The 121,896-nt window shown below is 37.6% G+C and overlaps 2 protein-coding genes across 11 annotated transcripts; one reads left to right on the top strand and one right to left on the bottom strand.

Annotated features, from left to right (window-relative positions):
• Positions 1-6,825: 6,825 nt before the first annotated feature.
• LMBR1 (limb development membrane protein 1) lies at positions 6,826-75,677 on the top strand. Of its 10 annotated transcripts, none has more exons than XM_086741852.1 (17): positions 6,826-7,093; positions 21,735-21,807; positions 24,364-24,403; positions 27,214-27,353; positions 33,735-33,838; positions 54,402-54,528; positions 54,961-55,029; positions 57,210-57,274; positions 58,431-58,503; positions 63,766-63,846; positions 64,890-64,966; positions 65,208-65,285; positions 66,197-66,270; positions 66,506-66,596; positions 68,105-68,171; positions 72,074-72,235; positions 74,700-75,677. In XM_086741852.1, the coding sequence occupies exons 1-17, from the start codon at positions 7,031-7,033 to the stop codon at positions 74,780-74,782; spliced, it is 1,467 nt and encodes a 488-aa protein (XP_086597978.1). In that variant the 5' UTR covers positions 6,826-7,030; the 3' UTR covers positions 74,783-75,677. The 10 variants fall into 10 exon arrangements, with proteins under 10 accessions (XP_086597978.1, XP_086597984.1, XP_086597979.1 ...); XM_086741858.1 differs by lacking the exon at positions 27,214-27,353 and adding an exon at positions 7,831-7,965; XM_086741853.1 differs by lacking the exon at positions 24,364-24,403.
• A 14,470-nt stretch (positions 75,678-90,147) lies between these two features.
• RNF32 (ring finger protein 32) lies at positions 90,148-101,475 on the bottom strand. Its single transcript, XM_010130036.2, is given in 10 exon segments — positions 90,148-90,307; positions 90,989-91,096; positions 91,310-91,422; positions 91,424-91,435; positions 91,885-91,917; positions 93,623-93,765; positions 98,406-98,471; positions 98,474-98,598; positions 98,600-98,667; positions 101,191-101,475. Coding segments are annotated over 10 exon segments (1,113 nt in total).
• Positions 101,476-121,896: the final 20,421 nt, after the last annotated feature.

Here is a 121,896-nt window from a genome sequence, read left to right as displayed (position 1 = left end):
TGCAACAGCCATATCCATGTGGAACATGTGGAAAACAGGGGGAATTGGCTAGAGGTAATAAAGCTGAAGGACACATATAGCAAGGCCAAAGGTAAGATTATCTCCTTGTGCAGGGAGAAGATGCACTCCTGTGTTAGGTAGTAGTTATTACAGGTTGAGCCATGCGTCACCACATCTTTGATAAGAAATTGGGTCAGTGACCATTATCATACACTGATGGAGATGAAAGTGTCAATATTGGCGCTTTCAACTTTATGTGGATAAGGCTGGGAGTTGTCCCACTCCTCTCATATCAGCCATTAGCAGCATATAGGAGAGCAGGGCGCACCTGGTCAGGCAAAGGAGACATCTTATGCAGTTCAACAAGTTCAAGATGCAACTTGAAAGCCAGTAATGTAGACAGACCTTACCCTCTGCTGCTCTATGGAAAGACCAGGAGACACATGCCTTTTCTATGTAGGATTCAGCTGAGAGTGAGAGGGCTTGGGGTGACTTCATCCAGGCCATGGATGAGATTTACTGAAGGAATGGCAAACAGACAGGCCAGGGTGTAGTGGCATTGTTATGAAGAACATTTGATGTTGTCTGCACGCATAGGAAAACCTGAGACAGAGTAAGATGGTGGCATTGCATATCCATGGTGCTGTATGCTAAACCCGCATCACTGCAAGGACTTGACAGGGTCTCCTTCTGTAGTTGACCTATCCTGGATTCAGGTGCCTCCATGAATCCTCCAGTCTAGGAAGCAGCCTCAGGCTGTTAAGAGGCTTTCAAGTATCAGTGCTATTTGACTAGACAATCCAGGGAGAAGATGGGACAGCCAGCATCTGCAACATTTCTAATGGTGGCATCCTCAGCGTTATGAGATCAGGGGAAGGGGATATGCCAGGACATCGTAGCAGCTGAGTGATGCCCATACCCCACCACTCTTAAATTGTGATATTGGACTTTTTAAAAAACAAGAATGTAGACTGGCATGTCCCCCATTTAGAATTACAGTACTATAGAGATGTGCGCACAGTAACTTTCCCACAGGGTTGCCCACAGCTCCAGGTTAACTTTAGAATCCTGGTGGATCCTAAGCCCAGCCACAAAGGCAGATCACAGCCCTGAAGGCTTCTGCAACACCCCCATACCCAGAGTAATTCCTGTTCCCCAGCACCTTCAGCGGGGACCAGGCAGTGTGAGGCGTTTTTTTAGTTGAATGTGGCTAATCTCTGCACCTACCCCGAGGTCAGTGGGTAGATGTGGCACAGGTGGAGGTTCCCAGGGCAGCTGGTCAGGAGCCTGATGGGACATTTAGGCTAAGTATGGTCTCTGCTTGTACTTAGTCTGAGTGTACTTTGAGAGATTTCAGGTGTTCCAGGGAACACAGAAGATAAAACTGTGTCTTGGTGTCTGCTAAGTGTCTGCCTAGGTTGAGCTGGCTTCAGGAAGAAGGGCTAACCTTTATGAGATATTTTATCTTGTGGTTTTTTTTAGTCTACTTTTTAAGTGTGGCTTGGGATTCAGGGCATAGTCCTTGGCAACAACCTCTCTATGCAAGTCAGGTGGAAGTGAAGAAAGCAGATGACAGATGAGAAGTGTGTGGACAGAAGTCTCTACACAAACCTTGGATTTAGAGGCTTTGTAGGACAGCTGCATGCTTTACTGTATGTTATGTAGACTGACCTTTCCTCTTGCCGAGGCCGAAGGGCTGTGGCTCACTACAAAACTGAAGAAAACCTAAGCAGGTGCAGTGTGATAATGACTTTCAAAGGGATGCCTTATGGAATGTAATGAAGCTGTGTCAGGGGAAGTTCAGATTAGACATTAGGAAAAGGTTCTTCACTGAGAGGGTGGTCAATCACTGGAACAGGCTCCCCAGGGAAGCGGTCACGGCACCAAGCCTGTCAGAGTGCAAGGAGCATCTAGACAACGCTCTTAGTCATAAGGTTTAGTTTTAGGTAGTCCTGCGAGAAGCAGGGAGCTGGACTCGATCCTTATGGGTCCCTTCCAACTCAAGATATTTTATGATTCTGAGTGACACACCACATGTAAAATGTGGTCAAATATCATACATGTGCCTTGTACCGTGGATGTATATGGGACATTCAGCATGGAGTATCTCTGCAGTTGCAGTCACTGGCAGGGTGGGTATAACTTGAATCTAATGTGTGGCTTAAAGGACCTAAAATTAGGAAGGTGAAAATATTTTAAAGAGTTGGATGAATCACAGCCTATTCCTTGTTCTATCTTCCTCCCTTTGAGACAGTATTAAGTCTCTGGAGTCCTCCATTCAAATACTTAGATATATTCAAATGTTTAAAGTCACTAGAGATGGCTTTTGCTTTTATATGGGGGCCAGAGGTCTATATATCACCCCAGGGGTTGAGGATGCTGTGGTATTTTTGTTACTTGGAGGCATAATTACTGTAATGTAACATCTACTTGAGACAGGAAGTTGAACTCTCAAGAACAAATTAGCTGATTTCACATTACTGGCATGATTTTACTTAAACAGCCTGCTAGTTCTGAGTCCAGTTTCTGAAAATAAGTATTGTTTTATGTTATAAAATAATCTGTTCTCATTATGTCAGCATTTTCTGATAGACCACTGGTGCGATGGATGAGTGCTATATGTTCTGTGCATCAAATACTGATCATCGGAGCTCTACTCAAGAGTGTAGTCTTTAGTGGGATAACGGTATAAAATTCTCCTGGTCAGGAGATCTGACTTGGCAGTGGCAGTGGCCCTTTTGGCCTTCCAGCCTTTGATGCTAGCGATGAGCTTATACAGCAAAGAGAAAGCTTAGCATGCCAATCTGCAGATATTATAAAAGAGCATTTTAGATATGACTGTTGCATGAAGAAATAGCTGCTGAAATTTATTTGCAATGTCCTTGAACAACATTGAATTCTCCCGGTTAGGTGGTGCCTGTGGAGCAAACCTATTCATTTTGCTAATGAGACAGAGGAGGAAGATAAAGATTTAAAAAATGCCTGGCATCGTATTTTATTAGTCACCCAATATAATTATTGACAGGGATCGAGGATGTTAAGTTCCAGAAAAGGACTACTTATTATCTTAGCACTTCTGAGATGCATTAAACACATTTGAATTTAATTAGAAAGGAGTATCCATGATTTAAGAATAAATCTTGCCCCTATTAATTTTAGAAATTAAGATGATTTATTTCCTTTAAAATTTCTAGCATTTTGGATAAAAGTCCTTCATAAAAGGTGCACGGCTTAGTTTCAAAGACTAAATTTATACAATGTGATTTTGTCAACCAGACTGAAAAATGGTTGTAGTTTAATACTGGATAGATTTTTGAAATGTCTTCTTTATGGTATTTAACAGGACAGTCATCATAGTCATGATGAGTCAGATACTGAATTTAAGAAAGAAAAAGAAAATTATTTAACTTATACTAAAGATGGGTTTTTTTTTTTATTGTTTAAGGATTTAGCAGTGCAGCCCATCTTCTCCAAAAATTGTAAAATTTCATTTCTCAAAAATATGTCACTAACAAAAAATAATGTGAGGATAGTTTAGAATGAACACAGATGGTCCAGCAGACTATTTTTTTTTTAAAGGACAATGAGTACAGCCCTGTTAAGTAGTCAGGAACGGATCATATGGGTGGATATTTGCATTTTCATCATTTATAATACAGCTAATGCATAGTCACACGTTTTAGAATCAATAGTAAATTGGCAGACTAAGATGTCTAATGAAAGATGTGGAATGGCCCACAAATCAAAGGAGATTATTCAAAAAGGGCAAAGAAACAATGAAAGGTAAACAATCAGCAAAACTCGCAGGGAAAGCACAGACACAGTGATGGGTGAGATTCTATAGCCTGTGCAGCAGGTTGAGTAGATGTAATGCTTCCGTGCTATGTATGTAACAAACCAAAGTGGAGCAGGGGCTGGAGTCATTTTAAATGGTACCGTGTGAGCACTTCAAGAGTGGGAACTAAACAGATTGAAGAGAAAGCACAGGAGCGTGGAAAGCATCTGTTCTGTAAGAACAGAAAAAATATTTGTAACACTTTGGTTTCAGAGACATATTGGTGCTATTATTCAGCCAGTGATAAAACAACATTAGAGCTTCTAATGGTTATTTGCTAACACAAAAAATACTGGCTTTGGTCTCAAACAACTCTTTTGGATCCTGTTATGATGTTGCCATGGAACCAACCCATGATATTGGCAAGCACATATTCCATATGGGCAAACATAACACTCACAACCAGTAAAATAAGTATTATATGTACTTAGTAAGTTGGGAAGTTCCCAAAGATGAGAAAAACTATAAGAAAAATTGATTTGGATAAAAAAAAAACAGGGATGGAAATTATTGTTTTTTTTTTTTAAAAGGATGTATTTATTCTGGTTGACAAATCACTGCTAATACTATGGGCAGATGACACAAAAAAGTTGGCAAATACTGGAAATAACAGAGTAGTAAATTACAAAGATGAGCTAATCATACTGAGCAATCTGAAATGTTTGGGAAGCAGAAAACAAGAAGAGGCTTGAATTCAGTCAAATGTCCATCATGGATGCACCAGGAACAAGGAATCGAGGTCCTATCTACAGAACCAGGGCTGTATCTGGAGAACAATGATTCAGAATAGAAATTATGGACAGCTGCTGGTTGATATGAGCGAAGTTCAGAGGTAGCCACTGTTTTCTACCTCAAGGAAACAATTGCTATAGCATTTGGATTAAAACATCCCTAAAGCTGGCTTTACTATATATAAGCAAATAAGTGGATAAGGCAACGCAAACCAAAGATAAAGAGCCATTAATCTTACTTCAGGTCTGCCACAAGGAAGCCTTTTACCTACAGCCAGACTTGTGACAGCAGGAAGACAGGAGCAGACACAAGTTTCTTCAATAGCACATCCCATTTGCTTCTGGGAAATAATAATGTTTTCGCCTCTGAAGCTGTATCCTGTTTTCCTCTGTAATGACTAAAATGGGGTCTGTAATAGCATAAACTAAGGAGGTGATTTAACATCTGCTCATAGAATTGCTGAAATCGAGCCTAGAATACTGCTTTCTGTTCTTTTGCCTGTGTTTTAATAAGTATGTTAGAAGTTTGGAGTGAATTCAGGGAAGAAAGAAAAAAAAAAACCTGAGTTCATGGTTGAGAAAAATCTTTAAAGAGTAAATTTACTTAGAGTAAATCTTTTTAACTGACTGAAAAGGAGATTTTGAGGTGAATTGTTATTAGCAGGAAATAACGAGTATTAAAGTTCTTGGCTGTAGCTGGGAAAGACAGAACAAGAACCACAGTTAGAAGCTGAAGGCATTAAAATTCTAATCAGAAGGAAGGCATGATTTTTAATAGAGATGGTAATTAAATATTGTATACACCATAAAGAGAAGTAGTGAGCTTTCACTCTTTTGATCCATCTGCTCTAGCTGAACACCTCTCAGAGACTGAATGAAACACTAACTTCTGGGCTCAAAACAGACATAGAGTGGTGAAAGTGAGGGGCTCTTTTGTTGTGGTTTTTGTTGTTTGGTTTATTTTTGATTCTTCAACTCTGTAACAATATTGACCCTGGCAGGGGAAGAATCAGACAAATCAGCCATGGATAGACAGCATGGAGCAGACATCCCAGGGCTTGCTCATATCGGTGTACCAGGTGAACTCTTAAGTTTTATATGCAGCCACATATCCTTGAATATTTCCTTTTACCTCATTCCTAACAAAGTTTAAGCTGCGATGTGCTGGGTTTTTTATTGTTGTTTTGTTGTTTGTTTTGTTTTGTGGAGTTTTTAAAATCCACGCAGTGGGGCATGAAAGACACAGTAAAGGTGAACGGAAGCAAAATGAGCTTTCGTTCACTTCGTGCTGCCTAGATATGGAACTGAAAATGTTCTAGCTTTGTGACATGACTTATGCTTCCTTTGCCTAACAACACTGAACTCCTGCAGAGTTTATGCCTCTGACTATAAACTCTGCAGAGGTCTTCTGACTCTAGGTTCCTGTCAGTGAAGCAAACCTATGGACTGGAAGGGGTTTTATTCATCACTTAATCTAGTTCCTTGGTTATCGAAAGCAATCTCACTAAACTTTTTATAAATGGACCAAGCTCTAAGTTAAAAGTAACGGAGATATTTTACTCAGATATTCTTTTCAAAAGCTTGTTCAAAACTGTATGACTTTGATGATGCATTTTTTCCTTCTATTTTTAGAGGTATAGATTTATCAATATATTGATGACTATATATATAAAATCCAGCATGGACCTATGAGTCTATACTGAACTAGTTTATATTAAATTTTTGTGCCAACATTCCTCTGGGGACTCCTCTCAGGGGGAGGGGGTTCCCCGCCAGACCCTGCAGCTCACCCACTTCCTGGCCCCACTGTGGCCTCAGAGCAGCGCGGGTGCCTCCTCATCCATCCATCCATCCATCCTTCCCTGCCCCAGAACACCCTCGGGCTCTGCCCGTCCCAAACATACACAGAGCCCCCACTTTCGGGTAAAAAAACCCTCCCCTAACCTCATGCCCCGCACCTTTATCACCCTAGCGCACCCCTCTGGCCCCGCCCACACTGACCACGCCCATTTCCAGCCAAACTCCCACGCCTTTTAGCCACGCCCTGCACATCGGCTCGCCCTCCCGTCGCTTACAGGTAAACTCCGCCCCTTGCCGCTCCCCCGCCCGGGGGCGCTTTGGCCACGCCTCCTACCCGTTAGCCCCGCCTCTCCCCGGCGGGTGGGGGTGGGGCCGTGGTGTGCGCGGCGGCGCTGCGTGGTGACGCAGCAGGAGGGGTCTAGGCGGTGCTGCCGGCTCTTCCTCCTCCTCCTCCTCCTCCTCCTCCTCCGCGCCCGGCCCGAGGGTGACAGAGCGGCGGAGCCAGCCGCGAGCGCCGCCGCCGGGGCCCCTCAGCTGCCGCCGGGGCCCGGGGGAGCAGCCGGCGCTGCCGCTGGCCATGGTGGCCCGCCTGCCGCCGAGGGGGCAGGAGCAGGCGCGGCGGCGGCGGCCGCCATTGCGCGCGGGGGCCGCGGGACTATGAAGGATGGACGCGGACGAGGTGACGATCCGCGAGCAGAACTTCCACAGCCAAGTGCGGGAGTACACGGTAGGCGACACCGCCCTCCCGCCACTGAGCCCTCCCCGGCTGCGCGGTGCCCCCTCCCGCCTTCCCCCCTGACCTGTCATTGCGGTGCCCGGAGGCCGCGCTGCCGCGGGACCCCCCCGCTCCCCCCCCGCCTCAGCCCCCCTTGTCGGGCAGCCGTGGGGGTCTCCCGCTCTTTTCCGTTGCCCGCCCTTCGCTGCTTTGCCCTTTGCCCCTCGCCTGTCCCGTGTGGGCATGGCGGGGCGGCCGTCTCCCCTTCGGGGCCCGTGTGAGGGCCGGCGGGTGGGGATCCCAACTCCTGCCCCGTTGTGGGCCTTCCTCTCCCCGTGCCTTCAGCGAAAGGGGGAAATGCCGTGTGTGGGTGCAGGACACAGGTGTGCTTCTGAGGGTACTCCTGTGCGCTGTGCTGTGCGTTCAACACCCCGGGCTTCGAGTGCAGCTGTGTTGCTGCGAGGTATCCTTGGGATTCCATGTTATCTCTTGCGATACCAAGACCCTCCTGTCTTTTACTGCACAGTTTACAACGGATATGTGTAATCCTCATATTTTCCTGAACCTCTCATGTAATTCTCAGTGCTGCTGCATGCCCCGTGCTCTCTGAGCAGAGCAATACAGTGGCGTGCCTGCACCGTCCCATCTTCCTCAACCTTCTATAGTCAAGCGCAATGCTACATCTTCCGTGCAGATGGAGAGAGAGCTGTTGCAGTTTCCTCTCTGACTCTCTCTTAATTGTTTTTCAGGGCTATTAAAAGCCAAGAGAGGTGTTTTGATGGAGCTTGTCTCTCTTCTGCTTCAGTTCAAGGAAGGAAGCGTGTGCTGCACGTAGGAGACGTGCAGTGTTGTCTTCTGTGCACATGCTGTCCTAACTCAGCTGGGTAACTGCATTCTCTTTGCAGTTACTGCTGTCTTGATTTCTTGAATAAAAAATGATTTCATAATTTAGCTTTAAATATTTTTCAGCTGTATTGGGAGACAAATATCACTGTTAGCTGGTTTATGTAGGCCTATGGCTAAATTACTTGATAAAAGAGACTGCCTGGATCCCAAGTGTGTTTCTTTCCTATATTTTAAGAATCTTAAAGACCTTCTTTGTTTTGTTGGAGGGTTATATTTCTGGGGTATTTTTTTTTCTGAAGAGCACACAGCAAGTCTGTATGAAGAGAACTGTTACTTAAGGAGATTTCCCAGACCATTGCTTTTCTGTGAGGGGATGTAGCCTATGTCATCAGAGCCATGACCAGTAGAGGGATGTGAAAAGGAAAAGACTTTTTTGTAAAGAAGTCTTTAAGCATTGTCTTAATCTCCTTTGTGCTACAAAAACACAGGTGTATGCTCCAAGCATGCATCTCTTCCACATTCTAGCATCTGTTTTTCTCCTAGTGTCCATTTTCCCATTTGTATTTCTTCATGTGCTAATTATCTCCTGCTTATATCCACGAGAGTCTTATTCTGATACATTATATGCTACGTATTGTGCTTTTGTATCTAGCGGGATGCAGAAGTTTTGTGTGCAGCCTTTCCAGCTACTGTTACAAATAGAGAAAGTCTATTAAATTCTTAAAGAACCAGGTAATCTATACTACCACTACTTCTCTAAAGCTTTTTTGGTCCCTCTAGAGCAATTCCTGTTGGAGTAGTCATGTAAGAAATCATATAAGACATCAAGAACTGGTATTTTAGAGGTGCAGTGTTGCTTTCTTTGGACACTGCAGGCATAATATTCAGTGAGTGACTTCTTGCTCTTGAAACTGTGCTTTGATCTTTAATACTGATGACAAGCCATCTATGTTATCGTTTAATCAGTGGGGATAATAATAACAATTTTACCTTTTAAATAGTGTATTTGTACAGTTGTGATCTTGTCTTTAGTTTATGTTGGAAGACGACAGGGTTTTATGAGTGCATAAACTGCTGCCATCCACAGCTGAGAACACAGCCTTCTCGTGGCTCTCACATGGGTGCAGAAGCATACTGCAAGTGTGATTACACTTGTGGTTAGTTTAAGCATAATGAAGTACACAGAGTTTGTTGTTTACATGTACCATTATGTTAACATCCCTTCCTAATCATATATCATCCCAGCCCTTGCTGGTCTTGAAGTTACATGGAGAATATAATTTCTTAACATATGCAAATAGACAGTTGTTGTGTGGGTAGTGGGTATAATCATCAGCCCCTTAGCTGGAGGAGGGAGCATATTCCACTTTTTGACACATGCACAAGACTTTTATTCCAGCTGCAGGTGGGCTGTGGCCTGTGGAGCAGTTAACAGCAGGATTTGATGTTTTTTGTGTAGTATTACAGTGGAGGAAACCTCTATGTCCATGTTCATAGAAATAAGTCAAATTTATGGGATCTAGTAGTATCTTACTGTCTTTGGAGACCTAGTTGTGCAGCACAATTTTACTGGTAGCTAAAATGATCTGCTAATGAGAGAAGAGAAATCCAAGTAAGTTGACGTGGTTGAAAAGAAAACCCTTTTCATTTTTCTTTTATGAATTTCCTTCATTCTCTTTGAATACATAGAGAATTTCTAGATTGTGCTTCCTGATGGAGTCCTAAGGGCACGCTAAGCTTAACTTCAGTGTAATGCTTCATTTCTGTTTCATCTATTCTTGGAACTGGCAAGCTAAAAACTTTTCCATAAAGTTGTGTTATGTAACAAAAATCAAAAGCTTGTTTTCCTTCTGCTGATGGTTCCTGTCTCTTTCTGTAGGTGCCAACTTAGGCTAATTCCACCTTTAAAAGAAAAATGTTTCTGACACATGTTTATAGAATGAGCAAGGGTGGTAAAAGTTTACTTCTTTAAAACAAATCCTTCATCTACTTTTGAGGTGACCGTCTCTGGGATTTAATGCTTAATTTAACTCAGGCCTAGTCCCTCTTGACCTCATTTGGAGTGTCTATATGGTATCTGATTTTTTTTCAAGAGAATGGCTGTTTGCAAGAAAATAATCTGCCTTCTTTTTACTTTGTGAGAATAATCTTTTATTAACAGGAGGTTAACTCCCAGTCCAGTTTCGTCATGACTCTTCAAATGTGAATCTGCTATGCCGAGGATCTGTTGTTTGGAATAGTTATTGAAAACACCCAGACTCTTTCAGACTTGTACTAACTTTAAAATTCACATTCAGGAAAGTAAATGTGGAGATTGAGAGCTGACCCAGTGAAAAAGAAATGGCACAGCTGTGAGTTTGCTCTAAGTCAAGGAGAGCCTTGACTTTGGTAAAGCTGGAGTCATATTCAGTTCTACCTAAAAGGGACATCTTTCTGAAAAGCAACTTTAGTTGGTTACAAAATAAAGTAACCAACTGTGTTCTTTACTTGATTAGCATTCATGTGAAAGAGTTGTAAAGGTCAGACAATGTTCTGGTCTGATACTATCTGTTATTTTTGTACACTTAATTAGTTTGCCTTTCTTGGTCTTTTAGATTCACTTATAATTTGCTGAGGTCTTACACATCCGTGGAAGATATTTAAGCTTTTAGGGAACTGCTTTTCCCTTGTGTCCTGTTACTGTATCTGTTTATACAATGTAATTATGAAGTGTTCAGTTTCCTGCTGGTATTGTTGTGAACTGTTTATTTCCAGAACAAATAAAATAAGTGCAATGGCTCAGTCTTTTTGTGTTGCTCTGCATTTACTTTTTAGAATATTCTTAGACTACATTTTTCCAGTTTGTGTCTTCTGTTCTGCAATATTAGTTTGTATTTTTAACATCAAAAAGTAGATCTAATTTTTTTTCCCATTTACAAAATGTAGGATTTTGCGTTTGTAAAAATATACACAAACACTTGGTTATGAAGTTTCCTTGGCTAAATAAATACACTGTGCTTGTGTTTGTAGTGTGGGGAAAATTGCGGAAGAAAACAATTTGGTGCCCATAGAATTATTAGTTAGAAAACTTAAGAACAAACATAATATAATTAAGTCATTTCCAAATCTACTATGTATGTCATGAAAAAAGTCAGTCCTAGTAGAATAAGTTAAAATACAAAAGTGCTGTTATTGCTGTAATTGCTTCATGCAGGTCCAGGCAGATGTTGAAGCTGGTATAATATGTAGTTTCATGATTAATGTCAGATGCTTCAATTTCAAAGACTAAATGTTTTCAGGGGTGTAGGCTTCAGATGCCAGATATTCAGAGCAACTCAGTTTCTGTATTTCTTAATGCAATTCCTTCAACAAGAAGGCTTTTTTTAAAAAAAAAAAATCCCACTTTTAAATTTATTTTAACTTCAGCTATATTAAAGTTTTTTGTTGGGATTTTGTGTGGGTGTTTTTTTTTTTATGTTACAGGTGATTCGATTGTTATTTAGTGTGTGTGTGTATATGGCGGGGGGAAAAATCTCAATCTAAAAATAATTTCCAGCAGTTTAGAAAGGCCCTTTTAGGTATTTGCAGCTGTGTCATGTTTTTGATTTTTATTTTTTTTTTTTTTTTTTGTTTGTAACTTCACACTAATACCACTGGCTTTGTTTTCTTCTCTGGTTTCTTTGTGTACTGTTTGTCCTCTCGTACTATTTTGGGATAGAGAGGTGTTCAGGATTCTTCTGTATGGACCACTGCCGTGTAGTTACTGCTGGCATTTGACCTCTGTAGGGCTGTAAAATGGGAAAGCTCATTTGAGCACTGTATTCCTGTTGGTAGTGTGTTCTTGTTCCTGACCAGTTCTGTTTCCTCAAATTTATGCCCCAGACAAAAATTGTGGTCTTCACTGACCCTTTTTTTTATGCCAGAAGTGATGGTATTCTGATAGTGGGCCGGGAAGAAAATGCTGACTAGAAGCATGGGTGATTGTTCTTAAGAACAAACTGATTACAAATGCATAAACGTTCAAGCAAAAACATTTCAGTAAGTTTATTTTTTATTCAATTAAAATGATGCTTTTCAATTTTTTCTATCCATGCTCTGAAAATTTGGGGAGTGATTCATACAGTAAGTCATTTAAGATATCTCAAAAATAACTTTGCCTGGATTTCTTAGTATTGCTGCTTTAAAAAAAATGTTGTGGAAAAGAATTGTAACTGAATAAAGGAGTATTTGTGGTAGTTCCATGAGATGTAAGGCTGAAAGATTGGTGCACACTTAGCATAATTACATATATAAAATGTTGGCATCATTCTGTCATGTTAAAATATACCTTTACTTATAAACATGGGTGCTGTACTGAACTTTAAGAAGTGATGATTCATCTTCTGGCTGCTGGTCCTGAGGATCAGCACTGGTGGATCCATCTGGAATCAATAGGCATCTTCAGATACTTGGTGTAGACAAGTGGGTAGAGAGATGCTTATTCCCTTTTGGAGAGCTCCACTTTTTCGGTTTACGTAAAATAAGCATGAAAGGTTGAAGTGTAAGAAGTTGCTGTTAGTTACAGTTCAGAATAATTCCTTTCGAATACTGGTGTGTATCCTTGTGGTAGCAGTTGAACAGAAGTGCAACACATTTCATGGAAAGTACAGACTTCTGTTTAAGAAAATTTAGATTAGAGTGTAAAATAGATTTGAGAAAAATCTAATGAAAAGTTAAAGGACTGACAACAAACACACAATTACTGATTACAAGACCGCAGACAAGAATATCCATTTTGGATTTTGCTTTAATAGCTGGTCATGTAGCAGAGGGACTGGATAAGATGGCAGGAAGTAACTGGGAGATCGTAGGGTTGTAATGAATGTCTCAATCTTTGCTGTGTTGTGAGGATGCTGAGTGTGATTGAACTTATAAGCCCAAGACCCTTTGTAATGAAGTGTTTTCAGAGATGTTGAGGGGTGGGTGACGAGGAGAGCAGAGCAGCAGAGAGATGGTGGTAATATCAGAGTGTAGAGAGTCTGAAGCATGTGGCCAATGAAGTTATGATAAGAAAGTGAGAGTTAATTCTAGTGACATAGATGGGAGTTTGGGCTAGGGAAAACTATGTAAAGAAAACATTTCGTTCAGTATATGTGTACTGCTTTTATTCGAAGGTTATATAAGTTTGTTGTTTTTTTTCTCTTAAAAACCTACAATGTTTTCTCCTTTCCTGTTTTTCACCTTTCGTTCACCTATTTCGTTTGGGATTTATCCTCGTTTAGGAGGGCAGTGATAATTCTTGTTAAGAAAGTCTGAACTTCGGCAGTACTCTCTACTCTCTCCATGCCCTGCCTCTTACCTCGAAAACCACTGAAGCTTTCCTGTAAACACGTACTGTCAAATGACTGGGGACACTGACTTAATGCTAACATTCATGTGCAAGGATTTGCATAACTTAAAACACAGGAACAGGAGAAACTTTCAAAGTAATGATTGTAGTTTGTTTTTATGCATATAATAATTAAAAGCCTTGGTTGTTGCATCACTCTAAAAGGTAAGCATACAGCTAGGCAGAGGTGACCTGGAATAAATGACTGATGAAATCTCCTTATTAGTCATTCACGTGACAAGTGAAATTGCTTGATGCTTTCAGCAGCTTGGATCTGTTGATCTTTGGGGCCCAATTTGCTCTCAAGAAGATGGTGACAAAAGTCACATTAATGTTTCATCAGCTTAGTGTTGAATATGTATTGTAGTGTTGCTGAGCTGCTTCCCACACAGAGGTTTCTAGTTTCTTGATTACCTGAATGTATTAAATGTATTAATGTTTCTAACTACCGTCAACGTGGTTCCAAGAAAGACCCCAGTGCTTTGTACTGTTTTGATATATGAGCACTTTGATAATAATTTGGCTTTGAAAATCTTGATTAACTGGAAAATGTTATTCTAGAGAACTTTGTTTCAGTTCCTCTATTTCCATATCATTCGTGTTCTCCACAGCAAATAGTCTGTGTGTAGATGACATGTGAGTCTGTGTATGGCCAAGTTTAATATACAGAGGATAGAAGCAGTGTATGTGTGATATCCTCCTCCCTTTGCCTTCTTGGCTTTATAGTGGTGTGGTTATCCGTGTTAGGCTCCATGATTGTCATCGAAATGTGGAGCTTCACAGTTTGACTTTTGATTGTAAGTGCCTGTTTATGCCTTGAGTATCCCGTTTTTCATTACCTAGTTGTACTTTCAATTTTTAACTTACTTAGCTGATGGGAAGAATTGGTGCTGATGAATTGTATTGAATTTGATGGTAGCAACATGTCTAAAATATTTCTTGAGTTTGAGTGTGATAACTTACGTCTAGTAGAGAGTCTGCATTGTTGGTGAGAGTGATAAAAACATATAAGTATTGCAATTTAAATGTTTTTGTTTTGGGAGCGGAGGTGAAAAAAAGATGTGCTACTTAAAAATTCTACAGTATGTATGTGTGAGAAGGCAAGGAAGAGGATTTCTATGAATTGGGAGGAGAAAATTAATTAGCTCTGTCTTCTAAGATGCATCTTGCCCTGGAAATTAATATCAGCCAAAGAAAGTGTCTTAGCACAAATGAATTGCTTACCAAGTTTGTATTAATGAGACTTTAAAGTTTATTTTTTTTCAGAAAGAATTTTTTGATGGAATGATTATGAAGTCATGACGGTCGTCATAGCCTGGTTATAGAATGTTGAATAATACCTTCATTCAGTGTTGGAATGTTAGCGTGATCTAGCTTGGTGCTGTTGTTGTTAATTCTAGAGAGTATTTTTAAATTTTGCCCTAATGCTGAAAAATATTATTGAATCCGATTTTAATGGCATTGCTGTAGCCCATACAGGTCAAATAAAAATGACTTGCAGTCCCTTTTGAAGGGTTTGGAGCGTATTACTGGGTACAGAATACAGTACCCTGGAAAAGATATCTTGGACTTATTATTGAGGGTTGTAGAGGTGCCATAATTTTTTTTTTTCCTCCTTTACTGAGCAACATAAATACATTGCCATTAAGTATATAAAACGGAATGTAAAAGCTAACAAATTCATATATTGATTTGACTTCCTTCATTAGTTTGAGGTGGGGCTCTGCTGCTGGTGAAGCTAATGTGAAGGTAGTTTTAAGTGAATGACTTCTGAAAACTACCTTCTGAAGGGTTGTAGAGGCTGGGTTTTTTGTCTTCAGCTGGGCGGTATTTCTAGCACGTGGAATGTGGTTTTGGATTTTTTTCTACTTTCTGTTAAATCCTGGAATTTTTTTCCTAGATGAGCCAGTCTAGGCACTCAGCATCTGAAACACCTAGGATTTCTTCATGACTTAGGAACCAACGAAAAAGAGTGAGTCAAGCTCTTGCACGTGTCTGAAGCCAGGGAGGAGTCCTGAGAGGAGACCATATATGGGGTGAAAATCATAGGTGTGGAGGGTTGTGTTAATGAGTAAAACTAACCTGTAGTCATAAGGCATATTTGACATTTTCTCATAAGCTTGAACTTAGTGTGTCGTGCTAAGTCTATAAGGCTGGCTGGGTTCGAGTTAACTTAATCTGATTACAGAGTGCAGAGCTTTTAAGAATAAATAGTTAGTACCTCATTTTGAGAAAAATAAGATGTCCAAAGCAACTGATACTATGAATGCCAAGGTCAAACTTGGAGCAGAGCTAAAAATTTTAGTTTTCTTCAGTGTACGTGGTTTGTTATAGGTAACTTACTGTTGACACATCGAAAACAGGTGGAACACCTTGCTTGCTTTTTAGCTGTCAATGGGATAATGGAGTTACTGGAAATAGACCGAGGAGAACTGTTTGTCTCCACCTGTATTTTCTTGCTGTTTATTTCTACATCCTTTCCACGAGTCAACAAAAAGTAGTTGCCAAGTGGGACAGTAGGAGGAAGCTTTTTAGTTGATATGTGGTATTTTGATACACATTGAAATACTTTAGCAGCATGAGAGCAGTAAGAGGTAGGTGTATAATGCTATGTTTAGTTGTTTTCTATTATAGAAATTAAAACCCAGAAGTACATTACTACTTTTCTGTAGGTAAGAATCACAGTCAAGCAAAACACTGACAGTTCCATTTTCAACTCTTAAACATGTTCTTAGACTTCTACAGGATCATGTTACTCAGGGACACCATGGGTCCTTCTCTTTTCTCTGTGCTGTTTTTTCTGTTTAGGGAACAAACTTTATATAAAGCAACAGCAAGAAGTGTAGATATTCTTCGTTCTGTCTGTAGCTTTTTTTTTTTTTTTGCATATCCTTTGCGTAGAAATGCTGGTGGGTATAAGAGCAGTGACTTTTTTTCTTTTAATACTGATACAGCCACTACTTTATTTTAAAGTTATTTCCTTCCTTCCCTTATTCCTTTTTTGGAGCTTCTTTATCTTTAATTTCATACATAGCATAGTACAATGCTGTTCACTTCTAGTCCACTTTGCTCCTCCAGATTTACTCTCCTTATTCTAAACGCTAGTATGCAGTCCAGTGGGAGGAAATGATCACTTGTCCACTTTGATGCTTCTCAACTGGAAATCTTGAGCCTGTGTTTCATGCCTGGAAATGTGTAATATCAAAGGACATTTCTTTCTGCAGTTCTGTGATGTTTTCCTACTGCTAAAAGATGTCATTCTGTAAGTGTTCAGCTTTTTCATAGTAGGAGAATATCCCTGACACAGTCCTACAGGGGCTTGTGCTTACACTAGTACTTTTAAACACATTAATAAATGATCTGGAGAAGGGTATGAGTTATGAGGTGACAGAGTTTCTAATGGTGCTAATGTATTTAGGGTAGTAGAAAAGAAGGCTGACTGGACTTCAGCCTCCTGCTCAGAGCAGGGTCAGCTGTATGATAGGACTAGGTTACTTAGGGCTTGAAAACCCTTAAAGATCATCTACACAGACAAATTAATGTCAGCTGATCTTTAGTAACTGCCAGTGGGATAAATACAATGGAATTTGATTTAGTTCAGACCTTAATTGCCTGTGTTTAATGCTAGACTCTTCAGTGCCAGCCCCTTAGATGCACATAGTTGTGAACTGAAAGGCATGCAGTTTATGTCCAGCTCCGTTCTCAGAGGAGCTGAGAGCTGTCTGATGCAGAGCCAAAAGTATGACTTGGATCATACTTGCGTGACAAATCCAAAAGCATGATGTTATGGAAGAGTTGGATACAAGATACCTAAGAATGTAGTGCAGTGCGTCTCCAGAAGTAGCTTCTCTTGGTGTGTCTAGCGTGTGATCTAAGCAAGAGCATAAAGCACTTCCTTTCTCAAATGAAGATGAACCACTCCAGGGTAAGACGGGTTTATTTTCCTTGTCTTGCCAGAGGCTGTATTCAGTCCACGCTGAGAGATGTGAGTTGTATCCTTGAGGTTTGAATACTTCTTAATGTGCCACCTGTTAAAATGGAGCCCCTAGATGTATAGCGTAGAATTCACGCATTTTATTGTCTCTTTCTGAGTGGTATGGAGGAGGGAACACAAAAAAAAGACGGTAAAAATCATTAAGAATTACTTTGCTTGACTGTTTGACTATAACCATATAAAATTCTCAGACTCCTCTTACTTTCCTTTGTATTTGGTGCAGCTGATCAAACACGGACTGAATGTATTTCCCCTACAATGTGAGAACCATAGCTGGGTTTGAAGTAGCTTCCTAGGAGCATTCTAACTATGGCAACAGATCCAGGACTACTTTGCCCCTCCATAAAGTTGGAATGACTGTAAGAAAATAAAATTAAAAATTGAAAGCTGTTATTTATTGTTAGTTTTGGGTTTTGTTTTTTTTTTTTTTTGGTATGTTCACATGATCCAGGAATGCTGGAAATCCTTATTCATCACTGCTGGGTACATTCTCTGCGCAGTGTCTTCACGGTTTCCTCAGGTCAGATCTGGAAGAGCTTAATGTGAGCTCCAGTGAAAAATTCTTTGCAGAGACTTTGGAGTTATGTGGAATACAACTTGTCCCAGATATGCTGCATTTGCAGCGTCCTTAACTTTTGTCAGCTTTTACAGGACAGTAGAGAGGAATGATAGCATAAAACACTGCTTTTTGGCTGAACATATAGCTTGAAGTATGATTTGGATTTAACATTGTATTCCAATGTTGGCTTGTATATATTCTTGTCATGCGTAATAGTTTTCTGAAAAAAAGATAGGTTTTAAAGAATGTAGATTCTTCCTTCTCTGGACATATAAATGTAACTTTCTGTATGGTGTACTTTTTTTTTTTTTTAAATAGTGGCCTGTTTCAGTATGACGTGACTACAGTATGATGCTGTAGTGTACGTGACAATAGGTGTTGTGTTTGACGGGGAAAAAAATGTTACTATTCAGTTTCCTCAGGTATGAGTATTAAGAGCAGTCTTGCTCATGTTAGATAAAAATGAAGTAAAATATTCTGTTTAGCACACAGCTGTTCTTCAGGAGGTATGGTCAATACAAAGGAGAGTTAGAATGTGATGCAGAAAGGACTTGATTACCACAAAATAATAGATGTAGTATGAAATTAGGGTGTGGTTTTTAAAAGGGAGAAAAAAAAAAGACATGGTGATGAACCCTAAAATCAAGTTTCTACTGTACGTTGAGAGCTGCTCTGCTGGAAACAACTGGGGAGGACAGTGTGGCTGGATTCGGTGGTTGGAGGATAATGCTAAGTTACTAGCGTGATTCTCAGGTGAATGTGTTGGGAGTATTTTCAGTACAGAAAGAAAGGCTTAGTGCTGTTATATATAGCCCCTAAGACCTCACCTGGAGTGCTGCAGACAAGCCCAGTCACTTATAATTAAGAAGCATGAACAGAAGCTAGAACAAGTACAATTTGCATACACAAATACCCTGAAACAAAGAACAGTATGAGGACTAAGAACCCAGGATTGCAGCGTGACAGGACAGTGGAGTCTATTCTTTGGCTATCATGGGCAACACATTCCTTTTCCCCAACTTAACTGAGTTCTAATCTAAAAATAGTTAAGATGCTGGCTTTTGCTGCTCCATTTAGAAACCCGTTCACAGTGCTTGGTTAGAAACACTTCACGATCATAGGTTTCTGTAAGTATAAATTGAGACTGAAGAAAGATTTCTCAGTTTGCTTATTGACTTGTTTCAGTCAGTATGAAGGACTCTTAATTTATGAATTGTCTTTTGTTAAGATACTAAAGCTCTAATTAATTAAATTTACTTTTTTTTTTCTTGCAGATAATTTAAAAATTATGTAAATTTTCAGTAATAAACAACTATCAAATATTTACAAAACTGTTCTCAATTCTGACAGAAGTAGAGGGATAATAACACAAAGATATATAGTTGCACCTAGTTGCTGAGTTGCAAAGTAGCTGTCATCTAAAACTAGGAGTACAACATTTGACAGTTCATGTTACTGGACAGCTTTCATCTGCTGTGCTCTCTAAATACCTCAGTTATCTCAGTGGTACCTTGTAAGTACAGACCCCACATTTTCATTGTAGCCTTACTATCACAGATAGAATGAAGGTCATCTATTTTATTTCAAGATATAAACAAGATTGCAGTAATTTTTATTCTTGTCTTAAATAAAATTAAGCCAAAAATGAACTTAACTATATCTTTGAGTTTCTTTTACATAGGAGCAATGTTATTTGGGTCTGACAGATTTTTAAAGACTTTTACTGACCCTGTATATGTGATCCTAATTTTCAAAAGTGGATGCCTAAAATTAGATGTCTCTATCTGTAGCCTTGGTCTAGTTTTCAGAGGAACTGGAAACCTAGAGAAGAACTTTCTTTCAGCACTGGCATTATGTTTTCCAGTACTGACAGGACAAACTGAGTCAGAGTAGTCTGAAAACCCAAGGCTGTTCTCAGTTTATTTTGTTCTTCCTGATTGAAAAATATACCAGCATATTTTTTTAATTAAATCTTAATAAAATTCTTTATTAATAGAAGTCTTTATTTAAATAATCAAGTACTTTATCAAAACCCTTTCCTCTTTGAAGCCTCTTCTGGAAAGTTTGAGTAGTGAACTCTATTCAGATTAAATATTTGAATTCAGAGATTTACTTATGAAATGTGATTTTTAGCGTCTGTGTTTCAGGTATCACTGTGTGTGCTGCCTGTGCAGAGAATGAGCTCAGTTGCCACTTCCAGACCTATGGCACCGTAATACTTCTGGGGGACATCTGTAGGGCAATTGCTGGCACCCACATGTCATGCTCAGACACCTAACTATGCTTTGGGCTTTTTTTTTTTTGTCTAAAATGTCTGACTATATGAAAGAAATAATTCTCCCGGTTTGTATTTGTTAGTATTTCTTAAAAAGTCTGTTTCCTGATGAAGTGATAGATTCTTTCCCCCTCCGATTCTGCTGATTTGGATGTAATGAGTTTATGTACCTCTAAATTTTTAAGGGATATCATCACTAGCTTTGCTTTCACTTTTTTTCTTTTGCTTAGGGTAGCTTTTCTGCTCCTGATTTTTTTTTTTTTTGAGACAGTAAATTTTTAAAGGCAACAAATCTTTAAGTGGCTAATTAAAGAAGTAGTTCAGCTGTTGCCTAGTGAAGTAATTTTGCAATTTCAGATCACAGAGGAGATTAAAGCTCAGACTGAAGTAGAACACATTTAGGGTTCTACTAATATTATGAATTGCAGATCCAGTCAGGGCCAGTTAAACAAAACACCTTGTACTGGTAATAAGGAAAACTCAATTAATAGTAAAAACTGCTAAAACAGTTTTCCCTGATCCAGTGAGTTGGCTGCTGGTGTTGTGCACAAGCAAAAGAAGGTAGGTTCTCAGGCTGTGGTGGTCATCTGTTACCTGCAAGCTAATAAAAAGCAAAATACAGTGTTGGTGTACAGCACTGTTTGCTATTACTGCTCAGGCACTAGTGAAGGCTAAGGGCCACAGCATCACAGAATGGCATGCTTCATTCTTGTTTCATTTCTGAGTGACTCGTGTTTTTGATAGGTATCAACAAACAAGGTTGAGGAGGCAGTGTTGAGCCACTGGTGCCTCGTTCAAGAGCAAATAATATATATATATATATATTTGAATTTTAATTTCTCACGAAGGCTTGCAGGGTTAAAACTGTCTTGCTGTTTAATTCCTTTCCTTCCAAGATCTCCAACGTATTTGTAGATGTTTTGGTCTTATTGTATTGAAATTCTGGTGCCAAATCTTAGTAACAACTTGATGCAAGTCACGCTGCACTCAAGCTCTCTACCTTATGAGAAGGGGAATTGTGCCCTTGGGTTGTGACTGTAAAGGAAATGTTGTGTTTGACTACCTCATGCTTGAATGTTCACTGTAGGCAGATGAGTCTCTCTTGTGTGTTTTCATCTAGAATTTGTTTGGTTCCAGACATGATGGAAATAGTAAATATAACTGCTTTTTTCTTTCCACATACGCTGCTAGCTTACTCCAAAATAGATCTTTGAGAGCCTATCGTATAAAATACAGTTACCCTTAAGTTACATGTTAAGGGGATACAAAGCACGGTAACTTTTACAACTCAAGAGGATTCAAACTTTAAAAACCAACCCACCCCACCTGTCCCTCCAAACAAACAAACAAACAAAAAATCACACGTAAAGAAGGCTTTTTTCTTAATTTTAGAGTAAAACTTGCTGGCTGTGTAATTGATCCAATACCTGTTACTCTAATTAAACTGTTTGTTTTGGTTTACCTTTCTATTAATAAGATATAAAACATAAAACCACTATTGACATTTAGATAGGATATGCTTTTGTTGATCTAAATTCAATTTTAAATAGTTGATACTATATTTTTTATTTATTCTTATTATAACGCTGGCATTCCTTCACAACCTAATAAATGCAATTTTTTTTTTTTCAGATCTGTTTTCTCCTATTTGCTGTACTCTATATAGTTTCCTACTTCATAATCACAAGATACAAAAGGAAAGCGGGTAAGTGTAGACTTTTGAATATATTAAAAAATAATTTTGTTTTTCAAGTGAGTAGGTGATTCTTCTTCTGTTTGCCTGCACAAGGAATGCAGAACTGTATCTCTGATCAAAAGTGTTTCTCTGGCTGCAGGTCTATGGCAGCCTGGGCTGATCTGATTGTATATGCTGCTGTCTTGCCCTCTATCTGCTCCCCTTGTCCCTGAGCCTTGAGTTTTTCACCCCCTCCCTTGTGCCATCTCTGGCATTTCTCAGACCATTTGACGTGCCTTCTAATATCACTGACCGAGGGAGGGAGTGCACTGGTACGCCTCAGAAGAGGATCAGTGAGTGCTGTAGCTGACGCTCTGCAATTGAATGAGAATGGGTGACTGTTATGGAGGGTGTGTGGATGGCCACAAGCACTTTTTCTGTTGTGGCTCTGTGGCAGACTAAATTTTAATAGTTTTGAGGGGAGAAAGGGGAGAATTTCAAGCAGATACTTCAGCCTCCCTTGCCTTTAGATCCTGTTGCTCTCCTTTCATGTCAGCTTTTCCAGAGTAAGCATCTTCAGGCTGTGATCTAGCATGAGAATAGAGTTCAAAGCTTTAGCTGGTAAAGTGAAAAGGTTGCCAGTAATACAGAAGGGAAGTAGTAGATTTCTTCTAAAAATTCTGTGTTGCTCAGGTACAGTTATTTTAGTGTTCTTAATGTGTTCCTTATGACCTCATCACTGAAGTCTTAATCCTTGAGATAATCCTGTTTGGTTTTGGTTGTTTGTTTAGAAACATTGAAACTGTCTGAAGCTAGTCTGTAGGGACTCCTGTCATTTTCTTCTATATTTCTTCTGAAGTCAAATAGCATAAAAATCTGTATAAAGTGGCAGAATCTCTGACTCCTGACAGCCTATATGGGGCCTTTGTGCTCGGTGATACTCACTCAGTCATGCTGCAGAAGCATTCTTACGCATGATGATCTCGGCACTTTCAACTTTAATGGAAACTGTGTCTTGAGCTATAGTGACCTGTGTTTTGATAGAACTGATGTCATAAATGATTCATGTTTTGAAACATACACTTTTTTTTTGAAAAAAAAAAAAGGTATTTAATTTCTTCAAGAGTTTATCTCTTTAAACATAGAGAATAGAATAGTTGAACAAATGAGTAAGGTGGATACTGTCTTCTGATTCCGATGTGTATTTTGGATAGTACAAAGCTGCTACTATTTGGATATAGGGAAGAACAGGGAGAGGGGACTGATTTGGCAATTACTACTGGGTGTAAAGACACTCTTATTACTCTTTTGGCAGTTGATCTCATCAGCTAGTTAGAGGAGCTGCTCTGCAGCTGTCTTGACTTTGTGAAATCTTTGTGAGCATTTATTTAGGCAAACTTTGTAGCCTGCTGGATCGTTCTGATGCTAACTCTTCAGATGTGTCTCACTTCTGGAATTCTTTCAGGACAAATTATTTGTGTCTACAACAACTTCTTTAGCCAAAATGATTCATAAGAGACCTTGACTTAGTCTCTCAAAACACCATGAGATTCCCATCAAAAAACCAGAAACAATAACCCAATGTACTTTCACAGAAGAATTTCAAAAATAGCATGATGTTAGTGGCTACATGTTTATTTCAAGTGCTTGCAGGACTATTAAGAACTTGAAACACCTGGGTTTATTTATTCTTAGATTTTAAAATAAATTTGAGTTACCTCTAATGGAAAACCTGTGAGACTTAAAAGAAGAAAGCTGATTCTAAAATTATTTCAAATACAGAAATGCATACATTTGTGCACAGATGTGTCTAGAGAAGGATATGAAGAATAAATGAAGGTTAAATTAGTGAAGGTTAAATTAGTAAAGGTTATATTAGTGGTTGACCTCTTAGATAAAGGTTTATAATATTTCAAAAAGTTGGCATATTAATTGAGAAATAAGTGAACAAAAATGCTCTAAAATGTGAAATACCAGAAGGGAAGCCGTGGGATCTTAAATCCAAAACAAACAACAAGGACAACAACAACAACTCTTCTTCCCATCTCCCCCAAATCGCCAGGAGTGGGGAGCAAGGATGAGTAAGGGGAAGCAACTGAGAGGTCATCGCTACTGTTCTGTGTATGCTTTCTTCTGTTAAAAATATGTTAATACTGAAAATAAAACCTCTGTTTAGGGATTTGTAGTAGTAGTTAGTATGGATCCTAAGACTTTCCTGTAGCTTGCCTGCTCTTCATAGTTTGAGATGCCTGCAGGGACAGTTCCTAGCAGCAGCTGTGGTAGAAGTAGCTTGTTTGCTGTAGAGCCCTCTGGAAGATGTTTCCGAGAAGTTTTGATTTGCATATGTAAATGAAGTGAAATAACTTCATAGTTGCATTGATTGAAAAGAGTTTGACTAGCAAAAAAAAAAAGAAAAGAAAAAGAGGATATTAATTTTTTTGCTAGCATCAAAATATTGATGCTAATAAATTGTTTTAGTAATTTTAAATTTTAATTGTAAATTAAAATTATTCCTGTGTATATACATTTTAGCCTGAGGAAAGATGACTAAGTACTGAATATAACCTGCTATAATTTAATTTTCAGATGAGCAAGAGGATGAAGATGCCATCGTTAACAGAATATCGTATGTATAATTCGTTCTTGTGAAAGTTTTTTTCCTGAATATATTGTTAGGATAGGAGTCTTCTATGCTTCCAAATAAATAACAGTTGATTTTAAATGTGACAGCAAATGAATTGTTAGAGGGCAGACGAAAAAGATTTGGTCAAGTGGCACCTTGTATTATGAAAGGCATGATAAGAGGCAAGGCAATTCAGTCTAGGGCTTTTTTCTCCTGTGGTTTTCCTGGTAGGCATGAGGTTGGCCAGAGTATTACAAGAGGACCTGTTGCAAGAGGTGGAATTCAGTGCAAGACCTGCATATAAGTTTAGGTCTCTAACATCTCCCCAGAAGGCTCTGGGGAGACCTTACAGTGGTCTTCCAGTACCTGAAGGGGGCCTACAGGAAAGATGGAGAGAAACTCTTCAGCAGGGCCTGTTGTGATAGGATGAGGGGTAATGGTTTTAAAATAGAGGGAGGTAGATTTAGATTAGGTATGTGGAAAAAATTTTTTACAGTGAGAGTGGTGGAACACTGGCACAGGTTGCCCAGAGAGGTGGTGGATGCCCCATCCCTGGAAGCGTTCAAGGCCAGGCTGGACAGGGCTCTGAGCAACCTAATCTGGTTGGAGATGTCCCTGCTCCTTGCAGGGGGGTTGATCTAGATGGCCTTTAAAGGTCCCTTCCAACCCAAACCATTCTATGATTCTAAAACGTGTGTTTAAAATTCCCACTGCAATTGGAAGTCCTGTCAAGGGAGGAAATGGATCCTGGAAAGAAAGTTAGCTACCCTGAAGAAGACATCTGTATTTGATCATCTTAAATAAGCTTAAAAAAGAATAACAAATGGAAGACAAACACTTGCCAGACCTGCTGGTCTGCCAGCAACTGTCTTCTCTTCCTGTTCCTTTATAAAGCTAGATATTAATCTCTCCTATTTAAATATGTCTGAAGACTTACAGAACATCTATGAGCTGTTGCTGCCCTCTCAGTTACACGATTTGCTGAACTCTGTGGAGTTGCTACTTGCTTATTACAGTGTTCTTAGCTCTTCCATATTGCTACTGTCATCCTCTTGGAAGGAGAGCTCATCGAGTATTTTACTCATTTGTTTTGTACCCTGGGAAAGTGCCAAGTACATTGCAAGCTATCCACTTCTAGTTGTGCATTTGTGGCAAGCTTGAAAGATGTACAAAGACGATGTACATCTTAGGTGTGCTTCTCCCAGTAGTGTCTGATAATATTATTTATGAATTTGTAATCCTTATTTGCCACAAGGTCTACTTCAGATCTAGAGGGAGAAAAATACGTGCTTGTAAATGCTGTGAAGCTCTTAGCTCTGGAATAGAGGAGCATTTCTCCTCTGCTTTTAAGACTACAGCAAAGGCTCTCCTAACAGTGAAGGCTCTTCTAGCTTGAATGATTTTCATAACAGCTGTGGTCTTAGCCTGATTCTGAAGTTTTCAGCATTCAAAGAGTAAAATTTGTCTTGTTAACTGTTATCCCCACCCCCGCATCTATTTTCTAGTTTAGCTCTAAAATACAGCAAATATCAATTGTAAATACTGTGTTCTTCATGTGAAAACAATGTGAGACAAAATTAGCCCTTCCATCAGAGTAATAGCCTTTCATTAACAGTGTAGTTGTAAATATAAAATGCTTCTTGTTCTTTCAGCCTAAGATTTCTTGTTCCTTAAGTATGCATGTTGTTTTCCAAAAAGCAATAACTGTCAAACGTATGCAGATTGATATTTCTGTGCATAGTATGATGGTCAGGACTTAAAAGGTGGGTGGGGGGAGAAAACAAAGCCAAACTGCTGTAGCACCTTGATAGGCTGTGGTGTGTTAGGTTTCACAATTCTGGCTTAGGATACTTAAACATCCTTAAATAAAAGAAGAAAATACCTCAGAAACTAACAAAAACATAAAGAATATATATTTTAGATAACTTACAGAAGAAAGTCTGGATGAATACTTTTAAGTATTGTGTGAATGAAGAATAGATTTGTAGACTTTTAGGGAAATGTAAGATCTCTCTAAGCAACTTACTGACATTCTTGTAGGAGTGATCTGGTTATCTTTTTTGTCATGCAATTTTGAGAATTATTTCTAATTTTATTCTAGCAGGATTAGTTTTGTAAGGATGTTTTCGTTGGTCTTATTTTTTTGAAGAACACAATTCTTTTTAATGCCACAAGGTGGCATTTGATGTAAGTTGTATTTGGGATCTGAAAAGAATAAGCTTAAACGTTTTAAATAATTCTGACAATTTCTCTATATTGACTTTACAGCTGTCAGAAAACCCCAGGCTATGAGATGGTACTCAAATAACTACTTTGTTAATGAAAAGCAATATTTTTTTTTCATTTTGGTGTTAAAATATTTGTTTATGTATAACTATACTCACTTTTTAGACATTAAAAAGCTGCTCTGCTTTAAAAAAGTATAGTGAGAATATAGAAATTGAGACTTTTTTCATTGTGTATGTGGCAAGTGAAAACTAAAATAGGAGACTTATGAAAAGATATTCCACGAACTCCAATAATTTATCCTGTGTGTGACATTAGAATTGAATACATGGAAGTCACAAAAGAATAATTGTAGCAGTTGGTAAAAACTGATTGCTTTTACCGAATTCTGTAGACTGCTTGATATTTGAATTTTGATTTTGAAAGTGAAATACTGTGGAAAGCACAGTTTCTCCTGCCCCTTTACAATGTAAGAATGTGTTGCCTTTAGACACTTATTAACAGGTAGGCTAACTACTTTTTTTTTATCCCTGTTCAGAGCATTTTGGTACATGGTGGTAACAGTGGTACATTTCTTTAAATTACAGGCTGTTCTTGAGCACCTTCACTCTAGCAGTTTCAGCTGGTGCAGTCCTGCTTCTACCTTTCTCAATAATCAGCAATGAGATCCTGCTTTCTTTTCCACAAAACTACTATATTCAGTGGTTAAATGGCTCACTAATTCATGGTTAGTACTCGGCATAATGTAATTAAAATGGATGTCTTCATTATATGTGCACAGATATGTTCTTGTTTGCAAACTAGTAACTCTATTTTAATTTAAGACATTAATTGAATTCTTTGTGTTATTGGCTCATTGATTTTACTGCTGTGTGATAGATCACAAAAGTCTATTGTAACTATTCTGTTGTTTTTTTTAAAAAAGAATTATGCAGACTAGATGGAATTAAACCAAATTAGTTATTTTGGATATTAATATGGAATAAAAGCTACTAGAAACTAACTTGAAAACACAGTGTTCAAACATCTTCCTCATGTGTTAATGCAAGATTCATAAGCCTATCTGTTCATGGTGATACATATCAATTCTGAAAATACAGTTTGTTTTGAAGAAACTGGCTAGCTATGAGCAGTTGGGATTAGATAGTTAAATTAATCTAGTGGTGATTTATTTGTTAACAAGGAAAATTATAGAATGTAGTTGTACTGAGCGTGGTAAAGAGGCACAAGAAAAATGAACTATTCCAAGGAAAATAAGATGCAGGAAAATAATATTACTTACACTTTAAGTGACAATGCCTTAATATCTAGCAGAGTGAGTTTTGTGTGCTTTTCAGTATTGTTTAACATGCTTATGACTATGACGTGTGTAATGGATACTAATTTTGAAATAATTTGGACACTTTTATGTGTCTAAGGGAAATAACTGGTGGAAACGCGATGTTCTTTAGTAGATTTTACTGGAGAAAGAAGATAATACCTTTGCTATGTGAAACAGTTTATTTAACTTGTAAATTATTTGTTCCAAAATGAACTGTGCTGTCCTTTTTCTGTTCTTGTGAAGAGATAGTAATTGAGCTTTGGAGGATTTTTCTCTGAAAAATGTACTCTTTTTGCTAAATGCCTAATAATACTCACCGATAACAAATTTATGAATTCCAGATCCATTTTTAAAAAAAAATTAAGTGTGGATAGGTGAAGACGGGAAATAATGCATATTGTCTGTCATCTTTCTGAAACTAGATGAGTATTTTTTTTGTGTTATCTGGACAGTAAAAGATTCTTATTATTATTATTTTTTTAAGCCCCTGAATAAAGAGGCACTAACTGTAAGTGTGGTGGTCGATGATGATCTTGAATGTAGTGACAGAGTAGTTTAAGACATGAGAGAAGTGAGGAAGGAAAACAACAGAATGAAGACATTAGATATTAAGAGAGTAGACTTTATCCTCTTCAGGAATTGTGTAGGTGAGATCGTACTGTAGAGTGCCCTGAAGGCAAAGGAGCCAGGAGAGATGCTTTACTTTCAAGAAAAACCGTCAAGCACCATAATGCACACCTCAATGTGCAAGAAAATGAGCAGGTAAAATAGGAGGTTGACTTGGCTTAATGGAGAACTCCTGAGCTCAAAACCCGAAAGGAAGTGTACAGAAGGTAGGAATGAACTTCCCAAGAAAGATGTAGAAATATCACCTGAGTTAATATCCTGGTGTGAAATTAGGAAAGACTGGGCACAGCTGGATTTGCAACTGATGAGGGGTTTGTATAGAGCCAACTTCTTCTCTGAGGCATTCAGCAAGAGGCAGTGTTTGCAGGACATAAAGCAACGATTCTTCACAGTGGTAATGGCTGGATGCTGGAAAAGGTTGTCCAGAGAGACTGGGAGATCTGAATCCCTGGAAACTTTCCAAAACTCAACTGGCTAACGCCCTGAGCAACCCGATGGCACCTGCAACCTGGCTGTTTAAAGCAGCAGATCGGACTACATGACTTTAGAGATTCTTTCTAGTTGAGTTATTCTGTGATCTGTTCAGTCACACATCATGAGGGATTGCTAATTTAGTATGTCTCTTACTTGGAGAAAAACAAACAAACAAACAACTAATTCTAATTTTTCACATGGATTTAGCTGCTCAGACAGATTTATATTCTTTACTCCTGAACATGGGCGGGGGGGGGGGGAATTTTCCGTATTTCCATATTTATTGGAAAATAGTCCATCCTTCTGTGTCTGAATTGACTTTGGAAAAATGACACTATAATATTTGAGAGTGTGAAAATTACATAATAACAAACTCAGAAGTTTCCAGTTTGTTGGAGTTGTTAAAATACTTGAGAAAACTTGGGTTAACTGGGAATCTACTGGAAAAAGTAGCTGTCACTTAGGAACGCCTTTGAATTTTCCAGTGACCATCTTCTTTTGATTTTAATGTCAATCTTTTTAAAGTATCACTTTATGCATGCACAGTATCATTTCATAAGTTTAATAGTAATGGCTAGCAGGGAAGTAAATTCAGCATCTTGGTGTTTCCAAGTTTGACTTCGTATTGCAAAACTTATGCTAGGGATAAACATGACTGAACTAAACCGAAATTTACCGCAGTTGATGTGAAGACTTCAGAAGCATCAGCAGCTTTTGGATCTGACTGCGCACTTCAGTTAACTGCAACTTAACAAAAATCAGTGCTTTATTTAAAAGCTTGTCTTGGGGAGGGGCTCCCTCTTGTGGTGTTCACTGGGTTTGCACAGTGCGTTGCACTGCTTTGTAAAAACCTATTCCAGGTAATGCCATACATTTTGAAGTTAATTATGAAATACCTGTGGGAGTTTTGAGAGCTGATAGTGCTATCACAAGCACTTAAGTCCAGAAAAATGTTCTTATGTCCATAACACTCTGTCTAGCATGGCCTTCATGTCTGGTTTGCTTGCAGATTTGCACAGGGAAAGTTTTTATTGCTTTAAAACACTGGTTTTGCTAGATTTATCAATTACAGGTGTAGTCTGAGGGACTTGAACATAACATTAAGGATTTTTATGTTGTAGACTGTTACATTAGTTGTGGCATATAGAAAATAAAAAATAAATGCCTCTTAACTTTTGAAACTGGGCAGAAAGCCCAACCTGGATCCAGTATAAACACTCTTACCTCATGGATTAAATACTTCTGGGTGTTCACTTGTGCTGTTGTTGGATGCCACCACCAGATGGAGGTAAAACGTAATGAAACTGCCATGAATTGGAAATCAGAAAAGTGCTGAGGGTCGAATCTGTTTGCCAAAGACTGAGAGATTTTTAATTTTTATGTTTTATTAACTCATTTTATGGGGGATATTGTTAGGTCACCTACAAATGCAAAAAAATTTAAAATTCCAATAGACTGCTTAAGCTTTTATGTATGTTGATATCTGAAAGTCCCTCTCATGCAATTTTATGATGCAGTCATTGTAGTAGGATGTAATTATTTTCCTGAGTCTATTTTAATTTGATTTCTGAACTATCAAATTAGGATAAGAAATGTGATAGGGGAAGAAGAGGGCCAGTATGTTCCTCATTTTCAGGAAAGTGTATATGTATATGAGCAGTAGTACAGTGCTGTTCTTACCTCTTATAACTTTACACGTGTATTGTAGCTCTGTAGTTTTATATTCTGTAAATGTGGTTCCTATCAGCTGCTAATGTGTAAATTTTTGTATTGAAACTTAAAAATCACCCCAGATGTGCACCACTCTTCCCTCCCTTAAAATGCTCTGTGCATACTATGCATCTCCTAAGCACTGCTTAACATTGTGGATGTACATGTAATAGAGCTGCCAGAGTTAGGACAACCAGGTCTTCAGCTTTACATCAGGTAACTGAATGCACTATCTGTCTTCTGTTAGAGAAAACCACTGAAATAAAACCCCCACCCCAATATAGTAGTATTTCTACTCTAACACTGGTGTTTTCATTTTCTGGGGAAAAAAAAAACAAAACAAAACAACAAACCAAAAACCAAGAAAAAAAGGTACACAGGCTGCTTGAGTTACCTCTAGTAAGGGCTGTTAATGACATTCTTGCTGATGTTGCTATGTGTGACTGTTCCTTGAATGGTAACAAGAGCTTCCTGGCTAAGCCAATTCAAAAGGAAAAATCCCCCTCTTTGTTAACTGGAGTTTAGCCACCTTTAGGCAGTCTGTTTTCTTTAGCAATTGAGTATTATATTTCACACATCTTTCGGAATTTTCTTGGTTTGTTTTGTGTAGCTTATTTGGCAAAGTTTGGTTCTTGGTGTCCTGGTGCTATCAATTGCTGAAGACCTAGATTTATTGTCCCCCTGCCTCCCTCTTCCCACCCTGCTTTTATTTCTCTCTGAAATTTAATTTCATCTAAAGAAAAAGGAAGTATATATGGTGAATGCCTATTTTTAAGGGGGTGCAGTTGAATATAACTGGTAACTGTTTTACGTTTGGAACTAAGTACAGGAATTTTTCTCAATAATGAATTCCCCAGACATGCAGTAAATGTCTCTCTGCTTCCGTACTTTTTCTGAAATTGCAGTTTCAAAGATGAAAGCAAACAAGCCTGTATGTGAGAAGAAAGAAGTAAACAAAGCTGTTAGTTCAAATTTTCTTATCATGGGGGACTTGTAAATTTTTTTATTTTTTTTGGATTTCAGGTGATATAATATAGTCCTGCAGAATTGTGGAAATGTGTATGTTTTGGGGAAGGTGGGGGAGTAAGCCTGTTTTTTCTCAACTACAAAGTAAAAGCTGTGTTTTTAGGCTGCAGAACATGTGACACTAGTTAAACCTGTTAGCTACACTGGCACTAAATTGCAGGTAAGCTTCTGCTTTTATAAAGAAGAAACATTGCATCCTGCGCAAGTTTTGATAGGATGATGATGGGTTCATGTTTGTGCACCAGGAACTGGCTGTTCAGAAAGTATTCAGCTTAGAAAGTCTTAGTAGTGCAGATACCCTTAATGGAGATCAGTTATTGCTTCAGGTTGTTTTCCAAACCTTTTCCCTTCCTGCAGATGTCACATGTGTCTTACAGATGTCCTGATTTTAGTCAGTTGTTGATTTTTCACCTAGATGACAGAATGGTTGAAGTTGGAAGGGGACTCTGGAAATCGTCCAGTCTGACCCTCCTGCTCAAAGCAGGGTCACTTAGAGAAGGCTGCTCAAGGCAGTGCCCAGTCAGGTTTTGAATGTGTTGAAGGATGGAGATTACAAAACCTGTCTGGACAGCCTGTTGCAACGTTTGACTACGTTCAGTAGTAAAATTTTTTTTTTGTGTGTGTGGTGTTTTTTTGTTGTTGTTGTTTGTTTGGGTTTTTTTTTTTCTTCCTTAAATGTAAGTTGGTTTTTTATGTTTTCAATTTGTGCTCATTGCCTCTTCATTCACTGGATACCACTGTGAAAAGTCTGACTCTTGTTTTCCTTCCCCCTTCCCTCATCAGATATATATGTACATTGGTAAAGTAATCTCTTAAGGCCAAACGATTCCAGCTTTCATAGCCTCTGCTTGTGTGACAGATGCTCCAGTCCATTAATTATCATGGTGGTCCTTTGCTGGTCTTGCTCCAGTATGGCCATGTCTGTCTTGTATGGATGCAGTGCTCTGGATCTGTGCAGAGTGCAGAGCAAAGAGGAAGGATCACCTCCCTTGACCTGCTGGCAGCACTTCTCCAAATGCAGCCTAGGATGCTTCTGACCTCCTCTGTTGCAAGGGCGCATTGCTGGCTTGTGTTCAGCTTGGTCTTTAACAGAACATCTAAGGCCTTTTCTATAAAACCACTTTTGGGATGCTTAGTCTCCAGTGTGCTCTCTGCCCATTTTTCCAGCCTGTTGAGGTTCATCTGAGTGGCAGGCCACTGCTCCTCCCTGTTTTGTTCCATGGGCAGACTTGCTGAGGATGCACTCTCGCCCATCATCCAGATCATTCATGAAAATGTAAAACCCAATGTCAAACCCCTGGGGTGCACTACTGGTGACTGGCTTCCAGTCTGACTTTGGTTGCAACCCTTTGAGCCGAGAAGCTCAGCCGATTTTCAGTCTACCTCTGAGTCCACGTACCTAGCCCATACTTTGTTAATTAGACTGAGGAGGTTATGGGAGATAATGATGAAAGCCTTGCTGAAGTTGAGATAAACAACATCCGCTGCTCTCTTCTTGCCTGCTGATCCTGTCATCTCGTTGGGAAGGCTGCTGTTACCATAGTATCCCCATTTGATTGGGAGGTGATGATGGCGTTTCTGTACTGCTGGTGTTGCTATCCAAGTACACAGAACTGAATTTTGTGAGATTCATTGATGGTAGTAAAATACTCCTGTCCTGAAAAATTTTAAAACAATTATCTAAAGAGCCTTGAGTGGGATATTGTGGAAGTAGTCCACTTGAATTTGCAGTCTGTTGCTGTTGTTGGTATCCAATTTTTGTTTGAAGGTTGTTATGCAGAGTGGGTTTTTCTAGCAATGATGTGTAAATAACTATGTATCTGTAAAAACCTGGCTTCTGTTTGCACTTGTATGTATACTATACTGTTATATATAAGGAAGGAAAATGTAACATCTTCAACTTTTAAAGCTGAGAAACATATAATGTAAACTTTTTCTTGTTTGTTGCAGGTTTATGGAATCTTGCTTCTCTTTTTTCAAATTTATGTTTATTTGTGTTGATGCCCTTTGCCTTTTTCTTCCTGGAATCGGAAGGATTTGCTGGCTTAAAAAAGGTAGGAAAATACTGTTAATTACAGAGTAATTACAATATATATTTCATTTTCAACCCTTGTTTCTGATGAAACTGAAATTATATATTTGGATCAATTTGGTGCTGGGATGTGTATGTGACTGTTTATGTACAGATGTGGACTTTGTACAGATGTGGACTTTTGCACAAGCAAATGAGAGTGTAGTGTGTGGCTGTGAGTAAGCTTAGAGGGGAAAAAAAAAGTCCTTGAAAAGCCGTGTATGCTGAGATCAAGAAAATTACTTACCTTGTCTTTTTTTTTTTCATAACAAAATGTTTTAATTGAGATTTTATTTTTTTTGGAAAATGGTTTTGTTGGGATGCTAAAAGAGGAAGAGGTTCAATACGTACACTAGAAGTAAAGTAACAAAGGGAAGAAATACAGGCTTCTTATTAATGGGAAGAGTAATTAAATAACGGATGACCCAGAGAAAACAAGCTTGATTTGTCAATTTTAAAGATTACAAACATCCAAAAAAAAAAACGTTAAAGTGTGGTCGGTATTAACAATACTATGTTAAGAAAACTGTCTTAAATGGTTAGAGAATACCTAAAAATATTCAGCTTAGTTGCATATTCAAATTGAGAGGGCTGAATATTTCAGCGAAGCATGAAATTTGGCAAACAATTTCTGAACAATAAGATGATTACTACATTAGCATGTGAACTAAAGAAATATAAGGGAAAATTACTGGAATGAGAGGCACAGCAAAAGGAATTTCAAATCATAAATATCAAATAAATTAAACTGGAATGACTGCCTGGGGACCAATTGTAGCACGTTTTCGTTAGTCTTTATCACCCAAATGCTTGCACTTTTGTTTTTAATGATACTACACTTGAGGGAATTCCATGTCGTTTGAATGACAGTTATTAGAAAGCAAAGGATCTTGAAAAGTGGTCTGAAGTCAGGAAAATGAAATGCATTAAAGATGGATGCAAAAGCCTATGAGTCATTGGTGAATCGCTTGTAACATAAATCAACAAGGGGATGATTGTGGTGGGAAGGAAGACATAATTCCTGGTTGTGCTGAGAATAATGTAGCATGGAGATGATGAAGTTGCCGTTTCTGTTCTTGGTGGAACAGGGGAAAACCCAAGTGAAGTACTGCATCTGATTTGGTATTTCAGGGTTTGTGTAGACACTTAAGAGAGAAAACAGAGGACAGCAAAGAAAATAAAATACGTAGAAAGTACAGCATGAAGGAAAATTTTAATTCAGAGAGAATAACATTAAGAAACAGAGGGTTTTTTTTCTACAGCTGAAGCTACTGGGAGATTCCACAGACTGAGCAATATAGCTGGGTCAGAAACGACCTGCAGGACCCAGCCAAGGTAGCTTGTAAATACTTTTGTGGTGTAGCCTATTCTGGGCTCATTGATGCTACTGGAGTGTTACTTTGTATTGACTGAACTGTAGGTATATGTAAGTTACTTCGGTTATGAGTTTGGATGACCTAGCTAATGAGTTCAACTTCAAAAGAGTTTGGTGACGGGCTAAGTGTTGACCATACTACTATGTTTAACTCTACTTATGCAACTTGACTGGAAAAACTCTTCTCTTCTCTTCTTCCTTCAGGTATCTGTAGGGCTATGAAAACTTTCAGCAACTCAGTTTGTCCTTTCAGTTTTCAAGTGGAGGCCGCTCCATTTTCATTTTGATTCTACAAACCACACCTAATAAGTTAACTGATTTTAGTGGAGTTTGAGTCTCCTGCAGTCCAACCACACACAAGGATTCTCTCCATTAGCATACCGTGTATCATACTGCTGGTGTGTTCCCTTGACTTGTAGATTTCTGGTGACTCCAACTGATGCGTTATGCATCCCAACTACTTTAAACTTTCGCTTCACATAAAACTTTAATAGTTAATACTATAACTTTTAAACTTATCATACTGGCTATCAATAAATCCCATTCAGGATAAATAGGATCACCGTTGCATGTTTACATTTGGAAGCATTTGTAACTCCAGAAGAAAGAGAACCATAATCTCTCTGCAGATGTCAGGAAAAAGACCATTGTTGGTGCTTTAGAGTAGTGTTGCTTCCTCATGGGGGTAGATGAGATCGGATTTTAGTATTGTGAGAGGAGAGGAACCCAATTTTGGAGATGTTTTGTTACTTTGACTTCTCCTGGATGTTTTTGATACAACCCAGAAGCCAAATGTGATTTCTAGTACAGGTACTCAAGGCCTTTGTCGAATGTCTGTTCTCCCTGGCTACTCTGTTTAAAAGTATCCAAAATGGTTGCAGATGAATTGTTTTACCAGCTTTGAGTGAACCCTAAAGCCATTGGTGTAGATGTAGGAATAGTAGTCCATTTCTATATGACCATACCTTGTCTATGGTCACTTTTCTTACAAAGTAAGCGGCAAATGCCACTTCTGTACTAAGCTGATAGTTAAAATTGAGTGTGCTGTTCTGTTCAAATTCTGATGCACATAAATTATTCTACTTGCAGTAAGTATTTTAAAGAGTTATATCACATAATAGGATTATTAGAATCTGGGAAATTTTATGCTTAATTGAACTCAGAATTACCTGTAAGCTTTTCAGTTCTGGAATCCATGAAGGGTACTTCCTGTCTTTTTTACTTTCTTGAGATTTTGGCACATTGCTTATCTGTTTTCAGAGAAGATTTTGAGACCATGGTTACCTTGTAGAGTACTGGTACTTAAAAAAATTATTTCGGTTTTGATTATACTTGTGCAAGTTTTTGAAAAAATTGTCATATTTTGTCATTTATCACATCAGACTAATGGGCTAGAGGGGTAAAACCTCATTCTGATGCTATTACCGTTAACTGGCAAAATCAGATTTTACTGATACCAATTTAAAAGAACATTTCGTACCTTTGGCGAAACTTGCAGCGTTTAAGAGAAAAGCAATCTACTGTAAATGTGAAGACATTCAATAAGGAGGTTTGGCACAGGATATGTAATCCTTAATCTTTCAGTTGGGAGTTGGGTATGAGGAGCAGGGAAAGCGGTTAATTCTAGATACCCACCCAACTCAGCTCAAAGCTTGGATAAAAAGACTGTTCCAGTGGAAGCTTTTATGCAGATCGTCTTGAATTTGTCATAGAATTACCTTCGTTATAATGAATAGATAGTTCACTTGAGATATAGGTGTACACAGTCAAGGTACCTATTTGAACGTGTTCATGTAAGAATTACTTGTTGCATTTTAATAGAAGTTCTGAAAATGAATGATTAAAAGAGGTTCAGTTCTGAAATTGAATGGATTTTTTTCATTTTTTAAGGGATTTCTTTCTTCAGCCCAAATTCCAACAGTAATGTTGGTTGTTATCACATATGGGCCTAACCCCCAAGGTTCTAGCTATCTGTTTGACAGTTTGTCGTAGGTTATGCTATAAAATTTGGCTTTATCTGTTCACTGTAATGTGAGCTTTCTGCAAGCTGTGATATTTCAGATGGCTCATAGGTTACTATTATAAGTTTTGTATAACTTTTCTTTCCATGTTCTTGTAAGAGGTATTGCCCCCTTAACTGTTCAAGTTTCATGAATCTGAATGGGTTTGATTAACCATCTTCCAGTTTACTATGGCTTTTTTTTTTTCTTGGTTGCTAGTACACTTTCTAAATGGCACATGGCCCCTCTTGTAGACTCTTTTTGGTTCCCCAGGGCAACAGTTTAAAACAACCAAGGACTTGCATATTGTGCAGAGGAGAGAAATACGGAAATTAGGCACTCACCATGGACGGATGCAGTGTTGTACTGAAAATCAAACTGATTCTCTGCCTAGTTTTTAATTACAACCACTATGTTAATTCAAAAAGGGCATTTTGGGCCTAAGGGGGTTGACCATGCCCTCTTAAAAGCTTAAGTGCTCTTTCTTGCTGTAGTTATTTCCTTTTAATGGCAACTGCAGACTTCTCTTATTGGGAAAATAATTATAAAAGTAATATTGCTGGTGTATGATATATGTATATCTTTGTGTGTATATGCCATGTGTATTTATGCGCACATGCGTATTTTCATTCACACATGTAACTTAGGTTTTTCAAGACTATTGAAGTAGTTGGAGCTCATTGTGGTATATAACACCTTACCCAGTACTGTTCACTGAGCTATTGGAGTACCTGAAGTAGCTTCAGTCTCCTGTGTAGGAATTAAAAACTTTTTCATATCTTTCTGTCTTCCTCTGTAGAGTCTGTGCATAAGGTTACATTTCTTGTTTAGATATTCTTTCAGTTCTTTGTCACTGGCCTTCTCAAATTCTGTAGTACAGTTACGACACAAAGGTGTCAACCAAGTTTCTTAATGTCAAAATTAACCTCATTCTCTATCGTTCTTTCTAAATAAGGAAAATTATGGTATTTGCAGTTCAGCATCTGTAGTTCACAGCGCTGACGTTTTCATGGGTGGTAACAGACTACACAGAAAATTACATGTGTACTGCTGTGTGAAGGAGGCAATCATTTTTGAGGAGATAATTGCTGTGCCTTTTCTTGACCTTGAAATATGCTTTCTCTTGATGTAACTTCAACTGAAATTTGTATTTGTTTGAAGTTGACAAAGATAAAGATGTTTAGGAGTAATTTCCTTTTAAGAAAATACAAATAGTGCAATGTACTGCCGTGAGAAACTGGAATAACTAGGTATTGCGTAATCATGAGTGTAGAGTTTTAAAAAGGCTTTATGAAGTATTTTACCTTAATACTGATCTTTGAACTTGAAGTCATAGCATAAACTTTAACATGAGCGACAGCAACATCCTGACCAATTATCCAAATTATCCAGACATCCCAAAATGTTCAGAACACAACACACAGAGTCTGTGGATTAAGAGGTTAACTCCTGTAACATCAAAAGAAGTGCATGATAATAAAAACAAATAGTACAAAAATTTGAGGTAACTTCCTTGCTTAATTAATTAGGTAGACCAGGTGGAAGCGAAGAGGCCAGAGCTGGTGCTCAGAATGTCTATAAAGCTGAGCAACATGACAGCACAATGGAGGAGGAACAAAGATTTTTTTAATATACTTCTATCCTGTGTCACAGTTTGAAATTGTCCTGGTTTATGTCCCTTTTGGCAAACTTACATAAAAGTGACCCTGTACTGTATTTTATGACCAGATGACTTTTTTCCCCAGTGGCTAATTTGTATCAGACCCCCATCTTAAAGAGACACAGAAATGAGTAGGAAGTCCAAGCCGGTTTGTCTCAATGAGCTTTCATTGCATGCTTTCATTATTTTTGCTCGTTTTTGCCACTGATCATCCATAAATTGTTGGAAATGAGTGATTAAGGAAGTGCTGCTTAGTGTTAGTGGCACATGGACATTCTTGGTATGTTTTTTGTGGGTGAGAGGAAATCGCGTACTGCACAAACAAAAAGGAAAACTCCTGCTGAGAACCTTTCAAGGAAATTTAACTTGCATAATGTTTTGATCTTGGTGTTTATTACAGAAAATAAGAGTAATATTTCACCAGCTATTGTTATGTGTCAGCTAGTCTCTCCATCTGCTTGCCTTTCCTTGGTATCTCTTCCCAAATTCTCATTGAGTTTATTTTAATAAAAACATCACTTAAAAATGTAGCGGTTTATTCATACACTTAAGGCAGGTGAGATGGGCCAGTGTTCTGAACAGTTTGTTGTGTGGTATTTGCTACTGTATAAAGATTTGGCTGTCGTGACTGCAAAGTCCTGCCTGTGTCAGCAGTTGCAGCTTAGCCTGCGCAAGTAAAACGTGGCGTGTAGCTTCCCTTACAAACGGTGAAATACAGTGGTTTCTGCTGTTAGAGGCAGACTTCTTCCCTTTCCCTCTTTCATTGGAGCATGGCTTTTAAAAATGTATGTTGTAAATAAAATTACTTACTTGAAGAGGGGCTGAAATGTTGAAGCTTTCTAAAAATACAGTTACTAGCATTTTTGCATTTTTTTTGAAATGGCTTTTTTTTTTTTTCTCTTCTGTAAAGGTAAGCTATTGTTAACTTGCTGCGCAGCCACAGTGTTTGTCTTCTATCTCCTCAGCGTTTGAGTTAACTTGGTACACTCTGTATTCGTCAATAGCAATGACTTTTCCTCGTCATGTTACTATGTAATAAGACTGAACTAAACTTAAGTTTCTAACATGTTGTGTTGCAGTGCATTGTATTTGCGAACTCTAGGTAACTACTTTTCACTTATGTTTATTACTATGTCTAAACCTGCCACTTTTTCCTTTCCTGGTGGGTATGCAAAGTCTAATTTCCGTATTTTCCCACGTAGAGCAGAATAGCTGTACTCCCCAGTTTTGCTGTGTGTCCCAGTAGAACTCTGGTTTAACTGTATGTGTAGAGCACTGTAAAATACGTTTTCACTATGTGATGAAGCAGATGTAAGAACTATGTTCAAAGTTAGTTTTGAAGTATTTACTTTTAGAAACTTTTTTTGCTAATTTCAAGAAGCATTCAATAGGAAGCAATTGTTCCTGTATGCAAAATACTGAGGAAGTCGGCTTGGAAATCCATTCCAATATGAGATTATCTCTAATTAAAACCAGTCAGTTTTCTAAATTTTCTTGATTTTTTTTTTTTTTTTTTTTTTTTTTTTTCTGGAAAACTGATTTGAAGGGTCTTGAACCTTGTTTGGAAACAGCATTTGACTTTGTTTTATGCTTGCATGTACCTCCGACTGCAATACCCATGGGCCACTGTGCGTAATGGCTCATCGGATAATCTTGAGGTACCTTGTTAACAGTGAATGTTTATTTGGCATTTAATCTCATATTTATTTGTCTATAAAATCATTCAGCATGAACTGAGACTTTAGCGCTCTGATCTCCATGAAATGTTTACTAGTATGTAACTGAATTATTATGCATTATATCACAACCCATTTACTCGTTGTTAGTAATACCAGAGACAAAAGTTGTTTAATCAGTCACATCAAAGGCAACTGTTTAGTTTTGTATTTTTGACGTAAGCTAACATCTTAAGTTCAGATATGAAGTCCAGTTCTTTAAACTGGAGTCATTTAAAATGACACCACTTAAAATTTATTAGACCTTTTTTTTGTTGTTGTTTAGAAGCAGATCCTGATTATTCTGGGATTCTGATTTGGCAAGTAACTTGATCAGGGATTTTCCTCCTCCCTGTTAAAATAAAAGCATGCTTAACTGACAGTTATACAAACCCATAACATAATCTGTAAGATGTAAGGTGGATAGTTAAGGACTACATTTAATGGCAAATCCTGCGTTAAGAATGCTGCATATCTTGACTCTTTGTATGGTTCCTGCTTCTGCTGAAGTCTCAGAAATAGTAGATATACAGCTAAATGTAGAGTGTGTTTATAATTTGCCATGTAAAGGCCAGGAACATCTAACATTACATTAGAAAAGAGCTTATAAAATGGCAGGAAATGGAAGATGAGAAGGTTTAACATGTCACATTGACAAGTGTCTACACTAAGCTCTGAAAACATGTTAAAATTACAGTTTTACACTATAAGGTCCTTTATTTGCAGTTCTACAGAGGAAAAGAAAATTTCTTACTTTAAGAGTATATTTCAGTAAATTAGTCTGAAGAGTTATGTGAGTGTATGATTTTCTTCGGAGGACCTGTGATTGGAATATGTAACTATACTAGAGATTAGTATCAGATGAAAATAGCTTTGTCTGTAAAAGAATTGCAGAGACGTCTGGTTTTCTGTCCTTTCACAATGACTGCGACTAAGGCAAAGTCAAAGACAGTAAGAACATGAAAATTACTACAGGTAGGTCAAGAAGAGGTTGGGAATGTTGGTTATGTTAATTTTTGTATTACAAAGCCTAGGCTTCAGCATATATAATCTACTTGGTGTCTGTATTTGGACATTTAGGAACAAAGGCTGTGCAAGACAGCAACTTTTAGGTAAGTAACATGCATATATTCTTCAGCTTAGGGCCTTGTCATATTTCAATAAGACAAAGATAAAAATAAATTTAAGAATTGGTGGTTAGAACAGAGAAACTTGTGGCTACTGAGGAAGAATGTCTTAATGTGAATTTGCTTTTTTAGCTTTATAAAACATTTAATAAGATTTTATGAGACCTCTTGCCTAACTCAGTTGGGGACATTACATGCAAAATCTGTGCTTTTTGTTTTGCCATAAGGAGATCTAGGGTTGGTTTGAATATATGTAATAGTTCTGTATCTGGGACAGCTGAGGGGGAAATGAGTGGATGTTGGCTGTTGCACACATTGGATCAAGATGTGATGAGATGTGATCTGTGCTGTGTTTCATCGAAGTAGTTAAGTGTCAGTTGGTTGCTTCCATAAATTAGAATGTACTTCTTTTAAACAGACCTCAGTATAAGTTACAAAAAGTAGCGTAACAGGAGTTAAGCTATGCTGAGTAAACTATACCATTAGCTTTTCTGCACTACCCGCTTCACTGCGACTTCATTAGCTGAGCAGTGATTTGGGGGTTGAGATTATAATTACTTCCTTGACCAACTCTTTAATGTAGGTAGAAAGGCAAAATGTGTCAGGTTAGTTTGTGTTCTTGCAACATTTTCATGTATTTGAGCTGTTAAAATCAGTGGAAGATGAAACAAGAATTACTAGTAATATTGGGGTAAAAACACCGTGCAGAGAAAATCCCAAACATGTTTAGTGTTATTTTGAAATGTGATTTTTCTGCATTTCTAGCATACAGTGATAACGTGTATTAGATGACTCTTGCATTATGAGTAGGTAGAGTCATCTGTAAAACTAATTCCTTTTAGAAATGAGCACTGGAGCATTAGTTATTCCACCTCATCTGAGCCAGGAACGAAAAGCATTGCTGAACTCTTGTGCTTTCCCCACTCCTGCATTGTTCTGAACTTGTACATCTCTGCTGTATTTAGCATGCGTATGTTGTGTGGGTTTTCCACAGTTCTTTGCTAAAAACTTTACCATGTAGCTGGAGGCCTGCAGATGGAATAAGATGTGAATATTTTTCTTTGCTGCTCTCTTGGTGAATAAATCGAGTGAGGTTTTTTCTGTTATAGTTTTTATTTGGTTTTAGGATAACTTACGGAGTTCTGCATGAGTAAAAATAGACATGCTAAATACTTCTACTACTTGTAAAGTGTACAGATGGTACAGCTATCAATACTCAGCTTGAACCTCTTCATTTTATCATTGATGTAAACAGAAGCACTGGGTTCTAAAATACTTTCTTTTTAAAGATATGTGTGTGTGTATATATATATTTAAATTTAGGCAGAAATTAGTAGTTTTCAAAATTTGGTTGGATGGAACATTCTTACTGCCCTCTGTAGACCCTGCTGTTTGAGGTAGATGATAGCTGTGTATCTGAAAACCCTGAGATATATTTCTTCATTTTGTTTATTGCCAGTTTATAATATTCCTGTAACTATTTCATTTAAACCAGAAAACTTTGCCATCCTTTGGGAAAGAAGCAAGTATTCGCACATGCAGGGTACCTGAAATGGCTGTGATTGAGGGAATCTAGAAGCCCTCTCGTAGTTGCTGGGAAAAGGCAGATGCCTCTAAGAATTTGGCATGTCTGAGTTAGAGGCTTCAAGAAGGCAATGTGAACACATTCTATCTCGGTATTCGGGTTTGTTTTAGTAAATGGTAAGAAACATTAAACTGATCTGCTGCTGTTTTTATTTGAGCATGGTGATCGGTTTTATAAAAAAAAACTGGTTTGGTGTGAGGAATATTTTATTTATATGTATTTTGAATATTTTCACATTAGTCTGTGTTTTCATTTGAGTCTTGATTGACATCAAATAGTGATCTTTCAGGACAAGTGAAAACACTATTTTAAATCTCTGCACTTTTTGTTACTTTATATAAAAAGATTTTACAGATTTAATGGAAATATCATTTTAATTCACAGAGAGGAGAATTGCCATATAATTTTATATTGCTAGTGGCAAGTTTTACTATAAATATCTTAATCATAGAAAGTCGTGAAACAATTTTCTGATAGGCTTCCTTTATTAAATGAGCCTCTACTAGATAAACATCACTCCTGATTTCTTCTCTAAACCCAACCTTTTTTTCATTAGTACTGATAACCAGCAGTGTGGTATTTAGACCTTTAGTCTATCTTATGTATTCAGTATTACTAGAAATGCTCTGCATTAAGGATTACTCCATATTAAGAATTAATTACTCTAAATTGACAATGCAAGGAAGGAACTAATGCATCTGTAGTGAGAATTTGTAAGGCAGCCAATAACTTTCTTCATAAATGAGGGGAGGAAGGAGGACCAGTAAGTTTGTCTCCCATCCCTGGCCATTTATTAAAAAAATTATTTTTCCATTATTTTTTAAAATGTCTTTTGGTGTAGCTTTTTGAAGGATTTCCCAGCTTATTGAAAGGAACTTCCAGCAGTCTGGTGTTTTGGCCAATTCCTAGAAGTGTACTTTCTTCTTATTCACCTTTGCAGAGGGTTAGTAATAGACATTGACACAAAAAACCCCTTTAGGTGTGTTTTTTTTTTTTTAATTTTTTTTTAGAACTTCAGTAGTGACCTGTGTGACTCTATGTGTCATTGGCTTTTAGGAACTGTCTTCATGGCTTCTTTTTGCCAGAAACACAGTCACAAATTCCAAGTCTTTCTTTTTACTTTTGCGTTACTTATCTTAATCCTCTGCCAAGCTACAAAGAAGTTGGAAAATATTTATTTATCTTCCCATCACTCCAGTCTAGCAGGAAAGATTCTTTTTGATCCAAAAGTAAATGATTAGAGGGAGACTCATCATGTCAGAAATCCCACAGCTCCCATGTTGTTGTTGCAGGTGGCTTTGGAAAGTCTGGAACACTTGGTAGGTGGAGGGAGTGGAGCATCTAAGAGCTAATTAATGAGGGCTGGGCTAGAGAATGGAAAAACATGTGGGGGAAAGCGGTAGAGTTGAGACAGATTTCTTCCTTCCCTTCTCCCCAAAAGGTTTGGGTTGTATGCTTTCACTATCGTGTCAATAGATCTGCATCTGTCCATTTTAAAGTCTTGCTGTGGGATGATTTTTTTCTTTTTCCTCAGTAGTTTCTTTCTGCAAAGGAGGGAAGGGCAGGCTGCAGAAAGGTAGTCCTGTATATCTGACAACTGTAGGTTGTAGTTATTTCCTTCCAGCTAGTAGGTGTTCACAGTTTCTGTGATACTCTGTCTAGCTTTTCCTGATTTTAAGAAACTGGTATGTCTTCTCTTACAAAATTTGAGGAGAATGTTTTTCTAATATACTATATCTAGGTAGCATTATTGCATATTTAACATAATGGAAGAGCCAGGTGTGTGCTCTCTCCTTGAGTAACTTAAATCCATGTGTTTGAAACAATGCCTTAACTAGTAGGCAATAAATGAATCACGCTGTTGTTCTCACTGGAGTCCGTCTTGTCTTGGATAATTAAAAAACTGTTTTTATCTCAGTCATGAGGATGTACGTCTGTAGGGAGTCCATCTTGGTTCTTAGGTTATTTCAGTGAGTTATTTCCATTCAGTGATGTCAACAGGAAAATTTGACCAATACGGACCCCAAAATATATTATAACAGTATGGTTTGGATACTCTTCTGGGACACTGGAGAAGAAGGCTGAAGTTTTCTTTGGCAGAGGAGTCACTCCCGTGGGTGTACTGCATCCTGGGCAGATGTCATCTTCACTGGTCTACTAAATAAAAACTTTAAATTTAATTATTTATTTATTTATTTCCTTTATAGCTGAGTCACTTTGGTCCTTAATTTCTAGCTTGGCAGACATAGCTCTAATGCTTATTGGTACCTGTCTTTAGCCATACCCAAAGAATTAATTATGTGTTTTTCCATCAAGTTCCTTTAATTTTGTTTTTCTCTCTCTAGTTCTTAATTTCTTTTTGAAATTTCTGGATTTTATTACTTCTACTTTGTAAATATTAAGTTCTTTACAGTTAAATGATTTCAGCTCCCCCTCTTGCTCCATTGACAGAATAGGAACCATGGTGAAACCATTTGGGGAAAGATACTAACACAAAAATCAGCTGAAAGTTACTGGGAATGTTTTGTGACTATGCATTTTTTAAGACTTGTATTGTGTCAAAAATAAATATAAACTTTAAAATATACTCGCTGTGTTGTGATGAAGAGTGTTCATTTTAATCCTAAAATCCCCATGAGTGGTGTGGGGGAAGGCACAGTTGGCAGTGGTTACAGTCTGAAGTTTTTAGTTCTTGCATGGGCAAGGAAACTTTTTTTTTCCTGAATGCTTAAATCATAATGCCTGAATATGTTATTTCTTGATTAAATTTTTTTCGCTTGCTTTGCAAGGGTTCTGAGTCATTGGCTTTTACATTTTAAAAATGAACTCAGTTTTCCTAAAACTACAGCTTCTGTTTTTTGACTAGGTAATTTGTGGTAGTCTCATAAGGTAGTGACCCCATGACTAAATATCAGTGTGCTAAATGTAGTATGTGTTTCCATGTTACCTGATGGAAAATTAGTCTCCTTATTAAAAAAAAATGTTTCTGCAGTGTCTTGTGTAGATCCGAACAAAGATTGCTCAAAATATGCTTTCTAACCATAGAAATGATTAGAATGCTTGAAGCTGGTCTCTTCATTAGTGCTCACAAACTGAGAATGGGGGAGTGTTGCTAAAAATGAAATTGGTGTTACTGTGTAACATCCCCAACCTCATACCTGCTGTCATTCTCATTCTTTTTCAGTGCCTCCGTTTATTTTCTGCAGATGTTAGCATGCATGTTTGTTGCAGTCAGCCTCTTGCTGAACAAATCTTAAGGTTACTAAGATTGGTTTTTGTCACAGGAAAACAATGGGCTTCATGTGTACTTTAAATGTGCCGTGATGACAGAAATGTTTCCCACCAGGCTTTCCCCATGGGTCAGGGCATGGTGTAAAAAGTAATGTTTACTTACCTTGCAAGAGGTCAGGATGTCCAAGCAGAACTGTGTTCAAATATTCAGCACCATGGAAACTCTGTTAGGGCTCTGGTTTTGTATGTAACATGTTGCATTTTTTACTTCATTGTTAATATTTTTCATTAGGTTTTTCTGCACAATTTGCAAACAAAATAAAATGTAGAAGCCATACCGTGTTGTACGTTGGTGATGCAGTTCCAAAATTTTCATTATTATAAGAGCTAATAATTTGTTCATCGAAATCACTATAGCCAAATTCCAGCAAAGAAAAATGTTTTTTCTCGAGGTAGGCGTGGGGCTGTAGTTCTTCGGTTTTACCAGTTTTACCTATTACAGAAAGAGAAAATAACATGTTGCAAGTTTTTCTACCGTTTCATCAGTGTTAAAATGTAAGCGCTCTTGGTAAGTATTAGCTGTATGTATATGCTGAAATCCTTGTAGCATTAGAAAATATTTAAAAGTATGTTTCAATTGCTGGAAAATAATACTTGTGTTCCTAATCACAACTGGCAGAGCAAAAACTGGCAAAAAAAAAAAAGGCTTGATTGTTTCCATTTATGTAATCATTCTTTTCCAAAAAGTAACAGCTGAGTTTTTGGCAGAGGGTTGTGTCACTGCTTGGAAGATAACCACGTCTTCCACAGTGTTTCCTGGATATATGGTGCGTGTTTTACCTTTAGCTTTGCAAGAATAGCAGTTGTCAGAGCTTTCCTTTTAAGCCTTTCCACATTTTATATGTCCCTCTTAATGGAGAGAGGAGCGGTCAGGAGGTTTCTTGCCTATGCACTGTCCTCGTGAGTCACTGGAGTCAGGAAAGATCCCTGTGCTAATTGCAAGTTATGCAAAACTCCTGAGACCTTATGGACAACCAGTGTGCAGAGCAAGTGCTAGCTTAATGGCAAGGCGTTTTGTCATTCAAAATAGTTACAGAATTTCAAATGGGGGAAAAAACAAAAACAAAAACCCCAACAATCCTTACTGTCTCCATTATCAAGAAATCTCCCTTTTCCATATTGAAAAGTGGTAAGAAACTATCACCAAACATATGTTCTCTTATAAAGTAAAAACCAGCTTCCAGGGGTTACGTGTGAACACAAAGTGGGCAATGTCTTAATGTGTTGCAACTGGCATAATAATCATCCTGCTTAACACAAATGTACTGGGGAGGAGAAACGGTTTCCTTACTAATTATGCTTTTTGACTTTCTTATATGACATCCGTCATCCCTTCAGGACTGTTGTTGCCATTTGTACTTCACTGGCCTGTTCAGCTGAAGAATTACCATTTTTGACCATATGTTGTTTTTTAATTTATTTTGGATATTTATAATCCAGAATGATTTATTTGTATTAATCACAATAGGAAAGAAACTTGGTAAGATTTTGATGATACCTTCCAAAGTAGCAACTAAAAATTTGTCAGAACACTTCTAGAGTAATTAAAACCTTTCCTAGCAAAATTAGGCTTTTCTGGAAACATGAACCCTTAGGCCTGCTGCTCTAGGCAGTGTAAGCAGTTCAGGATTAAACAATATAAAACTTAGGAATATCTCAGCATTTGAATTTTAAAGAAGTAGAAATCTGAGAGCCTGATATCTCTAAGGCTATACAAACCACAAGATCCTTAGAATGTGTTTGTAGGAGAGAATTTGTTTATAGCCATGTCTTGGGAGCTTCAAATGCTCTGTTTATTAATCTTCTATTTTTTTGGGTTTTGGTACTAGACTTGTAGCAAGTTCCAGGATCCTGTGATTGATGTGTTAAACATCTTTCCTTAAAAAAAAAAAATCACTTAGTTAAGCACTCTAGTTAAAGAAGTAGGTGGATTTTGAAAATGTGCTCTGTGTAAAAATGTAGGTAAGCTGTTGAGTCTAGACTGTGAAACTTTGACTTTTAAAAAAAGAGGGGGTTAGAGAGTATAATCTACCAGTCTTTTTTTTCCACCAATTTTCTTGGTAAAAAGTTTAATTTTCTCTCAGGTTATAGTAACAAACTTCCAAAAGTTTTTGTTTACCACATTTTTTTTTTCATTCTCGACAAGAGATTCCTTTTACGTGTCCAGTTGGCCTGTATGATGCCTGCTTCCCTGACAATAGGGAACCACACAGGTAATTCGTGTTCAGAAATCTGTTTTGCCTTATGAATAATGTGGAACTCACTTGAGGAAGTTGCAAGCTGTTAGATGTGTTTCAGTTTCCTATTTAGCAGTTACCAAAGATCATCTTACATGCTTGTAGAAGCAATGACAGTTGATGTTTTGTTCTAGATGCCTTAATGGAAAAAGAATAAAATTGGGCTACTAAAACTAAAATCAGTGTCCAGCAAGAGAGAGGCCACCAACTGTGGTTCATCCTTCCCAAAGGATGGTCCTGAGTCCATTGTGGGAACAACATTCCTCTCATTTTCAGACCTACAGAGAAATTTATGTACAAATTGAAGACCGAAGGTCAGGTGATTCTTCCCAAGACTTCACCTTTTCTTGTAGCTCACACTGTTTCTGTCCCTTTCCCTTTTGCTCCTTCTGTTTCAGTTCATCTCTTTCTCCTTCTTCATAGTGTTTTATAGCCTTCCCTCTTCTTTGCGTATCCCTGGAGGGAGGAAGAGCAATGCCAACACCTACAAAAATGAGGATGCTTTCTGAGCCTCTTCTTGATAATAAAAAGTCTCTTCTGTTCAGGTCATGCTTGTTCTTGAGATCTTCAGGTAGCGTCTGAAGAAGTAATCATGGTCTATATTGATTTATCCATTTTCTTTTGAGGACTGTATGTCCTGGTTACAGATTCAGATTTTCTAATCTTCCTGACTGCCAAGTTATCTTTCTAATCCCAGACTTTATTCTAGACAAGTGTGTTTTTTTTAAAGGAATATATATATTTATTTTTTTTTCTAGGACCTCCTACTTCCCTTATTTCTTTCCTACTCTTCTCTCCCTTGTGCACACGAATGTGAGCTGAAGTCACAGCAATTTTCTTAGTGTATAGCAGTGAAAGTATGAAAACTTACCACCCTAACATGTATTTCCATTCTCCATATAATTTTATAACTTCAAGCTCTATTTTTCTTTTTGATATCTGGTATTTGTAGCTCTGTAAAAAAGATTTTAAAGTCTTGGTGTGTGTCTTTTGTTACCTGTCCAACTTAGCTAGCAGCCCAGCAGTAACTGGCCAAGAGAAAGTCAGGAATTTGACCTCCTTAAAATTGACATGCTAATAGAAGTACTCCAGGGGTCAGCTTGTCTTACTGAAAATAAGGCAAGTGTATTGCCTGAGCTCACTCTTCTCTTCTAGAGTTGTCTCGTCACTGTATTTATAAGGAACACAAGTTAGCCAGAGGTGGAGGGGAGTGTTTTTAATTATTTCTCAAGGCTATGGTTGTGTTAATCTCGTAAGTCTACAACATGGGAGCATTATTTAAAGCTGTGTAGTTAATGCTGTACTGAAATCTGAGTTTGATATTTTAATTCATAGTAGTTCAAGATTGTTCTCCTTCTACCCCCCCTTAATCAGCTAAATGTAGAGACGTTTATAACTTGTTTCAGTCTGCGTCTTACTGCTGAATTCTTCTTGAAATAGAAGGATGCAGGATAGATGCAAACCAGTCTTTTTTTCCCTCATTGTGTCAATACCCTGGAGGTATCCTTCTGGTGCTGTACTATGCAATCCATGCTTGATTTGGAGACAAATAAATCTCTCCTTCCTTAAAACAGGTTAAACTGCAAGTTTAATTTCACTAGGATAATTCATAAAACACTGAATTAATTGTGGTATATGCATTTTGTTTGTAATGAAGGATGTCTCAGGAATGAAGTAGTATTTGTGTTATCAAATGCACATTTCAAAGCTGTGACCTAGAACAACTTGCTGAAAAACCTGATGCAAATTGGTTGGTTGTATAGCATGTCCTTTTATTGTTCTTACCTGTCAGAACCATTAGGAAGACTAGAGGAAGACTTGGACAACTTCATTTTCCTTCTTGAATACAGTTCGGAAAACTAAAAATACCAAGTATTTTCCCATTCCTCTTTCTTGTAGTCAGTTTAGTTTCCATAGCAGTTAAGCAGTGGTCATAGGAGCTCATGAGGCAATTTCTCCTGCTTAAACAATCGAACTGGAACAACCGAACTGGAAAACTCCATCTTCCCTTACCTACTCCTGTATGTGTACATACACATGTGCATGCTCGTTCATTTTATTTGCTGTTTAGGTCACCTCCTTCGTTTGTGTGGTGATGGTTTCCTTTGTTTCCAGTTGCACGCTGACCATGAGGAATCCAAGAACTGATTCAAAGGCAATTAATTTTTTTGGATGTTAAGATGTAGTGCTATAAGACTACTTTTTCCTTGCTTAGAATGCTAATTTGAAGTAGTCCTGCGTACTTATGCTACATATTTTTTCATAGTTTGCTCTGTACTCAAGACAGCTACAATAGTGTAGACTGAACATGAACAATAAATGTACTCTTACAAGCTGGTTTGAAATCTCCGGTTTTAGATGGGATTGTTGCTGGTTTTGAAGATGTCAGACTCTAACCTTAATGCTGCTCTTCACACACAAAATTGTGAAGAGTAAATGGATTCAAAAAGTGCAACAAGTATTATGTGAAATAGAAGTGGCAATATCTTCTGTGCTGTGAAGAATGCCATGACATTGGTTCGTCTAAGATATCAGAGTAATATAATAGTACTGTGGGAGAGAAGTGAAATGACTCAAAGAAGAAATGTTAAGCCGAAACCAAAGTGTCAGTGAAGAGGTTTTTGCTCAGAAAGAAAACATACTCGGCACTGAGTTTCAAGGCTTATTTGCATAGTTTTGCTTTCATTGAAATAAAATGAAATGTTGCTTGTATTTACCTGGTTTTTCTCTCTGTTCTCAAAGTCAGGAGTATAGATTTTAACCCAACCCTTAAACTAGTGATGTTACTAATGGTAATGTTCAAGCTTTAAATTTTTCACCTGAACAAACAAAACTACCTTTAGTAAAAAAAAAAAAAAAAAAAAAATAGTAAGGATGTCTGAGGGTAGCTTTTCACTATTTTTTTTTTTTTTTTTTTTTTTTTTTTTTTTTTTTTTTTTTTTAATGTGAGGGTGACTGAGCACTGGCACAGGTTGTCCAGGAGGGTTGTGGAGCCTCCATCCTTGGAGGTACTCAAAAGCCAACTGGACACGGTCCTGGGTAACTGGCTCTAGGTGGTCCTGCTTGGGCAGGGAGGTTGGACTAGATGACCTCCAGAGATCCCTGCCAACCTCAACCATGCTGTGGTTCTCTGGAAATTGTGTCTCTGTGTATGTGGGGAAATTTCGTACCTTTCATTCCTGACAAATAGCAGCTGTTTGACAGGTACACTAATGTGTGTAAGTATGAACTAATGTGCCTGGAACATTAAAGTTTGAATAGGGTGCCATTTTGTGGATGCCTAATTGAGATTAAGTATTTACCTATATGCTTAAGTGTCTTAAAAGAAAAATAATTTTTCTAGAGTTTATGCCAATGGTACTTCTGGCCAAAATCAGTGGTTACCTCTGAGCACCTGCTGTGGTTGTCTCCCTTTTTTGAGAGAAAGAGAGAGTATTATTTGTGTTGTCCTATTCTTACCTGTCTTCAGAGAAGACTTGCAGTAAACACAAAAAAAGTTATTTACAGTTGACTGTCTCCAGCACAGTGTACCACTTGCTCCTCTCTTTTGATAATTGTGTTCCTCCATCCAAGGGAGGAGGGTTTGGTGTTTGGGTCACCATATAATATGAAATATTTTTCTAGGTTTGTCCAGAAGAGTCTGTTGCTGTGAAACTTGGAAGTCAGAGAGGCTGAGATATGTGCACAGTAGGGAAGTAAGGAGTTGACTTTCTGAGGCTAAGGCTTTCAGAAACCCAGAAGGTAGTTTTATATTTTCCTCTGCCTAGGAGAGGAGAGGAGTCTTCAAAATTTTTGGAAAGTTTGGAGCAGATCTCTGCATGCATCCTTGAATATTTTGGGTTTTCTTCTAATCCTGTGACTTTCTCCTGTTGTAAAGTGAAGGCTCAATGTCAATGCTCAGTACTTAAACTGCAATTGGTTTGTTTCCTGGTAACTTACTCCTCAAGTTCAACACTTTAATATTAAACATAAGGCTATTTAATCTTCAAATATATATATTTGCTTAGATGCTCACCTTCAAAATAACTCATGGAAGACTGAAAGCTAGTTTCTGAGCACTACAAAAATAACACTTTAATAACTCTGTACAACTTCAAAGTCTCTTTTATTATACACAAAATACATTCTAGGAGTAAATCCATATCCTATCCATACTACATTTAATTTGAAATTTGGTGTTTGAGATCCTTTATGGAGTTGGATTTAGTCCGCCCAGTTAAGCCTTAAGGGGAATTTTGTGAAGATCTTTTTGTCATTCACGCTACCTTAGCTGTTCTGCAGAGGACTGGTGGCGGAGAGGAACTGGTGTGCTAGAAGAGATGGTTAGGATCATGGTTAGGATACGTAAGGTCCTCATTTGTGGTTGGATGCAGCAGTTACATAGGGAGCATAATTTTCAGGGTAAATGTCATGTAAAGATTACCTTCTTGTGTTAAGCAGTGAGGGAAAAGGTGATAAAAGTAGACAAACATTAAAGTAAAACAAACTTTCTGCTCTTAACTATAAAGTAGACTTTTCAGTGGAATATGCCCAAGGTGGGGTGAACCTGTGTGAGAAACAAGAGATTGGATTTGCTTGTGGAGATGTATACTGGCAAATGAAGAGGGAAAAAAAAGTAAAATATTTACATGGACAGCAATCTGATGGTCCCGTAATGGCAAAGATGTCTGAAGAAAGTGTCCCAATAGCTGTTGCTTGAAATTACTAAAATTAGTGTTAAAAACACCAGTAAAAAAAAATTAAATATGGTTTTATGTGTTATTTGGTATATTTACGTTTACAAATCTAACATTCAACTGTTAGAGCATTATTACATTTTTAGAGTCAAGAGCAAAGGCTATGATATAATCTTATAGACCTGTGATTTGTGTGTGTTTTGAGCGAGATGTCTGGATTTCACTCAGCGTGGAGCGTGCAAAGATGGGAGGTGATGGATGCGGCGGCTGCAGCAGCAGCAGTGTGTGGGCAAACTCAGAGCGAGCGCTACTCCAGCCGTACGCTTGAGGGCTCTGAAGACTGTGAAGAATGGTGCAGAAGCAATTGCCGTTGAAGAATGTATTTTAACTAAATTAGTGCGTTGTACCTGCGCAGGGTTTAATGCTTGCTGGGCCATTTGGCTATTTGCCATAATTGGCTTTCCATTCCCTTGATTGGAATCATAGATAAAAATTTGCTAATCCACTTTCTTTGCTGAAAGTATTAGAAAAGTAATCCATCTTTTAAAAATGCTCGAACAAAATCATATGGTATAAAGAATACTTTATGGAATAATGAGATTAATGAGAATTGTAAGGCATATACAATTTAAAACATTTTTCTATGATTTTAAGTGGAAAAATGCAATCTGGGCACTATAAAGCCGTAAGTACTTCCTCTTTTTATGCACTGCCTTTTAAATGTGCATTACATGTTATGCTTTTGTCTACATGATAAAATGTCGATATATATTTAGGAAGAAGGAACTGCTATTTATTTGTATTTTTCTTGTGTTTGAAAAAGCCTGATTCAAAGTTCTTGGCTGTGTTCTTTTCTCCCTCTCCCCTCTTCTGCCCACAGGGCATCAGAGCACGCATTTTGGAAACCCTTGTAATGCTTATTCTTCTTGCACTGCTTATCCTTGGAATCGTATGGGTGGCTTCAGCACTCATAGACAATGATGCTGCCAGTATGGAGTCTTTGTATGGTATGGAATTTAAAAAAAACTAGCACCCTAGTTTTATTTTAATTATGGAAATGGATGTTTTCAATTAAATGCATTTCTAGTAAATGCTGTGTGAGTATTGCACAGGTTGTGAAGAAGCTGTATTAATTTAGTCAATACAATTTTTTCTGTTAAATCCGTTTTTAGCATGCTGCGAAGTTCCATGCTCATGTGGACACGAGGTATGTTAAAAACAAGTGACTTAATTGCTAAAAGCTGAAGATATTTTTCAAGCTAAAGTACTTGGGGATTTAGTTGCCTGCAGGATTATTAACTTACTAATTCTTAGCTTATACTTGAAAATACAATTGTTCAATCCTGAATGCTTAAGAAAAGAAGTGAATTCAGTTGTGTTTGTGACATAAGTAGCCTAATTGTAATACGCTAAGGCTGTGCTGAATATTTTCTTTACAGACCTCTGGGAATTCTACCTCCCATATTTATATTCCTGTATATCGCTGATGGGATGCTTGTTACTTCTGTGTAAGTATTTTCCTGATTATTCCAAAACTTCTTTTTATTTATTTATTTTTTTAAGATGAAAGGAAATGTTTTTTCATTGTGAAAGTTGAGTGTGAAAAATATGGGGTTTTGAGTTTTTGGCTTTTTGTCATTCTTAAGTTTAAGTGTAGATGTAAATTTATTAGGTTTGAGTTCTGAAGTTTGTGAACAAATGCTACTTTACACTTCCAAATTCTGAGGAACTTCACAGCTCACCAAAAATTAATTTCAATTTTTAACTTATTAAAGCAAGTATTTGGAAAAATAGGGGCTCCTTTATGTGAAGAAAAGCACAATTTTAAAACGAAATGTCTGCAGGCTGTCAGTATTACGGAGAGAAAGTTATTATGGAACACTTAGTTTGTCCTATATTCAGTAAATGATCCTTCTTCCTTTTTTAATTGAAAATGTTCTAGAAGTTGGAACACAGTGCAGTTAGCTTTCATAATCACAAAACTGGTATCTGGCCAGTCTGGAGGTCAGTTACACAATTGCATACAGAACAAATGCAGTAAAAAACCCAACCTAATACCAACTGGCCCTAGCCAGAGTTCAATCATCTGTGTTTAGTGGAACAAGAAAGATGATGGAAGGCTTCAAATCCCACTTATAATTTCAGCACCCTCCTTCCTCAGATAATTTCTAGAAGATTGCTGAGAGGAGGACAGAACATCTCCTGTTCTGAATGTCTCATGTAAGCTGTTCAAGAGTGATTCACAACGGTTGCTGAATGTTTTAATGGAGATGTTAGCTTACAGATTTCCTACATCTGTCTTGCAGTTTGTTTCAGCAGAGCTGAAAACACAGAGTATGTTCTGGGGCTACTGTAAACCAGTTCACCAAAGTAATTGGGATTAAATGCCAATTTTTGGAAGAGTTATTTGTAATTTATACAGACAAATCCTTGAAGTTATTCAAGGCCCTCCAAGCTGTTACATCTGTGTAGCTGAAAGGGCAGTGTATAGCAGTGGGAAAGTGGTAGGTGCTGGGCTAGAGCTTCATTGTATCTTTAGCTGGCTGAATTACTCAGACAGTGTATAAGTAAGGCTTATTGCAGAGGTGACTTGGAGCATCGTGGCCTTCCTCTTTTCTCCCTTTTCTGCAGGCTTCCTCTATAGCAAAGAAAAATGAGCTCAAGTTAGTCTTTTCGAATACTCTTGTTTTTTTCCTGTAATACACAGTAGTCTTAGTGAAACACTAATTAATAAAAATAACTGTAATCTTCATTATAAAATGTTGGGTGCTTCTTTTTTTTTTTTTTTTTTTTGGACAACACTTTTTTTTTTACAATAGAAACTATAAATATATGTCCTCATCTGTGCTGTTACAAATTCATTCCATCTCCTACACACTTCAGTATTTAAAGGCTGTCCTCCCTAAACTATTGATTTTTGCTAATAATTTTCTGTTATCATGGTTTGAGCCTTTCTCCCAGCAAACATATATGTACCAATTCTGGAAACCAACACAGGCTATGATCAAAAAGGGCCAATTGTTATTTCACAGAAAAGTAGCTTAAAATCTGGTAGATGACCCTACTGTCAACTGCAGTTGCAGTATAACTTTCAGAGCAAAGCAGCTTGATGATCTCTTGACAGTACAGCTAGACCTGTGCTAATAGATTAAATGTGCCTGAGATGTTCTCCAGTGCTGTGGCCAACTGGTGGTGTTCCACTCGTGATATTGCAGTTGGCAGAAGGTGGCTGTGCAGGTGGCTGTGCCTTATGATAATGGTTCCTGGACTGCACGAACTCCACAACTGCACCTGGGAATTGTTTGGGAAAGTGCTAACTGGCTGAGGGCAAATCATGCCAGGGATAGTTCTAGCAATTCACTGGTGTAGACAATCAAGTCTTAATGCCCAGAAATGTATGCTGGCACTGCTGAATTTACTAGTGTAGACATAGCCTCTGGTGCCACATGCTTTGAATAAATAATTACTTGAGCAAGTTTAAGAGATACGATCGTATGGTGTTCCTTGTTGACAGAAAATTCACAATTATGGTCTTGGAGAGGAGAGATGTCTTTGTTCAAAATTTATGTGTTAGCAATGTGCTTTAAAGTTCTCTTGGTTATATGTGGAATAGCACATTGAACATTCAAATAAAAATTGACATTTGATTTACAAATCACTGTCTTGCATAATCTTTCTTCTTCTGCAGTATGCACGCCAGTGGGACTTTCACGGATGTTTACAGTAATGGGTCAGTTGCTGGTGAAGCCAACAGTAAGTGTTACACAAATCTGTCCTTGTGTGTTATCTGTTAGAAGGCAGACTGGCATCAGAGGACTGTCTTTTAGAATGCATGCACTTCTAGGTAATTATCTCTTCAGTTCATCTGAGTTTCTATAGTCAGTATTTGTGTACTTGTTTAAAACTTTTAATCTAGCACAACAGCCTGTGTTTTTTTTTTTCCACAGAAAAAGTTTTTTTAATAATATAGACTTCCTCTGATTTTTCTAATTTATGTAACAACTACTACTAGTATTAATATTTATTGCCAGTCACCTATTATGGCTGTTTGGCAAATGCTTAAAAAGTGGGGGCTTGTTCTGAGTTAAGGAGCAAAGGATTCAAGACCGAACTAAGGCTGGATGACAAGAAGGGTACCTGGGAGTACACTTGGATGGGTGAAATGTAGGTAGTTGACACCTGTAAGAACTTCTTATACATAGATACTCCACTGTTCTTGTATGGAAAGCAGTGAGGGAATGGAGAGGTTTGTACCATGGGCAAGTGCTCTAGTGACTTTCCTGTTGTGTTTCCTAGTTTGTATTTACTAAAATTTGCATGCATGTAAGTCTTGCATTCCTTTTCATTAGTAAGTTCAACTCTGAAGATACAAAGAAAATGCATAGTGTTTTGCTATCTATACAGTTTAAACTCAAAGCACCTGATAGTAAGGTAGACAGACTTCACTTATTTGGGTTTAGCTTCCAGTAGTAATTTGTATTTGCTTGAAATACTGGCTTGTGTTAAGTCACTTTTGAATATACTTCAAAACCTGTGGTTATTTTTCACAAATTGAGCGTGAAGGTTGATACGTTGTTAATTTTTTCCCCTAGAAATTATTTGAATTATTTTGAATATGAGTCAGATGTACTGTCCCTTCCCCTGTTCCTGAAGTCTCTTTAGATTGAAACCGAACATAAGAGCTTTAACTTGAAATGAAAGCTAACAGAAAGTTTGCTTACAGTAAAGAAGCAAATCCGTAACAGAACAGAATAATCCTTTGTGGAGTTCTTATTTGTATCAGTATTGCAAAGTTGTAGACTACGTGTTTAAGGTTACTAGAACAAAACAAACCTGACTAGATCAGTGCAATCAGAAAAACAAATTACTCTGATACTCACCGAGTTCATTTTTCTGTTTACACATACAGATCCTTGAAGACCTAGATGAGCAGATGTATATCATTACTTTAGAGGAAGAAGCAATTCAGAGGAGACTTAATGGTACGGTTGTGCTGATACTGCTTCACATACAGTCTTTAGAGCAGAGTCATTCTGGTCATGACTATTGATCTCACTGTTACGCAGCCTCTTATCTCAAAATAGAAAATTGCAACATCTTAGTATGTAACAAGCATTATAGGTTTATATTTGTTGCTCACTGTCTTGTTCAAGGTTGGGGGTTATGTGTGTGGTTTGCTTTGTTTTTGTTTTTAACATGTTCATCAGCCCTAATATATGAATATTCTGAGACTGAGAAGGCAAATTGAGTAGTTGACCAGACCCACGCCCTTACTGCAAACAAGTTTGGATTGGTAAATGTCTATATTTTAGCCTTGTCTGAAGAACAATGAACTTATAATAGCAAAAGGGTCAACTTCTGGCATGATGACTTTTGGATTTTTATTTGGAGAATTCTTTCTGTTTCAGTTCATTATTATTTAGAACCTTAGGTGATGATTCATTGAACACCAAAGCAATCCTTTATATTCTAGCAGCTATTTTATTTATTAGGGGAATTTAATAATTTTAATAATTCTGTTAATGAATAATTACACAAATGTTTTGAACTTCTTGTATTTAGTATTACAATTTTACACTTGATAAGGGGTTTCTGTTTTGGAGTATTTCAAAAGCAGTATGAAGTTTTTATTTCTAAGAGAGAGTATTGCAGCATGGCAGGCACCAATTACAGAAAATACATCAATTCTATAAACTTGGAAATCATGTTGTACAAATTCTCTTCTGAAATTGCTTTTTACTGCATGGATGCACCATCCATCCACAACTGAAACAATTGCTTCAGGTTGGAAAACCAAAGAATAGTCATGTCATGACACATCCATTGTTGTGCTGTCTTCTGACTTATTTTAGCCTTAATGTTCTTCATTTCCTGCCTTTCTGTCTTACTCTTCAGTCTTCTGTCATATAATCTCAATCTTTTATTCCTTCCAGTCTCAGTAAGTCTCCTTTCAAAGTTGCTTGGTCAGGGAGAGTACCTTTGATAACAGTAGATCATGGTGGTTATCTTTATTCCAGCATTTAAAATTTGTGGAGGAGTGGTGACTTCTTTGTGTTAAAATCACCCATGGTTTCAGTTTAAAAGTAATGTTCACCTTTGCTGTTTTGGAAGCTTAGGCTTTTATAGTGATACGTGTATGTATATATGCATACACATACAAACATGCGAAAAGGTGCATGCAGTGAACGGCTTTGAAGCTGTGATGGGGTAATTATAATTGTTCTGTGTGTTTGATGTTAGCTAGCAACTGTATAATATTTGTTACTGAATATTTTATGTTGTCATGGTGATTGTGCTTATGTACAAGAAAAGCAATACAGGAAAACGACTCGATATTATTCAAGTATCTACTAGAACTAGTGTGGAGTGGTTTCCACTACTCAAGTGGAGAAGGTTATTATTTAGGCAATGATTGTCTGCTGTTTTTCTGTGTAGAAGTCTATGCAGCAGTTGTTTATATTGCAATTTAGTAATTTCACTCGTGAGGTGAACCTAGTCTCTTTGTAGGCATCTATTAATCTGGATTTAGGACGCATGCATGTGGCTCCCCTAACCACTGCCCAAAAGTCTAGATTCTCTTTCAGCAGATCTCTGTGTATCCAGTGTAAAGTGAAACTGCAACCCACCCGTGTTCCACAGAGCTCTCACCAGATGCGGGGCTTAAATGTCCCTTGACAGGAGCGGGAACCGAGTTCTTCTGTTTCACGTGCTGAGGGAGTGGTACTCACACGACCATCTGAAGGAATGCTTGAAAATCTGTAGTTTAGTGTACAGAGAAAATGAACAGATTTAAGCTAGAGTAAATAAAAATCTGAACTTGGATAGAGCATGTAGGTGGAGGCTATTATATTATATGCACAAGAAGGTACTCTGCAAGATTTTTGTGCTTTTATGTAATTATTTAAGTAATTTTAAGAATGGTTCTCATTTATGTGGCAAGCATGGAAAACTTAATCTCTACCAGAAGTCTTCCCAATACATACAAATTATGCCAGAAAATAGGTACCTTTTTTTTTTTGCCAGAACTGTGAAAACTAATGCTTATCATGTTTATTGCAATTTTTAAAAAATGTGTACAAATGGAGACGTGGTGCCAGTTACATCAGTAAATGTAGTGCTGTAATGTTAGAGGCCATAATCTGTGACTTAACACACACTTTGTGTAAGTATTTTTTTGCTGTACGGGAGCATACATAATAGGCTACACACTTCCCGTGCCGTGGCTGTTGCAATTCTTCCACCGTTGTGGTAGTGGAAATACATGTGCTTAAGTAACCCTTGAAGTTACTGGACAGTTTGTCAGTAAAGTGTTCTGGAATATATACTCCATTGATATGTATAACCAAAGAATTGAATTTTTATTAAGACTGAAGAGGACCAGAGCACAGGCTTAAGTAATACTTTTGGTGACTGTCAGTGCTGATTTTTTTTCTTTTCCTTGATGGAATAATTGCTACAACACTCCTAGCACTGCTTTACTCTGTCCTAATTAATGTTTCCTCAGACAATGCCTGGACATAGGAAGGGTGTAGCATGAATCACTGTTCCCACTTAATAGACTGGGTAAAGTCTCTGTTTTCAGACGCTTAAAACAGTTTAGCTGTGTGAGCTGGTGCCCTTCTCGATTCATACAGCTGTAACTACAGTGGCAGTGATGCAATGATAGAGTATTCTGTAATGCTTTTCATATTTGAAAATAAATCTAACTGAAACTGTGAATCTTCTTCACGGAAACTAGTTTTCCTCCTTCTCAGATGTGTAACTGAAAGTTGGAGGAGGAGGGAGGGGAAAGTTTGATTGTGTTATCTACCCTAGTATTTTTATCTATTGAACAGATACTGGGCTTTGGGAAAATGTTTGTTTCCAGTGTATTATATTTCAGTACCCACATCACTCCTACAGTCGAAGAATAAAGCTGGGACTTTTTTTTTTTTATATTAAAAGAAAAAAGTTGCCTTCAGCTATTAGTTTTCCTGAATCCAAAGAGACGGGTGGGGTAGGATCAAAAATACTTACTTGATCAAAGTTATTGGCTCTGAAGGTATCCTTACCTATGTAAGAAAGATGAAAGGTGTTGTTTTTATTGCACGCTAGTAACGGTGTAATTTTGAACTAATTGGTGTTGAACTGCCAATCACCTAGGGGGAATGCAAATAGATACTCTTACAATTTCCTTTGAGGTACTGAAATCTTATGTCGGGGCTGGAAGAAAAACAGAATAATACCGTTAAATTGACCTTAAATGAGCTGCTTTGTGGCTTTCTCGGAGAATCCCTTCTAACTTTTCATTCTAGTCCAAACAAGTCTCGTCTACCAATTTGATTTATTGGCTAGACAGCGCTGACATTGAACTTTGTGCGTGTTTGAAATAAAGCTAATGTTATAGAGCTTTTAAGAATTTACCTGCATCCTTTTCAAATACTCTTTTGACTGATCTGAAACTTTGCCTTCCCCACTCGTAAAATACGCTTTTGTATAGCAACCTGTTGTTTGCTACTATTTTTAAGGAGGAACTACAACAGCACTTGAATGTGATTCAGAACGTCTGCTGAAGTGTCTCTGAGGGACCTAGTGTGATCATGCCGACTTTTTTGGAAAGACTCCCATGAATATCAGTGTTTTGAGCTCTGGATTTTTATACTTAGGAGAGGAAACAATGTATATATTCAATAAAGGTTTTCTTCAGGGACCCCTGCATCATTTAGGAGAATGTCAGATGCTAACTTGAATTTTTTTACTCTTTCAACTGGTTCCATTAAAGTCCTTGAGACTTTTTCCACTGAGCTCTACAGCTATCCCTTTTCTCAACTTGTAGTAATTAGTCGTTCCATAAAACAGATGTGCACTTGTTTTGGAGGGAATGCATCAGCACAAAAGCTTATTTTTATAATCATAATGATATTTTTTTTTTTTAAACTCAACTTTTTCTAAAACCCCCTGCATTATGATCGCTTATTTAAAAAACACTGAGAAATTAAACTGACATTCATATTGTAGGTACTTCAAGTGAATAGAAGTTCTTACAAAACAGCATTTGTATGTCTTGCTGGTTAGTCCTGGGATTTGAGATACTGATATATTTGGAGCCACTGTAAATATTACCACGTACATGTTATATTACTGATATCACAGATAAATGGTTTAGGCATAGCACAGAAGTTGTGTTATATGTGAAAATGTGTGTTAAAGAAGCAGATAATTAGACATTTAAATATTAGTTTTTGAAACTGTTGGATGCCTCATTGATATTTGGACTGCATTGAACAGATCAGTATTAATACTCTGAAATAAAAAGAGTAAAAGTGGAGAAAAAAAAAATCTCCAAGAAGTACTCTTGTATATCTTGGTTTTCAGGGTGGACTTCACTGTGCTGGAATATGGAGAATGTGGGAGCTGGATGGAATGAGAAATTTGCCTTCTTATCTTGTACTGAGATTGCTGGATGGATGAGCAGACAACAGAAAATAAGGAAATAATGAGATTGGACTATAAAGTAGTGTTAATGTGCCAGCAACCTAAGTGCTATTTAGTTTTTGTAGGCAAATGATCAAGATGTGAGATAAAAGCCTGGGCAAGTGTATTAATCTCCTAGAAATTTATTAGAGAGCGTTAAAAACAAAAAAAAAAAGCATCTGAAACATGGTGCTGTTACAGGTTAGACTGCAATCAAAGGTGAGGCTGAGGGTAGGGAATGGCCAACAGGTGAAGGGTGTCAATGTAAATCAAGAAAGAAGATAATAGAGGAATTAGGGTTTATTAAGACTTTGAACCCTCACTGCCACAGAGTGTTTTTGCAGAGTGAGATTGGCCTGGAATAGATAGGGAAAATATGAGCCCTCCTGACTTATTTTCAGGTGAGATTTTTTCAGAAACAAAAGGGATGCAAGTGGGGCAAGGGTGAGAGTGGAGAGTGTTTCTAACTTAACCCAGAAAGAATATTTCTAGTTTGTGGTTGTGAAGAGTGGAAAGTAGAAATAATGAGATCAGAACTCAAACAGCAGCTCTCTAGTCAGCGTTGTAGAGCTGTATCATTGCTTGAACACTGTGCAGTGTTTGTAGAGGAACTGGAATGGAGGATAGAAACCACAGTGTGCTTGCACTGGAGAAAGATGGAGTCTCAAACACTTGCAGTTTAAATCCACAAGTGTTAATGTGATGCTTCCTAAATCTGAGTTGTCACAGTGTGTCTTACAGTACTATACTTAGTTTCATCCAAAAGAAAATACTGTCTTCTCTTTTAAAAGGTATGTCTTCCACGGTGGAATACCAGACAGTAGAGTTGGAACGAGAGCTTGAAAAAGTAAAAAGCAAGAAAACAAATCTAGGTAACAAACTTCTTTCTACTGTTTCATGTGGATTGCAGTTTAATAAATGACCTTACAATGCTGTGTTTAGCTTGTAACAGTCACTTGATTTGTTCCAGTTTGTTCTTAATCAAATTTGTGCATTTGCAGTCTTTTCAAATTGTCATAGTTTCTACAAATACATCACATGGAATCATCGCGCCCGTTAACAAATAAATGTACGTAGAGAGTCTGATTTGGATCTTAATTTTAACATAATTTTAGAGGAAGTGTAACACTTTTGACTTCCTTGCATGGAGCTTCATAGCACAATCTTTTAATATATAATGATATACTTGTGATTATTTGGCGTAATCGAAGACATTACTTTCCTCTCTGTTTTTGAATTATTTTTACAGAAGTCAAATTGTGTTTAAGAACAGTAAAATAATTCTTAGCAAGTTTGTGTCATTTAAAACTTAAAAGTGATACTTGTAATGGCAGCCACTCAACAGGAATCTATTTACTTATTCAAAGGCTTGCAGGATTTTTTATTTATTAGTGTGTTATGTGCAAAACTAAGACTGTGGTTAGAAAAAGTTACGAGGTTTTCTTTCAGGCATAGTAGTGATGTCCAGTGAGTTAGTCTTGTCTTTCTTGCCTTATGTGTCATAAGAGGAAAATAACTGTTGAAATATTTGAAATTCCCTTCTATCCCTTCAGGTTCTACTAAAGCACACTTGTAAACAGCACACTTTAAAATTCAGTATGTTTTAAACCTTGCAAAACTGCTGTATGCCAGGGAAAAAAATGTTATGGCGAAACGTGCCTGTAAACAAGAAAGAAAAATCTGCTTCTGTATGTGTCCCGAGCCTTTCACTAAAGAGACTTTGTGTTTTTGGCATTGCTTTGTACAGGTCTTCAGGGTGGGTATTTTTATTAACTGATTGGTGTAGGTTCAAAATAAGATTTCTTTTATTACCTATAGTTATAATAAGAGCTTACAATAGCTGAATGATTTTTACTTGTTTTATTCTAAGGTGATCTATAGTATTAAACTTCTGTTTTTTTCCTCTTCTAAACAGAACGGCGGAAAAAAGCTTCTGCTTGGGAAAGGAATTTAGTCTATCCAGCTGTTATGATATTGCTACTGACTGAGACAGTAAGAATTTTTGCTTTTTTTTTTTTTTTTTCTCCCATGAAAAGTATGGAGAATTCCTCAGTCATTTGGGGGAATAGTTTTAAAATTTTTGAGTGATATATCTTTAAGCAACAAACTCGATATTCTTTTCTTGACCATTTTAAAAGGACTTAACATTATGAAATCTGGTCAGGATAAATGTATACATTTAAAAAAATATGGAATATGTTTAAGTAAAAAGACTGTTTCTACTTCTTTACAGTCCATCTCAGTCCTTCTAGTTGCTCTCAACATTCTTTACCTGTTGGTTGATGAGACAGCAATGCCAAAGGGATCAGGGGTAAAGTAGACATCTCTTCTGATTTTTATGACTTTAGCAATGCTTTGGAGCCCTTACAAAAATGCAAGTGAGAGCTTCTGCTTTAATAATATTGGAACTAATGAGCCTCAGCTGTGTAGGGTTTTGGTCTTGTGCGCACAGAAACGTTTATTACGTGCCATGTTATAGCGAGTTCTTAATAAAAATAGTCCAGAATGTTTATGAAGATACACTGATTCAGTGAAGTAAATCAGTAATCTGGAGTTTGCATTTTACTCATGTCTCCTACTTTTATACAGTCTAGAAATGTTCAATTTAAGAAACTATGTTGAAAAGCAGCTTGAAAAGCCTGTCTTGTGTTTGTGTTCCTTTTACAAAACATGATATTTTTTTCTCCTTTATGATAAAAGTACTTCAAGATAGTAAAGAGCAGCAGATTGAGTAGTAGGGTCTTTAATCATGAGGTGTTTTTTGTTGACTTGGTGTTGCTTTCCTCAGTGTATAGCTGTATATGAGCTTGCAGAGCCATAAAAGGGGTTTAGTGGTGATGGCTGCTCTGCCTGTGGTATTGCAAACAACTGGAAGTGTCGTCTTTTGGGACCTCGTATTTTAGTTTCCAAATTTTAGTAATGGAGCATGTATAAAATGCAGCACAGTGAAGAGATGCAGTGTGTGTAAAATGTGAATCGTCCTACATTCTGTCCTAGTAATGCATTTCACTCAGGTTTGAAAGCTAGCTAATGCAATTGCATGGGATGGGACACTTGCAGGTTAGAACATCAGAATGCCCCTTAAATAGTGAATTGAGAAAAGGTTGTATTTCATGTAAGATGTTAGATTTTTTTTTTTTTTTTTTAGTCGTGGTAGAAGTTAACTTTATGAACAGTTGCATGTATCTTATTAAATTATGCAAAGTATTTTTCTCCTTGTAGGGGCCTGGAATAGGAAATGCCTCCCTATCCACCTTTGGATTTGTGGGAGCAGCACTTGAAATAATTTTGATTTTGTATCCTTTCTTTAAGAATTCTGTCTGTTAACAAGTATTCTGTCTCGTTTTCTGGGACACTTGCAATTTACTAAGCCTGGAAAGAAGAAAGAGACAGGTCATTCCTTCTCAAGTACTCGAAGTGGTGTGGTGGGTTTTTTTTTTTTTTTTTCTTTGGTTCTTAAGACTTTTAGGAGACTGAGAACTTGAGTGAAACTTGCATTCCTTGGAGCTTCCTTTTCCTTGATTCTCACAGCTATCTTATGGTATCCTCTGTCGTCGGCTTCTACAGTCTTCGTTTTTTTGAAAATTTCACTCCCAGGAAGGATGACACAACCATGACAAAGGTAAGGTAAAGTCTGTGATGGTGATGGCCCCCTCCTCCCTTTCTTACCACCCAAGACAAACCGACTCTCTTAGTTAGTAATTGCCCTGAATGGCTCATTTGCAGTGATCAGTATTTGTTTGTAAGCTGCGTAAACACAAACTGGAAGATTTTCAAAATGCTGAATGAGTGGGAAAAAGGATGTGCTCTGTTTAGTTTGGATGGCATCCATTCACTTGTAAAAAGCTGGGAATAGCAGAGCTTGTTAACTAGCTATAGAAAAGCTAGTGAAAGAACTTTTTTCAAAGGAAACGTATTGCTAATGAGTAACTTTGTGCTAACTGTACTTCAGGGAGCTTGTTTGAAATCTGAAGAACTTGGTTGCTAGAAGTAATACAGACAAAGTAATTCAAATTTGAATAATTAAACTGAGACTGAGGAGGTCTGTTCAGGAACATTTTGCAGTCTGAGGCTAATTTGACTTTCTTAAATTCAGCACTGGCTTCAGAATAACAAATGCTGTTACCTAATGCAGAGGAACATGCTTAGGTTTTTGGCAAGATATTCCCACAGCTGACAAGGGGAGGTGATCGGTAACCAGGGAACAGATGGTGAATGTAACTATTTTTTTCAGTGTATTTCACTGTTTGCTTGCCTTTATCTATTACCTAAAAATTAAATAAATAAAGAGACTTTTACCATAGAATACCATAAATTGTTGGAAGTGAGAATACACATAGACTGGTGATAGTGGATAGGTCGTAGGGAGCTGGAATGTTCTTAACGTTTTCTGTTGTTTGTTTGTAGTACACCAGGAATAGCCTAGAAATAATGAATGCCCAAATATCTACCTACGTTCAAGAAGTTTTCGGATTTTTTTTTTTTTTCCTTTTGTATTCTGGTAGAATTAGAGCGGAAGAGAGTGATCCCTTGTGAGAGAAAGTTTCAATTACTCTTTATAAAGGCTTCACAAAACCTAAGAGTAAAATCTAACAGCTGTGATTTTTTTTTGGTACTGTTTAAAGTAGTCAACAGGCATTCAATTGAAAGGAAGCTCTTTGTTGTAATTTTTTAAATAATGCTAATCCTGCAAGCAGTTACATACAAAGCTTAAGCTGATACATCAGTCATCTATTCTAAGTCTGTGGAATGGTTCTTTTATAAAAAGTTTGCAGGAATTAAATAAACAATTGATGCTTTGCAACATGATAGTTTTGAGTTATATGGAATCTAAGCATACGTAACACTTTAATTAAAAGCAAAAGATTACATATTTGACTTTTTTTTTAACTCTTCTATTGGATCATCTTCACCTTGTGTAACACCATATGGAGAAGCATGACAGAAGTAAGCAAGACTAACAATATGTTACTGTAAATTGCTTTAGGTTCAGGTTGAAGAATGTAACTTTCAGGAATTCATTTTGATCTTGACCACTGTTTTTTTTTCTTTTTATTGGTTGGTTTTTTTTTTTCCCTCTCTTCAACATTCTCGTTTATAATTGAAGTGCTGTTTGTCATTTTCAAACAGATCATTGGAAATTGTGTCTCAATCTTGGTGCTGAGCTCTGCTTTGCCAGTGATGTCCAGGACACTGGGTAAGTGAAGTGGAAGTATAAAACATTGTAATAAAGGGTGTTTAATTGAGTTTAAAAACAAAGAAACAAGAAAAAAGAACAGCCTGTAGTTGTACCTTTCATAGCACGAATTTAATTTGCCATCACTTTCAGTAGAAAGAGCACGTATGTATGTGTGGCCTTTTCTACACTAATATGAGCTGTTGAACATACACGCTCCGTACATGAGCTGCAAAAGATACATTCTGAAAAAAAAGATGCTAAGTAATTTCTAGAGAATATATTCTTTTTAAAAAGGTAAGTCAAATTTCTTAAAACCGGAGATGGTGAGAAGAACAGATATAGAGAATGCATGTTCAGGGCAGTATAAAACAGTTTCATGTTCACTGTGAAATTACAGTGCTCGGTTTTTGTGAAAAAAAAAAAACAAAAAAACCATTTGGGGATTTCAGGTATAAGATTTGAGGTGATGCTGAGTGCAAATGTCTTTTTAAAAACAGTTAATGATTTTTCATTATTAAGTTTTTTATCAGTGATGAAACCAGGCTACTTTCATTTTCCCTAAAATAATCTGCTTGCATTCTTTGTTACTTCAGTTTTCAAATACAAAAATTAGTAATTCAGCATAGTAGAACCGAAGAAGTTCTGATTTTGTTAAGAACTGGTGGTAGCATTTGAAGTGGAGAAACTATTTTAACCAGTTGGAAAGACAAGATGTTTTGTATCTTCACTTTGTTTAATTAGGTAGTCTTCAACTTGAATTCTTGAAATTAGATTGCAAGGCTGTTGTGTGTTTATGTAGTGCAGGATACTTGCAGCTAATGTGAAGTTCATTGGGAACATTAAACAGAACAAAACAAAAATCTTCACCTTGGGCTGGACAAGTCTTAAGTACAAGTTTAGGAGTTTAAGCTCAGGCCCACAGACCAGTAATGTGTACCCAAGAGTTCTGTAGCTGACTTTCTTTTTCAACCAGAATACTGTCAAATCAAGAATAGTGAATATTTTCCAGTAATTTACTAGATGACTTCTGTAACAAACAAAAAAACCCCTGTAATGCATTTTGGAGGGTTGGATCTTAAAATACATATTCTAGAGCTCATGTTTTAAAAATCTGTAGTAAAACTTCACAAAAATGCAAAAGAATAATTCAAGTATTTAAAGAAGTGCAGTTTTAAAATAGAACCAGTATGGTAAAGATCTAAGAAATAAAATGATGTTAGCACTTAAGAGCAAGATGTTGTGTTGAAAAGTTAGTGGTTTGGAACAGAATTTTAAGATTAGTATTGTCCACTAACTTATTGCATTCATTATTTGTTTAAAAAAATAAAAATCATTGTTAATGATCTATGAGATTAACAGTTGATAATAAACGGATTCTGTGGAATTAAGTGTACGTGCTGGGTGCATTGTTGTCTCATAGGAAACAGATTAATGGTAAAACTCCCTTAAAAAAAAAAAGACTAACAAATGAAATTCCTGAATAGTTTGCCATAGAGATAAATAAAAGAAGAAAAAAGATGGAACAATTAACACACAGCTAACAAATGCACAGTCACAGCTGTCCAAACAGGATTAATAGAGTGCATTAGAGTACAGTGAGTCATGTGGTGCTTTGCAAAAATATCAACATGTGTTGCACTACATGCTACCGCCCTGTGGCACTGAATAGATGAAAAGAAATAAATATGTTAAGCAGATTCATAGTCTTTTCACTTTCTAAAAAAGCGAGTTTCTAGACTATACAGAAGAGACTAGACTTAATCATTATGGGAAAAGTAAAAAAGCAAAAGTTATCTAAGACGTGTACTGACCCTTTTCAAGTTTAAAAAATGGAAATATGAGAAGTTTTTTTGTGTTTCATAGCCTTGTCATTAAGTGGTAGATGTCTCTAATCTGTCATTCTTTTAGAATTCCAGGAAGGTTTTTACTAAAATAAGTTATTCTACTAAAATAAGTTAACTCATCTTTTCCAGAACTTTTCAGCCTTTTAGTAGTCCCTGAAAAAAAGGAACCATATTGCTAACCATTGTGAAACAAATAAGGAACAGAGCACTTAATAGCCAGGAATATATAAACAAGGAATTGCAAACAAAATTGAATTTTCTAATATACAAAATGATTCCTGGAATTCTTCTTTCGATTATTATGGTTAAGTAAATGGTGATTTAAAACTTACTTGGATGTACAGTCTAAAAACATATTTCTTTATATTTTTTTTTAAACCAGAACAATTTAAAAAATTTATTTGGTAAATTGCCACCAACTTTATTGATTCAAACTCAGCTTTCTCAATTTTCTTGTAGCGCAGCAGTCTGACTAAAATACTCGGCTGCTTTGAAAATATTCTTAAGGTCACTGTCTGTTTGGCTTCAAGCATGAAAGCAGCTACGTGTTTATCCTTCACCTGTTTACCAGTTGATTCAGTCAGCCAGTTTCTTCTTGTGCTAAGACTTCCTGTGATTTTTTTGATGTTTCTCCCTGCCTCTCTAGCTATTTCGATCAACTTCTGTAATCTTTTTTTTTTTTTGCTTTATCCCGTGAAAATTCTCCTTCTTTTAATTTTCTTCATTTTTGCATGTTTTCCTTAAATACTAAACTTGATTCCCCTATTTTTTAATTTAATTGACTGATGCTGAGTACGAGAAGCGTGTGTACCTATTAACATTGTGATAGCTGGCTGTAAGTCTTGGGTATTAAGGTACAATGAGATTTGTAAATGCTAGATTTACCCTTGAAAGGGAAGTAACTGACTCTTAATTCTGTTCTACCTTAATTCTGTTCTGTCTCACTTATTATCACTGTTGAAGTCAGTTCTTAAAAGTCCCCAAACCTTTTTAAAATAAGATGATAGAAATCTTGCTTCCGGGAACTTCAAAGCCAGGGTTACTTTCTGATTGCCTAGTTTTCTGTTGCCATTTTAGTTCTGGAGCAAGGTAAGCTTCTTTCCTTTTGCACTGTTGGTCTGTACTGTGAGAGCACATGTCACTGTGACATCTATGCCAAAAGTTTTTTTTTGGGAATATAATGGCTCATCAATCCTAGACAACTGTGATCTGGGTATCATCTCAATATTCTGCCCTTTATTCAGTGCAGTCCTTGATGTAGACCAGACAAAAGAACAACCTAAGGTTCTTCCTCTTCTGCTTTCTGAGATGGACTCTTTAGCTTGTAGACATTTCTACATTTTGGAAAAATTTTGCCCACTTAGCTTTAGTGATTGACTAGCCTTTGATCAGCACAAACCCCAAGTGTTACAGGGCCCGCTGTGAAGATCACCTGTCAGCACTATCTTTCAGCCAAACTCTTTCTGTTCTGTGCAAATGCTGTGTGGCTATACTGATGGGTAGATCTGTAAAAAACTGCACGTGGAAAGATGTATTTAAACTTTGATTTCAAAAGCAGTGGCTCTGGACAAACTCTTACAAATGCTTAGTGTTTACTGTAAGATGTTGCGGCTTCTGTGGAAAGGCTTTTTGCTACCTGTATTCTTTAATAAGAAAGCCCACGGTGCATTTCTTTCTTTTTTTTTCTTTCTTTTTTTTTCCGAAATAGATAAAGGTTTCATAGAAACTGAGACTTGAAGCAGTTTTCATACTGATTTTTTTCCTGGTTATATTTATTGAAATTATAAAAGCAGAATTCTTATCTACAATAAACAATTTACTTCAACTCATATTATTCAAGCATTTTACTAAGAAACTTATGAAACATTTTGATTGATAAGTGTCTTAAGAGTTTTATAGTGGTCATTGAAGGGAAAAATGACCTTGAGAACATTGTCTTCTGTGTTTAACCATATATCTTAGAGTGTGTTGTCTGAAAGAATTTTGCTTCTTTATGTAAAAAGTAATAGAATGAAATTTTTGTTTCTTAAAATGTAATCAAGACTTTGATGTAAATCTTTAATGCGATTTTAACAGGAATCACCCGATTTGATCTGCTTGGAGACTTTGGAAGGTTTAACTGGCTGGGAAACTTCTATATTGTATTATCTTACAACTTGCTCTTTGCTATCATGACAACATTATGTCTGGTGAGAAAGTTCACTTCCGCTGTGCGAGAAGAGCTCCTGAAGGCATTAGGTAATACTGTGCTGAAAATTTAGTTTGTACTTGAATGTTTCCTTTCTCCAGCATTGATACCTTGGTGTGCTACTGTTAAAGTTCTGTTACAACTCACAGAAAACTTTTATTTATTTATCTATTTATTTTTTTTTTTTTGTGGAAGTTTCTGTAAGTTAAGGTCAGAATACATGGCTTTGTGTTATTTTTTTTGAAGAGTCGAGAGCTAAGGTGGAGTGTTGATCTTAATGACATGTCTGTGTACTTACTGATCTGCAGTTTGATTCTCAGCCTTTAGAGAGCACAGAAACATTCTTATTGCTACTGAGGAATTATTCCAAAATAGAACTTCAACCTGTGGGTTGACTTTTTTGTTTAAATCAACTTATAAATTCTCTAAAAATAGTTTAGTGGAAGTCTTAGCAGTTTTGTTGTGATGGCTTTTTTTTTTTTTTTTTTTCTTGGAGCCCTACATATTTGAAAAATCTTTGTACAGAATATGCAGAATCTTAGTAACTGGCTGAGTGACACCTGTACTTGATATAATCAAAATGATGTTCAAGTTATGCATTCATGTTTCTTGGCCATAGAAGAAGGACTTCAAAAAGATTTGATACTAAGAGGATAAAATGTACGTATTTAGTGATTGTGTTGTTACTACATTTTATCTTTGCTAATTAATGAAGCTTCCACCTCTTTAGAAACCCTGAGTAGTATTTGCTTGAATTGAGAAGACTGATGCTGAAACTTCAGTGTTTATAATTGTGGATTCAGTTTGTAGCGTTTAAAACGTCCTTATGTTAGTTTTCACTGATTACTGTGGTTTCCAGAGTTGTGGCCCTGGTAAACAAAGTCCAAGAACTTCACAGAGTACACCTCTGGTGGTGGCAGTTAGGTTAAAATCAGACCTGCTAAATAGGGAAATACAAAATGACCAATAGTGTAGGACTGAAACAAGCCATTCTGTGATTTTTGATGTTGAGTTTTGAACCTCCATGGGAACAGATTAGTGGACCAGTGGTGGGTGAATCTGTCCATTGCTTTTTATGCTGAAAATATTTTCAGTAATGGCTGTTGCAGAGCTCTGAAGGAAAGAAATTAACATCAGTCAGCATGGGCTTATAGCAACATGTCTGGTAAAACTTTAAAGTTTCTATCTTAAAGCAGTGATGTAAAATAACTCTCTTGATAATTCATGCCACTTTATTATATTAAATGTACATAATTTTTTATTAAAAACTATATGTTGAAAGCCGATTAACAGACTTCAAAATGCAGGCATAGAAGGATAATGGTCATTGGGTGGCATCATTCTAGTAGATTTTTTTAGGGATTTGTTTGGCCTCTTGCATATTGTCTTGTTTTGTGTAAATATTGTGATCAAAATAGAGAAGCAGAGTAATTGGTAAGAGAACTGCATTTGACACAAGCAGGGAGTTATAAATCCTGAACAGTGTAAGTTTCTGACACAATCTGGATTTGCTTTCAGTGCTATGTGTAACAAACAATGTCTGTTAAATACTGTCACAAGGAATTCAAAGAATGAGAACCAAAATTTATGTGCTCGTTTCCCCCATGCTGAAAACTGTGACACTGAGGACTAGAGATTGGTGGAGCATCTTGGGTAATTAGTAGAAAGTAAATTCCTGTTGCAGGCCAGTGACCAAAAGAATTCATGTTATATTGGGACTTAGAAATAATACAACATAGAGTAGATTTTGGTTATTAGTGCCGTCAGTTTTGGAATTCCAGTGATGCAAAGTAGTTTAACTTGGTACGTCATGGCCCATCAGTGAAATGTTCAATATAGTCAACACTAAATTGACTTGGTAGGAGACTTCAGAGAGGAACTGTAGCAAGCGAGGAAGGACTGACATCCTGCCTCTTGTGACTAAACTATGGTTAAACTCACCATCTTTCCCCACCTTCTCCCATAAGAGAGTAGCTTAACTACTTGCCTGGGGCAGGATGAGAGACTTTAAGTAGCACTTGTAGAAGAGAACTCTACAATAAGAAAAAATGGCTGGAAATTGAGATAAACAAATTAATAATAATGTAGGTTTAAAAATATTATTAGACATATAAACAGTTTAGAGAGGTGATGTGGTCATCACCAATGATATTAAGATCAGCAATGGATGCTATAGTTTAAAAGAAATGTCTTAGGTAATTATTTTGGTCTTTGTAGGTTGACAGAGTAAAGGATTACAAGTCTTTCTCAATTCTTAATGTCTAAGTCTGTGACTTAAGCAATGGCTTTTCTCACTTCCATGCTTTGTTAAAGCATGAGTCCGTTGTAACGGACTTTTTTCACTTTAAATGCAACTGAGGGAATTTCACAGAAGTAATTCTTAGCTGAGCTAGAATGTCAATTCTGGTCTAGCAAATGTGAAGTAGAATTTCGTCTGTATGTATTTTTTTGAATAGCTGTTTGCATGAAACATGGAAGAATCTTGATTTTTCCTTATTGTGTAATGTTTTGCAGGATTAGATAAACTTCATCTGTCAAACAATCCAAGAGACTCAGAGACAAAGCCGTCTGCAAATGGGCATCAGAAAACACTGTGATTAACAATCACCTGCAATCAACAGAGCTGAAAGCATCAACCTCATGGCATTCCTGTCATCTCATCAGCATTTTAATATTGATTTTTTTTTTTTTAATAATTTGGGTCCAACCTTGTCTCATTTTTTGATGCTGTGTGCTTCTGAGGAAGTTAAGTATGTCAGATTCTTCTCTTTCCAGTGAACTTTTGGTCTGCTTGTTTATTTCCCAGTAAGTTAATGCAGGAGGTGCCTTGAAGACTGGAAGCTGAAGAGAATAATGCATTCCTTTTTATTTGTTGACAGTCTCATATCTTTAGATATAAACCTGCTACCATTTGAATGCCCAGTACCTCCTGTGTTATACAGACATAGCTATAAAGACTAACTTTGGGACTTGGTTAAAACAAAAAAGAAGAAGAAAAAAAAAAAGATACACTTGAAGCCCTATATGACCCTTATTGGAGATGTAAAATATCTGGAGTGGGTATTCTTGACAGTAGATAAACAGTTCCACTAGGAATGTGTTAAAAATGACTAGTAGAGCAACTGGTAGAGATCACAGTCCCTTTCATGCTGGATACAGTGGGCTGTTCGTAGTCTAATGTCACGAAGCTTTCTTGGAGGGCCAGCATTTTCAGCTTTCTCTTCTTAGCTATAAAGCCAGGTTGCTTTAGTGGCAGCCAGACAATGTCTTACTGAATAGAGTGAAGTACAAGATGAAGATTAACTTCAGTGTTAAATCTGAGCCTAGTATGCTTTGTAAAAAGCTGTGTAGACCCCCTGTCACAGTTCTTACAGTTCTGTAAGCTATTGTGCCATGGAGGTCACTTACCCCACCGAGTGCATCCCTGTAAAATTCTTTATGAACTACTGTGTATAAGCAGTACTTGTAATCAATGCAAGTAGCACAGGCCTAGGAGGCTGCAATTGCAGTTTTTTACAATCTTCTTTAATTTGAAGTAAATTATTTCTCTGAATTTATACTATAGTTACCAGGATTTCTGTTCAGTGGCATAATCCAGTATCTTTCACTCGCCTGTTTTTTTAATGTACACATGAACATGTATATAGGCCTATATGTGTAGATATCGTAAATTAAACTCTAAGCTTATAGAGATGACATAGGTGACTTGGTAAGTAAAACTTGTGTGTTCAGTCTTGGTAGTATGAATTTCTGTGGTGTTACAGTTTAACTGTTCAGAGGCATGAGATTCAGGATGGCATCAGTGGGTGGTAATGTCGTTTTTCTTAGCCTTGGGAATCCTTTAGGCGGTTTACAGTAAAGAAGAGACCCACCAACCAAAACACAAGTAAGTATTCAAAATCTGGTTGCACTTTTTTTGTCCTGCTCTGCCACAAAGTAGTTGATCTTCAAACAGATTGGAATGGGACACCTTCAGTGTGTGCCTCTTATATAGGGAGTCAGATAATGTTCCTATTTATTTCCTATTTCTGTAAAACAAGTATGTCTGTAGTTTGAGGTCTCACACGGGATCAGGTGGTGACAACTGGCTCTCCAGTGTGTTTCCAAAATAAGATAAACCTTGTGTCAGAAGCACTTTGGCTGTTCTTCTGAGAGACTGCTCTGGGCTATAGACCTTATTGCTGTGTGTGTGAATTGGAGCTGCTTTTTTTTCCCCTGTAGTGCTTAAAAAAATCAAGCTCCAGTATACACGAGGATTTCTCAGTTGTTGTTTGTTTGGGGGTTTTTTATTTGTTTGTGGGGTGGTGTTTTTTTTTTTTTTTTTTTTGTTTTTTTTTTTGGCTGCCTTTTCTGACTTGAACTGGGGCATAAAGTAAATACTGCTGTAGTAAATATGATGCTAGAGAGTTACTTTTTTTTGTGTGTGATTAGTATAAATTCAAGGCTTATTAAACTGACTATTGATGTGTTGTACTGAGTCTTGAAACACTTAAAGTAAAATTGCTTTATTTCACTAAGATTTACAAGCATATTTTCTGTTGTTTGAGTTTAATGCTGACATTTTAGTGGGAAATCTTTATCCGAGTCAAAGTTCTGCAAGCAGGAACAGAGAGCTGTAATTAAAAGTTGTTTTAAAATGTGTTTACATTTAAAATATTGGGAAATTTATTATTAGAGGTGTCATTCAGGTGTTCTCAGAGCTTGTAGCCTTATGTATTAGCATTATAGTTAAAAATAACTGAAATATGCCCAGTTGTCCATGCAAGTGATTGTGTGACCAAAATTGTCCTCGTGTCTTAATGGGGCTGGTGAATTGTGATGTGTGAGGCTAGTTAGCTTTATGAAAATATTTCTATGACAACTTTAAACACACAGTTACTTAAATACACTCTGTGAAACTGAAAAAAAAGGATTTAAGGAGTAAATCTAGGGAGTGTGAACCAGCATAGGTCTTGCTCCTCATGCAGATACCCCTCCAGGAGAGGTATTTGTCCTGGCATCAGTGACCCAAGGACACAGAAAAAGATGGGATTACAACGTGTATGTGGTTTCTGAAAGTTGGTCAATTACTTAAATTAAGCAGAGACAGTTCCTGCTGATAAGCACACAAGTTTTAGACAAGACTTTAACATTTATTTTGAGAGAGTTTTACAGCTTTGCCTGTTCCCACCGATTCTGCAGTCAGAGAGATGTATGGGTTAAGGCTACATTAGTGAAGATTTTTACACTGAAATGTGGAGGATGGTTAAGATGCTGTGTGGTGTCCAGGGTGGATGAGAAATTCATAACTACTGTGTGCAGCTACTGACAGTGTTTTTGTTTTGAAACCAGCTGTTTATATTGTGACACTGTCCACATTAAAATACACCTTTGGCCTTGAAAATGACACGCTTATGCAAAACTTCTTTACAGATACAATGCTACTTTCAAATATACTATGTGTAAGATATCGGTCACTATATACTCTTCACAGAAGCATATGGCCACTTAAGTACAAGCAACTGGTAATTCATTAATGGATATTGATAATACATTCCTGGTATTTTGACTCATGTAGAGTCAGGTGGTCTATACCTTCAAGGTATATACAGCTGATCTTAGTAACATTAACATCTGCCTCACTTCTTAGGAGGCAAAAAGCACATTAAACACTTCCATCTTCAACTAGATATCACACAAGACCAAAAAATAGATGTAAACTACATGTTTTAAGTTAGCCGTTTCTTGGCTTTATTCTGTGTTGGTAGCACAATATTCGCCGGAGTGGCAGAACTGTAATACTGTGGGAGTTCTAAGTGTAAAGCACACAGACTTATCACTTTAAGCTGAAAAATAATAGTATTGGTTACTGTACAAGTAACAGTTTTTGCATTCACAGGAAGCTTTGTTTGCTGTCTGTAATGTGATGTTTATTGTTGGCCCTGTTCCTCTGATACCTTTTACCCTGTTGACTGTTTTAGTGTCATAAAAATTAAAGGATTTGACGAGTTGTTTTCCTTGACTCGTTCCGCAGTACCACCTCGAGTACCGTAAAGGCACGGCTGCCGCTGCAGTTGAGCCTGTGCCGACAGGAGCTTGTGCAGCTGTGTGCATAATGGGATGAACGCGTGAGTGGGTGCTGCAGAGTGATGCTCTCTGCAGTAGTCACTGGGAGTGACGGGTGTGAAGCGGGCTGCAGCCCTCGTCTGTCCCACCAGGTCTCTCCTGCTTGGCTGTGTATCTCTGCGGCAGCTGATGCTACTTCAGGTGGTGTGTCCACTGCTGTGTTGGAAAGACAAGATGGCCCTTTTCTTAAAGAATTTACAATCTAAAATAGAAAGGAATAAGGTGGAAACAAAGAGCAATTGGCTTCTTCATGCATCTGACTTTCCTTGAGTTTTGTAAAAATGTTCTGGGTTATTTTCCTTTCTCTTTCTTTTCCTCCTCTTCCAGAAGGGTGATGGGCTCAGGTGGTGTACATACAGTAGCCAAGCCTTATGCTTAATGGATTTAAGCAACATGTATAATTTTGTAATAGCTCATATAGGAGGATGGCTAAATCCTATTGTTCTACATATACTCTAATTTTTAAAGTAGCAATTTTAAAAACCTAGGTAAAGTCATTTAAGCAGAGATAGCACACTAAGGCCGTGTTAATAAATTCTTTAAAGAGAAATATGCTTAGTTTTATTTTTAAAAGTGTTGATGTGAACTGTGAACCTTTAAATCCTTTAAGGAACTAAGATCCCCTACCCCCAGTGTTAGTATTTTTGTTGTTATTTTAGTGCTTACTTGAGACGATATTGCGCACACTAAGTTCTCTCCCCAACTCATTTATTTCAGGAGCTGAAATTACTATTGGTAAACTGGCAGGTTATTTCAATCACATTAACAGCCTTTGAACTTTTAAAATAATGCTGCTTTTGAATTCATCCCATTCAGGGAGAGCAATCTAAGCCAACAGCCATCACCCAGTGGGTCCCCACATGGATTCCAGAACACCTTCATGCCCAAGGGCAGTCTGCGGATGATGATAAAACCTCTGTCACCTTGTTCAGCCTTGCCCAGTGCCCTTCCCTCAGCCAGTCTCTGACTATTGTAAGATACTGTGATGCTGCAGTTCTGTTCGAGGTGAGAGATCAGCCTGTGGCTTGTCCGTCTGCCACACCCCTTTCTAGGTGCCGAATTGGGTTACTTTTGATGGGGATTGCAGACTCTCAGGGTTTCCAGGCGGTAGCTGTGCATATTCTTTAACTGTAGCTTTTAACTTTTGGCTCCGTTTTGTTGGGACTAAGAAGTCATTCAGGATTTTCTGGTTGTGTGTTTCTGCGCAGGCCATTCTGTGTTTGAATGGCTTCTTGATGTCTCAAGAATGCTGCATGGTTCTGAATAGAACAGTGTTCCCCCAAACCACATCTAGAGAGATCTCCTGCAGGTTTCATTTTAACAATTAAAGCCTGGCAGTATCAGTCAGAATCTTAGTAAGCGGAATGCATCTGGTGGGGAATTAACACTAAATGTGACTTCCAGAATTCCCACTGTGCGCAGTAATTGGTAGGGGGTAATGACATGGAGCTCACCTGTGCAGACAGTCTGTTTTCCATTCTTTTTCTAGGTAATCTTTAAAATTCCATATTACTAGAAGTATATTTCAAATCCTTAAGTTAATGAAATGCAGGGGCTGATGAAACTATTTTCTGAGTCTGGCCTTAATTCTTGAAGATACTGAACATCCTGGCTTGCTTTCCTTTTTCATGTTTTCAAGTCATTATCTTATTTGCTGGTACTGATGTTAGTAACAGATACTCTTCTTGATGCAGACAAAATGTGAAATAACAGAACAAGAAAAATCTAAATAGATCTGATGTATCATCCGTAAGAATATATGCCAGAAGGAAACTTAAATGGGAATGTTTTTTTGAAATGTTTCCCAAATTCTTCTTTCAAAGAGAAAGAAGAAAAACATGTATCATTAGTATATGAATGTTAATTTAATGTTCTCCAAATATGCCAGTAATTCACTAACACTGAAAAGAACTTCATAAATTCTTAAAATCTGTTTTGTGATTCACAGTGCAACAGTGTCCTTGACTGTAGATTTATAGAAGTCTGAACATTTGAAGATAGCTGTCTTGGCAACAGAAAACCTGAGGATGCTTGCTAGTTCTGTATTAATTACCGTACTTTAAGTAACTTTTTTGGTTTCGTTTATTGCTCATAGACTTTTTTTTTAAATATACATAGCATTAAATGTTTTAACAAATACAGACAGTAACCCCAAACAGTCAAAGGGATGGTGTGAAAAATATCCTGTAAATGTTGATGTCCTAACATATCTAAGTCCAAGCTATTTAGAAGCTGTGTCTGTATGAAGGCCTCACATAAACACAGAAATTAGGAAATCCAGTTCTTAAAGGCTTCAGGTATCCAACTCTTCATCTGTACCTCTGTGAGCACTTTGGGATACTGCTTCTCAATTGCTTCCAAGTGTTTGTTGTATATTAACCTCAAGTGTGGCTGTTGCTTCCCCCCACCCACCCCTATTACATGAATTTTATAGTCGGTATCACTGGATGAAGCTCCTTTCATGAACAGTGCTGTATTTTGCGTTCCTCATGTATTCAGTGCTTGCATAGATATAAGTAGCAGGGCACTTGCTTTGATTTTAATATATTTATTTTCCCACAGTCTATACAGAGACATTCCCTAGTTAGAAATGTTCTTCCATGGAGAAAATATTAATATTTATTCATTCACTTCTACTTGATCTGTTTTTTACCACTAGATCCCATTAAAACAATCTTGTCATTAGAGTGGGTCCTCTAACAGATTACCAAGAGCTCATGTAAGTTTGAATTAGGAGTGAGGTGGAAATGGTTTAGTCAGTGCATATATTCGCGCTTTTAACTTCCAGTAGTGTGAGGCAACCAGCCCACCTCTCGGTGAGAGTCACATGCTCGTACAGCCGATTTGAGCCCATGCCGATGGCAGGTAGCTGGAGTAGCTGACGTACTGTGGGACCGCTCTTCAGTATCTTCCTTGTCATTAGTAAAGACTGCAGCTCTTGATGTGCCTTGCTGCCTTCCTTGGTTGGAGATCGAGATGCATCATTCCGGTGTGTCCGCAGTGTGTGTATCTCTCTCGAGTTTGGTCAAAGTCAAACTCCGCGTGGTGCCAAGGTAAGAATCCATGTGCGCTTCCTGTACATTTGGTGTTTCGTCTGTATGAGCAAGTTTTGGACCTTCTCTATCCATGTAAAATGATAGTTCAGATAAGTGGCATGGTGGTGGGACCTGTATTGTGAATATGATGGATGCGTTTAAATGCTTAAGGAGAAAATTAACTGTTGCATGATTTCTGTTTACCTCCTAACCGTAAGTTTTTCCAGTCTGGGCTAAAATTAGATTCACAAAATCTGCACAGGTGAACTTCTCCTCCCTGTCTTTGTATAACAGAACAAAGTTGAGCCACTTTTCGTTATTTAAAGGTAGGTTTCAAAGTATTTTTGTCTTACTTGGCCTCACTCCTGTTACTTTAATACAAACAGATAGAAAATGAAAATACATTTGGGTCAGGGATTTGAAATCTTAGTGTACTTTATAAAACACATGTACACACAAAAAAAAATATGGCTAGACTTCCTTTACTTCCTTGTGGGGTTTGGAACCCGATTCTGTGTTATCTAGACAATGCACATTCCTCTTGTCTTCATGAAGCTTTGTCTGTAAAATTCACATTGAGGAGACTGAAAATACTCTGAGAGTGCTGCTGGCCATCTTGTCACAGGGATCAGCTTCACGTGGGCTTGGGTGACGTGGCCGTAAAAATCCAGCTGAACGAGCGTTTCTGTGGATGTTGCTACTGCTGGCGCTGCAACAATGGCAGCAGATACCTTCTGTCCTGCACTTTCACGTTCTTCACTGCAGTGTTACTGGTTAAGATCTCAGTTTACAACAAGAAAAAAGAAAAATAATGCACAATCTTAACTGTGTGTGAGGCTGAGAGATGCTGAATGGAATCAGCAGTCCCCTCTTGGTCTGATTTGTGCTTAAGGCTTTGTAAACTCTGCAGTCTTAAGCAACTGATGTTTCTTTCACATGGATGTATCTTGGACCACGGTAAAATACAGCTGAAAAATTATGCTTTTGGTGTTAATCAGAACAATCTTCTGTGCACATATCTTCTCCCCACCAAAGCCTTCCTGGTTTATTTTAGGTCATCCAGAAATATGTTTTATAATGGTCTCAATTGTGGATACTCTGTTGTGTTAGAGAACTAAATGCAAATATTTGCTGCCTTAGCCAGGTTTTTTTTTTTTTTGTGAAAAGCAGTGGTAGTGCGTTTTTTGCTTTGTTTGAAATGTTACACTGAATGTTTTGTAGGAAGTTTTTTTTTTACTGTGTTATCAATAAAGTTAAAGTGTGATTCGTAGTGGGGTTTTGCTGTTTGTGGTTTTTTTTTTGTCTGTGGCATTCTAAATTATCCTGTCAGTAGTTGAATAGTTGCATTCCTCTCTCTTCTTCCTTCCTGCCCCCAGTTTAACATCCTTTTGAGATTCTCAAATGGTCAGGTTTTTGAAATATGCGATGTGTGATATGTGATGGAGATTTCTGTACATTGAGGCATTACAGCCCTGTGTTTAAGACAGATGCACAATTAATCTCATCCTCTACTTCAGGCAAGCAGGGTTTGTTTTTTAGAAGAGTATGCTGATTATGCAATGAATGTAATTTTCAGTAACTTAATAGGTTGACTGAAGGGCAATTTTTTGGATATAAAAAAACCTGACCACCATGTTTCCTGAACTATTTGAAACTTAAACAGCTTCAGGCTTTCCATTTCACAGGAGACTTCAGGCCTTTTTCAAAGTTCAAGAATCACATGGCTGGAAGGGGCCTGGAGACATCAGCTCTGTTCAGCTCAGAGGATCGAACATCCCTACGTTATTCCTGGTATTTAACCAGCCTGGCAGGACTATCTGTGATGTGATTTCTGTGCTGTCTCTAGGCAGTATGTTCCAGTATTTAATTGTCCAATGCTTCCTAAATGTCAAATGTGAACGGCCCTTGCCATGCTTTAAACTTTAATTTGGTTCTCAAACATCCATAGTAAGACAAGTCTCTGTTTGCACCAGCTTTTTCCATGCCTGAAAGGTTACATTTCCCTTTGTTTTCTGTTTAAAAAGTGACCCCCAATTCTCTCAGCTATTTTATGCAGGCCTCTCATCATCCTTTCTCCTACCTGTGGGGACCCTCGTGTGTTTCTAGAAATGCAGAGCTCAGAGCTGGACACAGAAGCCTCCAAGCTTGACACCTTACACTACCTTATGTCTTCAGTACTTTTTTGTTTGGTTGAGTTTTTGCAACATCATTCATGAGCTTGTGTTCTCACACGTGTAGCGATATAGAAACTTTCTGTAGAAGGACATAAAGAAATTTGATTTAAGATGTGAGTAACCTCATACATGAGGTTATCCTTACATTGTAAGGATAATTGTATATCTTGCATTTTTATTTTTGTGACACTGTTTTCTGCTTAATCTGCCAGACTGTATCCTGTTGCAGAAATGAACTGAATTGGCTTACTATGATTCTCTTCTTGGCAAATCCCATGTTAAATACTAGTTCTCCTTAAGTAGTTTGTACCAGTGTTTTTCTGGGAAATGAAGTGAAACTCATGTCTGCAATTCCCTGGGATTTCTTCCCTCCTCCCCAGTTTCAAGATAGGTTTATCAATTCTTGGTCCTTTGTTTTGTCACATGTTCCCCACAATTTCTTAGGGAGAACCATCTCTGAAAGCCCTGCAGACAGCTTTCTAGCTTCACAACTGCGGCGACTGATCTGTAGAATGCTTTTTATCTAATGGTTCTCTAATACAGCCTTTCCTGCTTCCAGCTTACGACTGTAACCCCACACACCTGGTATTGTGGTGACCACCTCACTTGATGAGTGACACAATGTGATGCTGTCAGCATTATTTGGAAGCTCGCTATCATTTGTTGATCAGGTGTTGCCTTTTTATACAAACCAGATTTTCTTGTTACCTTGATATATTGCTGTCTTATTTTGTTTTAGCTTCTGACTTTTGTCTTTATGTGCTCATACTTTTCTTATAAATTGTCTGTGGTGGCTTACTTAGTTTCAGCCGACTGAAAAGTCATAATCATGTTTTTATTTCTTTTGAAAGTGCTCGGTACTTACTGTGGTTCCAGGCTCTCTGGAGTTCTGAAATGATCCTGCATCTTTGAGGGCCACTTTTATCTACCTACAGCTGTTTGGAATTGGTCAGTTGTTCAAGCAGAAGCAGCAGCCAGAGTTCTAGTTAGTAAAGGTGGCTAAAGGAAGAGGGGAAAAAAGTTATTTTTGCCACTACTACCAGTTGCAGTAGTGGCAGCCCTTGTGAGTGGGGACCTGTGCTGCAACAAATCAGGTGTAAAACACAGGTGAGGGATCAGGGTATTGCTGAATGAACACAATACCTGAAACAACTGTGGCTCATCTTGGGGAAAGGGAAATGAAAATGGAGGAAGGTTGGAGTGACAGATGGAGGAAGAATAAAAATGCTGGAATACCAAAGGTGAAACAATAATAAAAGGGAAGCAACAGCACCCTTCTAACTTTTATTTCTCTAAACACAAGGCAAATATAATTTTCCATACAAAATCATTTGTTCTTGGAAGATCTGGCTCTGAAAAGGCTCCAAAGTTAGAAGTACATGTGTTATCAGCTACGATCTATGATGTAGTTAATTATAAGCGATATGTATCAACATTTGAAGATTTTCTTTTGATAATATGAACGATAGTGTCCCAAGGAAGACTCTTGAAATGCTTGAGGACAGGTATGATGAAACAAATGTGAACAAGAAAGCAGATTAGATTTGGAGTAACTTATAGGTAGTCCATATGTGGATGAATTGTGAGCAATTGAACAAGTGGGCCTGATTAGTTGCATGATCCATGGAATCTTGTTGCTGTTTGCCCCTGTCATCCAGTGCTGATTTAGAGGTTAAAAGCATCCAGTCCCCATACTCCACTGATGGACCATTATCCTTCAGAGAAAACACAGCATTTTAATCACTGAACTTTCCCAAGACAGATGTACTGTTCTTAACCTGTACGGGTGCAGCACAGGGGGTACAGCTGTGTTGCAGAAAGGAAGTACAGAACTTAGCTGAGCATTGGTTATTCGATGGGAAACCAGTGTATCTGCTGTGGGGTTAGTTAAAGGCATGATACTCAATGAGAGAAGAGGCATCTTAGATCTTGCCCTTGGTATAGACTTGTATGATCTACTACCTTAAATATGTTTCTGCATGTTGCATGTAGGCCTGAACGATCTGGTTATCATCTCTGAAGGTGCTCCCATCAGTGGTCAGCAAAACAAATCCCTAAAAGCAATGAATCCTTTTCTTAAAATTAATCATCTCCTTGAGTGCAGTCCCAACTCACTGTGGCTGCTTTCTCTCATTGCTGCCATCATATCTGAGGTTCTGTAGGGAGTCACACAAACCTTAGACTTGCTTTTTGTGACTCTGCTTGTAAATGCTTTCAGCAGTTCTAATAAACATTTCAACACCTGCACCATGACCATGCAATGTGAGCCTTCCTCTCTATGCGCTTCCTTTGAGTGAAAACGTGATGTAAGAGAGGCAGCCATCCTTTTAGGGAGGATGGGATGTGAAGTGGGAGTTGTCAAGGTCAGACAGCCTGATGGTAGCTGAACACTTTCATATTGTTTCATCTCACTTCTGTTGTAGTAGTTTTTCTCTACCAGGACATCTGCTCCCTTACAGCTGCTAAAGTGACCCTTCGCAGCATATATCAGCATCTTCAAAGTGGAGATTTTGCCAGACCCAAAGGAATCAAGAGCTGAAATGCCACAAAACCCCCACAAAACTATCTGAAAAGTTCACTTAAGATTCTAAGATTTCATTTAAGCTTTGAATTTTCTAAATTTCCTTCTAAAACTATGGAAAAAAACCTCATTAGTTCATTTTTTTTTTCTTTAAAAGTTATGTTCATATAATGTGCAAGTATGAAAGTGTTTTCCAGTGGAACACATGATGTTTCTCAATAAAGACGTTAAAGACAAACATTAAGTGTACAGGTATGAGAAATGGTGAAAACTGTCAAGTAAGACAAGTTGTTTGCTTCTTAACATGAGATTTGATCCTATGTATTAAAAGGATGTATCCATTTATCAGTACAAATCAGATTTAGTTACAGTGTTAGTTAATGCTGATGTATCAACCAAAGGAAAAAAAAAAAAAATCCCCTGAGACCTCCTGTACAGTGTATGTATTTAAATCACAACATGACAGGAAAAGCAGCAGCCCCTCCTGTACTCTGTGAGAATTCTGTATCTAGCAAAGAGCAGATGGGTAATCTTGTGCTCCCCTACTGACTGTTCACTGACAAGAAAGAAAAAAAAAAATCAGATTCTGTCCCACGCAAAAATGCACACAGACCTTCAGTGGTATGTGTAAAACAAAAACCAACCAAACAAGAATCCCACCACAGGCCTCCTTCAATATTTACGCTTTGTGGTCTCCAGACAATCCCAGATGATGACACTGTGGGCTTTCTTGATGAGACATGAAATACTAATGCACCACACTTCAATCAGGTTATGTCTTTAGTATTTTAATGTGATTATGTATTTAATTAAGCAATGACAGTCCTAGTAAGCTTTATTTGAACTGTTGTTACCTAGGTTCCAGAACTGAGTCCACTCCACACTGCAATTTTAACTGCTCTTGTTTTTGTTTTAGAATCTGACTTCAGGAAGAACAGGGTAAGATTACACCTATACCTTATAACTTGTGTTTTCTGTTCAACATCAAGTAAAGCTTGACCTATTTGAAAATACTTTTGGTCCTGATTTATGCTTGGTCTTCATTTATATTGGTATTAAACTTGAACAGACCTGAACTGTTTTCAAAAGAAAGCTAGGGCGATGTAATAGAAGGCTAAAGCAGCCATGAGCATGCTTTCTAACAGCCTCTTGGGACCCAAAATGTGAGAAAAAGCAACCATGTTTTAACTCTGCCCTTATCCAGTATCTATTTCTGTGACCAGAACAGCAACAGAGACAGAAAGTGCTCAGTTCTAGGACTTGGCCTGTCTTTGTGAGCTGTACTATGACTCGACTGAGGCTGCTGAGAAAAATTAACCAACAAGGAGAGCTGAAAGCAGGGGGTGGGGGGGGCTGGGGTTGCACTAAGCAAGCAGTGCCCCCTTTCTCTCTGTGCCTGTGCTCCTTGTTCCTTTTGCCCTCAGCAGGAAGAAGCCCTCCATTTCTTCCCTGAGCTTGCACTTGTGTTTCTCCCCCCCCATTTCACTAAGTCATCCTGAAAGTCCTCTCATGAGCCTCCTGCAGCAGAAACTGTAAAAATAAAAAGAGAGAAACTCTTCTCCTGCCTGAGATGGTGATCTATTGAATTCCCCTGCTGCTAAGATACTATCTGCTTTGAGCTACTTCTGTATTTTCTGCAGCATGACCTGACTCAACCCGTATCTATCAATCAGCAAATAAAGCCTAAGGTTGGGAAGAGGGGGAAAAAAAAAAGTAAGTGAAATTTAACCCAACATTTATGCTAAGTAGCAAATCAGTGTGAACTATCAGTAAGAACAGAAAGGAAATAAGAATTTTGTATAATTTGTTGGTGCTAACATGTTCTGGGATTTAAATACTAAATCCTGCTGTTTCAGTGCATGATACTGAATAACCTTTTTTTTCCCCCGAAACAACTGAAACTGATTAATTGAATTTATTTCTGAAAACACCATACCTCTATATTTCATGTCTGTGACTTCTGAAAACTTGAATAGAATGGTATAAACAGAGTATTTGAAATACTCTATCAGTATGCAAAACTACATCAGTCATCTCTACAGCAGCACAAGATTATGATAAAATAAAATGATGAAACAAAGCACCAGGGTGAACTTTGTCCACAGGGAAGCCTTTTTAAGTGATCCAGTGTCAGCAAATTGCTTACTAATGTGTTGACTTATGGCAGCCCTCAAAAGTAAAATGAAAAGGCTGGAATTTACAGCGTATCAATGAATCAGTTGATAAGCTTTTACTGGTTTAATATCCTCCTAGTTTTGCTGCTTGGAGCCACTTCAAGTTAGCAACAGAATGTTTACCATCTCCATGTGATAAAGGAAGTCAAATGACTAAACAAATTCCAGGACCATTATAGTGTTTGGTGAGATTTAAATTAAAATCGTTGGGAGAAATCATGTGGAGGGGGAAGGAAGAAAATCAAGTCAGCTACGTCTTTTCACAATGACTTACCTTGCTTCCTAAACAATGGCAAGATTTTTAGCAAACCTGGAGATAATGTAATGCATTTGAAAAGATTTAATTGCACCAATAAAAGACTATGCCACAATTAAACGACATACAGAAGTGACATTTATAGGTAGGATCAAAGAAGTTCACTACCTAACATGCTGAAGCAACACCCTGCTTTCTGTGTATAGTAGTGCTGAAAAGTAGCTTCCTTTGCTTTCAGTGACCTTTCTTATCTGCTTTGATCTAGATTATTAAAAATTTTAATGGTAGGTGTAGTAAGGGCTACTGCAGCAGTCTGAAACAAGTAATATGTGTTCTTCCTAGTACTAATATTTCAGACCTTGTTTTTATTTTGAGATATTTATTTAAGAGTATGAAACTTGACATTTAACCTTTGGGATCCTTCCAGAGGAGGTAAGCTATTAAAAATTTGATTTTTTTTTTTTTCCCCCATTGTAATACTGTTTGATTATGCTAATGTTTAGTGAGTGACATTTTAAAAGCACAGCACAAGTTGGAGAGGCAAAATTTATTTTATAAAAGGTTTTTAGCATCTGGAAATGAATAGCTCTCTGCAAAAAAAATTAAGTGTTTTCATTAACCAATGCTTACAAGTATAAGAGCTAGCAGTTGGAAAACTCACCTACGGGTCCCACTTGAAAGCTGCTAAGAAAAATAAGTATTTATCCTTTAATTGTAATTGGTACTGAGTTAATTTAAACCTGGCTAATCAATACGAGGAGACTTTATAAATTTATTCTTAATAGAAGGTGAAAAAGTAGGGCCCATTTTGTTCCCTGCAAAATCCTGAGGTGTTGCATATAAGAATGATTTCCTAATGCTGTGAACTATACACAGAAATTGTGTTAAATTAAGGCCTTCCCATGGCTTATAATCGTATGATGAAATGTGGGCAGTCCATTAGGCTTTCTCCCTAAAACAGGTAGCTAAGAGCAGGGCCCTAAAAGCTAGCCCGTGTAGGTAGGTTGGTAGACGCTGCTGTAGCCATCTGAAGTTTGGTGAGAGAAATTTTAATAAATGCCACTCAGCTGCAACTTTCAGCAGATTTAGTTCCCGTTACTGAGACTCCGTTTACAGCGAAGCATGGTATTTTGAGCCCACAGAAAACTGACAGCCTTACTGAGAGCAAGACATACGACTGTTTCCCCAGTCTTCCATGAAGAAACATCTAAGTGTTTCTGTTGTCTGTCCTCATCGTGCTACTTGTGGACAGTCAAAGTACACTGAAGGATTTGCTTCTTCCAAACGTTTTTGAGCACTTTCAAGTGTAACACTAGCTTTCTTCAGTTAGCTCCATATTCATTGTCTCTGTTACAGTGAAGGACTCTGCACTGATTACAGAGGTAGCATAGCAACCAGCCAGCTGTCTCAGCGCTGAGGCTGAGGACAGCATGTCCTCTCTCCCTTGCTGTTGCCACCACAGAAGCAGAACAGTTTTGTTGCAACTGCAAGATCCCCTCTAGGGTACCAGTCTCACTGTCACTCCTAGATGCGTCATATAGGGAGAGAGGGTCTTTGCCCCCAAAGCTCTCCTAACATGAGAAATAACGACAGACAGTAACAAGCCTTTTTCTGCAAGCACTTTTCTGTTTAATTAAAGCAGTGATTTAACAAAACCCAAACAACCGATTTAAGTATTGGTGTAAACCTACACTGGTTTAGCTTGTGACTTGGGTAAGAGTATTTTCCTGGTTGCCCACACGAGCTCCGTTTAAGTGGCTCTCTCGTGTGGCTTTGTTAAGCTCTGCTAACCCGGCTGTTTGGTAACCCGGAGTGGAAGATGGCTTCTCTCGCTCCCTGAGGGATGGCTGGTAATCGCTGAGGATGTGTCATTGCAGTTTTTGTTGCTGCAAAGCTGAGCTGGGCTGGCTGTTGCTGAACTGGGGGAAGACTGGAAGCTGGCAAAGGAGAACTTGAGAATTGCACAGGGACTCCGCCACAGCTGTGTGCTTAAAGGCAAGCAGGGTTCGTTGCAAAATGCTTGCACCTGCCTTGGCCTCACTTGTAGGGGGTCAGGACCCTAATTTACTACAGTCTGCCTTGCATCTGAGCAGAAGTTAGAGAAGGGCAAAGCTGTGGAGTGGAATGATCCAGTTCAGTGTCCAGTGAGGGAACAATGACAGTAAAAAGATGTTATGATTGTTTATGGATTTGTTTTTCCCTGTACAATACCCCCTTCATGTAATTCTGTAGGAAAACAGGTTACTGTGATGTATCAAAAGAGAAGGGAAATACAGAGCCTCACAAAAAGCCCCACAATTGTTGGCCTAGACAAAAGGCAGGCCTTAAAATTAAATATTTAAATTATTTTCCTTACTTCTATGTTGTGAGGAGGATGGAGTGAACAGACTAACAAAACAACCGAGTGCCTCCAGTGCTGCCTGTTTGGTATGAATGAAAAAGAATAAATGAAAAGGTAGAGAGCTGATATTCAGGAGTTTGGATTTAAGGGAGCTGAATCAGACCAAAGAAACAGACGAGGAAGCAAATGCACCATACCTTTTCGCAAATAATTGCTTTCTTAATTTGCTATCTTTAGAAGGCATTGTTTTTCTCAAGTTTTTATACCATTTTCTAGCAATATATCCCCTCCAGGAAGATAGAATTCTATAATACACAATTTTGCTTGAGAAGAGGGAACTCACATTTCTATAATTTTACTATATATATGAAACAATCGTTTGATGCTTTTTAAAAAACTTTAACTTTTGTAGTGCTTTCATTTTGTCTACTTTCTTATTAAAGTTTTAACACATTTGGAACATTATTTGGAAATAAATATTGTCCAGTGACAACACCTGTAGCAGAAGTAAGGCTTACCTAACAGAGCACTGTATTTTAAACAGGCATGCCCCATCATGTGTTACTTGGGTCTGATACTGCTCTTTTCTACACATAGGACAGGACTTTTTACCTGTAAATTTTTCAAAGGCTTTCAAGGCATGCCTGAAAAAATAATTGCAGTTACTAACAATATATTTCGTATCACTGGAACAGATGAAACAGGATAGATTACAGAATGTAAAAACAGGTTACTCATCAATCCATGAACACTCCACAAGATGCGTATTTTTATAATTAAAATGTTAAGTGAATTTTGTACATCTCAATATATTTGCATGAAATTTCATGAATTAAACTATTCCTGCTTAGTATACAAATGTATAGCTCGGTTACAAACTATGTTTTCCCATATGGTTTTTAAAAAGGCAATAAAATGGAATAAAGTGCTTCATCATAAAATAGCCTTAAATTATATTTCTAACCATTAAAATCTAGAATCAAAATTACTTTTCAAGATGATTACATTTAATTCATTAAGATATTCACTTAAGTAGTTTAATTAAAATACTCATGTATTATGTGCTTTAATAGTTACATAAAAATGTACTCACTTTATGGAATACATGCGAACATGAAAGCAGCACCTGTTTTTCAAAGGAAAAAAAAACAAAACAAGAACTCTGACTTTAAACCATTCTAAAAGCTGAAAAGTAAAAAAAGCTGACAAGAAAAATTGTGCCTGCCTAAAAGGTCATCAGTTTCTTTCTGTTACTACTGCAGTCTTTCCAGTGAAAATAAAATCAGTCTTCTATAGAAATTTCTTAATATGTTATGTCTTAAACCAATATGTGAATTTTGTGTTAACAACACATGGAGTGGCAGAAAGCAAGCAATGCCAACTGCTGCTGACTGGAGGAAAAGATTATAAAACAAGTACTTCAGCTGAAACCTGATTTATTTTTTTCTCTTTCCTGCACAGAGACGTTAAATTTTAAGAAGTGATATACATCAAATTCAGCATTTCACACATACAAAAAAACAAAAGGGAAAGCATGTTCACAGGCTACAAGAAAACTTCACCTTTATCTGACCTAAATTCCCACAAATGCTGATGATCTCCATCTTGACAAAAGATATAGAGTTGGACAAAAAAGGCAGTTGGCTCTTAGAGGAAGGAAAAACCGGGAAAGGAGTGAAAACCAGAACAAGTAGTGTGCACTATTGAGCTGGCAAACACAAAAGGATTAGTGGCTAGCAGCCAGCTGAAGGGAAAGCTTTCAGATACAGTGGCTTTTTTCCCTTGAGGGAAAAGCTAAGGAAACACTGAGGACAAAAAGAATTCCAGAGGCATTTCCCTTTTTGTGCCAAATCTGAAGTAACCTTTTAAATGAGTGCTGTCTTTTGCTCTCTCTTGTCAGGCTTTAGACTTTCAGGGTAGCCAGAAATTGGCAGAATGGTCTTTTGCCAGACCCATCCCACCTGTCTCTGGACAATTGTACACCTTCAGTTAATGCTGATGTAAAAGCAAGCAAAAGCCGTGTATCTAAGGGTATTGAAAGACCTTGGTTCACATCACAGACTTGGCTGTCAAAAGTCTTCAAGAAAAATTAAAAGGTAGAACAGACAGGAAAAAAATCACCCTAAAATGCACTGTGGAAAGAAACTTGCAAGAGTTGGGATAATTCTTCTAATGATCATCATCACCTCTCTGAAGCAGCACTCCAGTCAGTCGCTTGTCCCTTTTGCTTAATATTTTCAGGTTGATAGATGAGAGAATCTAATACAGCATGATGTATTTATGCCTATGCTACACACGTGCATTGAATAAAGCCATCAAGGTAAAATGCAGGCATTTCTTCAGGTAACCTAAGGAAGTGACGGACTGGTATGAGGAGTACACCTACTTCAATTTTCCAAACAGAAGTAACTATTGAAGTAAACTGCAATTAAGAAAAACTTGTGAAAAAAACAAAATATATCTTAAATGGTATAATTAGTGAATATTTACCATTCTGATGAATGAAGGCTAGGGTTGTATCTAACAGGAGTTGAAATGAAGCGGAAAAGAGCCAATACCTGCTTTGCAAGAGCAGATAAAAAGGCTGATTACCTTCTCCTCTACTATCATAACTTCAGAAGTGAGCAAACACCACCAACCTTTCTGTCATGTCCAACATACCTTCAGAGTTGGTCACTGATAGCTGGGTCCAGCTATGAAATGCTAAATGGTGCCTTACAGTAGAATTTTTCCTTCCTTTCTTCCTCCAGCCAATGATTTTTAGCATAACTCTGGAAAAGAAAATTAAATACAATTGTGTAGTCCACATAATGATACAGTCAGACATGTACCTGATGTTGAAGTGCAAATTCTTCCCTGCATGTTGCACAAGGCTGTGTGGAGTCTCCATGCTGTCTGGATCTCTGCTTTATTTTTACCCATTCTTCAGCAGTTAGTGGCAAGGAAGGAGGCTCAATTAGGCCTGACTTCTGAGCTGTAGACAGTAACAACAACAAATCACTGAATAAAACCCACTGGCAGATGCAGACAATGGATTTTCTTCATGTGAAATTCATCAATGATGCACTTATTTAAAAATACTTTATACAGATACTTCACGTAAGTCTATCACCAGGCAAACAACTGGCAGGCAAAGTACTTCGTACTATTAATTAGCTATTCAGTAATTGTTAGAACCTCTTTTACATACAGGATTTATATAGGAATTTTTTTTTAAATGTAAACTTTTATTTGCTGAGTAATTTGAATTTATTTTGATACTTTTTCACAGCCATTAAGATAGGGATTATTAATTAGACAATGTGACAGTGCACAGTAATGTAATTTCCAATCATCACTATAAACAAAATCTCTGTTAGAATTCATTTGTGAAGGTTTCTTCAACATTGCATTCTTGTATTCTTAAAACAACCAAAAAATGAATAAAGTTGTGTAATAAAAAATTGTTGCTAGTGCATAATACTGAAGTGTAATGAGACTGTGATGGATGCAAGAGAAATAAAGAGCATAAAGAAACAAAGAGAAGGAGACGAGACAGCAGTGATAGCATCACTGTGATAGATGAGCTTGTTGATCTCAAACGATAACTGAAGTACCTTGCTGCATGTCCACGTGAAATCCCTGCCTCTCAAAGAAAGAATCAGTGAAAATACTTAGAATATTCCCCGCTGCCCACAAATGGCAGATACAAGTGCAATGTCAGTATCTCAGTAGTAAAAAAAGATGCTAGTAGGTACAGCAAAGAATAGGTGTTTGTCATCTTTGAAGACCAGAGGAAGCAGCTTGTGTGGACTGCCCAAAGTCAATGAAAGAACGTCCAAGGTATGTGTAACAAGCCAATAACATGAGTCCGCGATGAAGCCTCAATGGTATTTGCTAAAACCAGAAAGGAAAAGGGACGTGTGATAGTTAGAATGCGAGCTGATGACAGCTAGATGAGAGTTTCAGTTCTAAATAGGAAGGAAAGGGTCAACTCTTTCATTCATACCAATATCTTTGCATAAAGCAGACAGTAGTAAGCAGCACTTATTTGTTCTGTATAAGCTTTCAAAACCCCATCAGAGAGCTTGTGTATCCAAATCCTTTATACTAGTTAGTTATGAAGAGAGAAGGAATCCTAACAAACCAAAGAATGGGGTTTTGGTGATCCACTTGCTCAAGTATCTCATTATTCTACGACAGGATTTGTTAATTTTTGAGATAAATATTCTGCTACTGAGCTCGTCCATCTACAGATGTGTATCGTTAATCATTTAAAATTTGCACAAAATTGTCTTTGATCTGTTTAAAGAACTTTTGTGAGGTACTAAAGGAATTATAAAGAATACTTTCTTCCCTTTAGTTGAACTCTCTGCCTAACCTACTTCCTTGTGAGCTCATGACATCCTTCAAACATAAATCAATTTGATTCCATATCTTAGAACAACAGGATGGCTTTGAGATTTCAAGCTGGGTCAGTTTATGCTTTTGGAACAACGTGGAAAGTGCTTTCTCTACGTATGGCTTGGTTCACATAGACTCCACCTTACTTTTGTAACCCTTGCAAACTACCAAGTCAAAGGCAAGCGATGCGTGTAAACCTAAGTAGCAAAAAAAAATGTGAATCAATGAATGCTGTAGATTACGTCGGCGGTCATACGTGAACCCTGTTTCTATTCCTGAACAACTCGGATACCCAGACACAAATACAGCTCCTCCACACGTGCGGGAGCTCACAGCTCTGCCTGCAGGCTATGGGCTAGAATTCAAACCACTCCGTTTCAAGCAGCAAAGTGCATACGTGTGTGTTTATCCTAATTTCAGAATGTAAAATATACACTGTATTAACATAAAATAGCATTATCTATTATTTTTGGTACAATAAAATGCTTTTAACTGGTACTCTTGATGGTGAAAAATAGTATGAGCTGTAAGGGAAATACGAAGGATCCCACAAACTTTTTAGTCTAAAAACTGGCAGCTGAGTGACAAGGAAGTTTTCCTAACCAGGAGTGCTTTCCTTCTTGACCATTCAACTCTTGAAGAGCATATATTGCGTAGATCAGTGTTTCTGACACAAAAGAAGAACCAAATTATAAAATACATGATAAAAGTTTCAGTAAAAACATACATGAAGTTTCATCTGACAGTAATACCTAAGACTATCAGTGAATGAGTAAGGAAATAAGATCCTCTTTTGATAGTCCAACATACAACAGCGATGGTCTTTATGATGAGAAAAAGTAGATACACAGGGAGTGAACAAGACAACAAACCAGTCACAGCATGAAAGACAGTATCCCAACATAAAAACGCCCGCCCTTGATTTTCTTCCAAGCGCTGTGGTCAGAGACTGTTTTAAGGAAGACAATAGCTTTGTGGAAAGTCTCTTGTATACCCCTAGGGTAAGAAAAAATGCTTATTTAAAACTTTCACAAACGGATGATTAAAGCTGCCAAACAGGAAGAGATTGGCGGCAAAACTTAACTTCTAAATATTATAAACCAGATGGGATATTTGTGAGGGACAGGTTATACAGGTGTTTAGGAGGAAAGCTTTTATACCACACAGTTGATGAAGGAAAACTGGCAGCAGGACACACAAAAAAGGATATGTGGTTGAAGCAAAAGGCTCTATGAAGATATTCTCAAAGCAGCACTTTGAATAAATACAAGCAATGAAAGCCTACATTTATCACAGCTCAAGACATCCAAGAGTTTTCATCCTTATGCATCAAGTTTACAAGCCCAACCCATTTACTGACGCACCCATTTACAACCAAGTGAGTTCTTTATCCTAAAATGAACATTAGAAAAGTGATTACATACGTTAACCTTTAAACTATTATTATTTTATCTTAGGACTCAAGTCCCTATTGAGAAAAATTTAATGATTGAGGCCTGTGAGATTTCGTTTGATCACCCACAAACTCAAGAAGAAAAAGCTGCATTAAATTACATTTTCAAGTTGTTTCACAGCTGTAAGGTTTAAACCACAAAATTCCTACTAAGAAAAGAAAGCTTGACACAAGCATTTTAAAATAACTTGAGACTGTAGGTGAAAATACTAATAGCCAAAACCAGAAAAAATTGCTATTTTTGTAAATCTTTCAGCATATTCTTTCGAATCACTTGCATAAGCATTCACATGGGACATTTCCATGTGATTTAAAGAGAAAATACTTTGTCTTTCTTATAATTGCAGAGAACATGCTCACACTTGGGCTGCATTTTTTCACCATAACCTTTAGCTTCCATAATAACTCATTATTTATATTTGCATTAACCCCAGTACCCCTCTGCTGATTTTTTCCCCCACTGTCCTCTCTTCTCCCAAATTCCTCTTCAAAATGAACCAAAGAAAAAATCCTCCCGTCTTTAGAACTATAACCATGTAAACATAGTAATAATCACCTTGTCTTACTACCTTTGTTCTATCACTTGTTACACTCACTTGCTGTGTATTATCTTAAGTTACCCTCTTAACCTTCAGCTGATTCCAAGAGGCAGATGCCTGTGCTTGTATGGAGCCTCACTGATTTACATGGTTCTCTTTAGAGCTGGGACTACTGTGACAGTTACTATAGCAAAGGCAACACGATCTTCAGAGAAGCCTAAGGGCATTTTTATGAAAAAGAATAAATAAAACAATTATTAGTGATGATGAAAGTTTATTACAATTTGCTTAAAACTGCCAGTTGTGGAGCCAGAAGGTCCTTTAAGAAATGCCTAATCAGGACAATCAAAAAGATGGAGACAAGAAGATGTTAATGGAAAGAATACTGTAGAAACCTTTAGAAAAGGGAATACAAGACTGAAACAGATAGGTGGGAAGCACATTTGGACTTCCAGTCTCTTAAGATGCTCCCTGGCTTTGTTTTTTTAAGCAATGTTGTCTGTCGCTGCTGCACAACTGTATTATTATAATACTATTTAAAAGTAAGTTTTCTCACCAGGCATCATTCCAAACCCTCACATCTGTGACTTTTATCTTGTTGCATGTTTGCTTCTAAATTTGAAAAAGGTATTTAACTACAGGTGTTAATTCTTCCTGGGTTTAGCCCCAGGACCATTGTAAAAACAAACCTTTTTAACTTTGAGTAAAGGTGGGTATATATTAACAAAGAATACATTTAATGCAGCACTAGTAAATGTCTTTTAACTGAATAAAGAATAAACCAAACTGTTTCAAATAGACTTAAAAAAACCCTTTATACTAAAACATTCCCTCAAATAAATACAATGTCAAAATCATTGACGTTTGCTTGAGAATATAAGGTAAAGAAATTAATGAGAGTCAATATACAAAACATTTTTTAAAAAGTGTAAAAGACTTCCCACCACCTAATGAAGAATTCTTCTTCATCAAGATGCACTAGCTTCTTCATTTTTACCTTCATTGTCACAATAATAATATTTTTTAATATGTTTCAGATATAAAAAGACACATTCAAACCACTGATTACAATTCCACTGTTTACCTAATGGCCTAAACTGCTGAATTTTGACAAACTTTAAACCAAGATTTTACATTGTTTAGCATTAAATCATCTTATTGAACAGAAAGCTTAGCTTCCTCATTTTAGTTTATTTTAAATAAAAACAAAAATTCAAAAATCAGAATATAATGGTTTACCTAATGTTAGCTGTGGAAGACTGGGATCAAGAACATACTCCTTTTCTGGATCTTCCTTGTTTTTGTGCTCTTTTTTCTTAGTCCAGTATCTACTACTGCTCTGACCATCTCTTTGTTCACGGGTTTCTAAATGTTCTTGGTATTCCTTGTCCTTGACTTAAAAGGATCTGCTAACGAAAGATCTGGGAGCTGATGACTGTATTATATGATCCTGTAAAGCAACTGCAGAAACTGCTATCATCCCTTGTTTGGAGGAGCGGCCCTAAAAAGAAAAAAAAAAACACCCTTGAAGAATTATTGTTATAAATGACTTAAAAACATATATATTATACTAAATTAAAAGAAATTCTTCTCTTAGCCAATATTTTTGACTTGTCAAAAGCTTTTATACACATGCAACTCCCGTACTTGAAGCCTAACATACAATTACCATAATATGAAATTTAAGATTGATGTTTCTGACACATCCTGTTTCAACTTATAAAAAGTCCAATGAAATATTTGATTTATTATTTATATTAAATAAAATAGCAGTAATTTTAAAGTTTTAATTACTGAACCCATAATTATTATATGGAATAAACTCATTATGGACTATAAAAGTTCAGCATGCCCAAACACATTTTTACTTTGGTATAATTAAAAACAATCCCAAAGGCTAACCTTGCCTTCCAGAACACTTAACATAAACAAGAATATATTGTTTTTATACAGGGAATGGGCTTATCTATCTGTTCCTCTATTTCTCTCCACCCTTCTTTATTTTAAAAGATGTGAAATCATACCTTGTAAAAATCATGACGCTCCATTGATAACATTTAGCTGATTTTACAAGAGTTGTGTGGCTCTACAGACATTTACAAGAACTCGAATATTTCTCAGCAGAAACAACCTCATCAATAGCAGAAAAGAAACCTATGATTTCACTCGTTTTCTCCTAGGCCTATCACGGGAGGCTGCTTAATGTGTAGTCCACGTGCAGAAGTTACCTCTGGATCCATAAACCAAGTGTGCCCCTCTCCTGTCAGCCTCCTCTCACTCCCAGTGGACAGCCCCTGACGTACACAGAATAGCTTAAAAATGGCAGTAATGGCAAATTTAATGCTGAACTGAGGGAAAAAAATCTGGCCGTAGCAACAAACTCCATCGAACTGTTCTGCCAGATTAGTTTATTTTAAGGAAGCCTGTGATACACAGAGTAAGGATGGTGCCAGCCACCCCCCTGGGGCTGAAGCTGCTCCGCTGAGACCTCAACGTCCTGGTGAGGAGGGTGGGAAAACCTGCGCCGTGCTTCGGAAGGGAGGGGAGGCTGGCAGGGGGTGAGGCGGCATCCCTTAACGCTGGCAGTGGCAAACAGCAACCGCCGTTCTGTTTCAATGCATGCCTGTGCCTCCCGCTACCACAGCTGTGTGCTCCCCTGGTTAGGGCTGGACATCGCCTTCTGCTCACCACCATCACCCTTAATGCGGGCCAGCCCTGTCCCTGGGCAGGGTGAGGCCATCACGCCCTGCCAGCCAGGCCACGCGGCCTGGCCACATCATGGCACCTCCGACCTATCTCCTGGCCTTGCACCAGCCCTGTGCCCATGGCCTTGTTGCTCTTTTTTACTCCTCGGCACCTTTTTTTTGTCCCACAGGCCTCACCGCCCTGTGCGCCAGCTGCTGCGGCCTCCACGCCAAGGGCCACATTGTCTGGTGGTGGGTGAGCAGGCGGGAAGGGGCTGCGGGGAAGGGCAATGAGGGGGAGGTGGTTTTTGCCTCTCCTGGCCCTGTCCGGTCCCAACGGCTGTTTGTTGGGACATCCCTGCGAATGACTTGTTGCTGATTTTCCCCAAACATTGATGCTTCACGCTTTCTTGTATCTCATCCTTGCTGGTCAGTGTTTTCCCCTTCAGCTCCTGTGTCTGTGTTGTAACATGGTAGCCCTCCATGTGCATTTTCCCTTGAAGACTATTTTTCACTCTGCATTTTTCAGGTTTTAATGTGTACTTTTAACTTCAGAGCTGTTTTTAACCTGGCAGGTGGTAAGATGAGAGGCAAGCCCTGCAAATACATGGAAGGACTTCCTTCAGCAATGGCCTTTGAGCAGAGCTCTCCAGGTTTTCAGAACCTCCCAGTGATGGTGGCAGGGATGCACAGTCTTAGGCCATTTGCTCCAGTAGCCTCCCTGGTTAGTGCTGAACACTGAGTCACCATTTATGCTGCATTAGCACCAGTTAGCTGTTGAGCTCTGATCCACTGGGGATCAGTTCGGTCATAGAATCATAGAATCATAGAATGGTTAGGGTTGAAAGGGACCTTCAAAGATCATCTAGTCCAACCTCCCTGCAAGGAGCAGGGACATCCCCAACTGGATCATGTTGCTCAGAGCCTCATCCAACCTGGCCTTGTATGTTTCCAGGGATGGGGCATCCACCACCTCTCTGGGCAACCTGTGCCAGTGTTCCATCACCCTCAGTGTAAAAAGTTTTTTCCTAATATCCAATTTAAATCTACCTCCCTCTATTTTGAAACCATTACCCCTAGTCCTGTCATGGGTGGCTCTGGCATAAAAAATACCTGTAGGGTGATTATTTAGGTAATTGTGACTGCACCTCTTCCAAAGCATGGCTGGCTGGGGTGGGGGTTTACATTTCCCCCTCTATTTACTAAAGTCAAGGTGGCCCATTTGAAGTTATGCACCGGTGGCTTTAAATTTTAAGGGAAGCTACATCACTGCCATTCTGGGTGAGCCGTGTTTTTGGCAATTCTGTAGAGACACCATATTTAAAATCTAATTTCTATACAAAGAGGACAGCTGAGTGGTATCCATATGGATCAAACCGAAGATCCTTGTCGCCTTGTGTCCCATCTTTGGCCACGGCAAAAAGCAGACAGCTCAGGGAGACTGTGAGACCAGGGTTAGTGTGCAGCGGCAACTCCTTCAGGGACTTTCCAGGCTTCAGAGTGTGGCTTCCTAAGCCAGAAACACTGCCGTCGTTTGTAATAATCACTGATGTGTTCATCACAGGATCCACAACTGTACGGAGGTATTTTAACCCCTTGTAGGAGTATAGGCTTCCTCTGGCCATTTTCCTGGTTATTCTCACTTGGCGGCCCCTTATATCCCACGTGGAGCGCAGGTACAGAAGCTGCCTCAAGTCCAGGTGTGCCATTTATTTAATCTTTTGAGTTTAAATTGTTGTCAGAGTCCTCAGCTGCTACTGACTTGAGAGATTAATTTTCTTGTGGAGCTGACATTTTCCGAGGAAAAGCAGTGAGTCTGTCCTGAGAGTAATCCTTCGAGCAGCATATAAATGGGGTGATTAAGCCCCTGGATGCACTTCTTCTCTGTAATTATAAGTAATTACTTTAAAGTCAAATCTGCAAATGAGAATACCTCTGTGTACTGTAGGGGAGGATGTAAAAAGCAACTGAAGTGGTTATCTTTAAAATGACATTAAATCACTGATTGTTCCTAAAGACAGGAATAAAAAGATAAAATAATCGTTTTTAAAGCAAACTTGCAAGTTAGCCCAACATCAAACCTGACTCAGTAATACCATAAAGGGATATTTTACAATATAAACTTTTAAAGATCTTTAATAATAAATTTTAATTAGCAAATAAAGAGAAAATGTGGTTTTCTGCTGTCTAAAATTTAAATGAAAGTGTAAAAGCTGTAATATTAGCAAAAATAAACCCATTGTTGTGTAGGAAAATCATTAGTATGTATTCAATTTGAACACAAAGATACTGAAAAATACCTTGCTTGTACTTATTTTGGTTTCACAGTTCTCTGCTTGAACTTGGTCCAGCATTCTTGTATCTTTTCAGTATTGCCTTACTTTTTTTTTTAGGAATCCTCGACTGAGTTTCTTAAAGTTGCTAATAAGCTTCTTTTGAAATGATGTTTGCTGTCTCTTCTATTTCTGTCATACCTCATTAAAGTGATCCTATACACATGTATGCTTGATTAAGGCTTTTCATTAAAATGAGCCTTTAATCCAAAGGTGCTGGGCCTTAATTGAAACTTAGAGAAGATTAGTGTCGTGTCTTATTCTAGTTTTCACTTTTACTGTACTTCCTACTGCTTCTAAACGAAAAGGTCTGTATTAGCCTTAGCTGATACATGGTCAGGAAGAAATTAAAATTCATACTGCAGTCTTCTGGAGAGTAACACGGCTCAGTAATTTCCATTTCTTATTAAGTGCCACCTTTTACCAAGAGCCTCCACTTCAAATGCAAAAGGTTGCTTTAAACACTCCAAGGACATTAACATAATGAACATGCTGCCTGTTTTGAAGGTGACTAATAAGTGACTAGTGATACCTGGGTTTATCCATGTGTATAATTTTAAATGTTAATTGTATGTTTAAATGCTGAGATCATGGGTCTGCCTAGAATGGTTGAGTTTTACAGAATTCTTTGTAAGAACATTTAGGAAAAATGAGAATTTTATCCACCCATTAGCAGCACTCGTCTGAAGTACTACACAGTGCAGTAAGTTCTGAAGTCTTTTTGGAGTAGGACACAGATTCAACAGCTTCTGGTCTTATAGAACAAAATGCACTAGCCAAAGAACCAATCCATTTTCTTCTTGTAGAGCTGCAGCTGGCATGGTACTGCTAATTAGCAGAGGCAGGTGGCCTGCCTCTTCTGTTAATGGCAGAAGAGTAACTTTTCAGGAAGAGCCCATAAATTGTGAGTTAAACAAATTTGATACAGAAACAGCAATGCTAGGGCAAAGGTTTGAAGTAAACTTTGTAGTATAGCAATGAGCTTCACTGAAACTGGGTCTTTATACCATGACATTGTCTGTAATATGTTTTTATACTTTACTATGTTAGAGGAGTGTAATAAAAATATTAATATATTTGAAAGGAATGTAGTACTTTTGTGGAGGTTACTTCAAATTGATCAGCATTTGAATGGTGATTTTAAAAGAACATGTTATAAAAATGTATGTTGACATGATAAGTAAAGCCTGTGTTGTAAACAGCAAGAATGGTGAGTGTTATACCTTTTGTAAGCTTAACCTTTTGTAAGCTTGTCCCTGGAAGGGTTGTTGTGTAGTATTGTTACACTGATGCTGGGTTGTGTTATTGTCTCCAAACCAAGCTCCAGGGTGTGGACAGTGAATAGGATGGGTAATGACCTTTGCATGTGTAAAGATATAGATTTTTTTTTTTCTTTTTTTTTTTTTTTTTCCTCTCTACTGGAAATAAAGACATTTATGCTGCTGAAAGTGTACAAGCCAATAATTCTTCTAAGAATCAAGTGCACTACTGTCATAAGTGATGAGAGCTGAGTCTGAATGTGTTAGAGAGGAATTCCAGCTTGAAATACTTCTGCTGGCTGAGGAAGGCAGGTTTTGGCAAATCCACACATGTGAGCCATACCTTTGACTCAGCAAGGAACACTGTGTTGCAGAGCTTTGTAGTTGCCCAGTTAAAGCGCTTTTTTTTTTTTTAAGTAAACAGATGTAGATATCCTTAATTATAAAAATACAGTGTCTGCTCTTTTTTTCTCAGAAGTTTGAAAAGGTTTTACCTTGTTTATTGCTTGTTCTTATATATATTAAGTATATATTTGTTTATATGGACATGTACGCACACACTTTATGTATTTGTCATTGTTGTGCTGTTTGTTTACTGTTTGTGTTTTCTGTCAGTTTCTGCTGACTTTCCCATGTGTGCATCCAATTTGGGAGGAAAGCTGCATAGTTTCAGTTCATAAGGGTAGTGGAGATGATACTAGGTCCCATTTAAAGCCCTTTCAAGTCAGTGAAAAGGCTGTCACTGGTTTATAGTTGAATTCAGAATCTATTCTGTTTGGTAAATGTTATTTCCCTCTCGGGGAGGAAAAGATGAATTTAAGGAGAAATGTGTATATGTAAATTTTTGGAAGAAATTAGATTCCAAGCCAAATGTGATTTCATGCATGACCATTGATTTTTACTGTGCATATGTCATAGTGAAAATTTTTTTACTCCTTTACTAATACATGTATTAGTGAGGATTTATAGATCTGAAATGCTTTATATTTGTAAAAACTTAAGAATATTTTATAAGAATGCATTGGAAATGACTTAGGTAATGTTACTGTAAAGAGAACAAAACCAAGACATCTGGTTTGCAATGTTCCTGATGCCTGTGTATTACTGTGTACGGTACTAGGTTGTGTAATGATGTAGATACAGGAGTGTTTCATTTTGGATATATCTGTGAAGTGCTGCCTGTGTTCTAATCTGTAATTTCCAGTTAGATGAGTATTTGCTTAATGGAGATATTTCCTACTTTGTGGGAAATCCATTTAATTATGTAAAGGATGAATTTTCTACAAATGTGTACTGTAGAGTACAAACCTCAAATTCATACCATTGTCAGCATTTAAGGCACTGATATTGTTTCTTCCTCTCTGTTTGTCTTTGGAGAGGTCCTCATTCCTTGAGGATGAAGTAAAGCTCTGGTTCCATCACTGCGGTCTTCAGAATTAGCACTAAAAACACAGGATTCTTTTCCTGGGTTGATGAAAGTAATTTCTTGTTTGCTGTGTCAAACAAAGCATGCTATTTGTCACATTGTGGTTTGTGTATCTTTTAAGAAGCTTTCAACTTTGATCTGAGTCAAGGTACACTCAGTAGCACAGATGACAGAAGTAACAAACCAGTGATGTGCATTGTCATTCATACAAACTCTTTAAGTCAACAAATACTGTGACTTAGATGTAGAAAACCATATTGCTTTTGAGGGGGCTTGTGCATTCTTGTGAGAAAATGCAGACCTTTGCTTTTCTTGTTTCAGACAAAGGTGTGGAACAATTTATTAGTGAAGGATTCAATTCAGTGTCTGCAATCAAAAGGTGCCTCTTCTAGTCCAGATTCTGGCTCTTGCTTATATTTTCTAGGTAAACAGTTGCATTTAAAAGACATTGTAGAGGTGGGCTCAGTAGCACATAAAAGCTGCTTTCTTCAAACTGTCATCACAGAGGTTTTCAGAGCGTGCTTTTAATACTTCCAGCACGAGCATTTGTCTCTCTCTCTCTTTTTATGTTGGATGCTATTTGAAACAGGAGCATTTTTCTAAATGCAACATTTTTACTGCTTTTTACCTGATCTGTCTGTGGGGAGATTAACCCTTTATGTAACAAGACAGAGGGTTAGAAAGCTGTTTCACAAAATTACTCTTTTAAGATAATGCAAAAAAACCCCCCCCAATTATAACAAACAAGAAATTGTTCTGAATAGTTGTGCGATTCTGAAGGTTACGTCTTGCCACATGTTAAAACTTTCAGGTTTGAAGTGCAATTTGATTATCCAGTCTGATCTTCTAAGATTGTGGAAGGAATTTTATGCAGTTAGCAAAGTTTAGAAATTAAACCATTTGGCTAAATCATATATTTCAGAAAGCCATTCAGTTTTCATCTAAAAATTTCGTAACTTGGGGGAGGTGCTTTGTTCAAGTGGTTAATCATCGTGACTGTTACTCTTTATTGTATCTAATTTGAATTTGTCTGGCATCAGCTTCTAGTCATTTGCTCTTTTTATGCCTTTCTCAGCTAGGCTAAAGAGCTCTTTATTAACTGGTATTTTTTCTTTGAAAAGATACATTAACAATGTCATCAAGTCATCCCTCAATTTTTGTTGCTAATCTGAATAGATTTGGTTTGTCAGACCACTCTTGAGACATTTGCCTAGGCCTGGAATATTTTCATGTCTTTTTTCCACCCTCTGCATTCTACAAATCTTCAATTTAAAAAAACTAATATACCTGAACAATATAATATTCTATTCTTTGTTTCATCAACAGCTTATACAAAACAAAGTATTTCTTATTCTTGCTTAGTACTATACGTTTCCTGATAGAACAGAAGTGTATACAGGAATAAACGTTCTTCACAAGAAAGTATTTTTCCATAATTTTTTTCTTCTCTTAGTATTCTCAGATGAAACTATTCAATTTTTTTACATGCTGTTCAGGTGTCTCATCTTTGCAAAATGTACCCAAGAATAGGAGATACGATAAGCAAATGCAGCTGTGGTGTAGCAAAGGTGAAAAGATACCTTTAAAGAGAAACATTTCAATTAAATAATAAAACTTGCAAATACTGATATAAGGAGCTTAAAGGAAACTCTGGGTAGGGCTTAATATCTGGCATCAAGATAATATAGATATAATTTATCACTTGTGAAATACAATGCTCATGAAAAAATCAATGAGGTACAATAATTCATTTCTGTATAGTGAGTAGGAAAGACAGATTAGGATGTGGAAGTGCGAAGTTGATTCTATAAATCCCATAATTATTTTCAGGCAAGAAAAATGAAGAGTGGATGGAACCACGTGAGAATATCAGGGCTAAATAATACCTTGCATAGCCTAAGTAAGACAGTAAAGAGCACAAAGCAGGCAGTTGTCTTCTCCAATGGAATTTTAAGGAGAACGTGAGTAGAGGTAGATGACATCATTCAATCTCATGTCAAAATGTGATGCACAACACCATGTAAACTAAACACCTTATAAACCTAAGGTTTATAAAACATCTGAAACTTGGAATGTGACTTTTGGTGTGTTTCTTAAATAATAGGTTTCTATTATTCTTTCAAATCCAAATCACTGTAATACAAGTGTAATTAATCTCAAATAAGTTAGAGGAAATCTGAAGAATGTTTAGAGTTACGGTGATAAATGTGCTGGAAATGCATGAGGAGTCACCAGGGCACAAAGAGAACAAACAGAAAGGACAAAGAGCTCCTGCAGAAACAAAGTATTTTGACTGCTTAGAACTTCAGCAGAGCAGATCCTATGAAACTACCTGGCTCAGGGTTTGCTATTTACAAACAGCAAGTGTTGCCAAAAGCAGTGATGTGTACATGGTGTTTGCAACAACCCATGGCATTAAGTGACAGTGAAAGTCAGAACATGTGGCCTTCGTCCAAGGAATCTGAAGGAGCTCAAGAATTGCTAACTGAATTCCTATTACAACTTAGGTAATTAATCAGCAAAATGTGATACAATAGAGGAAAACTGAAGGTAGACAGCTTCATACAAAACTGTTTTGGGGGAAATGGTTCTGAGAATGATTCCAGGAATTAGAATGGTGAACCTTTCTTTGGTGTCAGGAAACTTAATTGCTAAGATCGTTAAAAAAAACTATAAAGAACTTGGATAGAGTATAATTCTAAGGAGAAATAGCTGTGACTGTTGCAGCAGTATATCTTGCTACTCCAGCCTTATGGTATATTTTGAAGGTTAACAATTTAATGGAGAAGGCTGGCAATGCAAGTACATGTCTAGTTTTACCAAAAAGACCTGAATTCCACAAAAAATACTAGACAAGGTTTTTAGACAATAGCTAGTAACACAGCCAATCACACAAAAAGAACTTGATGGTAAAGGTGACACAAGTAGAGCTGAGGCAGGGAAAAACTAGGTTGGTGATAGAAAGCAAAAGATTTCGTCAGAAAAATAAATCAATCAGTGGAATGTCCAAGGATCATTGCGGGTGTGTTTAAACTGCCATCGAGATAAAGCACGTGCCACCTCTTGTTCTGATGCAGCAGAGTAAGAGGTCTTATTACCTGAGAGGCCGTGTGAGCTGCACTGTGTGCTCCCCTTCCTGCAGCATGCCAGACCACAGAGGTAGAGCAGCCTGGGACAGCACTGTTGATGAGATTTTTGTGCTGCACCCTATTGTGAGTCTGTGTTTGGAGGAGAGGCTGGAAGGGGTGACTAACGACATCCCAATTGGCTGATGAAACAAAATAAAGAATTTTATCACTACGTTTCTAAGATAAAAACCCAACCTCAAACACAGGAAGGGTCAAGGGGGAAAATAGAAATGATTAGCGGCATGTGGGGAGCTTCTTTACAAGTAAATTAACAAGAATGGTCCAGATTTGCAGCTGATGAAAATTGGCATGGTTCCACTGGAATCAATGGCACCGTGCCAGTTTACACCAGCAGAGAATCTACCCCAGTGTCTTTTTAGTATGACAACCCAGGGCGATTATAGCAGAGACCTACTGTAAAAGACCAACTTAATTACAAAAGCAAGGCTGTGAAGGTTAGGAAGTGCCAGAATTGACACTACATGTGTCTTTAGAGATGTATTTGAGTGTTGGTTAGGATCAGTTTTTACAGTCAATGCAAAGTTGCTTCGTATTTTTTGCTGTAGAATGCAGATTTCTCCTGTCTTATCCCAGTCTGCTCCGGTCTAGCCCTTTCTCTGACCTTCTCCCCATTCCTATTCTATACTCTGTTGGCATCAGGGAGGTTTTTTAACTATTCTGCCTAGGCACCACGGAGCAAAAAGGGAAGCAGTGAGAGGACAGGAGGCAGCTTGAATGCCCCTACAGCTGTCAAGAGGTGCCTGCTCATCTGCTGTCATGCCCAAATTAGCTTTAAGGTGGGGAACTCACCTCCTGCTTCTATGTCTCCGCAACATACAGTTTAGTGGGAGCTGTAAAATCTTTCTGAAAAACTGAGTTAACAGTTAGGTGGTTGGCCCACGCTGAGCTTAAGGCAGACTTGGCTGTCTTGTTAAACTGCCTGGGTTGTGTCACACAGATGTGTATCCAGAGATTTTAGGCTGCAGTGTAAGACTAGAAGCCACAGCTTTTTGGAGCTCGGTCCATGTTCTTCTTACACTGATATCCCCTGGTTGCAGAAAAAGTCCTATGTAGACATTTAGGCCAACGATAGAGAACAGTCAACTGCTGGAGTTAAAATCTGGTTGATGTGGTTTTATTTTCAGAGCTCTGGGAGGATGGAACATGTTAGCAGTAGACAGAGGCTGTAAATCTGCCAACTCTAACAAGACTCCCTTGAGCGTATTTAGAAGGATGTGCCCAAATTTTATCTCTTTTCTGCAATTGTCACACCAGCAATATGAGTGAAAAACACAAGTTTTTGAGTGTAGACAAAACAGTTTTTCCACTCACATAGAAGGTTTTTACAGAAACTTTCCAGAAAATTTTCTTTCTGAGACAGAACCCTGGCATGGAAAACAGTTGAAGTTTGGCAAGGTTGTAAGCAACTGAAAAGATGTAATAAAGTAGTGTTAAACCACTTAATTATAAACATAGTTACGAGCTAAATAATTTGCATAGTGAAGTTGTGCTTGATGCAGCTAATTGCACTTCCTGATACTACCTGAAATAAAATTGGTGAATTAATGAGAGGGAAACACAAACTTAATGAGAGGTAATAAGACACAAGAAAACGTGCATATAAGTATATCCACACAAGGGAGAGAGAGAGGGAATCCACGTTGCTTTTGTAGGGCAAGCTACTGCATACAGTAGTAATTCCTTCTGCAATTCATAGAATCCTGGAATACATTACGGTTGGAAAAGACCTCCAAGGTCATCAAGTCCAACTGTCAACACACATTACCCCCGTGCCTTCTAAACTATGTCCCGAAGTGCCACGTCTACACAATTTTTTAACACCTCCAGGGACGGTAACTCCACCTCTTCCTTGGGCATCCTGTTCCAATGCTTGAATGTTAACTTTTGCTTCATTTTTTCCCTGTAAGATTTCAATTTGTTTTACCAATCTCCATTGATTTATAAACTCTGATTGCATTTTTTGTTGCTCATCTTGTCATTTGCCCTTGCCTCCTCAACTTATTATTATTGTTTTCAGTGTTTTGGCCTGAATAGAAGGTCGTTCAAGGAGTCAATGTGGTCTTCTCAGACAGGAGAGGAGGAAAGGAATACCTTAGACCCCAGCTACACATTTGCTTGGCATTCTTTGTGGCTATCATCGCCTTGCATGTGTATCCAGCTTGACAGGGTGTAAGCCATTTTAGAGGGAAAGATGTCACTGAAAAACAATTTCAAATGAGATAATCAGTATCCAGGATTATTTGTTTCTAGTAATACTAACTACGGCTGCTATACAAGTTCAGATAAACCCAATATTTTTCTCTTAGCACTGTACTGCACAATAATAGATCTTCTTAAGGAATTGTTTCTTTTTCTAAAAGAGAATTCATTTAATATTTCAGAGACTGGTCACTGGGCTATTGATGCACTCAGATGCCCTAGTATTTCTAATTTTAAATTAATTTTTCTCCCTATGGTTTTTTAATAATTATTTTTAATTTCTATTTTAAATGCCTATTTAAATGTCTATTTAATTTCTGTTTTAATTTCTTATTAAGAGAGAGGTAAAAGATAGTAAAGCTGCATTTTCATCCTCCCTTTAAAATTTCCTGATATTTCTAATTAGAATTTATCTCAAAGGTTGAAGAACCAGTAAAAGATTTGTTGTATAGGAGACAAATGCTGTTGCTAATAATGTGTTGTAGCTATCGTGCCTGTGTGAAGCTTATATGCCTGGGAGAAAATAAATATTTATTCCAAGTATATCTGTTAATCTAACAAAGGTTTTTAAGTCTCTTTACGTATATAATCTCTCTTAAGTAGAGCTTTGCATACTTTTTTCCTAAAGGTTATACTTCAGATTTGGAAGACAGTGTAAAATCAGACATTCTGTCAAAAAAATATGCTAACATTTATGGTAGTCCATAAAATTAAAAAGGTAAATGGTAATTTAGATGTAGCCTTTATAGTGGTGGTGTCAATAGTGGTGGAAAGGTAGCTGAGTAGTTCTTGTTGATTGAGATTTTCTCTAATGTTTAAGCCACCAGTAAAACCCCCAGTTAAGCCCTTCAGAGGAAACTTAAGAACTGACTGATGGGAGTCACATGGTTAAATCAGTGCTTGTTATTCATAATTTATTCAATGGTTGATGGAAAAAAATTGTCCAATTATTTGACAAATACTGCTTGGCAAGATGATTTACAGAGAATAATGCAAGTATTTGTTGAAGAATTTAAAGTGACAAAAAATGCCAAAATTACGGCCTTTATTCTCAATGCAGTGATTAGAGCTGATTGAATGATATTCAGACAGTTTGACTAATTTTGAATAGTCCTTACACAGGCAATATTCCCATTGACTTCAGCTGGAATTTTGCCAGAGTAAGGACTACAGGATTGAGTCTTTGAGTGTAAATGTCTTGAAAGGGTCCCTTTATAAAGCAGCAGCTTAAATTCTGAACTGCAGTGAAAACCCATTTTCACTTTTCTCTGGTACTTTGCCTGTTCTGTGGAATTGCTCTGTATGAATGTTAATCCCATTCCCTCTTTATCAGTAGAGGGTGCTATGGGAGTTTTGTGCTCTCCAGTAGCCTTTTGTTTATGCACAGTTCAATCTAATTTAAGTTGAACTGACCATTTCAATGGGAGTCAAGTGTGTATTTAAATGGTGTGTGGGAGAGCCATAATTTAATGGCAAACCATTTCCTTAATTGATTCAAGTTAAAGAGGGGAGACATTTTAAAGTGGATAGTTCCAGATTCCTGGCCTCTACCCCCATACCTTCCTAAACGGATCACTGAACATGGACTTAATACCCTTACGTGATAAATGATAGCATTTTCACATATTTTTGAAAGGCAAGTTCAGTATTCCAAGTTGCCAGAAATGTTTAATGAAGTAATATTTTTGAATACAAAGTTCAGTGACTTTTAAAAGTTCCTGATTTTTTTAGTATTAGTAGGACTTTTTTACAAAAAGGTATTTACAAATCCCTGAGATGGAAATACTCAAAAGTGGAAAAATGATTTTTGGTAAGCCAGTATATCATACGCTTTGTTGCAAGAGTGTTAAGGTTGCAAAGTCAAGTGTAGAGAAAACAGAAAATACATAGGCAGTCTTAATTCTGGTAATTTTTCGGATTGTTCATCCACATCCTGACAGGGATATTAAATTACATGATTGCATAGCTACTTTTTTTCTATGAGACGTCTGCGCCTTTAACATATACAATAGGCACCACTGAATAGGAGCTTTATGAAATGTTTCTTTTTATCTGAATTGCTCAGTGTATGCCACTGAGTTATTTGCTGCACACCATTCCGTCCGGCATTGAATGCGTGATTATCGACTTCCTCAAGTACCTTCCTATAATGCTACCACGAGAGGGTAGTTTATTAATCCTTTGATTAATCACTGTTTAAGTATTTTTTTTTTGCTATTTAATGCACTAGGACAGAAAAAATGGTGAAATGCAAGGTAAAAATGATGACTAATTTTATCAATCAAATTTGAGATGCCTTAAACCTCGTACATTTCAGAATCCTTTGCATATCTTGTAGTGAAAGCAGATGTGTAGCTGACTCCTCCTGCAGTTCTGAATTCTCAGCCCTTTCATAAATCAGATCCTGTGATCTCAGAAGATCTGGATTTTCAAAAAGTAAGGGCCAGACGGTCAGAGTTCAGCAGTGAAAAGTTCAGAGTGATCTTTTCAGCATCACATAGACTGTGGTCAAAGCTGAGCAGACTCCAGTACTTGAGGATGACATTTTTTAATATCAAGACCATGTTTTCTTCTTTCCTCGTGCACTGCCTGTCTTTCAACTCCTGCTGAAAATGAGAGAGGATCTTAAAGATGGCAATCGCATTTCCTGCATAGCTGTGATGGGTTCCTAGACTCTTGGGCTGAGTCAAATGGTTTCAAAATAGAGGGAGGTAGATTCAGATTAGATATGTGGAAAAAATTTTTTACAATGAGCGTGGTAGAATACTGGAACAGGTTGCCCAGAGAGGTGGTGGATGCCCCATCCCTGGAAACATTCAAGGCCAGGTTGGACGGGGCTCTGAGCAACCTGATCTGGTTGGAGATGTCCCTGCTTCTTGCAGGGGGGTTGGACTAGATGACCTTTGAAGGTCCTTTCAAACTCTAACCATTCTATGATTCTACGATTCTATGTGGATGAACTTCAGTAGTTAAAAACTGCAGAGGTGCTGAAGTAAAGTTATGGAGGGATTCCAGAGTGTTGGGCTGGGATTTTTTTTTTTTCAGCCTTAATATTTATCATGTTGTCCTGTGGAGGGAAATAAAACTTCAACATTGTTTGAAAGGTGGTTGCAAAGCTGCACCTAGAAACATACTGGATTGCCTGAGACACTAGCAAGTCCAAAGTCCTTGGATGCACTGGACAGTCTGCTGCCGTTTGTTGTTCTTTATTATGTGGCCCAGCTTCTGCTGTACACTTTGTAATTGAGCTGCTGTATCCAATCATTCCCAAACTTTTCTATCTGATCCTCATTCCACTGTGATAACTTGCAATATTCCCTTCTAACCATGACTGAGGAGAGGAAGGATAACAGACAGAGGCAATAAAAAGCACAGGAGGGAGAAAATTTACTGCTTCCATTCCTAGGCAGTGCGCCTGGTGGCTGCACACAGTTAGAAAGGCCTGCAAAGCTCTGCCAGGGGATGGACCTGCAATTTGGGATGACGGGGCACACATGCTTGAGCTGGCCCAACAGGTTTAAGTGGGCGAAGCTTGCGTCTTGTTGTCTGCTCTACAGCCAAAATTTCCACTCAGTCTGTGTGGGCAGATTTGTAGACGCTCATAACTTGGCTGAATTTGTGGACATTTTCACAAGAACAACAGAATATTGACACTATGGCAACTGCTATGCCTTGTTTCCAAATCCTGGTCTGAGTCATGAAGGGAGCTGTAGCATCTCCACCAAACAGCTGTAAAAGATGTTTTTTATTAAAAAAAAAAGAGGAGGGATGGGGGAAGCAATCTATTCATCCTCTCATCCCAGAGAAAGAGCAGAATTGTTTTAGATCAACATTTCTCAAAAACTTCATCCTTAGTCAGAGCTGTTTTCAAAACTTTCAGCCCAAACTGTTACAGTCTGAGGAAGCTGTGAACTCCCGGAAAGATGATCTTTTAACGGGAAGTCTGCAACAGCCTTGTTTAAGAGCACTGTCCTCTGCAGACAGTGCATTCTCAGCTTTAAGCCGTAAGCTTCTGGCTGTGAAAACACTTTGTTCATTCATTTTGTAGTGCCTATGAACCCCTTAGAAATGCATATATTAATTTACTCCAGTCCTTATTTTTTCTGTTCGGCGTGCAAAGTTGGTTTCCTCTGGCATGATAAAAAACCTTTTTATGTTTGGATTTTTTTAAATAGCAGTTTGAAATCCAAAGGTGACTTCAGCATTGTTTGAGCCTGCTGCTAGAAAGGTGTAAGATTATGAGTTACCGAAAATGCTTGCAATAATAATATAAAAAAATTGGCTTTCTAAATTGAAGACTATCCATCTTTCTTGTCTGACACTCTAACTAATCCGTGTGCTTCACTTACAAATATATTTAACTGGAAATTTTGCTTATTGCTCATTTTTACGGTTGTATTCTTAGTGCTTGCAATAATAGAATCTTCTTGTAGGTCAAGTTAATATAATTCTTGCTTACTGATTTCTAGAAGGTGGTCTTCCTTTCCAGCTGCTAAGGAATAAGGATGCTATTGTTAAGGATATTATTACTGTGACATGGCTTTTAAGCACAGAAATTAAGATTTTCTATATTTAGGTATGTATTTAGGAAAAGTGATATAATACTCTTCTTAAACCTAGTACTAGAGGAAAAGATTTGACTTATTTGCTTATATTCAGTGAGTTGGAAGAGGATTTTAAGTTCTGATCTGTACAAGAGCAAAACAGTTGCAGAGAAAGTAAATGGAAGAATTGAACCTTAGAAGATTTCCTAGCAAATCTCTTTTACCTCATTAGATTGTTCATCCTGAAGGGACTAGTAAGACACAGTTAGTGACGAAGCCCATCGTTGTTTGAGTAGAATCATGTCTGTACCATACTTCAGTTGTGGAAAAGAGGGTGGTCCGATTCGGTTATGCTAAAACTCTTATTTTCTTCTGTGTTTTCAGTTTGCTTAAACCTGACATTTCCTATGTAATGAGTACATTGTCACCCAGAACCTTGTCAGAAGAAATGCTTGAGCATGTGCTTAGCTTCCAACCTGTGAGCCAGCCCGTTTAACATATACTTAAGCATCTGAACGTAGGTAAGATTCACTTCCAAGTTTGACTCTGTGGCATCAAGACAGGTTACCAACAATGAGAGTGAGTTAGGGAGGTCAGTGTCTGAGGTACATTTTTTGCATAGTCTGCTAAGAGCTTTCAATGGTGGGCTGTGACAGTTTATTCAGTGTTAAGATCTTTAGAGATGACTCAGGTGAAGCTTGTAGGCATACCAAATCAGTTTATTATTCAAATATTCTGTATGTTTTTCTGTTTTCAAAGTCTCTGAATGAAACCTCAGCTTCTCAAGCCATTTTTAAACTAGTAATTCTAAGAGGAAGTGTTATCTATAGCTATGTATTTTCAGCTATGTGCTAACTTTTTGTTGATAAGGCCCATGAATTTTTTTTTTTTTACAAATAAAGGACTAATCCTTGCATCAATGAAGGTAACATTATCTTGTAATTTGCTTTTGTATACCAAGACCATTTTGTAGACCGTTTTTCTTATACTCATTGGGAAGGTTAAGTGAAGACAGGCATTTGTCATTGCATGCGAATATTAGTATGTGCATGTGTTTTTACTACTGCTATAATTCTCTTTAAGAGTTGCTGAGCACTGAAACACAAGCAGTCGGGAGAGAATAAACTAATAAAACTGTACTTGCTCATCAGGAAGAGCTTTCTTGCGAAGTTCTGTAACATAAAGTTTTTGTTTTACTAACTTTAGTTGTTGTGAATGTCCCTTTAACCTGCATTTCTGCAGGTTGCAATAAGGAAGCCAACAATTTTCCCATATGCTTTCCTAATTTGTTCAGATCACTTGCAGAATTATTGGCACCAATCTTAATACTACTCCATCCTTTTCTTTATTTTATTGTTGCTAAGCTCTTCTGCCATGCTTTGAGTTCTTATTTTATGTTCTATCCAGCATGAGCAGAAGCTGTGCTCATATTGGTCCTTGTGGTGACCAGCTAATTACTTCCCTTTGCCCTGCACTTTTCCATTTACAAGGGCCAACTTTCTTCGATATCCTCCCAGTCTGATAAACAGCTGTTTCCCAGTGCTGGGGATGCTTAATTTTTAGATTAGGGTATCAAAAGGCCTTCTTAAATCTCAGGCAAATTATATCCAAATCTGTTTAATATCAGCATTTATCAGATCAACACTGGCTGTAGGAATCTGTTTTTCCCATTCAGCATCTCAATTATTTCTGATTGCATCTCACTGATTTTGTCTCTTTTTCAGCCCACCAGTAAATAAGATCCTCTGTTTTCAAGGGTTTGTGTTACTTTTATGGTATATCCTTGTGATGAGTTTGAGCATTCTTTCCAAGAAGGATGGGAAAAGGAGGCACTAGAGAAGGAAGAACTTACATGGATGAAGGAACTGGAAGAATGAAAGAAGAAAAGAGAAAGCAGAGAAGTCTAGTTATTGATCTCCCCCACAACTGTGGTTTATAATTACAAGTCAGAGCTCCACGTGGAAGGAATCTATTTGTTCCTTCATTACATTATAAACGCAATGTAATATCCTTTTGCTAGTGCAGTGTACAATATCTGAAGTATATCTCTAGTCTATCTACCTATTTATTAGGTATCAATGCATTCGAATTTTGTCCTGAACACCAAAGTGACCTAGAATATTTTGTTCATGATAATCCAAAACCTGTAGGGGGGTGGATCTTTCCAATCTGAGTCACTTAGATAACACAATAGAATCAAAAGGCCTGGGTGTTCAGACAGGAGAGCACTTATAGCATGAATTGGGAAAAGTGCAAAAGTGCGTGCTCACCTTCAGATAAATCTTTATAAATAAAAACTCTTCACAAATAAAACAAAATAAATAGGAAAAACAATTTGGAAAAACAAAATGGAAAAAAAATGTGTAAGGTTTTTCTTCATATGGTTTAGTGTGTTCGCTAGTTATCTTGCCAGGTTCTGTCAGGAGGAACCATGCAAAAGAGGACTTCTTTCATATATATGCTAAACATATGCTAGTATGATTGTTCCTTATTTTGCAATAAAGCCTTGTAAGGAACTGGAGCTTAAAATTCCAAATCCTACCGATCTGCTGTTTCCTTGATCCTAAAGGCAGACTGATTGGGAACTACCAAAATAAGCCCCCAATTCAGTCAACATTGTAGGAAATTCCAGTTTCTCCTGCTTATGGAAGCTTGGACTTAGTCTAAAGGCCTCCTGAGGTCATTATGTATTGCATTATCTCCCAGTGCTTTTATCCTGGGAATTCCAGGAAGCCATTTATCTCGTGATACAAGAGCCTTTGGTCAACAGCTTGTACCCTTTGTACAAAAAGTAGATAATGGCCAGTACTGACAATATTGTCCTGGGAGTATGGGTTGTAAATCCTTCCCAGAAAGTCTGGCAGATACTTGGGTATTTAGCATGAGTATTTGAGATAACTTCATTGAGGGTAGCTTGTGTATGGCTTTGTGTCATGGCAGTGACAGTGGTGTAGATACTGTGACAACGCACGTAAATTTTGAGTAGGTGTTTGCCAGCATAAACTCCACTCATTTAGTTACTGACCACATTTCTCTAATGTGGAAAAGTGTGGTGGAGAAAATTGTCCACAGTGCACTAGCAAAATTCCGTTACTATTCTTGAATGTTACTCAAGGACAGCTGACACTTTGTTATTGTAAAGAGTATTTCATAATGCTGATGCTATCAGGTTGCTGCTTAATTCCTTATCTGTCACCTTCGACCTTATTCTAGTGCTGGCTGAATAAATATGCACCCTTCCTTTGTAAGCATTTTTAGAACAGTCAAATAATTTTCTTGTGTTTCAGTTTTTCTGTCTGTAGTTACCCACTATCACTCTTCAAAGAGCCTGTTGATGTCACATTGGTATCATCCACGTAAGTGAAAGAACATAGCTGAGATTTGAAGTTCAGAAGCATGGAGTGTTTTGATGTTCACTTTTCCTTGTTCTACTGCATTTAAAAAATAAAACAATTCAGCTTCTGTTGGCTTTTTTTTTAGTGCTTAGAGAACTGTTGAGAATTAGTTTCCTGGAGGTGGATGTCTGTTGTTCAGTGTCAGCTGAACGAGTAGTGTTGGCACAGGTAGGGGAGGCCAACGCTTTGGTTACACTGTAGTGTACCTTCCATTTTCCTCCAAAACTGCATCCAGTGACCCTGGAGAGACATGATAGGGATCTGGACATAGAGATCCATGATTCACACAGCCTTATCTCCGCTTACTTAATGCTTTCTCTTGCTTGAGAATCCTTGGAAGCCTAAAGGTAACAAGCAGCAAGAGTTAGGATTCAGATGGAGTTTGGGCTGTAAGAATCTGGACCATGAGAGATTAGGAGCTGACCATTGTTGTGTTTCCTAGAGATACTGATGTGAATAATCAGAGAGGAAAGGAGCTGTTCTTTGTTAATGGCTTTAGAGATGTAAAATACTTGAACAGTAAGATAGTGACAGCACCTTGCAGAATCTTGTGACTTACTCTAGATTGGAATGGCCAACTTAGAAGTGACAGAGGTCTGTATTGCTTCAGACTTTGAGATCTCAGAGATAAATCTTATTAACACAGTCTGTTCTTTCTCAGATCTTTGCCGTTATATTCCTGTTTATCAGCCATAATGAAACTCTTAAATGAATTAAATTCTTTGGAAGCCACCTCTGAAAAACATAACAAATTTGCTTGAGTATCCAACTCTAAGACTCCAAGCCTTGCTATATTTTCACTGGAAGTGGGAAAATTTGTGCAATACAAGTGAGCTAAGGAATGGTGTTTCTAGGTAGTAAAATTCTTAAGTAAAATATAAAAATATTTTTTATGTCTTTGCATTCTGTCTAATACCTTCAGATGGACTTGACTTAGTAATGAATGGTATACTATATCCAACCTTTAAGCAATAACATGATGTTACATAATGTTACATTTTGGTGGCAGCCCTAAAACTTTTCTCTTCTGGGAAGAAATTTCCCAGACTATATTCCCACAATAAGTATGTTTTAATATGGATCTCCTGCTCCTTTTTTTTTTTTTTTTTCCTTCTGTTCAAAGAAAATGTCAGATCTCTTTACAATTGGCCAGGAAGCATTTGTAAGAGGTTAAGTGATACTACAAATATTCCTTAATTGAGTTGAGATGCATTCCATGCATTTTTACACCAGCATCAAAGAAAACATCTTTCCAAAGATAAGCAGGTTCTTCTCATATTTCAAAAAATCATCACGTATTTTCATCAAGCTTTCAGGAATGAAAGCTACTGGACTGCAGTGTTGTCATAATAAAAAAGAAAGGTGCACACAGAGGTACTGTGATCCAAAGGTGACAAGTGCTGAACAAATAGCGCGTGAAGATGTCTTCCTAGCTGACAGCGTCCGTCTCCATCAGTTATTGCTCTTGTACCGGTTCAGATATGTTTGATCAACTTTCAAATGATTATCCTGGCAGGAGCAGGTGAAAGCGGTCCTGATACTTTGATTCAGACTAAAGTACAAGGCAGTCTGAAGGAATCTTTCATTAGCAGTTGATACTCAGTTGATTGAGATTCGTATGAGGAAGTTGGGATGAAAACAGTTCTCCATTTCCCTCCTTTATAAGAGAGGTTTGGTCAGGGTAGTATGAGTGTAGTGAATTTCTATGACTTGTGTATTAACACATCAGCTATTCCGATTCACCACTGCAAGGTATGAGTATAGAAGGGAGGCCTTCTGTTCTTTTTGTACCATTTTTTTTTGTTTGCATCTGATATTTTCCATTAAGTGACATGGTTATTCTTTCACTTGGGCTTAGTTTTTAAAAGCAACTTCAAACCACACCTATTCCTGTGACAAAACCAATGCAATTGTCTGTGTGCAATTTTAAAGCACTCCAGTTTCAAGTAGCTCAAGCTAAAACCCAAACTAAACCTTCCCAACAAGAAGTTGATTGTATTGGTAGCAATAACATTGTCCAATTAAATCTGTCTTTTTTCCCTTTGTAAATAATTTGGCAGATTGATTCCAGTTCCTGTGAACGTATTTCCTTTTCATGCGTATTCACCAACTCGCTCATGGCAATTTAATTTCATTTTATGACTGCTTCTGGGCTATTTCCCTGCTGTATCTTTGTTTTTCACTGTATACTTTGGGATTGGTTACCTAGTACACATGATAATGGTTTTGCTTTCTGAATAGATTACATAGAGCTGTTGATGCACATCCCAAGGTGTTCACATCAAGTATGAGTCTTTGAAACTTTCTCCATTCATGCAAATGAAAATGAGTTCAGGTGAATATACGTGAATGATGAATAAAGAGATTAGAAACATAGTTAGTCTAAATAGCTTTTGGAATATGAATGCTTGATTTTTTTTTTCCTGTATTTAACCAGCTCTAGTGTTAAGTAATGTAATTTTATTGAAGAACAATATTTAAATTCTTGTCAGTACTGAAGCATCTTAGGTCATGCCAGTAACTCCAGTGGGGTTATGGTTTCATTGTATGTTTCATTTAAAAATTCTTGGAACATACTTTTTTTTTTTTTTCCCCCATTCAAAGACACTTTAAACAAACAGAAAGGAACAAGAGTTCCATAACACAAATAAGAATCAGGCCAGTGGTGTGTTTTCCTGTCTCTAACATCTGTGCCTCTTTTCAGCATTCATCTGATCTCTTTGTCTCATGTTATAATTTCATGCACCTTCCGTTTCTTGTACCTGACATCCTACTGTTTGTGTCTTTTGATCTGTGTCCATCTCTTCATAATCTCTAATACTCTGCAATATTATTTGACCCTAAACTTTAAGTGACATAACCTAGCTTGAACAGATAGCTTGGTTTAGCTGGCTGCTAATGTTAGCTGCTGACAGTTGTTATCCTGTACACATTTGAGAAAGACATGCCTTTTGTATTACACCCCTTTACATTTCACTTTTGCATTTTATCAAATATTCATATTTTGTCACTATTATAACCTATTAAAAATTCCCTCTTCTGCTACAAGGAAATGTGATTTTTAAAAGTAAATAGATGCTTATGAAGGCTTTAACGGTTGCAATTTTTGCAGTTCTTCCTCCCAGTTTTCTTAATGAGACAAGCTCTTTAGCTGTTCTTTGTCTTCCCTGAAGCATGAGTTGTCAAGAGTGAGGTGAGATTGAACCGCGGTGCATCGCGAGAGGTGAAGGCTGGTTGGAGAAGTTGAGCTGTGAAATAGAGAGGGTTCATATGGCAAGCAAAACCATAATTTGAGTTGTTTACTGCGCCACATTTACACAGTTACATCAAAATTGGATTAGCTCCTCACTTGAATAAAAGATAATGAATATTAAAATAAAATTCTGCATAGCTAGATTCTACAGGACCTCTTCTGCTTTTTCATGTTAAAACCAGGAACTCATACGAATAATTTACGTTTTCTGCAATACCTTCTTAGTTTTTCCTGCAATTGAACAAGACCTACCATGAATCAATGTTTAATTCCTTATAAAATTGTAAAAGAGTTCTATACCTTATTCTGGATGCCTTAGTATAATATTCTTCAATAAGCATGTGAAAGTAGAGTTCTCTTCCAGTGTCAATAAGTAGTTACAGTGAGCACAATTAACTAAAATGTGTTCCTACAAGCAACACCCTCAACGCAGTACTCCTTTAGAGACAAAATCATCAGGAGCTGAAATGCCTCAGCTGAAAGGCCTC

Source organism: Chlamydotis macqueenii, chromosome 2 (assembly GCF_036417535.1).
Source record: "Chlamydotis macqueenii isolate bChlMac1 chromosome 2, bChlMac1.mat, whole genome shotgun sequence".
NCBI lineage: Eukaryota > Metazoa > Chordata > Aves > Otidiformes > Otididae > Chlamydotis > Chlamydotis macqueenii.
This window is presented reverse-complemented; position numbering and strand designations above follow the sequence as displayed.

Coding starts and splice junctions, on each gene's coding strand:
- LMBR1 (XM_086741852.1), top strand. CDS start 7,031: ATGGACGCGGACGAGGTGACGATCCGCGAGCAGAACTTCCACAGCCAA. Junction 58,504..63,765: donor AATTCAGAGGAGACTTAATG/GTACGGTTGTGC, acceptor CTCTTTTAAAAG/GTATGTCTTCCACGGTGGAA. Junction 65,286..66,196: donor CAATGCCAAAGGGATCAGGG/GTAAAGTAGACA, acceptor TTCTCCTTGTAG/GGGCCTGGAATAGGAAATGC.